Source organism: Ranitomeya imitator, chromosome 4 (genome assembly GCF_032444005.1).
Source record: "Ranitomeya imitator isolate aRanImi1 chromosome 4, aRanImi1.pri, whole genome shotgun sequence".
NCBI lineage: Eukaryota > Metazoa > Chordata > Amphibia > Anura > Dendrobatidae > Ranitomeya > Ranitomeya imitator.
In genome coordinates, this window is record NC_091285.1 from 671,317,286 (window position 1) to 671,460,906 (window position 143,621).

Below are 143,621 nucleotides of genomic sequence, written 5' to 3' on the forward strand. Positions count from 1 at the left end.
CTATCTAATCATAAAAATTCCAGTACTAAAATGCCACCGCCAGGAGGAGATGTATCTGCCATTGATATATTCCAATGGAGAAGAAAAAGAGAGGCAGCACTCACCGATCTTCCGAGGCAGGTAATTTAGTTACTCACAATAAAATCTTCACGACCGGTGGCGTTCATGCATAAGGTGCGGCAAGCCTGACGACGGCCGTTTCGCGCCTGACGGGCGCTTCTACGGGCCCGTCAGGCACGAAACGGCCGTCGTCAGGCTTGCCACACATGCATGAACACCCCCGGTCGTGAAGATTTTATTGTGAGTAAATAAATTACCTGTCTCGGAAGATCGGTTGAGTGCTGCCTCTCTTTTTCTTCTCCATTGGAATATTTCACATGTTCATTCGGCACAGCACCCGGGATCTGGAGACCAGACTCCCACGCTACAGGTGAGCAGTCTCAGCTACGTCGATGGGGCTGTGGTGCGGGTTCTTTGACTTCTTTATTTGATTGTACCTGCCATTGATATCTTCCTTAATCTGGTCACAAGAGAGATTAGGGAGATAAAAAAAAAATCACAAGGGCCACGCAATTTATCCAAAGAACAAATGGCAGCACTATGTAATTTGGAAAGGGACACCTCCATAGCAATAAAACCCTCAGATAAAGGGGGGAATATTGTTATTATGGATGTAAAACTATACAAGGATATGTGTCTCTGTTGCAGGATGTTTCAACAGATAAGATAGTAAGAGACAATCCAATACCGGTCTCTTTGAGCAACCTTGGGAAACTTTTGTCATCAGCAAAAACTGGTAAACTAATTAGCCAGGACGAATATTCTTTTCTGCTCCCTCAGCATCTGGTCATGGCCTCATTCTATAGCCTCCCAAAAGGTCCATAAGGATAAACCCCTCTTAAGGGAAGACCTATTGTATCTGGTATTGGGAGCATTTGCCACAATATAGGAACATACGGTACATTGATGACATTTTTAGACCTTTTGTCAATACATTGCCATCATATATTACAGATACAGCAGACCTTCTCCAAAAGCTGGAAGGTGTACCTATTGATGGGAAACAATGTTGGCCGGTATGGATGTCGAGGCCTTATACTCCTCCATACCGCATGATAGTGGCATGAGCGGTGTGAAACATTTCCTATATACCAGGGGATGTCAATATGAACAGCACAGTAACTTCGTCATTGACCTTCTGGACTTCTCTCTCAGAAATAACTTCTTTACATTTGATGGAAGGATCTACCACCAGCTCAGGGGCACCGCTATGGGCAATCCATCTGCACCAAGTTTTGAAAATTTGTTCCTGGGCTGGTGGGAGGATACTATCGTCTTTTCAGAGGGCCTAAGGGTATGTTTCCACGTTCAGTTCAGTTTAACATTCCGATCAGACTGTATGAAGCCCACTGCCACTTCACGGCAAACCTCGTAGTGGGTCCTATCGCCCTAACGGAACGGAGCCGTGCGGCGACCACCGCCGCAGCGGCCACGCACCAGCTTTGTGCTGGTGGTGCGGCGCGGTCTGGAGTCGGTAGGACCCACTACAAGGTTTGCCGTGACGTGGCAGTGGGCTTCATACAGTCTGATCGGAATGTTAAACTGAAAACCTCATGTTCAGTATATAAATTTTTGCCTAGCGGCTTTAGATCAACGTATGATTTTGGGATGTGCGGTTCATCCTCTTTTTTTCTTTTTTTTTCTTTTTGTACAAAGCATGTTCTAGTCTCTTTCTTGGACCAGCACTCCTCCCATTTGGCACAGGTGATTTTAATTAGCAGGAGACTGCAAAGTAAGGGGTCTAACCCATTTTGGCTCTCACTGAAGAGCTGGAGGAAGGTGAGTTTCAATGCTCCTTTCATTTTGGTGCTGGTGCTGTGTGGCGGCCATTGTTGCTGTGGCTTTGTGCTGGTGGGGCGGCGCGGTCTGGAGTAATGGGGGCTCAGTCTTGCAGCATGGGTGCTGTGGGACAACAGGCCGTCTGCCCTGCTGGTGCATTGCCGCTGTGGCGGTGGTCGCCGCACGGCTCCGCTCCATTAGGGCGGTAGGACCCACTACGAGGTTTGCCGTAAAGTGGCAGTGGGCTTCATACAGTCTGATCAGAATGTTAAACTGAAAACCTCATGTTCAGTATATAAATTTTTGCCTAGCGGCTTTAGATCAATGTATGATTTTGGGATGTGCGGATCATGCTCTTTTTTTTTTCTTTTTTTCTTTTTGTACAATATATAAAGCTTCCTGCATATGCGGCAAATCATATGTGGGAAAAACAATCAGAGTTTAGGAGAAGGGTGGGGGAGCATTTGGGTGACATACGTAACGGCAGAGACACGCCATTGGCAAAACATGTAACTAGTCTTCATGGGGGTAGATGTGAAGTTATCAAATTCATGGGCATCGACAAAGTAGAACTACCAGTAAGAGGTGGAAACTACGACAAATTGATATTGCAAAGAATGCCGGTGGATTTTTTGGCTAGATACACAACAGCCTTTAGGACTAAATGAGCAACTGAACTTTAGTTGCTGCTTATGAGAATCTCCATAATTCATAGAAGTAATGGGCCTACGGGCCATAAAGGTTATCGTACCCAGAAATGTTTCCACCCCCTATAAATATACAATGGTTGTATTTGATCCATGACGAAATATCGAACAGAATCTGGGAGATTGAGTCTATAAAGCAGGTTTTGATTGGGCTTAACCTTTTTACCAATCTTAAAAGATTTAACCTGAGCTCTATGAACAGTAACCTTCAGTAGCATTAGTTCACCATTATAATAAGGAACAGCGATCTGTGGGGACATTGAAGTAGTGACGCTGTAGGATAATAGAGTGGACTGGTTGTGTTCATTGATTTAGGTGGTGGCTTTAGTCAATAGAATAATTAGATTCATAGATTATTAAACATATTGTTTATTGTACATGGCGTCGGCATCTATTGGGCTGGATATGATATCCATCTATAGGACCTGCGGTCAGGTGACCGTGGTACGTTCACTTAAATGTGGGTATACAATGATGAGTGTTGTGAGTTCTGTTTTTGGGCTCCCTCTGGTGGTTACTGATGGTACTGGGTGATTTGTGTTCTGCTGTCTCTGGTGTCCACCTGTTCTATTAGGATTTGGGAGTTTCCTATTTAACCGGGCTTTCTTGTCATTTCCCCGCCGGCTATCAAGGTTATCAGAGTGTTTTGGCTTCAGTAATCTTCAGGACAAGCTAAGTTTTTGATTTTCTTGTTCCACGTTTTGCTTTATTTTTGTCTTGTCCAGCTTGCATATAATTGTTTCTTTGCTGCTGGTTGCTCTAGCGGGCTGTAATTGCTCCTCATGTTCCATGAGTTGGAACATGAGTTCAAGTAATTACAGGATGGTTTTTTGAAGGGTTTTTTTGCTGACCGCGCAGTTTACTTTTGTATCCTCTGCTATCTAGTTTTAGCGGGCCTCATTTTGCTGAATCTGTTTTCATACTGTGTATGTGCCTTCCTCTCATTTCACCGTCATTATATGTGGGGGGCTGCTATTTCTGTGGGGTATTTCTCTGGAGGCAAGAGAGGTCTGTGTTTCTTCTAATAGGGGAAGTTAGATCTTCGGCTGGTGCGAGACGTCTAGGATCAATGTAGGCACGTTGCCCGGCTATTGTTATTTGTGTGTTCAGGTTTAGGGTCGCGGTCAGCTCAGGTTCCATCACCCTAGAGCTCGTTGGTGCTTGTCCTTTTGTGATTCCCTGCCATTGGAATCATGACAGATGAGAAACATAAATTTACATGTAAGAAAGAGCCCATTGAGGCTAATATACTATTTTTTTTAGATCAGTCGCCACACTAATAAACGTGTGTCCAAGTCTGATGTGACAATAGGACCTGCGGCCATGTGACCGGGAGATCCGGCACTGAGTGCACCTGCGCCGCAACCTTCCATTGGTCGCGGTGCCGGCCCGAGATATAGTTATAGCTCGCGTAGCTGAGTGGACTAACAGGACCTGCGGTCATGTGACCGGGAGGTCAGGTGCTTAGTGCGCCGTAGCTTTTTATTGCGGCGTCGGCCCGACAGATAGCAGTAATCCACGGTACTGTGTCTATTAACTAATGGTGAGACAGTAAGATATTGAGGGGGTGGTAATACTGAAATCCGCCAAGATACAATAACAGGGCACCATCTAGCAGGAGAAGTTAGTCATTCTAACAGTCAAGTTTGATAAGCGAATGGGCGCCCTCATTGAAGGGACCAATCAGCCCAGGTAAGGAAATAATGTCAGACGCCATGGTAACATAGAACCTAGAACCACCCACCTCCCTACTTATAGACAGCATGCATGAAAAGGGTAGACACCATTTATTCCCATATAGAAGCACTGACACCAGTTGGTGTAGCCAGGTTGAACTTGCCACTGCAAGTAACCTAATGAGCTTACTCAAATTCCCCTAATGAATCCCCTGAATAGGGGAGGAAACGCGTTGGGAGGACATTTTTCGGGGAGGCTATACTGTTTATGGGCACCTTATAAGCAGGTTCATACTTGAGTACTGCCCTTGTCAGGGTGAGAGCTTCACCGGGGCACGACAAGGAGAAATAAACCCCTTAATCCCCCCCCCCTTTTTTCTTCCCTCCCGCTCAGGTTGTTTAGTTCCATTAAATAGGTCTGGAGAACAAGAAAGAGAGCCTATACTGGTGAGATTGGACCATATCTTTTTATTTGAGCACTGGTACTCATGAGCACTTATATTGTGAAATGTTTGTCTTAGACTTTTTAACATATTATTAAAAGTTAAGTTTTAGTATAGATATTTTCGGCTAGCTATGTGTGAATTATACCCTATCTAATCTCACAACCTCTCCCTTCCCCCTATCTGACCAAAATCTACTCACCTTCTCATCCTTGTCCTCCTCACCCGCCCTCAATGTCCAGCCACTACCACAAACCTCACACACCTAGACATTCACAGACTCTCAGACTCTCTTCTACCCCTGTCCTCCATATCTTCACTCCAGGACACGGACAGCAGCGCCACCGCTTTCTATAACTCCACCCTCACATCAGCCATAGACTCAGTCGCCCCTCTCATGCATGGCAAAGGCGGAAAATCAATAGGCAACTCTGGCATAACAACCTCACCAAAAAACTCCGACAAGCATCCAGGGTCGCGGAGCGGCGTTGGAAAAAAACACGCCTGCCAGACGACTTCACTGCTTTCAAACAAGCTACACTTGCATTCAAACTAGCCCTCACATCTGCTAAACAGACCTATTTCACTAACCTTGTATCCTCACTATCGTACAACCCAAAACAACTGTTCAGCACATTTAACTCTCTCCTCTGCCCGCCACTGCCACCTCCAACTCCCCTCATCTCTTCTGAAGAGTTTGCCCCCTACTTCAAAAACAAGATCGATCAAACAAGGCAAACCCTTTACTGTTCCATCACCCCAACCACTCCATATACCAGACCTCTGCCCTTCCTTAATAACCTCCCTCTCCAACATCACTGAAGGAGAGCTTACTCACCTCCTTTCCAAATCACACCTCACCACCTATGCACTTGACCTCATCCCTTCCCACTTGCTCCCCAACCTCACTAACATGCTCATTCCAGCCCTAACCCATCTCTTCAACCTAGCACTATCTTCTGGTACCTTCCCCTTTACCTTCAAACATGCCACCATCACACCCATCCTCAAAAAAGCTAACCTTGACCCAACCGCTATGCCCAGCTATCGCCCCATATCACTGCTCCCGTTTGCTTCCAAACTCCTTGAGCAGCATGTCCATGCTCAGCTTTCCTCCCACCTCTCATCTAACTCCTTGAAAACCTCCAATCTGGCTTTCTCCCCCATCACTCCACCGAAACTGCCCTGACCAAAATTACTAATGACTTACAGCCAAAGCCAACAGACAGTTCCCCATCCTCCTCCTTCTCGACCTGTCCTCTGCCTTCGACACAGTCGACCACTGCCTATTGCTACAGATTGTTTCTTACCTTGGCATCAAAGGCCTTGCCCTGTCCTGGATTGCTTTATTCCTTTCCAACCACACATTTAGCGTTTCCCACTCCCACACTACCTCCTCACCCCGCCCCCTCTCTGCTGGAGTCCCTCAAGGCTCTGTCCTAGGGCCCCTACTTTTTTCCATCTATACTCTTGGCCTAGGAGAACTCAAAGTCCCACGGCTTCCAGTACCACCTGTATGCGGACGACACTCGGATCTACCTCTCTGGCCCAGATGCCACCTCTCTGCTGTCCAGAATCCCGGAGTGTCTGTCAGCTGTATCCTCCTTCACCTCTCGCTCCCTAAAACTTAATGTATACAAAACCGAACTCATCATCTTTCCCCCATCTCACATATCTCCCCTACCTGACCTATCTATTACAGTAAACGGCATCACGCTCTCTCCCGCACCTGAAATCTGCTGCCTCGGGGTAACTCTTGACTCCTCCCTGTCCTTCAAGCCAATCTTCCAAACTTTTACCACCTCCTGTTGCCTCCACCTCAAATATATTGCCAGAATCCATCCCTTCCTCAGCCCACAATCTACTAAAACTCTTGTGCATGCCCTCATCATCTCCCGCCTCGACTACTGCAACACCCTCCTCTGTGGCCTCCCCACTAACTCCCTTGCACCACTCCAGTCTGTCCTCAACTCTGCTGCCCAGCTAATCCACCTCTCTCCTCCCCTGCTTCTCCCCTCTGCAAATCCATCCACTGGCTCCCAATTCCCCAACAAATCCAGTTCAAACTACTAATCCACAGTCTTTTCCCTCCCTATATCTCTGAACTAATCTCCCAATATCTACCCTCACGTAATCTTCGATCCTCCCAAGACCTCCTACTCTCCTCCACACTTATTCGTTCCTCACACAACCGCCTCCAAGATTTCTCCCGAATATCCCCCATCCTCTGGAACTCCATGCCTCAACACGTCCAATTAACCACCACCCTCGGATCCTTCAGACGGAGCCTGAAAACCCATCTCTTCAGGAAAGCCTACAGCCTGCAATAACCATTCTGCCGCCTCACCACCACCCGAGCTGCCGCCGTACCACGACCCGAGCTGCCGCCTCACCAACCACCCGAGCTGCTGCCTCACCAACCACCCGAGTTGCGGCTTCACCACCACCCGAGCTGCCGCGTCACCAGCCGCCAGAGCTGCCGCTCCTCTGACCTTCTGTCTCCTCCCCATTATCCATAGAATGTAAGTCCACAAGGACAGGGTCCTCTCCCCTCTGTACCAGTCTGTCATTGTAAATTTGTTTACTGTAAACATTATCTATAACCCTGTACGTAACCCCTTTCTCATGTACAGCACCATGGAATTAATGGCGCTATATAAATAAATAATAATAATATCCAGAAAAGAATAAAGACATTTTGGTCAACGCAAGACATCAGTCCTCTGAATGGAGAGAGACTAAGGGCTGCAGGGCTAGGAAAGCCTGTATGTGTCGTGTCTGTCGCACAGTGAGACATAGAGCCGATTAATATGGGGCCTCTATGGCTGACACACTGTTATGGGGGCTTCCCTGTACACATTATTATGGGGCCTCTATGGCTGGCACTGTTATGGGGGCTCCCTTGGACACACATTATTATGGGGCCTCTATGACTGGCACACTTATGGGGGCTCCATTGGACACATTATTATGGGGCCTCTATAACTGGCACACTTATGGGGGCTCTCTTGGACACATTTTGGGGCCTCTATGGCTGGCACACTGTTATGGGGGCTCCCTTTGACACACATTATTATGGGGAATCACTGACTGGCACTTATTTGCCCCTATATAAAGGTCCATGAATACTTTCTCGCAAGATGAACGGTCCATGGATGGCTAGTGTCCGGGCACAGGTGGGATCCTATGGCGGGGGCCACAAGGCTATATTATGCAGTTGAATGACGATCCGCAGTGGACGACGAAAACGACAAGCAAGTCAAGTACTGTCTACCTGGACGAATTCCTACAAATGATCAGCAGCAAGTGACCGCCACAAGGCCCTGACATCCATCTCTGTCCTTGCAACAGCGTCCAGCTGGTTACCATAGAGACCGTTCCTTTCCCGCGCACTGATTGGTCAGGAGTCCCCACAGGACGGGTCGCTAAACCAATCACGTATCATTCATTACATGTTCAGCTCTGTCCAATGACTGCGCAGTAAATTCTGAGTCATTACCATTTGTTCATATGATATTGACCATAATTAATGTGTGGCTGATTACCGTGGTTGGGTTATTGTCATTTCTAGGGCTGCGGTTACACTGCACCTCCTGTGGTTTTAAATCCCCGTCTATCAGTGTTAATAAAAGCGTATTTTCTATTGAAGCATTAGGTGCACTCTTCCATGTATTGGGCTTTCTCTTCCTTCTGACATTATTTTCTCCATCCATGATGGAGCACCTTATACCTAAACGGATATTGTAATGCGCCCTTTCACATCCATGCCCTAAAAATTATGCATGTGACATATGGGATGAGGAGAAACAATGTACGAGTCCAAAATAAGGGGCAAATGTAACAATTAGGGGGCAACAGTGGATGACGAAATGAACTGAAGCAACCTGTGCCATGAGGCTGCTGGAAAAGGGAAAGGACGGAGCCGGGACGCGTCCCCCAATACAGACAAGGCAGAGCAGGAGCCAGGACACATCCCCCCATATAGACAGAGCTGGAGCCGGAACGCGTCCCCCATATAGACAAGGCAGAGCAGGAGCCAGGACACATCCCCCCATATAGACAAGGCAGAGCAGGAGCCGAGACGCGTCCACCCATATAGACAAGGCAGAGCAGGAGCCAGGACGCGTCCCCCCATATAGACAAGGCAGAGCAGGAGCCAGGACGCGTCCCCCCCATATAGACAAGGCAGAGCAGGAGCCAGGACACGTCCCCCCATATAGACAGAGCTGGAGCCAGGACACGTCCCCCCATATAGACAGAGCTGGAGCCAGGACACGTCCCCCCATATAGACAGAGCTGGAGCCAGGACGCATCCCCCCATATAGACAGAGCTGGAGCCGGGATGCATCGACCCATATAGACAAGGCAGAGCAGGAGCCAGGACACATCCCCCCATATAGACAAGGCAGAGCAGGAGCCGAGACGCGTCCCCCCATATAGACAAGGCAGAGCAGGAACCAGGACGCGTCCCCCCATATAGACAAGGCAGAGCAGGAGCCAGGACACGTCCCCCCATATAGAAAAGGCAGAGCAGGAGTCGGGACGTGTCCCCCTATATAGACAGAGCTGGAGCCAGGACGCGTCCCCTCATATAGACAGAGCTGGAGCCGAGTCGCGTCCCCATATAGACATAGAGCTGGAGCCAGGACACGTCCCCCCATATATAAAAGGCAGAGCTGGAGCCAGGACACGTCCCCCCATATAGACAAGGCAGAGCAGGAGCCGAGACGCGTCCCCCCATATAGACAAGGCAGAGCAGGAACCAGGACACGTCCCCCCATATAGACAGAGCTGGAGCCAGGACACGTCCCCCCATATAGACAGAGCTGGAGCCAGGACACGTCCCCCCATATAGACAGAGCTGGAGCCAGGACGCATCCCCCCATATAGACAGAGCTGGAGCCGGGATGCATCGACCCATATAGACAAGGCAGAGCAGGAGCCAGGACACATCCCCCCATATAGACAAGGCAGAGCAGGAGCCGAGACGCGTCCCCCCATATAGACAAGGCAGAGCAGGAACCAGGACGCGTCCCCCCATATAGACAAGGCAGAGCAGGAGCCAGGACACGTCCCCCCATATAGAAAAGGCAGAGCAGGAGTCGGGACGTGTCCCCCTATATAGACAGAGCTGGAGCCAGGACGCGTCCCCTCATATAGACAGAGCTGGAGCCGAGTCGCGTCCCCATATAGACATAGAGCTGGAGCCAGGACACGTCCCCCCATATATAAAAGGCAGAGCTGGAGCCAGGACACGTCCCCCCATATAGACAAGGCAGAGCAGGAGCCGAGACGCGTCCCCCCATATAGACAAGGCAGAGCAGGAACCAGGACGCGTCCCCCCATATAGACAAGGCAGAGCAGGAGCCAGGACACGTCCCCCCATATAGACAAGGCAGACCAGGAGCCAGGACAAGTCCCCCCATATAGACAAGGCAGAGCAGGAGCCAGGACGCGTCCCCCATATAGACAAGGCAGAGCAGGAGCCAGGACGCGTCCCCCCATATAGACAAGGCAGAGCAGGAGCCAGGACACGTCCCCCCATATAGACAGAGCTGGAGCCAGGACACGTCCCCCCATATAGACAGAGCTGGAGCCAGGACGCATCCCCCCATATAGACAGAGCTGGAGCCGGGATGCATCGACCCATATAGACAAGGCAGAGCAGGAGCCAGGACAAGTCCCCCCATATAGACAAGGCAGAGCAGGAGCCAGGACGCGTCCCCCCATATAGACAAGGCAGAGCAGGAGCCAGGACGCGTCCCCCCATATAGACAAGGCAGAGCAGGAGCCAGGACACGTCCCCCCATATAGACAGAGCTGGAGCCAGGACACGTCCCCCCATATAGACAGAGCTGGAGCCAGGACACGTCCCCCCATATAGACAGAGCTGGAGCCAGGACGCATCCCCCCATATAGACAGAGCTGGAGCCGGGATGCATCGACCCATATAGACAAGGCAGAGCAGGAGCCAGGACACATCCCCCCATATAGACAAGGCAGAGCAGGAGCCGAGACGCGTCCCCCCATATAGACAAGGCAGAGCAGGAACCAGGACGCGTCCCCCCATATAGACAAGGCAGAGCAGGAGCCAGGACACGTCCCCCCATATAGAAAAGGCAGAGCAGGAGTCGGGACGTGTCCCCCTATATAGACAGAGCTGGAGCCAGGACGCGTCCCCTCATATAGACAGAGCTGGAGCCGAGTCGCGTCCCCATATAGACATAGAGCTGGAGCCAGGACACGTCCCCCCATATAGAAAAGGCAGAGCTGGAGCCAGGACACGTCCCCCCATATAGACAGAGCAGGAGCCGGGACGTGTCCCCTCATATAGACAGAGCTGGAGCCGAGACGCATCCCCCATATAGACAGAGCTGGAGCGAGGAAGCGTCCCCCCATATAGACAGAGCAGGAGCTGGGACTTGTCCCCTCATATAGACATAGAGCTGGAGCCAGGATGCATCCCACCATATAGAAAAGGCAGAGCAGGAGCTAGGACGTCTCCCCTCATATAGAGCTGGAGCCAGGACGCGTCCCCCATATAGACAAGGCAGAGCTGGAGCCAGGACGCGTCCCCCCATATAGAGCTGGAGCCAGGACGCGTCCCCCCATATGGACAAGGCAGAGCTGGAGCCAGGACGCGTCCCCCCATATAGAGCTGGAGCCAGGACACATCCCCCCATATAGAGCTGGAGCCAGGACACATCCCCTCATATAGAGCTGGAGCCGGGACACATCCACCCCATATAGACAAGGCAGAGCTGGAGCCAGGATGTGTCCCCCCCATATAGACATAGAGCTGGAGCCGGGACGCGTCCCCCCATATAGACATAGAGCTGGAGCCAGGATGCATCCCACCATATAGAAAAGGCAGAGCAGGAGCTAGGACGTCTCCCCTCATATAGAGCTGGAGCCGGGACACATCCACCCCATATAGACAAGGCAGAGCTGGAGCCAGGATGTGTCCCCCCCATATAGACATAGAGCTGGAGCCGGGACGCGTCCCCCCATATAGACATAGAGCTGGAGCCAGGATGCATCCCACCATATAGAAAAGGCAGAGCAGGAGCTAGGACGTCTCCCCTCATATAGAGCTGGAGCCAGGACGCGTCCCCCATATAGACAAGGCAGAGCTGGAGCCAGGACGCGTCCCCCCATATAGAGCTGGAGCCAGGACGCGTCCCCCCATATGGACAAGGCAGAGCTGGAGCCAGGACGCGTCCCCCCATATAGAGCTGGAGCCAGGACACATCCCCCCATATAGAGCTGGAGCCAGGACACATCCCCTCATATAGAGCTGGAGCCGGGACACATCCACCCCATATAGACAAGGCAGAGCTGGAGCCAGGATGTGTCCCCCCCATATAGACATAGAGCTGGAGCCGGGACGCGTCCCCCCATATAGACAGAGCTGGAGCCAGGATGTGTCCCCCCCATATAGACATAGAGCTGGAGCCGGGACGCGTCCCCCCATATAGACAAGGCAGAGCTGGAGCCAGGACGCGTCCCCCCATATAGACAGAGCTGGAGCCAGGATGTGTCCCCCCCATATAGACCTAGAGCTGGAGCCGGGACGCGTCCCCCCATATAGACAAGGCAGAGCTGGAGCTGGGACGCGTCCCCCCATATAGACATAGAGCTGGAGCCGGGACGCGTCCCCTCATATAGACAGAGCAGAAGCCAGGACGTGTCCCCCCATATAGACAGAGCTGCAGCTGGGACGCGTCCCCCCATATAGACAAGGCAGAGCTGGAGCCGAGACGCGTCCCCCCATATAGACAGAGCTGGAGCCAGGACGCGTCCCCTCATATAGACAGAGCAGAAGCCAGGACGTGTCCCCCCATATAGACAGAGCTGCAGCTGGGACGCGTCCCCCCATATAGACAGAGCTGCAGCTGGGACGCGTCCCACCATATAGACAGAGCTGCAGCTGGGACGTGTCCCCCCATATAGACAGAGCTGTAGCTGGGATGTCCCCCCCATATAGACATAGCAGAGCTGGGACGTTCCCCCACCAGAAGTTTGTAGTGATCTGATCCTGATGGGGGCAGTAATTATTCTGTATGCGTTGCCTATAAGGGGGATATGTATCCAGACGCTGCAATATACAGGTCTTTGTAGGGCCGTTTTGTTATTCATGCAATACCTTGATGGTGGTCTACGAGCAGGACCCCCACCCGCCCTCCTGGAGGCTGATGTGACCACACGCAGTGATATATATAATTTATTTAAGGAGTCGATCGTGGCATATACAATAACTGCACAATGCATAGTGTTCATGGCAACAGCCGGGGCGTTCACTGGTACAGTACATGGGACGGTGCCGAGTAACGATACGGCGGAGACCGGAGAAAGACGATTATTAACCAGTGATGATATTGTGATGGTGCCAGAACCAGAGAGGCCATGTTATCTAGTGCCAGATATAGGGGGGCTACCCTGTAAGTCATGGGATATATAGAGGTATACCAGGCCCAGCCGGTGAGAAATGCAAGTTCAGTGGTGTTTGGGGAGAGCTCAGACCACCAGGACCCTCGGATGAAGCGACCAGCACTCTGTTGGGTTCACTGTATACTGTGGAGGACTGCAGTATATAGAACAAGCGATAAAATGAGCACAGGGTCAAGATGCCTAAAAACATAAACCCTATAGACAGGACAGAGTCCCCTATAGGTGGCACTAGGGAAGATTACTTGCTCCATATGGGGGGTTATGGTGCCGCTGACTACAGCCACCTGGTAAAAACAGTGTAAAAACCGCCGCCTCGTGGAGCACATGACAGTATACATACCGCCGCCTCGTGGAGCACATGACAGTATACATACCGCCGCCTCGTGGAGCACATGACAGTATACATACCGCCGCCTCGTGGAGCACATGACAGTATACATACCGCCGCCTCGTGGAGCACATGACAGTATACATACCGCCGCCTCGTGGAGCACATGACAGTATACATACCGCCGCCTCGTGGAGCACATGACAGTATACATACCGCCGCCTCGTGGAGCACATGACAGTATACATACCGCCGCCTCGTGGAGCACATGACAGTATACATACCGCCGCCTCGTGGAGCACATGACAGTATACATACCGCCGCCTCGTGGAGCACATGACAGTGTAAAAACCGCCGCCTCGTGGAGGACATGACCGTATACATATGGCCGCCTTTTGGATTACATGACCGTGTAAAAACCGCCACCTCGTGGAGGACATGACCGTGTAAAAACCGCCACCTCGTGGAGGACATGACAGTGTAAAAACCGCCACCTCGTGGAGGACATGACAGTGTAAAAACCGCCACCTCGTGGAGGACATGACAGTGTAAAAACCGCCACCTCGTGGAGGACATGACAGTGTAAAAACCGCCACCTCGTGGAGGACATGACAGTGTAAAAACCGCCACCTCGTGGAGGACATGACAGTGTAAAAACCGCCACCTCGTGGAGGACATGACAGTGTAAAAACCGCCACCTCGTGGAGGACATGACAGTGTAAAAACCGCCACCTCGTGGAGGACATGACAGTGTAAAAACCGCCACCTCGTGGAGGACATGACAGTGTAAAAACCGCCACCTCGTGGAGGACATGACAGTGTAAAAACCGCCACCTCGTGGAGGACATGACAGTGTAAAAACCGCCACCTCGTGGAGGACATGACAGTGTAAAAACCGCCACCTCGTGGAGGACATGACAGTGTAAAAACCGCCACCTCGTGGAGGACATGACAGTGTAAAAACCGCCACCTCGTGGAGGACATGACAGTGTAAAAACCGCCACCTCGTGGAGGACATGACAGTGTAAAAACCGCCACCTCGTGGAGGACATGACAGTGTAAAAACCGCCACCTCGTGGAGGACATGACAGTGTAAAAACCGCCACCTCGTGGAGGACATGACAGTGTAAAAACCGCCACCTCGTGGAGGACATGACAGTGTAAAAACCGCCACCTCGTGGAGGACATGACAGTGTAAAAACCGCCACCTCGTGGAGGACATGACAGTGTAAAAACCGCCACCTCGTGGAGGACATGACAGTGTAAAAACCGCCACCTCGTGGAGGACATGACAGTGTAAAAACCGCCACCTCGTGGAGGACATGACAGTGTAAAAACCGCCACCTCGTGGAGGACATGACAGTGTAAAAACCGCCACCTCGTGGAGGACATGACAGTGTAAAAACCGCCACCTCGTGGAGGACATGACAGTGTAAAAACCGCCACCTCGTGGAGGACATGACAGTGTAAAAACCGCCACCTCGTGGAGGACATGACAGTGTAAAAACCGCCACCTCGTGGAGGACATGACAGTGTAAAAACCGCCACCTCGTGGAGGACATGACAGTGTAAAAACCGCCACCTCGTGGAGGACATGACAGTGTAAAAACCGCCACCTCGTGGAGGACATGACAGTGTAAAAACCGCCACCTCGTGGAGGACATGACAGTGTAAAAACCGCCACCTCGTGGAGGACATGACAGTGTAAAAACCGCCACCTCGTGGAGGACATGACAGTGTAAAAACCGCCACCTCGTGGAGGACATGACAGTGTAAAAACCGCCACCTCGTGGAGGACATGACAGTGTAAAAACCGCCACCTCGTGGAGGACATGACAGTGTAAAAACCGCCACCTCGTGGAGGACATGACAGTGTAAAAACCGCCACCTCGTGGAGGACATGACAGTGTAAAAACCGCCACCTCGTGGAGGACATGACAGTGTAAAAACCGCCACCACGTGGAGGACATGACAGTGTAAAAACCGCCACCTCGTGGAGGACATGACCGTATACATACGGCTACCTTGTGGAGGACATGACCGTGTAAAAACCGCCGCCTCGTGGAAGACATGACCGTGTACAAACGGCCGCCTCGTGGAGGACATGACGATATACATACGGCCACCTTGTGGCGGACATGACCGTGTAAAAACCGCCACCTACGTGGAGGACATGACTGTGTACATATGGCCGCCTCGTGGGGGACATGACAGCGTACACACGGCCACCTCGCGAGGGGACATGACTGTGTACATTGTATGTTCACTATACGCTATGTGTGATGGGACCGTTCCTGCACTCCGCTGATGTAGCCTATGAACGTGCCATTCATCCTGCACTTAACACGGGGAGATTATAGGGGCCGTAGAGACAGCAAACTGAAACTGGACAGTCATAAGACATAACAGTCATCTAAAGTAAAAGAATTGTGCACCGAGACCCTCGTGTTATCTACTATAACCTGTGATCAAACCCCCAAAAGGTTTTATTATTCCAGAATTGAAAAAAAAAAAAACTTTTTATTTTCCCCCAGGAATAGCGCCACCATCCTTCCTAGGATAAGTCAGATATTGTAGCTCAACCCAAAGAAAGCAAATAGAGCTCAGCTACAATATCAGACTGAGGACAGGGGCAGAGGGGGCACAAACATGGCATTGGTACAATGATGCCCACAAATTCAGAGCGGTAATGATGAGGATGATGATGTATGACGGCTGCCATATTGGTTTTATGTCTTTATTACTATTCTTAGCAGCAGCTATGTGATCATGTATCGTATCTTAATTTACACATAAAAAGCTGACGGACTGATGGGGGTGAGCGCTCGCACCGTTCTCATGTAGTGTAGACGGGTCTGGAACAGGCAGACACAGCAGTGCGGTATTAGGGGGATGACGATGACGAACGCTCACACAACCCTGCACGCTCATTAGTGCAGCCGAGCGGTAAGAAAGTGCTGGAGAGGTCTGATTGTCATCGGAGATGATGGCGGGCCAACGTAGTGTGTAAGGCACTGGTCCCCAACTTCTATCGGAGTGTATGTGGGGAGGGGGTTATGTAAACATCTGGAGGAACCTCCTAAGGGCGAGAGTCTAAGAGCAAGAGATCCTCTAAAGTGAGACCTCCTTAAGGGCAAGATAAGCTCCAGGCGAGAGAGCCCCCGAAGGGCGAGAGTCATCCACATCTGCATCAGTCTTCATCTGGACATTTTCTGCAGCTGAGGACAAAAAAGGAAAAATCACTATTAAGGCAGGATTCTAGTCCACGTCTGTAGTCCGTGGCTGACAGACCAGAGCCCTGTGACGAGCCGGCATCCCAGGCACCTGTTCTTATTTGTAGGACATGGGTGTGAGGCGCACATGACGTGGCACCAGGCTACTAACCAGGAGAGGAGTCGGGGATGCCGGCGGGTAAAAGGAGGGTCCACAGGGATCTCGTCGGTGGCCATAGAGTATTAACGTGGCTACTGCACCAGGGTCCTATGAATAATTTTGCTCGATTCTGGCAAACATTGCTCGGCGCCCACCATGTACTCACCTCATTGCCTACAAGGTTCCTCTTGTATAAAGCCTCTTTCGCCGCTTCCTATGAAAGTGAACAGAAACGGGTGACATGATGGGTTGCCGATATGTAGCGCAGCACGTGGCTGTATAATCTCTACCCACACACACGGTGCCATATTCACCCCCTTCTTAGGGAGAATGCTTCTATCATTCCGCATGTGCTGGAACGTATCATTATTTCTCTTCAGTTCGAGTCCATGAGGGATAAATTCTATAAACTCCTAGCTGCCTCCATAGGAGCCTCGTGTGTGAGCTAAACCCCACATCCGTGCACAGGTCAATAACTCACTTACCCTGTTCCCCTCTTGACCCAGACGCCGAGCAGAATCGGAGTAAAACTGCAAGTAGCGTTCTAGCTGCCGTACATATTCTGAAAGGAGCAAGAAATGTAAAGTGATGCAAAAAGCCTCCGACAAGTGCAACCCCATACAGTCTCATGACACGTGAGACCTACGCAGGGAGCCATGTGATATGGTGTCACTTATTAGGGTCTTCTTAGAGCAGTAGTGAAGCTATGGGGGGTGCAGGACCTGAGGATCCCTATAGAGTAATGCTACAGTAACCGAGGCAAAGCTTCAGATTTCGGCAGGTGTATGGGGGATTTGTAGGTGACGGAATATTGTAGGTGTACACGCCTGAATACACAACCTTCAGGGAGCAGAGAGAGCCTGATTCGCCCCCCACCGCCGTGGTTCTCACCGGTGCGGATGGCAGGTCCACCCTGGCGGAGCTGCAGCACCTGTTGCTGGCTGCGCTGAGTGACATCATTAAGCAGCGTTATGAGGTCATCAGGAGGGGTGCGGTGCTGCTGTCTGTAAGCGAGAATCTGGGGAGAAGACAAGATTGGGATTAGAGGATAGGGACGAGAACAAGGTCTGTAGGGAGAGGTACAGATATACTCGCCTTCTTCTCCAGCTTCTCCTTCTCAAACGCCAAGACACTCAGAGAGTGGAGGGTCTGGGGGCTGAAATATAAAGGACGGAGGTGTTAAAAGTAGGGTGCAGAGAGATAAACATCACTAGTGATGCCAAGCACGTGCCCACTGCACCCACCTACTGGAAGAAGATTTCATTGGGGTTGGCTGTTTGGGTTTTGAAACTGGAGCCTGTAAAACACAAGAGGTGTTAGTGTCACCCCCTAATAATCCACCTCTAGGAAAGCTGGGTGCCAATGGGTGTGTGACCAGGAGTCAGGCACCAGCGTAAGTACCGGAGGAAGGGTGATGGGCTCTATGACCAGCCACTTCTCTGTGCTGCTGCTCAGTTGTTGAGACGTGAAGGGTTCGCGTATTCGGACGCACACCTCTAGTTTACCCCCAGTGGGTCTGCGGCCCTCCATCACCTGGAGGAAAGAAGAAATGGGATACGATGGAGGAAAGCAAGTAAAAATGCATGGGGCTAAATGGCGGAAAAAGCAAAATGGGAGGTGGCAATACCTCCAGGGCGGAACCGAGGAGGACGACGAGGCGGCAATACCTCCAGGGCGGAACCGAGGAGGACGAGTTGGCAATACCTCCAGGGCGGAACTGAGGAGGACGACGAGGAGGCAATACCTCCAGCGCGGTACCGAGGACAACGAGGCAGCAATACCTCCAGGGCGGTACCGACAGCGCAGTGCGGAGGAGGAAGATAATGTAAGTAAATTACCTCCAGGATGTCCCGGATCTCACAGTTGCTCTCTAAAGTCTCCAACTTCAGATGTGCCGTTCCCAAAGTACGGTCGTTCTTAAATAGCCCCCTGTATATACACCATGGCATTAATACGGAGTGTAAGCCCCCCTATCAGGTTATCGCCCCTCATTTACCCCTTCTGGATGACTTCGAATTTGATCCCCTTCGCTTGTATCGCCCTCTTCAGGCCGCGGTGGTTGCGATTTATCTGCAAGTTGAACTTCTCTTTATAGACTGGAGACAGAGAAGATCCAGTGAGTTGGGGGGACGCAGACATGTGACAATAGCGCGATATGCCCCCCTCACCCCAACGCACCTGGAGAGTTGGTCCCTTTGACGACGCTGGTTTTATCTCTCTGCGCTTCCTCCTGCAATGATGAGAGTAGAGATATTTGTATCTGATGATGGTTATTACTTTATGGGGCGGTGAATCGCTGTGTGATCAGCTCCTCTTACCAGACTGGGATAAGCAAACTCAAAGCGCACGTAAGTGTCCATGTCACTGGGCGACGACCCTGTAAGAAAACACGTATAAGCTGAAAGCGTAGACGGATGAAGAGCGGACAGACGGGAGGACGACAGGACCCACCTGTGGGTAAATTCACCGCCTTATTCACATATAACACCAGGTCAGAATTGGTCAGTTCTGGAAATATCCTGCGGGGGGCAGACATGAGTCAGGAGTGGATACATACGGGTCGCTGCTCGGCATAGACTTACTCACTTGACAACACTGATGGTCCGCTCCTCGTAGTGACAGTGCGGCACCGGGAGCCCCCGAGCGTGCGCCTGCTTCACCGTCTCCATGTACTTCATACACTCCTCTGCCAGCTTCTCGTATCTGAAGATAAAGAGTTTATAATGGGGGAGAATAAAGTGTGAAGGAAGCGGGGACAGAAGACAGTAAGTGTTCCCGGAGTGCGGGCCATAAGACGTTCACGTCAGAGATAACCGGAGAACATGAGGGCTAAGAAGTCGGGGTGTACTCACTTTGCTGTCTCTGTGATGTTTCCCAGATGAGTGAACTGCTGAGAATACGACATCGACATCTGAGAGGAAAGGAGGAAATCATCAATAACCAAAGAATCTGCACTGTTCGACCGAGCCCCGACTACCTGACAACGGCGCCTGTGTGGGAGGGGACATCAGGCAGTGAGTGATCGGCCCGTGCTACAGGGGCCGAATGGTGATGTGTGGACGCCTGGGTCAGAACAACTCTTAAATAGCCGGGACAGGAAGGTTGGCCGCTCCCAGCATACAGTGGTCCTACCTCGTGCTGTTTCTTCAGCTGCTCCATCAGCTTGGCATACTTCTCGCTGCTCTGCCCCTTACCCTGCCGGTCCAGGGTGAAATCGTCCTGGTTTACCGGAGCTGGAGGGACCTGAAGAAAACCGCGACAACTCAGCTCCTGTGTGTGCTGCGGCAGTTGTCAGACCTCTGACCTCACCAGTTCTTTACCTTGGTGATATCAACCGGCAGGCCTCCCCGCGCAGCCTCGATCATGGGGTCCAGGCCCTTGGATTGCCGCAGGTACATCTTAGCCCCCTCCATGTCTTTGTGCTGCTTGGAGCGGAGGGCGGCCGTCAGGAGCTGCTTCTTTCTTCCTTCTAAAAACTGAAGCTGCTGCTGAGCTGGAAAAGAGGAGAGAGACCCAAAACGGAGAGAAGAAAGAAAAAAGTACAAATTCCTTTAATCCAGCATCGATGGATCAGATCAGTGCCGGATTATCGGGCAGGGTCCCAGACTATAAACGCACCTTTTCCGGACAGTTTGGGACTCTTGGGGGGAGACAGTTTGGGGGCAGACGGCTGCAGGCTAGTCCCAGGTCCTGGGCGGGCGACAGGCTGTAAGGAAAACCGGAGTCATGATGGGGTCTATGGAATCTATTGTTTCATAAAGGGGTCCCCAATGCTACCACTAGAAGGATCCCTTTAAGCACATCATGTTCACCTTTGGCGCTATGGCGGGCCCTTTCTTTTGTTCCTCATCATCATCGTCGTCGTCACCAGCTCCATCCTGCTGATTGGCCAGCTTCATGGCCGTCTCCAGCACACCAACCAGACTTTGCTCCTGGGGGACGGCGTCAGATCCTTGGATTGGTGGGAAACCTAAAGAGCAGGGAGCAAAATGGGAAGGTAAAGTATGGAGGACAAGCTGCGCAGTCACAGATATGCTGCTGGTCACATGTGAACAGAGGATAAACTGTGAGACGCACACGGATAGAGGAGTAAGATAAATATGGGGGATTCGCCCTCGGTGACCCCTACACACCTGGGGGCACGGGTAACTCGGCCAGATTGACTTGCTTCCCAGCCTTGTGGCTCCGGACGGCATCTTGGTATTGCTGCGGGAAGGCGAGAGACAACACGAAGCTTCTTAGGGTCAGAAATCAGAGGGAAAGTTTGTCCTACCCTTCGTGGTTCAATGTCTCAACCATTTAAGATCTCTGCTTGCTGTCAGTGAAGACAAAGCGCCTGGAAAACCTGTCCAGCCCCAATAACCATCACAGCCCAGGGTGAAATACTGGATCCAGGCTGCATTCACTGCCAGCAAGCAGAGGTCTTTATAAATCACAGCTTTCTCTGCAGTTCTATGTAGACCACCATGACCTCCGGACGCACCTTCACAATGCGCTCGTGCATCCGCGCCTTGCGGTCGTCTCCCTTGGCTTTGGCCTGCTCGGCAGCACTGCGGTACCGGTCCATCCTCTGCTGCAGGGCCTCTAAGGTGTCTCGAGGAGCAGGAGGCAAACCTGGAACAGAACAAGCACTCCTCAGTCCATAAGGACCTTCACATATAAACTGGTAGCTATAAATTGCCCCTGGTGGGACGGTGGAGCTGCAGCATCCGTCAGTCAGTGCAACCATTCCTATATATCCAGCAGGGGGCGTACAACTCACCAGAGGCCGGGGAAGGGTCTGCGCTCACTGGAGATTGAGGTATTGTCGCTTTATTTGGGGCCAACTGAACTGTGGAGGGGAAAAAAAAATACAAATTAAAATATAATCCCATAATAGACTAATATGATGGGCTAGCTCTCAGTGAATAGACACTCGTCCATCATACTTAAAGGGGTTGTCCATGATAAGGCTGCCATCTTACAGAACCAGCGCCACATCTGTCTATTGCAGCTTAGTCCCATTCACATAAATGGAGAAAGGGTGCAATACCAGTCACAACCTGCAGACCAGTGCGGCGCTGTGTTGGGGAAGAAAGCATGTTTTTTTGTTTTTAATAAGGGGGACTCACCGGGTGGAGGGGGGAGACTGTCCAGATCCACCGTCTGTCCAGAATCTAATGCAGACAACATGGGATCCAGAGACTGTAGGAAGGAGGGCAGACGTGAACGTTGGGCAACGAGCAATATGGCTGCCATTAGGGACAGACTTCTGGAGAGCTGGGTGACACCCGGTACAGTGGGCGCACCCAGCTTCTTTCCCAGAGGCGGGTGTACTTACTTTGGCCACGCGGTAATACTTGGTGGCCTGCTCGGTGTCACCCTGCTGTTTGCTTTGAATGGCTGCCAGTTTATATTCTCTCTGCAGATCCATCACTCGCGTCTTGTTCTCATCCGATGCTGCGAGGACAGAGTGACCCCGTTACGCGCGGCCCCTCGTGAGGTTACCCTGTACTATGGGGAGCGTATCCTGCACCGGTTACCTGGGGCAGACGAGGTGATGGGGGCAGCGATGGTCACTGGCTGCAGAAAGCTCTGAGGTTTCATGGCCACCGGCGGAGGGGTCTTTGCTGGTATTCCGTTCACAGCGGGGGGGTCCGGCGTGACGACGACACTTGGTGGGATTGCGGGAGAACTGGGGCTTTTGCCGATTGCCACTGGAGGTGGGATGTCGTCAGTGGCCACCGAGCCGCCCTTCTTAACTGTACGCAGCATGTCCTCCAGAGTCTGGTGGATAGAGAGAGGGTGAGGGAAAGTTGGGCGAAGGGCACGGAGCGGGCATTACCGGCAGGGTCGCCCACCTTCACGCCTCGCTCGTATCTCCGGACTTTGTTTCCTTCTCCGGCCTGCTTGGCATTACTCAGGGCTTCCTTGTACATGGCCAGGCGCTCCTGCACGGTGCCCTCCATGCTGCCCGCTGAAGCAGGCGCAGCCTAAGGGGGCAAAAAAAAACAAAACACCACAAGATGGCACTGGGTCCAGCAGGATTTGTGGGTTTGGCACAGGCACTGAACATTTATACCTGTGAGGGGGGAGTTGCCACTTTTGGCTCTTCTTCCTCCTCTGCCAGGACCTCATTTAGTTCTGCCTGTCGATGACACGGAAAGAGGACAGTCAAGATCTGCGGGGTAACAACCCCCGTACATGAATCCCATTGTAAGCCCTCCATGAAAGCTGCTGGCTGAGTGCTCGCTCCCCTCTCCACAGAGCTCAGCTGACAGTCAGATCTGCAGTGTAACAACCCCTGTACATGAATCCCATTGTACGCCCTCCATGAGGGCTGCCAGCTGAGTGCTCGCTCCCCTCTCTGCAGAGCTCAGCTGACAACTCTCTGGCGTGTACACCCAGGACACTGGACTCACCATCAAGTCTTCATCGTCATCCACGTCCTCATCAATGTCTTCGTCCTCATCCCGCATACAGAGGGCGGCCATGCGCTCAATGTGCTCCATGGGGAGGGGGTCTGGAGGGAGATCGGGGGGGAGGGGGGGGGAAACGTTTAAAAACTAGGGCCAGCACATCCTAAGACAAGTTACACAACCGTCCATGATCACTGTGAACGTCCCGCCGCTACACATGACTCCGCGACAAGTTGGGGGTTAACGTCCAACGCTCCCAGTTCTTCTGGACCCAATGTGTTGCCGCTGGATGAGCAGAACTATCATAGGACATGTGCAGAAACGCGCCCATTACTCACTTTTTCCTTTGGGCTTCTCCTTCTGTGCAGCTTTGTTCGCCCCAGTGATGGCCATGAGCTCGGCCTCCAGACTCCCATCATCATCATCTGAGTCTCCAGCATCAGGAAAACCAAGGAGGAACGGGGCCTGACGGAGCGGACGCAGCGAAGTGCAAGGACAGTGATATCACATGATACAGGACGTGATGGAAAACACAGCAATGACGGACACGTGCCTAGCCTGTGTATATACGGTAATGACAGGTAGGTGCCTGTGTGTGTATATACGGTAATGACAGGTAGGTGCCTGTGTGTGTATATACGGTAATGTCAGGTAGGTGCCTGTGTGTGTGTATATACGGTAATGACAGGTAGGTGCCTGTGTATATACGGTAATGACAGGTAGGTGCCTGTGTGTATATACGGTAATGACAGGTAGGTGCCTGTGTGTGTATATACGGTAATAACAGGTAGGTGCCTGTGTGTGTATATACGGTAATGTCAGGTAGGTGCCTGTGTGTGTGTATATACGGTAATGACAGGTAGGTGCCTGTGTGTGTATATACGGTAATGACAGGTAGGTGCCTGTGTGTGTGTATATACGGTAATGACAGGTAGGTGCCTGTGTATATACGGTAATGTCAGGTAGGTGCCTGTGTGTGTGTATATACGGTAATGACAGGTAGGTGCCTGTGTATATACGGTAATGACAGGTAGGTGCCTGTGTGTGTATATACGGTAATGACAGGTAGGTTCCTGTGTGTGTGCATATACGGTAATGACAGGTAGGTGCCTGTGTGTGTGTATATACGGTAATGACAGGTAGGTGCCTGTGTGTGTGTATATACGGTAATGACAGGTAGGTGCCTGTGTGTGTATATACGGTAATGACAGGTAGGTGCCTGTGTGTGTATATACGGTAATGACAGGTAGGTGCCTGTGTGTGTATATACGGTAATGACAGGTAGGTGCCTGTGTGTATACACGGTAATGACAGGTAGGTGCCTGTGTGTATATACGGTAATGACAGGTAGGTGCCTGTGTGTGTATATACGGTAATGACAGGTAGGTGCCTGTGTGTGTATACACGGTAATGACAGGTAGGTGCCTGTGTGTGTATATACGGTAATGACAGGTAGGTGTCTGTGTGTGTATATACGGTAATGACAGGTAGGTGCCTGTGTGTATATACGGTAATGACAGGTAGGTGCCTGTGTGTGTATATACGGTAATGACAGGTAGGTGCCTGTGTGTATATACGGTAATGACAGGTAGGTGCCTGTGTGTATATACGGTAATGACAGGTAGGTGCCTGTGTGTATATACGGTAATGACAGGTAGGTGCCTGTGTGTATATACGGTAATGACAGGTAGGTGCCTGTGTGTATATACGGTAATGACAGGTAGGTGCCTGTGTGTATATACGGTAATGACAGGTAGGTGCCTGTGTGTATATACGGTAATGACAGGTAGGTGCCTGTGTGTATATACGGTAATGACAGGTAGGTGCCTGTGTGTATATACGGTAATGACAGGTAGGTGCCTGTGTGTATATACGGTAATGACAGGTAGGTGCCTGTGTGTATATACGGTAATGACAGGTAGGTGCCTGTGTGTATATACGGTAATGACAGGTAGGTGCCTGTGTGTATATACGGTAATGACAGGTAGGTGCCTGTGTGTATATACGGTAATGACAGGTAGGTGCCTGTGTGTATATACGGTAATGACAGGTAGGTGCCTGTGTGTATATACGGTAATGACAGGTAGGTGCCTGTGTGTATATACGGTAATGACAGGTAGGTGCCTGTGTGTATATACGGTAATGACAGGTAGGTGCCTGTGTGTATATACGGTAATGACAGGTAGGTGTGTGTATATACGGTAATGACAGGTAGGTGTGTGTATATACGGTAATGACAGGTAGGTGTGTGTATATACGGTAATGACAGGTAGGTGTGTGTATATACGGTAATGACAGGTAGGTGTGTGTATATACGGTAATGACAGGTAGGTGCCTGTGTGTATATACGGTAATGACAGGTAGGTGCCTGTGTATATACGGTAATGACAGGTCGGTGCCTGTCTGTATATACGGTAATGACAGGTAGGTGCCTGTGTGTATATACGGTAATGACAGGTAGGTGCCTGTCTGTATATACGGTAATGACAGGTAGGTGTGTGTATATACGGTAATGACAGGTAGGTGCCTGTGTGTATATACGGTAATGACAGGTAGGTGCCTGTGTGTATATACGGTAATGACAGGTAGGTGCCTGTCTGTATATACGGTAATGACAGGTAGGTGCCTGTCTGTATATACGGGAATGACAGGTAGGTGCCTGTGTGTATATACGGTAATGACAGGTAGGTGCCTGTGTATATACGGTAATGACAGGTAGGTGTGTATATACGGTAATGACAGGTAGGTGCCTGTGTGTATATACGGTAATGACAGGTAGGTGCCTGTGTGTATATACGGTAATGACAGGTAGGTGCCTGTCTGTATATACGGTAATGACAGGTAGGTGTGTGTATATACGGGAATGACAGGTAGGTGCCTGTGTGTATATACGGTAATGACAGGTAGGTGCCTGTGTATATACGGTAATGACAGGTAGGTGCCTGTCTGTATATACGGTAATGACAGGTAGGTGTGTGTATATACGGTAATGACAGGTAGGTGCCTGTGTGTATATACGGTAATGACAGGTAGGTGCCTGTGTGTATATACGGTAATGACAGGTAGGTGCCTGTGTGTATATACGGTAATGACAGGTAGGTGCCTGTCTGTATATACGGTAATGACAGGTAGGTGTGTGTATATACGCAGCATGCCTTCCAGAGTGTTCACCTCACCCCTCTGTGTGGCGGCGGCGCTGTCTTCCCTTTTCCTTCTCCCCGTGCCTCTCTCCGGCCGCTCATCCTCTTTAGCACGGTTACCGAACACTACTTCCGTGTCCGGCGTCACGTGACTGAAGCACAACTACAACTCCCGACGTGCCCCTCGGCTTCCTAAGCTTTACGCGTCACGTGATCAGTTTTCGGCCAAGGCGGGAAGAGCTGCGCGCAGAGCGGTGGGCGGAGCCTGTGATCCTTGTAGTAGCCTATGTGCAGCAGCAGTGAGGCGCGGCTCTGCGGGGGCGCTGCCAGGTGTGACTGTGCTCCCCTGTATGTCCAACCACTGACACATACACAGCCATATACAGGGTGTTATAGGGGGGTCCCGTGTGTATTGGCCTCCAGTCATCACGTTCTCGGTGGCCCCTTACTGCTGACCTGGGGGCCACGGTTACTGCAGGGCTGTAATACTTATTATGTGCTCCCGAGTCACATGTCTGGGGCTGCACTAGTGCGTGGCCGCCATTGGTGTCTCAGTAGTGCAGCCTCAGGCTTCGGGCCTGCGACTGATGATATCTCTGCAGAGGATGCAGCTATTGATCTGCGGTTTTCATGTATTTATGCAGCGAGCTGTGGGGAATCTGGCGGGGGGTCGCTGCTCACTGCGTCCAGTCATAGTGTTTGGGCGGAGGAGGGCGGATCGCAGACAGATGATTTACTGCTGAGGTTTTCTTCTTTTTGTAGGTTTATGAAGGAAAAGGAAAGAGAAAAGTGAGGCCAGAAGCTGTGTGCTGTCCGTTATTACCCCCTCCCCCGCCACGCTGTGTGCTGTCCGTTATTACCCCCTCCCCCGCCACGCTGTGTGCTGTCCGTTATTACCCCCTCCCCCGCCACGCTGTGTGCTGTCCGTTATTACCCCCTCCCCCGCCACGCTGTGTGGTGTCCGTTATTACCCCCTCCCCCGCCACGCTGTGTGGTGTCCGTTATTACCCCCTCCCCCGCCACGCTGTGTGCTGTCCGTTATTACCCCCTCCCCTGCCACGCTGTGTGGTGTCCGTTATTACCCCCTCCCCCGCCACGCTGTGTGCTGTCCGTTATTACCCCCTCCCCCGCCACGCTGTGTGGTGTCCGTTATTACCCCCTCCCCCGCCACGCTGTGTGCTGTCCGTTATTACCCCCTCCCCCGCCACGCTGTGTGCTGTCCGTTATTACCCCCTCCCCTGCCACGCTGTGTGGTGTCCGTTATTACCCCCTCCCCCGCCACGCTGTGTGCTGTCCGTTATTACCCCCTCCCCCGCCACGCTGTGTGGTGTCCGTTATTACCCCCTCCCCCGCCACGCTGTGTGCTGTCCGTTATTACCCCCTCCCCCGCCACGCTGTGTGCTGTCCGTTATTACCCCCTCCCCCGCCACGCTGTGTGCTGTCCGTTATTACCCCCTCCTCCACGCTGTGTGGTGTCCGTTATTACCCCCTCCTCCACGCTGTGTGCTGTCCGTTATTACCCCCTCCCCCGCCACGCTGTGTGCTGTCCGTTATTACCCCCTCCCCCGCCACGCTGTGTGCTGTCCGTTATTACCCCCTCCCCCGCCACGCTGTGTGCTGTCCGTTATTACCCCCTCCCCCGCCACGCTGTGTGCTGTCCGTTATTACCCCCTCCCCCGCCACGCTGTGTGCTGTCCGTTATTACCCCCTCCCCCGCCACGCTGTGTGCTGTCCGTTATTACCCCCGCCACGCTGTGTGCTGTCCATTATTACCCCCTCCCCCGCCACACTGTGCTGTCCGTTATTACCCCCTGCCCTGCCACGCTGTGTGCTGTCCGTTATTACCCCCTCCCCCGCCACGCTGTGTGCTGTCCGTTATTACCCCCTCCCCCGCCACACTGTGCTGTCCGTTATTACCCCCTCCCCCGCCACGCTGTGTGCTGTCCGTTATTACCCCATCCCCTGCCACGCTGTGTGCTGTCTGTTATTACCCCCTCCCCCGCCACACTGTGCTGTCCGTTATTACCCCCTCCCCTGCCACGCTGTGTGCTGTCCGTTATTACCCCCTCCCCTGCCACGCTGTGTGCTGTCCGTTATTACCCCCTCCCCCGCCACGCTGTGTGCTGTCCGTTATTACCCCCTCCCCTGCCACGCTGTGTGCTGTCCGTTATTACCCCCTCCCCTGCCACGCTGTGTGGTGCCTGTTATTACCCCCTCCCCCGCCACGCTGTGTGCTGTCCGTTATTACCCCCTCCCCCGCCACGCTGTGTGCTGTCCGTTATTACCCCCTCCCCTGCCACGCTGTGTGCTGTCCGTTATTACCCCCTCCCCCGCCACGCTGTGTGCTGTCCGTTATTTCCCCCGCCACGCTGTGTGCTGTCCGTTATTACCCCCTCCCCCGCCACGCTGTGTGCTGTCCGTTATTACCCCCTCCCCCGCCACGCTGTGTGCTGTCCGTTATTTCCCCCGCCACGCTGTGTGCTGTCCGTTATTACCCCCTCCCCCGCCACGCTGTGTGCTGTCCGTTATTACCCCCTCCCCCGCCACGCTGTGTGCTGTCCGTTATTTCCCCCGCCACGCTGTGTGCTGTCCGTTATTACCCCCTCCCCCGCCACGCTGTGTGCTGTCCGTTATTACCCCCTCCCCCGCCACGCTGTGTGCTGTCCGTTATTACCCCGCCACGCTGTGTGCTGTCCGTTATTAACCCCTCCCCCGCCACACTGTGCTGTCCGTTATTACCCCCTGCCCTGCCACGCTGTGTGCTGTCCGTTATTACCCCCTCCCCCGCCACGCTGTGTGCTGTCCGTTATTACCCCCTCCCCCGCCACACTGTGCTGTCCGTTATTACCCCCTCCCCCGCCACGCTGTGTGCTGTCCGTTATTACCCCCTCCCCGCCACGCTCTGTGCTGTCCGTTATTACCCCCTCCCCCGCCACGCTGTGTGCTGTCCGTTATTACCCCCTCCCCCGCCACGCTGTGTGCTGTCCGTTATTACCCCCTCCCCTGCCACGCTGTGTGCTGTCCGTTATTACCCCCTCCCCCGCCACGCTGTGTGCTGTCCGTTATTACCCCCTCCCCCGCCACGCTGTGTGCTGTCCGTTATTACCCCCGCCACGCTGTGTGCTGTCCGTTATTACCCCCGCCACGCTGTGTGCTGTCCATTATTACCCCCTCCCCCGCCACACTGTGCTGTCCGTTATTACCCCCTGCCCTGCCACGCTGTGTGCTGTCCGTTATTACCCCCTCCCCCGCCACGCTGTGTGCTGTCCGTTATTACCCCCTCCCCCGCCACACTGTGCTGTCCGTTATTACCCCCTCCCCCGCCACGCTGTGTGCTGTCCGTTATTACCCCATCCCCTGCCACGCTGTGTGCTGTCCGTTATTACCCCCTCCCCCGCCACACTGTGCTGTCCGTTATTACCCCCTGCCCTGCCACGCTGTGTGCTGTCCGTTATTACCCCCTCCCCCGCCACGCTGTGTGCTGTCCGTTATTACCCCCTCCCCCGCCACGCTGTGTGCTGTCCGTTATTACCCCCTCCCCTGCCACGCTGTGTGCTGTCCGTTATTACCCCCTCCCCTGCCACGCTGTGTGGTGCCTGTTATTACCCCCTCCCCCGCCACGCTGTGTGCTGTCCGTTATTACCCCCTCCCCCGCCACGCTGTGTGCTGTCCGTTATTACCCCCTCCCCTGCCACGCTGTGTGCTGTCCGTTATTACCCCCTCCCCTGCCACGCTGTGTGGTGCCTGTTATTACCCCCTCCCCCGCCACGCTGTGTGCTGTCCATTATTACCCCCGCCACGCTGTGTGCTGTCCGTTATTACCCCCTCCCCCGCCACGCTGTGTGCTGTCCGTTATTACCCCCTCCCCCACCACGCTGTGTGCTGTCCGTTATTACCCCGCCACGCTGTGCTGTCCGTTATTACCCCCTCCCCTGCCACACTGTGTGCTGTCCGTTATTACCCCCTCCCCTGCCACACTGTGTGCTGTCCGTTATTACCCCCTCCCCCGCCACGCTGTGTGCTGTCCGTTATTACCCCCGCCACACTGTGCTGTCCGTTATTACCCCCTCCCCCGCCACGCTGTGTGCTGTCGGTTATTACCCCCTCCCCTGCCATGCGGTGTGCTGTCCGTTATTACCCCCTCCCGCGCCAAGCTGTGTGCTGTCCGTTATTACCCCCTCCCCCGCCACGCTGTGTGCTGTCCGTTATTACCCCCGCCACGCTGTGTGCTGTCCGTTATTACCCCCGCCATGCTGTGTGCTGTCCGTTATTACCCCCGCCACGCTGTGTGCTGTCCGTTATTACCCCCTCCCTCGCCACGCTGTGTGCTGTCCGTTATTACCCCCTCCCCCGCCACGCTGTGTGCTGTCCGTTATTACCCCCTCCCCCGCCACGCTGTGTGCTGTCCGTTATTACCCCCTCCCCCGCCACGCTGCGTGCTGTCCGTTATTACCCCCTCCCCTGCCACGCTGTGTGCTGTCCGTTATTACCCCCTCCCCTGCCACGCTGTGTGGTGCCTGTTATTACCCCCTCCCCCGCCACGCTGTGTGCTGTCCATTATTACCCCCGCCACGCTGTGTGCTGTCCGTTATTACCCCCTCCCCGCCACGCTGTGTGCTGTCCGTTATTACCCCCTCCCCCGCCACGCTGTGTGCTGTCCATTATTACCCCCGCCACGCTGTGTGCTGTCCGTTATTACCCCCTCCCCCGCCACGCTGTGTGCTGTCCGTTATTACCCCCGCCACGCTGTGTGCTGTCCGTTATTACCCCCGCCACGCTGTGCTGTCCGTTATTACCCCCTCCCCTGCCACACTGTGTGCTGTCCGTTATTACCCCCTCCCCCGCCACGCTGTGTGCTGTCCGTTATTACCCCCGCCACACTGTGCTGTCCGTTATTACCCCCTCCCCCGCCACGCTGTGTGCTGTCGGTTATTACCCCCTCCCCTGCCATGCTGTGTGCTGTCCGTTATTACCCCCTCCCGCGCCAAGCTGTGTGCTGTCCGTTATTACCCCCTCCCCCGCCACGCTGTGTGCTGTCCGTTATTACCCCCGCCACGCTGTGTGCTGTCCGTTATTACCCCCGCCATGCTGTGTGCTGTCCGTTATTACCCCCGCCACGCTGTGTGCTGTCCGTTATTACCCCCTCCCTCGCCACGCTGTGTGCTGTCCGTTATTACCCCCTCCCCCGCCACGCTGTGTGCTGTCCGTTATTACCCCCTCCCCCGCCACGCTGTGTGCTGTCCGTTATTACCCCCTCCCCCGCCACGCTGTGTGCTGTCCGTTATTACCCCCTCCCCTGCCACGCTGTGTGCTGTCCGTTATTACCCCCTCCCCTGCCACGCTGTGTGGTGCCTGTTATTACCCCCTCCCCCGCCACGCTGTGTGCTGTCCATTATTACCCCCGCCACGCTGTGTGCTGTCCGTTATTACCCCCTCCCCCGCCACGCTGTGTGCTGTCCGTTATTACCCCCTCCCCCGCCACGCTGTGTGCTGTCCGTTATTACCCCCGCCACGCTGTGCTGTCCGTTATTACCCCCTCCCCTGCCACACTGTGTGCTGTCCGTTATTACCCCCTCCCCCGCCACGCTGTGTGCTGTCCGTTATTACCCCCGCCACACTGTGCTGTCCGTTATTACCCCCTCCCCCGCCACGCTGTGTGCTGTCGGTTATTACCCCCTCCCCTGCCATGCTGTGTGCTGTCCGTTATTACCCCCTCCCGCGCCAAGCTGTGTGCTGTCCGTTATTACCCCCTCCCCCGCCACGCTGTGTGCTGTCCGTTATTACCCCCGCCACGCTGTGTGCTGTCCGTTATTACCCCCGCCATGCTGTGTGCTGTCCGTTATTACCCCCGCCACGCTGTGTGCTGTCCGTTATTACCCCCTCCTCCGCCACGCTATGTGCTGCCATTAACCCCTCCTCCGCCATGCTATGTGCTGCCATTAACCCCTCCTCCGCCACGCTATGTGCTGCCATTAACCCCTCCTCCGCCACGCTGTGTGCTGTCCGTTATTACCCCCTCCTCCGCCAAGCTATGTGCTGCCATTACCCCCTCCTCCGCCACGCTATGTGCTGCCATTACCCCCTCCCGCGCCACGCTATGTGCTTCCATTATCCCCTCCCGCGCCATGCTGTGTGCTGTCCGTTATTACCCCCTCCCCTGCCATGCTGTGTGCTGCCATTACCCCCTCCCGCGCCACGCTGTGTGCTGTCTGTTATTACCCCCTCCCCTGCCACGCTGTGTTTGGCAGCTGCTGAGGTGTCATGGGGGCGAAAGAACCGGGCTTGTCCCACTGTAACGGAAACTCTGCTTCAATGTCCCCAGACAGAGCCACATGACGTTTTCAGAAAGTCTCCACTTGTCTCCCGTCATCCATAACATCGGATGAAATAATAAACCATCCCTGTCCCTCCGCGGCCGACTTTCACTTTTGAGCTTATTCTGTTTACAAGAGACAGAACTTGTTTTTTTTTGTCTGACTTTTTAAGAGAAAGTTGAAGGCGGTAAATTAGGAAATATAAAGGCAGAGTTCCCCTTTAGTCCCGTCCCATTAGTCCATATATAAGTGCTGACTCTGGGGGCTGAGTCCTTTTAATCCTCTCTCTGGTCATTTCTGTATTTCTGCTCTTCAGATACTGGCTCGGCTTCAAGGAACGCATCGAAAAGCTGCGCCATGCCTCCAAGTCCGACCTCTTCTCAGCCTGCGGAGATCTGCGGGAAGGAAGATGATGACAGAGGAGACCACGACAGAAAGCTGGAAGCCCCTTATCAGAACGGGGAAGAGACTGGAATATGCCCAGAAAGTATCCCTATATCTTATATGTGTGTACTAAGGCCGGGGGCACAGTATATGCCCTGCCGTATATACCTCCAGCCTGCACTAGCACTACAGGTGTAGGACCCCAATGTGTCCAGCCTGAAGCTGTCGGTGACGTCATCACGCCTGGAGCAGTGATGTCACCTTCTGCACCGTCTGGTTATATTGTATGCTGTCCTATAATATTTATCATTCTTAGGTTTTTAATGAATTTATTCATCTATTTTAGGGTCTCGCAGGCGGACAACTAAGTGCAACTAACCCCGAAGTGTCGATCAGTGTAGTACTCCCAACTTGCCACCAGGGGGAGCACCATGATGGAGGAGATATAATGGGAGAGATGAGCACTACTGATTACATAGGACCAGTCTGTGCTGGGGCCACAGGTAACCTCAGCCCCACGGCCACGGAGAAGACTGAAAACAGCATCCAGCGCCCTAATGACACAGATGTGACGGCCACCAGTATTACAGAGACCATAGATGTCACTGCAGGCCATCACTCCCTCGTGTTCATGGACTGTAGGCGTATGATAAGTAATGGCTGTGAGTCAGAGGAGGCCTCCGACACCTGTATGGACCAAAACATCTCAGCCTTCAGAGAAGACCCAAATTCACAAGTTGCCCAGAATTCTCAGCCCCTTAATGCAACCCCAGATCTGCACGGTTTACCCAATACGCCCATTATTCCAGAAATCACCTCCCAGTTACAGTCTGGTATCTCCCAGTCAGAGCTACTGGTTTTCCATGGAATAGAAGGGAGGGGAGGAGACGAGGGACAATGCCGAGATTCAGAAGTCATAATGTCACCAGAAGTGACCTGTGCTCAGCAAATTCACCGCTGCGAAGTAGAAGCGATTCCGTCACAGCAAAGCGATGCCCCAGAGGAGGATCCGAGAGGAGCGACCATTGGCCTGGACGTGCTAGATAGCCAGCTGCTGGGAGCCCTGCAAGAGAGCCTGTATGAGCCCGGAAAGGTACGGTCTATGTGTCACAGAAAAACACCAAAATGGCACCTTGTAACGCTGCAGGGCGCGGAGTGTGACACCTGGACAAATGCACTACCCGTAACAGTGCTTCCCTACTAGATATAGAAAAACTGACTGAACAGCAATCTAATCTGAACTGGTGCATAACCAAAAAAGTCATATAGCAAATAGATTAATGGCTGCACTCAAAATTAATCTGTGCTAGAGCAAGGAAATGTGCGATACATGAAATGGGAATAGCATAATGGCTTGTGAAATATATGAAAAAACACATGAGATTCTTAGCACAAGATTTGGCCAAAAGTTGTGAGCCCATCCACCAATCGTCAAGGTAATCTCAGAACGGATGGGTACCTGAGCTGACTGCCTAGTGTGAACACTTACCTATGGCTAATAACGTGGTAAAGCCTGCTTTTATAGGAAGCTCAGAACCAACTGTGTTAGGTCGGCCTCACACTAGCGAGTTTTACCGACGTAAGCGCAGAAACTACGTCCGTAAAACTCGCATAACATACGGCACAACCATTCTCTATGCCCCTGCTCCTATCTGCCGTATTTTCCTGATCAGTATTATACGGCTTTCTACGGCCGTAGAAAATCGCAGCATGCTGCGTTTGTCACCGTATTGTGCAAATAAAACGTCAATGAAAGTCTATGGAAGCCCCAAAAATACGGATTACACACGGACCAGCAGTGTGACTTGCGAGGAATACGCAGCGGTGTTAGAGAGAAAAGCCGGCAATTCAGTGCGGTGTACAGTAAAATCACACTGACAGCTGACATTAGAATAGGTAGAATAAATGTGTACACGTAGAATAGGTGTGTGTATATATATATATATATATCAGTGAGACACATATATGTATATATATTAATATTTCATACAGCGCTAGATAGCTTTAAAGCCGGTAATTCAATTACCGGCTTTTGCTTTCTCCTTCCTAAACCCGACATGATATGAGACCTGGTTTACATACAGTAAACCATCTCATATCACCTTTTTTTTTTGCATATTCCACACTACTAATGTTAGTAGTGTGTATATGCAAAATTTGGCCGTTCTAGCTATTAAAGGGTTAAATGGCGGACAAAATTGGCGTGGGCTCCCGCACAATTTTCTCCGCCAGAGTAGTAAAGCCAGTGACTGAGGGCAGATATTAATAGCCTGGAGAGGGTCCACGGTTATTGGCCCCCCCTGGCTAAAAACACCTGCCCCCAGCCACCCCAGAAAAGGCACATCTGGAAGATGCGCCTATTCTGGCACTTGGCCACTCTCTTCCCATTCCCGTGTAGCGGTGGGATATGGGGTAATGAAGGGTTAATGTCACCTTGCTATTGTAAGGTGACATTAAGCCAAATTAATAATGGAGAGGCGTCAATTATGACACCTATCCATTATTAATCCAATATTAGTAAAGGGTTAAAAAAAACACATTATTAAAAATTATTTTAATGAAATAAATGCAAAGGTTGTTGTAATAATTTATTCTACGCTCAATCCAATCACTGAAGACCCTCGATCTGTACCAAAAAAATAAAATAAACCAACAATATACATACCTTCCGTAGATCTGTAACGTCCAACGATGTAAATCCATCTGAAGGGGTTAAAATATTTTGCAGCAAGGAGTTCTGCTAATGCAGTGCTGCTCCTTGCTGCAAAACCCCGGAGAATGAAGGTAAAGTAGGTCAATGACCTATATTTACCTTCATTTGCGGTGAGGCGCCCTCTGCTGGCTGTTCCTAGATCGTGGGAACTTTCCTAGAAAACTCCCAGGCTCGAGTTCATATGAGGACAACCAGCAGAGGGCGCCTCTTATGATCTCGAGCCTGGGAGCTTTCTAGGAAAGTTCCCACGATCTAGGAACAGCCAGCAGAGGGCGCCTCACCGCAAATGAAGGTAAATATAGGTCATTGACCTACTTTACCTACATTCTCCGGGGTTTTGCAGCAAGGAGCTGCGCTGCATTAGCAAAGCTCGTGTCTGCAAAATATTTTAACCCCTTCAGATGGATTTACATCGTTGGACTTTACAGATCTTCGGAAGGTATGGATATTGTTTTTTTTTTTTTTGGTACAGATCGAGGGTCTTCAGTGATTAGATTGAGCGTAGAATAAATTAATACAACAACCTTTGTTTTTATTTCATTAAAATAATTTTTAATAATGTGTGTGGTTTTTTTTTAACCCTTTACTAGTATTGGATTAATAATGGATAGGTCTCATAATTGACGCCTCTCCATTATTAATTTGGCTTAATGTCACCTTACAATAGCAAGATGGCATTAACCCTTCAATACCCCATATCCCACCGCTACACGGGAATGGGAAGAGAGTGGCCAAGTGCCAGAATAGGCACATCTTCCAGATGTGCCTTTTCTGGGGTGGCTGGGGGCAGATGTTTTTAGCCAGGGGGGCCAATAACCATGGACCCTCTCCAGGCTATTAATATCTTCCCTCAGTCACTGGTTTTACTACTCTGGCGGAGAAAATTGTGCGGGAGCCCACACCAATTTTTTCCGCCATTTAACCCTTTAATTTAATAGCTAGAACGGCCAAATTTTGCATATACACACTACTAACAGTAGTGTGTAATATGCAAAAAAAATGGGGATATGAGATGGTTTACTGTATGTAAATCAGGTCTCATATCATGTCGGGTTTAGGAAGGAGAAAGCAAAAGCCGGTAATTGAATTACCGGCTTTAAAGCTATCTAGCGCTGTATGAACTAAGAATATATATACATATATGTGTCTACTGACATATATATATATATATATAGACAGTATATATGTTTTTTTTTTTGTTTTTTTTTACACATAGATCCCTTGTATAGCCGTATGTCGGTTTTGCAAGCCTGCGAGAAAAAAATGCAGTACGGATGCCATACGGATTACATACGGAGGATGCCATGCGCAAAAAACGCTGACACACCCTGCCTACGGAGGAGCTACGGACCACTATTTTGGGGACTTTTCAGCGTATTACGGCCGTAAAAAACGGACCGTATTTTCATACGCTGAGTGTGAAGCCGGCCTTAGGATGTAATTAAAATCACAGCATGGTGAAGGGCGGGGCGTTCAAGTCAGAAAAAAGTACATAGTAGATATAGAAAAACTGACTGAACAGCAATCTAATCTGAACTGGTGCATAACCAAAAAAGTCATATAGCAAATAGATTAATGGCTGCACTCAAAATAATCTTGCTCTAGCACAGATTAATTTTGAGTGCTTCCCTACTGCCCGGAGCAGCCCTTTAAATATTTCCATTTTCAGCATGGAGATCCCAAGTCTCGATGTGGCCTAGATTTGCACTATAATTGACACCAACTTCTGGGGTAATTTATAGCAAATTTTCTGAACCGGAGTTGCCCTGTTTCACAAATTTTTCTTATTTCTTTTAGAAAAGTTTTGAGCAGCGGAAAAATAAAGAAAAATAAGTTGCAAATATGGCGCAGGGGAAATACTGGTGACACATTCCCACCCAATGTCTTCTCCCTCCACCCCAGTGATAATGTAGTACGTGGATGTATGGAGATAGAGGCACCACTTTTCTGGGGAGGATGATATTTTAAGTCTACACCAATATATGATGTATGGGGGACCCCCGACTCTCTACAGACAGATAAAGTTGGGGGAGAGAGGAGTACGGCCTGCTACATATCAGCGACCAATCCTTTTGTTCTCTAAGGGAACTGCTGCGAAGACAATGAGTGGGTGGGAAATATAGATAGAAGAGGGGTCTCTGATCTAAGGACCCTGATGACCATTCACATGTTTTTGATGGCAGAGAGAGGAGAAAGTCACTGTCAGACACTACTGTCCCCTTCATCTATCGGAGACAGTCTGAAGACCCCCATACACATTAGATGGTTGGCTGATCTCTCTGAAGTTGCCGGGGATCAACCACCTCCATCCTGCAGGGCTACAAAAATCTGTGGCCCCCTGTAGATTTCTCACTTTTTTTGCTTATTGTGTGGAGATGAGATTACGCTCTATTCTAAGCTTTTGTCCTCTCTCCCCTACATACAGACCCCCAGAGGAGAGGACAGAGAGCTGCCAACATCACAGTCCCGGACCAGACCTCCATCAGTCAACAATAACACTGTCGCCCTCTTTGGGGTATGTGCACACCTGGTCTATTTGCTGCAGAATTTTCTGCTGCAAAAACAAAAAGCAACACAGAGATTTGTCAGGAAAAACGCACAAAATCCCTGCGTTTTTGCACCTTTTTTTTTTTATACGTTTTTACTTGCATTTTTTCCCCTCATTCATTTTGAATGGGGGAAAACGCTGAAAGACCTGACAATGCTGCGGATTTATAAAAAAAAAATGCTCTGCCAGGAAAAAAAATAAGCAGCGTGTGCAGGAGATCTCAGAAATCTCATTCATTCTGCTGGTTCTGTAAAACGCTGCAAGGAATAAAAGCAATGTGTGAACAAGCCCTTGTCTGTGATCGGCCTCACTTCACTTGTATTATTGTGGATTATAAGTATGTGACCCCCGCAGATGTCTGATGTGTCAGGAAGCCAGCTTTTCAGCCTCTGTCTTTTTTCTCCTTCCTCTCTCTCACATGGTGCACAGATGCATTTTTTCTGTAACATTTATATCTCTGTTTTCTGAACTTTTTTTTATTTTCTTTCCACCCCCTTAACCTTTCTGTATATGTTTACACAAGGGGATTTGCAGCCCCCATAAGTAATACATTTTATGCTGACAGATAAAAAGTATTCTAGGAGTGAAATCTTTATTGACTAACCAGAAGAATGATGTTTGCTCCTTCTTCTGGCTGATTTGCAAATGAATTACTGAGACAAGAGCACATCGGGACATTTGTGTATGGTGGATGGGGCGATGCCTCCTAAGATAAGCCAAGAAAATCAAGTTAAAGTGGTGGGAGTAATGGAGTCTGTCTGTGTCTGCTGGAGGTGTGAACTGGGTCCATGTAGAGTCATAAATCCAGGTGTTAGGCTACGTTCACATTGGCGTTCCGCCAATGTGCGTCGCTGTTGCGCCGGCGACGCAGCGGCGACGCGCCCCTATGTTTAACATAGGGGACGCGTGCGTTTTTAGGGTGGCGTTTTTCGACACTTGCGTCGTTTCCGACGCTAGCGTCGGACGCAAGAAAATGCAACAAGTTGCATTTTCTGTGCGTCCGATTTTGGTCAAAAAACGACGCACGCGTCGCCAAACGCGCGCGTTTTTGCGCGCGTTTTTTCGTGCGTCGCGTGTTGCGTCGCCGACGCAGGGCGGCGCAACGCTAGTGTGAACGTAGCCTTAGATTGAGTCCTATTGTCAAAGAGTTCAACATTCTTATCAGTCTGAATTCCCAGATTTTTTTTCTGTTGAATCCCCGCTATGTACCGCACAAGTGATCACAGCTTCAAGTCTCTTAAGTCAGCAAAAAAAGTAAAAAAAAAATGTTTTTAAAAATATGAAAAAATAAAAAAAAACACAAAAGGTCAAATCACCGCTCTTTTGCCCCATATAAAAACAGACGTGTTATCGCTACATTCAGAAATATCCGATCTATTAAAATAATCAGTAAAAAGTATTTAAAAAAATAAAGAAGCGCCAGAATTAAATTTTTTGGGGGCTGCCATAAAATGCAATAAGAGGCGATCAAAATATTATATCTACCCCAAACTGATATCAATAAAAACCATCAGCTCAGTGTGTAAAAAAAAAAAAATAAATAAAATAAGCCGTCTCCCAGCCCCAGATCCCAAAAAATGAAAACACTGCCGGTCTCTGAAATTGGCGACATTTTTTTTCACCACTTAAACAAAAAAACCTGTACATGTTTGGTATATGTGAACATGTACTGACCTGGGGAATCATTGCCAGGTCAGTTTTAGAAGTTAGTGAATATGGTAAGTAAAAAAAAAAAATTGTTTGATTGCACTCTCTTTCAATTTTACCGCACTTGGAATTTTTTTTTCCTGTTTTCCAGTACATTATATGGTAAAATAAAAATCAATGGTGTCGTTCAAAAGAACAACTCTTCCCGCAAAAAAAAAACGAACCCTCACATCACCGTTTTGATGGGAAAAAAAAATTATGACTCTTGGGAGAAGAGGGTCATAAAACGGAAAATGGTCGTGGCGTGAAGGGGTTAATGTCCCAATACCAGAGCCGATTGGCCTCCCAGAATTACCTTCTTTATGTTTTTTAGGTAACATGTTTGGGGATGGTCTGGTATTAGGGCCAGTTGTGAGGACCCATCCCTCTGATAACCTCTCTGTGTCTGTATCTGCTCACTGCCCTTTACAGCTGTCACTTTCTGCATCAGTGAGGACCGATGGTGCATACAAAAGGTCTGGAAATGCTATATAATGACCCCTCGTAAAATCTAGGGTCAGCCGTGTGTATCCTGGGCTTTTTAGTTCCATCTTCCCAATGCCCTTCTGCAAGAATGATCATATTTGATCACAGCCTATCAATCTTTGTTGGTCGGCAGCACATCTCCTCATGTAATCTGGAAGTGCTGCCGAGAATAAAGCATCTTAATAATAGCAATGACAAACAGCAGAATTATGAATGCAGCTCCAGACTCTACCGGATGAGTCGTGCAATGAAAGGTGATATAAAGTGACTACATAATGGAGGCCTGTAGACGAGTACGGTATGTATACCCTTATCTGTGGTGTCCTGACCATCTCTGGTAAATATGGGACATTGTACTTGCAGATGGAAGAGAACCACATTGACGAGCACCAACAGGAACCACCGCAGGCCGTTGCATCACTTCCAGTTCTACCAGAAGATGCTGCTCCGGCGCAGTGTGTAAGGGGGTGAGTAATCCCAGATTTGTCACTCGCTTCTCCTCACCTCATGGAGCAAAGAACTCCCCTGTATGATGTCTGCGTGCGGTGTGGACAGGCTTCTTCTTTCTGAGAAAACCCTTTTACAATTGCAATCCCATCCAATCCCTATACCCAGATCATTGCTAGCCAGATTTTCCTAGAATAGTTTGGAGACTCCATATACAGAGCCGCTAAATGCCTAAAGAGCAGAATCCCCCCCCCCCCACCCCTCCTAAAGTGATCCCTTATTGGAAATTTCACCCTTCTGGGAATTCATTTACAAATGTAGTGATGATTTGACTCCATGGGTGTTTTCCAGAAACAAGGAGCAGTGGATGTTGCAGAGCGAAAATTGCAACTATGCCGCTGTAGTGCCCAGTACGTTGTAGTTCCCCGTACGTTGTAGTGCCCAGTATGTTGTAGTACCCAAGACATTGTATTGCCCAGTATGTTGTAGTTCCCCCGTACATTGTAGTTCCCCGTACGTTGTAGTGCCCAGTATGTTATAGTGCCCAGTATGTTGTAGTTCCACCTTATGTTGTAGTTCCCGGTACGTTGTAGTTCCCGGTACGTTATAGTTCTCCGTACGTTGTAGTTCCCGGTACGTTATAGTTCTCCGTACGTTGTAGTTCCCAGTACGTTGTAGTGCCCAGTACGTTGTAGTTCCCCGTACGTTGTAGTGCCCAGTACGTTGTAGTTCCCCGTACGTTGTAGTTCCCCGTACGTTGTAGTGCCCAATATGTTGTAGTACCCGGGACATTGTATTGCCCAGTGCGTTATAGTACCCAGTATGTTGTAGTTCCCCGTACGCTGTAGTGCCCAGTACATTGTAGTTCCACATACATTGTAGTTCCCCGTACATTGTAGTTCCACATACATTGTAGTTCCCCGTACATTGTAGTTCCACATACATTGTAGTTCCCCGTACATTGTAGTGCGCAGTCCGTTGTAGTGCGCAGTCCGTTGTAGTGCCCAGTACGTTGTAGAGCCCGTATATTATGCACAGCTAGTACTGAAGACACACAACCTTTAAATTATACGGTCACTCTCTGCGCTACAGCAATGGCAAAGATTTGGACACTAAATGTGGTTTAGGCACACTGTGGTGCTCAGAAGGGAGGGGCGCATTCGGATTTGGGAATTTGGTTTCTTTTGGGAGACAAGGAGCCATAGCGCTTTTCCAAAGCATTTGTGCTACCAGTAAAGAGGAAGCCCACTATATTTCTGTTAACAGATGACGAACCTGAGTCTGGGCTTCCTTTTTTATGGATTGAATAGAAGCGTTTTATTTGGAACATTTTACATAATGTTTGGGATCACATTTATCCAGCGCTCTACGCTGAGCACTTACATCAGGGTTTCCATCTAAATCTCTGAGTGACGTGATTCAGATGGAACCCCGGAGGGATCCAATCACTATAATGAGGCAGCAGAGTTACTCTAGACTCTGTTTGGCCTCTGTTCAGCCGTGCCAGTCTTTCATAGGTGCAGAAAACTATGGTCGACGGTGCTTTTAGCAATCCTAAAAAGGACACCTCCAGATCATGGACTGTACATGATCCAAAGTGACTGTAAATACCTCATTATAGTGAATCGATCCGTCAAGGATTTTGTCTGTATTATATTTTTTCGATGACTTAGGCAGAAACCCCGCTGTAAGCGCTCAGCGTAGAGCACAGGATAAATGTGAGCCGAGCTTTACTGCGACCTAGCAGCAGAATAAACAAATCTAACAGCAAGTGAAGAATTGGTTTTATTTCTTTTTTACGCCGTTCGTCGTGCTGTAAAAATGTTTAGATGACTTTATTCTTCCGGACAGTACTATTACAGCGATACCAGTTTTATGTAAAAAAAAATGTTTTATTTTCTGCTGCTTTTTCACAAACCAAGTTGCTTATACACTGCCTATGTTTTGTGCAGTGGAAAGTTGAAAAAAAAAAGCTTTTTTGTCATGATTTTTTTTTAAGGTGTTCACTCTATATGTTTAGTAGTGAGACTGTTTTAGGCCACATTCACACGTTCCTTTTTATTTGATAAATCTGCAGGGCAAACCCGCTGCGGTTATCCCTGTAGATTTATCGCGGTTTGTCCTGCGGGATTTTACCCCTACTATTAATGCTGCATATGCAGCAATATGCAGCATCAATAGTAGTGTTAAAAATAATAAAATCATGATGATATACTCACCCTCTGACGTCCCGATCTCCTGGGCGCTGCAGCCGCGGTCCGGTTCCAAAGATGCTGTGCGACCAGGACCTTCGGTGACGTCACGGTCATGTGACCGCGACGTCACCGAAGGTCCTGGTCGCATAGCAAACCTGAGACTGGACGGCCGCGTGCAGCGCTGAGACTTCCGAGGGTGAGTTTAACATGATTTTTTATTTTAATTCTTTTTTTTTAATACAAATATGGTTCCCGGGGCCTGGAGGAGAGTCTCCTCTCCTCCACCCCGGGTATAGCCCGCACGTTATCCGCATTACTTCCCGCATGGTGTCCACAGCCCCATGCGGGAAGTAAGCGGATCAATGCACTCTATGGGTGCAGAATCGCTGCGATTCTGCACAAAGAAGTGACATGGTCCTTCTTTTTTTCCGCAGCAATTCTGCGCGTTTTTTTTCGGGTTTTTCCGCATCATGTGCACTGCGGTTTCTGTTTTCCATAGGGTAACATTGTACTGTACCCTGCATGGAAAACAGCTGCGGACCCGCAGCGGCAAAATCGCCGCGGTTCCGCAGTAAAAACCGCATAGTGTGAACATGGCCTTATAGATCTGGTTGTTCAGAATTCAGCTATACCAAATATATACATTTTTTTGTTTATTTTTTAATCACATAAAAAAACGCATAGTTATTGACAAAACTATTTTTATTTATTATATTTTTTTTTTCAACATTTACTTAACTTTATTTTACTTAGTCCTTCTATGGGGCTTGAACATCTGATGGCTGGTCTAATATGCATTGCAGGATGTTAGACCTCTCGGTGTTACACTGAACTGCTTATGGCAGGACCTAACCAGGCAGTGTACCTGGTAGACCCGGAGGTACAACATTCAGCTCCCTACGATTCAGTTGCGGGGATCCTGATGGGGCAGGAGAGTGAGCCCCTTCCATTTTACATGCTATCACTATTGGTTTAGGCTATTAGTGCAGTAGCTCGGCTATTATCACCAAGATGTAACTGTGCATCATAATGTGACCCTCTGTGACCATGAACATTAATGTCAACATGAATATTCAGGGGCCCACCGGGGGATTCCCCGATCCATCAGTTGGCCAGTCTGAGCATGCCTACAGGACCGGTCTGTGGTCTTCGATCAGCACTTTAGCATTGTCCCTGTGATGGGTCGTGCTTATTTGTGACAGGAAACTCGAGACCTTCATGCTTGTGATCAGCAATGGGACCCCCAGCAATCATACATCTATTACCCCCCATATGGGTAGGAGAACAATGTTGTCAATATCTCCCTGATCACAGTATCAACCTCCAAAATTTTGACAAGACAAAAATTTGTTTTCACCCCATAACATGGCAGTAAGGTTTAGTTTAACTCTCGTTAAGTTGATGCAAAAATGAGTACTCCCGACATCAAAAAGCCGACATTTAGTATTGTGTACGACCTTCATGATTATTAAGGACAGCACCGAGTCTTCTAGGCCTGCAAGGAAAAAGTTGGCGACATACCACAACATCCATTCTTCAAGGACGAGCTCTCTGAGGGTATGTGCACACGTAGAATGATCCTCTGCGGATTTTTCCGCAGCGGATTTGATAAATCCGCAGAGCAAAAACTGCACGTTTTTCCTGCAGATTTATTAAGGATTTATTGCGGATTTACCGCGTTTTTGTGCGGATTCCACTGCGGTTTTACACCTGCGGTTTTCTATTATGGAGCAGGTGTAAAACCGCTGTGGATTCCGCACAAAGAAGTGGCATGCTGCGGAATGTAAACCGTTGCGTTTCCGAGCGTTTTTTTCCGCAGCATGGGCACTGCGGATTGCGTTTCCCATAGGTTTACATTGTACTGTAAACACATGGGAAACCGCTGCGGATCCACAGCAAAATCCACAGCTTGTGCACATAGCCTTAGGGCCCAGATGCTGGATGGACAGTGATGACAACTTGTGTCTTTAGGATTCCCCAAGTGATCGGTTGGGGTCAGATTAGGAGACATTTATTTTACTTGCTTATATCGCACCAGGAAAGATATGTATCTTGGTACCGTGTTAGCCAGTGGATATCCATTATATCGCACCATTAATTCCACAGCGCTTTACAGACATTATCATCCCTGTCCCCATTGGGGGTCACTATCTACATTCCCTATCAGTAACATAGTTAGTAAGGCCGAAAAAAGACATTTGTCCATCCAGTTCAGCCTATATTCCATCATAATAAATCCCCAGATCTACGTCCTTCTACAGAACCTAATAATTGTATGATACAATATTGTTCTGCTCCAGGAAGACATCCAGGCCTCTCTTGAACCCCTCGACTGAGTTCGCCATCACCACCTCCTCAGGCAAGCAATTCCAGATTCTCACTGCCCTAACAGTAAAGAATCCTCTTCTATGTTGGTGGAAAAACCTTCTCTCCTCCAGACGCAAAGAATGCCCCCTTGTGCCCGTCACCTTCCTTGGTATAAACAGATCCTCAGCGAGATATTTGTATTGTCCCCTTATATACTTATACATGGTTATTAGATCGCCCCTCAGTCGTCTTTTTTCTAGACTAAATAATCCTAATTTCGCTAATCTATCTGGGTATTGTAGTTCTCCCATCCCCTTTATTAATTTTGTTGCCCTCCTTTGTACTCTCTCTAGTTCCATTATATCCTTCCTGAGCACCGGTGCCCAAAACTGGACACAGTACTCCATGTGCGGTCTAACTAGGGATTTGTACAGAGGCAGTATAATGCTCTCATCATGTGTATCCAGACCTCTTTTAATGCACCCCATGATCCTGTTTGCCTTGGCAGCTGCTGCCTGGCACTGGCTGCTCCAGGTAAGTTTATCATTAACTAGGATCCCCAAGTCCTTCTCCCTGTCAGATTTACCCAGTGGTTTCCCGTTCAGTGTGTAATGGTGATATTGATTCCTTCTTCCCATGTGTATAACCTTACATTTATCATTGTTAAACCTCATCTGCCACCTTTCAGCCCAAGTTTCCAACTTATACAGATCCATCTGTAGCATAATACTATCTTCTCTTGTATTAACTGCTTTACATAGCTTTGTATCATCTGCAAATATCGATATTTTACTGTGTAAACCTTCTACCAGATCATTAATGAATATGTTGAAGAGAACAGGTCCCAATACTGACCCCTGCGGTACCCCACTGGTCACAGCGACCCAGTTAGAGACTATACCATTTATAACCACCCTCTGGTTATGGCTTTGGAGTGTGAAAGGAAACCCACGCAGATATGGGGAGAACATACAAACTCCTTGCAGATGTTGTCCTTGGTGGAATTTGATCTTTGCCACTGAGTCACTTTCACCTTCAGAAATGCAACAGGTGTGTGTGTGAGCATCATTGAGATGTTAAAAAGTGAACGTCTACCAAAGGCACGGAGTGATGGCTGATTCTTCTGTCACTATGGAGCAGCACATCTGTGATATCATAATACTATCAATGACATGTAGCCCCCCGACACCAGCAGCCCATGTGTCCCCCGACACCAGCAGCTCATGTGCCCCCGACACCAGCAGCTCATGTGCCCCCGACACCAGCAGCTCATGTGCCCCCTACACCAGCAGCTCATGTGCCCCCCCGACACCATCAGCTCATGTGCCGCCCAACACCAGCAGCTCATGTGCCCCCTACACCAGCAGCTCATGTGCCCCCGACACCATCAGCTCATGTGCCCCCGACACCATCAGCTCATGTGCCCCCGACACCATCAGCTCATGTGCCCCCGACACCAGCAGCTCATGAGCCCCCCGACACCAGCAGCTCATGTGCCCCCCGACACCAGCAGCTCATGTGCCCCCCGACACCAGCAGCTCATGTGCCCCCGACACCAGCAGCTCATGTGCCCCCAACACCAGCAGCTCATGTGCCCCCGACACCAGCAGCTCATGTGCCCCCGACACCAGCAGCTCATGTGCCCCCTACACCAGCAGCTCATGTGCCCCCCCGACACCATCAGCTCATGTGCCGCCCAACACCAGCAGCTCATGTGCCCCCTACACCAGCAGCTCATGTGCCCCCGACACCATCAGCTCATGTGCCCCCGACACCATCAGCTCATGTGCCCCCGACACCATCAGCTCATGTGCCCCCGACACCAGCAGCTCATGAGCCCCCCGACACCAGCAGCTCATGTGCCCCCCGACACCAGCAGCTCATGTGCCCCCCGACACCAGCAGCTCATGTGCCGCCCAACACCATCAGCTCATGTGCCCCCAACACCAGCAGCTCATGTGCCCCCCGACACCAGCAGCTCATGTGCCCCCGACACCAGCAGCTCATGTGCCCCCAACACCAGCAGCTCATGTGCCCCCCGACACCAGCAGCTCATGTGCCCCCGACACCAGCAGCTCATGTGCCCCCCGACACCAGCAGCTCATGTGCCCCCGACACCAGCAGCTCATGTGCCCCCGACACCAGCAGCTCATGTGCCCCCGACACCAGCAGCTCATGTGCCCCCCGACACCAGCAGCTCATGTGCCCCCGACACCAGCAGCTCATGTGCCCCCCGACACCAGCAGCTCATGTGCCCCCGACACCAGCAGCTCATGTGCCCCCGACACCAGCAGCTCATGTGCCCCCGACACCAGCAGCTCATGTGCCCCCGACACCAGCAGCTCATGTGCCCCCAACACCAGCAGCTCATGTGCCCCCCGACACCAGCAGCTCATGTGCCCCCGACACCAGCAGCTCATGTGCCCCCGACACCAGCAGCTCATGTGCCCCAAAGGGCCAGAAGTACAAGGTTTTCATCCCTGATGCACAATAGCATTCATGTCATTAGTTGCACAAAAAGATTTAAACAAATGGATTTTTTAAAATGAATTTCAACAAATTGTGTAAGAAAGGAAGAGATGGAGAGAGCGGGTGCAGGCTCCAGGCGGGTCTGCTCCCATTCACTAACAAGTAAACCTTTTGGCTCGCTATCACATTCATCATAGTATTTCAAGGATCTAACAGTCCAAAAAGTCTCTCAGCCAGAGTGGTTCATTAATGCTCCAAGGTCTTAGTGCTTGTGACCTGCACTTCTGTGGCACCGTCTGATTTATTGCAACAGCTTGAACCTGGATCCAGATTGGGGGGGTCCGCCTGTCATGGTCATCGGCTCCAGGTCACCGGATCTGTGTGCGAGGTCGATAACTCAGTGAGGGTCAGATGTAGACACTGCAGATAGTGTATACAGCACCGGACACTGATCCTCAGCCTACGTATACAGGATATCATGTATTATATATGGAACCATATATTCTAAATGTGAGGTCCTGTAGCAGTGCAGGATCAGTATAGTACACGCATGTGTACACATTGTTATACACCATCTGATGTCTGTAGCCACAGTATATTATATGCTGATCTGTATACTGGCTGTGCTGTAGATTGCGAGCAGGGCCCTCACTCCTCTTGGTATCTGTTTTGATCTATGTGATTATTGTTCTGCTGTAATGTCTATTGTCTGTACAAGTCCCCTCTATAATGTAAAGTGCTGCAGAATATGTTGGCGCTATATAAATAAAATTACCATATTATTATTAATTATTGTTACTCTGGGCACATACGTCAGATGGTCAGTTGTGTAACCACAGTCCTATGGGCTACGGTACTAAATTTGGACCGGGGACCCCACCAACACGTTGGTAAGATCTATGGGCCACTGTAATATTGTCCTCTGCCTGGCCCTATCCTGTAATAATGTCCCCGACCTGGGCCCTACATGTAATAATATCCCCATCCTGGGCTCTGCATGTAATAATGTCCCTGTCCTGGGCCCTATATGTAATAATGTCTCTGTCCTGGGCCCTATATGTAATAATGTCTCTGTCCTGGGCCCTATATGTAATAATGTCTCTGTCCTGGGCCCTATATGTAATAATGTCTCTGTCCTGGGCCCTATATGTAATAATGTCTCTGTCCTGGGCCCTATATGTAATAATGTCTCTGTCCTGGGCCCTATATGTAATAATGTCTCTGTCCTGGGCCCTATATGTAATAATGTCTCTGTCCTGGGCCCTATATGTAATAATGTCTCTGTCCTGGGCCCTATATGTAATAATGTCTCTGTCCTGGGCCCTATATGTAATAATGTCTCTGTCCTGGGCCCTATATGTAATAATGTCTCTGTCCTGGGCCCTATATGTAATAATGTCTCTGTCCTGGGCCCTGTATGTAATAATGTCCCGATCCTGGGCCCTGCATGTAATAATGTCCCTGTCCTGGGCCCTGTATGTAATAATGTCTCTGTCCTGGGCCCTTTATGTAATAATGTCTCTGTCCTGGGCCCTGCATGTAATAATGTCTCTGTCCTGGGCCCTATATGTAATAATGTCTTTGTCCTGGGCCCTATATGTAATAATGTCTCTGTCCTGGGCCCTATATGTAATAATGTCTCTGTCCTGGGCCCTGTATGTAATAATGTCCCGATCCTGGGCCCTGCATGTAATAATGTCCCTGTCCTGGGCCCTGTATGTAATAATGTCTCTGTCCTGGGCCCTATATGTAATAATGTCTCTGTCCTGGGCCCTATATGTAATAATGTCTCTGTCCTGGGCCCTATATGTAATAATGTCTCTGTCCTGGGCCCTGTATGTAATAATGTCCCGATCCTGGGCCCTGCATGTAATAATGTCCCTGTCCTGGGCCCTGTATGTAATAATGTCTCTGTCCTGGGCCCTATATGTAATAATGTCTCTGTCCTGGGCCCTATATGTAATAATGTCTCTGTCCTGGGCCCTGTATGTAATAATGTCTCTGTCCTGGGCCCTGTATGTAATAATGTCTCTGTCCTGGGCCCTGTATGTAATAATGTCTCTGTCCTGGGCCCTATATGTAATAATGTCTCTGTCCTGGGCCCTATATGTAATAATGTCTCTGTCCTGGGCCCTGCATGTAATAATGTCCCTGTCCTGGGCCCTGCATATAATAATGTTCCTGTCCTGAGCCCTGTATGTAATAATGTCCCTGTCCTGGGCCCTGTATGTAATAATGTCCCTGTCCTGGGCCCTGCATGTAATAATGTCCCTGTCCTGGGCCCTGCATGTAATAATGTTCCTGTCCTGGGCCCAGCATGTAATAATGTCTCTGTCCTGGGCCCTGTATGTAATAATGTCCCTGTCCTGGGCCCTGTATGTAATAATGTCCCTGTCCTGGGCCCTGCATGTAATAATGTCCCTGTCCTGGGCCCTGTATGTAATAATGTAGAAGACTTCTGGTACAGGAATCCTTTTTCAGTAAAAAAATTCATTCTTTATTTAAACATCTTCAGTGATAAAAAACAACATCATGGGGATCCCCCCATAGGTCACAGACCCCAGGAAAGAAGAACAGAAGATGCTTCATCTACTGTACAAGGTCTCATCATGGAGCTGTCAAATATCAAGTAAATATCAAGAAATATGATTAGAATATGAATATGTTCAAAGCTATGACTTCTATAATACTACTCCCATGTACAGGAATATAACTACTATAATACTGCTCCTATGTACAAGAATATAACTACTATAATACTGCCCCCTATGTACAAGAATATAACTACTATAATACTGCCCCTATGTACAAGAATATAACTACTATAATACTGCCCCTATGTACAAGAATATAACTACTATAATACTGCCCCTATGTACAAGAATATAACTACTATAATACTGCCCCTATGTACAAGAATATAACTACTATAATACTGGCCCTATGTACAAGAATATAACTACTATAATACTGGCCCTATGTACAAGAATATAGGTACTATAATACTGCCCCTATGTACAGGAATATAACTACTATAATACTGCTCCTATGTACAAGAATATAACTACTATAATACTGCTCCTATGTACTAGAATATAACTACTATAATACTGCTCCTATGTACAAGAATATAACTACTATAATACTGGCCCTATGTACAAGAATATAACTACTATAATACTGGCCCTATGTACAAGAATATAACTACTATAATACTGCCCCCTATGTACAAGAATATAACTACTATAATACTGCCTCCTATGTACAAGAATATAACTATAATACTGCTCCTATGTAGAAGAATATAACTACTATAATACTGCCCCTATGTACAAGAATATAACTACTATAATACTGCTCCTATATACAAGAATATAACTACTATAATACTGCTCCTATGTACAAGAATATAACTACTATAATACTGCCCCTATGTACAAGAATATAACTACTATAATACTGCTCCTATGTGCAAGAATATAACTACTATAATACCGCCCCCTATGTACAAGAATATAGCTACTATAATACTTCTCCTATGTACAAGAATGTAACTACTATAATACTTCTCCTATGTACAGGAATGTAACTACTATAATACTGCCCCTATGTACAAGAATATAACTACTATAATACTGCTCCCTATTTACAGGAATGTAACTACTATAATACTGCACCTATGTACAAGAATATAACTACTATAATACTGCTCCTATGTACAGGAATATAACTACTATAATACTGCCTCTATGTACAGGAATATAACTACTATAATACTGCTCCTATGTACAAGAATATAACTACTATAATACCGCCCCCTATGTACAAGAATATAACCACTATAATACTGCCCCTATGTACAAAAATATAACGACTATAATACTGCCCCCCATGTACAAGAATATAACTACTATAATTCTACCCTTATATACAGGAATATAACTACTATAATACTTCTCCTATGTACAAGAATATAACTACTATAATACTGCCCCTATGTACAAGAATATAACTACTATAATACTGCTCCTATGTACAAGAATATAACTACTATAATACTGCCCCCTATTTACAAGAATATAACTACTATAATACTGCCCCTATGTACAATAATATAACTACTATAATACTGCCCCCTATGTACAAGAATATAACTACTATAATACTGCCCCCTATGTACAAGAATATAACTACTATAATACTGCCCCCTATTTACAAGAATATAACTACTATAATACTGCCCCTATGTACAAGAATATAACTACTATAATACTGCCCCCTATGTACAAGAATATAACTACTATAATACTGCTCCTATGTACAGGAATATAACTACTATAATACTGCCCCTATGTACAAGAATATAACTACTATTATACTGCCCCCTATGTACAAGAATATAACTACTATAATACTGCTCCTATGTACAAGAATACAGCTACCATAATACTGCCCCTATGTACAAGAATATAACTACTATAATACTGCCCCCTATGTACAAGAATATAACTACTATAATACTGCCCCTATGTACAAGAATATAACTACTATAATACTGCCCCTATGTACAAGAATATAACTACTATAATACTGCTCCTATGTACAAGAATATAACTACTATAATACTGCCCCTATGTACAGGAATATAACTACTATAATACTGCCCCTATGTACAGGAATATAACTACTATAATACTGCCCCTGTGTACAGGAATATAACTACTATAATACTGCTCCTATGTACAGGAATATCACTGCTATAATGCTGCTCTTCCTACCGATTGTATGTGACGTGGTAACTCTCGGCTCCTCTCTGTTGTAGTCGTCTCATTATGAGCACTTATCGAGATCTCAGGCAGAAGAGAGTGCGACATCCCCCAGGAAGAGGGGCCATGAGTGGAAAGAGGCGCCGTGAGAAGTGACACCGTGGACAGCGCCATTTTTATATTTCCATGTTGTATGCTGTTGTTTTCAGTGGTTGGTGACATCAGTGTCACCCCCCGGTATGGGGTGCAGGACATCTATATAATGACTTTATATTTGTTTTTATTTGTTACTTTTTTAACCATATAATGATGTTAGACATAAGTTGGCGGTGATTGATTTTTTTTCCCCATCATTTGCCCCCAGGCGCGATACAAACAGGTCTTACAGGACAAGACAAAAGAAACTTAAGTAATCACATTGTGTTGTAGCACATGGAACGGTTCCTGCAATAGTAACCACTGAGCCAGCCGAACTAATAGGACAAATTTGAGCTATTAAAGGGCGTTTCCCCTACAACAATACTATAATCTCTAGTAATGGCCACTTCCCCAGGTCCCCGCCGCCGTACACTGTGTACATCCAGCCAGAGATTTTCACAACTGATATGTGGCGGTGCCAGGTGTCAGCCCAGTGCTGCGTGTAAAGGAGGCCGGCTGACTACTTATTTCAGTGGCTAACCCAGCCTCCTTCTCTTCCTATTCATCTGTTATGAGAAGGAGGCTGGCTTAGCTATTGAAATGAGCAGTCCGCCAGCCCCCTCACACACAACACTGGTCAGGTACCAACAAAGGTTCATGACACAGAGATTCTCTGAAAATTATAGTGTTGACCCCCTCAAAAACTATAGGCTGGTAAGTATGACTTCAGTTGTGCTGTCCTGGAGATTATGAGGGATCGGTCTTTTCAGGCCAATCTGATCGGCATCTATGAGGAGGAGCGTTCCAGAATGGACCAGGAGAAGGTGTGGGTCATGGATTTTGCCTATCAGTTACCTAGCGTTGTACCACAGGGATCAGTATTGGTGGGGTATCACAGAGGTCGTATCGGAGGGGTCCCAGTTACTAGTGGGGTATCACAGAGGTCATTATTGGAGGGGTCCCAGTTACTAGTGGGGCATCACAGAGGTCATTATTGGAGGGGTCCCAGTTACTAGTGGGGTATCACAGAGGTCGTATCGGAGGGGTCCCAGTTACTAGTGGGGTATCACAGAGGTCAGTATTGGAGGGGTCCCAGTTACTAGTGGGGTACCACAGAGGTCAGTATTGGAGGGGTCCCAGTTACTAGTGAGGCATCACAGAGGTCAGTATTGGAGGGGTCCCAGTTACTAGTGGGGCATCACAGAGGTCATTATTGGAGGGGTCCCAGTTACTAGTGGGGTATCACAGAGGTCGTATCGGAGGGGTCCCAGTTACTAGTGGGGCATCACAGAGGTCAGTATTGGAGGGGTCCCAGTTACTAGTGGGGTACCACAGAGGTCAGTATTGGAGGGGTCCCAGTTACTAGTGGGGTACCACAGAGGTCAGTATTGGAGGGGTCCCAGTTACTAGTGGGGCATCACAGAGGTCAGTATTGGAGGGGTCCCAGTTACTAGTGGGGTACCACAGAGGTCAGTATTGGAGGGGTTCCAGTTACTAGTGGGGCATCACAGAGGTCAGTAGTGGAGGGGTCCCAGTTACTAGTGGGGCATCACAGAGGTCATTATTGGAGGGGTCCCAGTTACTAGTGGGGCATCACAGAGGTCAGTATTGGAGGGGTCCCAGTTACTAGTGGGGTACCACAGAGGTCAGTATTGGAGGGGTCCCAGTTACTAGTGGGGCATCACAGAGGTCAGTATTGGAGGAGTCCCAGTTACTAGTGGGGTACCACAGAGTTTAGTATTGGAGGGGTCCCAGATACTAGTGGGGCATCACAGAGGTCAGTATTGGAGGGGTCCCAGTTACTAGTTGGGCATCACAGAGGTCATTATTGGAGGGGTCCCAGTTACTAGTGGGGTATCACAGAGGTCAGTATTGGAGGGGTCCCAGTTACTAGTGAGGCATCACAGAGGTCAGTATTGGAGGGGTCCCAGTTATTAGTGAGGCATTAATGGGGATAAATGTAAGGTCATGCACTTGGGTAGAAGAAATAAGATGTATAATTATGTGCTTAATTCTAAAACTCTGGGCAAAACCGTCAATGAAAAAGACCTGGGTGTATGGGTGGATGACAAACTCATATTTAGTGGCCAGTGTCAGGCAGCTGCTACAAAGGCAAATAAAATAATGGGATGCAGTAAAAGAGGCATAGATGCTCATGAGGAGAACATAACTTTACCTCTATACAAGTCACTAGCTCGACCACACTTAGAATACTGTGCACAGTTCTGGTCTCCAGTGTATAAGAAAGACATAGCTGAACTGGAGCGAGTGCAGAGAAGAGCGACCAAGGTTATTAGAGGACTGGGGGGTCTGCAATACCAAGATAGGTTATTACACTTGGGGCTATTTAGTTTGGAAAAACGAAGGCTAAGGGGTGATCTTATGTTAATGTGTAAATATATGAGGGGACAGTACAAAGACCTTTCTGATGATCTTTTTGATCATAGACCTGAAACAGGGACACGGGGGCATCCTCTGCGTTTGGAGGAAAAAAGGTTTAGGCATAATAACAGACGCGGATTCTTTACTGTAAGAGCAGTGAGACTATGGAACTCTGTCGTATGATGTTGTAATGAGTGATTCATTACTTAAATTTAAGAGGGGACTGGATACATTTCTGGAAAAGTATAATGTTACAGGGTATATACACTAGATTCCTTGATAGGGCGTTGATCCAGGGAACTAGTCTGATTGCCGTATGTGGAGTCGAGAAGGATTTTTTGTCCCCAGTGTGGAGCTTACTCTTTGCCACATGCGGTTTTTTTGCCTTCCTCTGGATCAACATGTTAGGGCATGTTAGGTTAGGCTATGGGGTGAACTAGGGGTCCCAGTTACTAGTGAGGAATCACAGTAGTCAGTATTGGAGGGGTCCCAGTTACTAGTGAGGTATCACAGAGGTCAGTATTGGAGGGGTCCCAGTTACTAGTGGGGCATCACAGAGGTCAGTATTGGAGGGGTCCCAGTTACTAGTGGGGCATCACAGAGGTCAGTATTGGAGGGGTCCCAGTTACTAGTGGGGTATCACAGAGATCAGTATTGGAGGGGTCCCAGTTACTAGTGGGGTATCACAGAGATCAGTATTGGAGGGGTCCCAGTTACTAGTGAGGTGTCACAGAGGTCAGTATTGGAGGGGTCCCAGTTACTAGTGGGGCGTCACAGAGTTCAGTATTGGAGGGGTCCCAGTTACTAGTGGGGTATCACAGAGTTCAGTATTGGAGGGGTCCCAGTTACTAGTGGGGTATCACAGAGGTCAGTATTGGAGGGGTCCCAGTTACTAGTGGGGTATCAGAGGTCAGTATTGGAGGGGTCCCTGTTACTAGTGAGGTATCACAGAGGTAAGTATTGGAGGGGTCCCAGTTACTAGTGGGGTACCACAGAGTTCAGTAGTGGAGGGGTCCCAGATACTAGTGGGGTACCACAGAGGTCAGAATTGGAGGGGTCCCAGTTACTAGTGGGGTACCACAGAGTTCAGTAGTGGAGGGGTCCCAGTTACTAGTGGGGTATCACAGAGGTCAGTATTGGAGGGGTCACAGTTACTAGTGGGGTATCACTGATGTCAGTATTCGAGGGGTCCCAGTTACTAGTGGGGTACCACAGAGTTCAGTAGTGGAGGGGTCCCAGTTACTAGTGGGGTATCACAGAGGTCAGTATTGGAGGGGTCACAGTTACTAGTGGGGTATCACTGATGTCAGTATTCGAGGGGTCCCAGTTACTAGTGGGGTACCACAGAGTTCAGTAGTGGAGGGGTCCCTGTTACTAGTGGGGTATCACAGAGGTCAGTATTGGAGGGGTCACAGTTACTAGTGGGGTATCACTGATGTCAGTATTCGAGGGGTCACAGTTACTAGTGGGGTATCACAGAGATCAGTATTGGAGGGGTCCCAGTTACTAGTGGGGTATCACAGAGTTCAGTATTGGAGGGGTCCCTGTTACTAGTGAGGTATCACAGAGGTCAGTATTGGAGGGGTCCCAGTTACTAGTGGGGTATCACAGAGGTCAGTATTGGAGGGGTCCCAGTTACTAGTGGGGTATCACAGAGTTCAGTATTGGAGTGATCCCAGTTATTAGTGGGGTATCACAGAGGTCAGTATTGGAGGGGTCCCAGTTACTAGTGGGGCATCACAGAGGTCAGTATTGGAGGGGTCCCAGTTACTAGTGGGGCATCACAGAGGTCAGTATTGGAGAGGTCCCTATTACTAGTGGGGTACCACAGAGGTCAGTATTGGAGGGGTCCCAGTTACTAGTGGGGCATCACAGAGGTCAGTATTGGAGGAGTACCGGTTACTAGTGGGGTACCACAGAGGTCAGAATTGGAGGGGTCCCAGTTACTAGTGGGGTACCACAGAGTTCAGTAGTGGAGCGGTCCCAGTTACTAGTGGGGAATCACAAAGGTCAGTATTGGAGTTGTCCCAGTTACTAGTGGGGTATCAGAGGTCATTATTGGAGGGGTCTCAGTTGCTAGTGGGGTATCAAAGAGATCAGTATTGGAGTGGTCCCAGTTACTAGTGGGGCGTCACAGAGATCAGTATTGGAGGGGTCCCTGTTACTAGTGAGGCATCACAGAGGTCAGTATTGGAGGGGTCACAGTTACTAGTGGGGTATCACAGAGGTCAGTATTGGAGGGGTCCCAGTTACTAGTGGGGCGTCACAGAGATCAGTATTGGAGGGGTCACAGTTACTAGTGGGGTATCAGAGGTCAGTATTGGAGGGGTCACAGTTACTAGTGGGGTATCACAGAGGTCAGTATTGGAGGGGTCCCAGTTACTAGTGAGGTATCACAGAGATCAGTATTGGAGGGGTCCCAGTTACTAGTGAGGTGTCAGAGTTCAGTATTGGAGGGGTCCCAGTTACTAGTGAGGTGTCAGAGTTCAGTATTGGAGGGGTCCCAGTTATTAGTGAGGTATCACAGAGGTCAGTATTGGAGGGGTCCCAGTTACTAGTGGGGCGTCACAGAGATCAGTATTGGAGGGGTCCCAGTTACTAGTGAGGTGTCACAGAGTTCAGTATTGGAGGGGTCCCTGTTACTAGTGAGGCATCACAGAGGTCAGTATTGGAGGGCTCCCAGTTACTAGTGAGGTGTCACAGAGATCAGTATTGGAGGGGTCCCAGTTACTAGTGAGGTATCACAGAGGTCAGTATTGGAGGGGTCCCAGTTACTAGTGAGGTATCACAGAGGTCAGTATTGGAGGGGTCCCAGTTACTAGTGGGGTGTCACAGAGGTCAGTATTGGAGGGGTCCCAGTTACTAGTGAGGTATCACAGAGGTCAGTATTGGAGGGGTCCCAGTTACTAGTGAGGTATCACAGAGGTCAGTATTGGAGGGGTCCCAGTTACTAGTGAGGTGTCACAGAGGTCAGTATTGGAGGGGTCTCAGTTACTAGTGAGGTATCACAGAGGTCAGTATTGGAGGGGTCCCAGTTACTAGTGAGGTATCACAGAGGTCAGTATTGGAGGGGTCCCAGTTACTAGTGAGGTGTCACAGAGGTCAGTATTGGAGGGGTCTCAGTTACTAGTGAGGTATCACAGAGGTCAGTATTGGAGGGGTCCCTGTTACTAGTGGGGTATCACAGAGGTCAGTATTGGAGGGGTCCCTGTTACTAGTGGGGTATCACAGAGGTCAGTATTGGAGGGGTCCCTGTTACTAGTGAGGTATCACAGAGGTCAGTATTGGAGGGGTCCCAGTTACTAGTGAGGTGTCACAGAGGTCAGTATTGGAGGGGTCTCAGTTACTAGTGAGGTATCACAGAGGTCAGTATTGGAGGGGTCCCAGTTACTAGTGGGGTGTCACAGAGGTCAGTATTGGAGGGGTCCCAGTTACTAGTGAGGTATCACAGAGGTCAGTATTGGAGGGGTCCCAGTTACTAGTGAGGTGTCACAGAGGTCAGTATTGGAGGGGTCTCAGTTACTAGTGAGGTATCACAGAGGTCAGTATTGGAGGGGTCCCAGTTACTAGTGAGGTATCACAGAGGTCAGTATTGGAGGGGTCCCAGTTACTAGTGAGGTGTCACAGAGGTCAGTATTGGAGGGGTCTCAGTTACTAGTGAGGTATCACAGAGGTCAGTATTGGAGGGGTCCCTGTTACTAGTGGGGTATCACAGAGATCAGTATTGGAGGGGTCCCTGTTACTAGTGGGGTATCACAGAGGTCAGTACTGGAGGGGTCCCTGTTACTAGTGGGGTATCACAGAGTTCAGTATTGGAGGGGTCCCAGTTACTAGTGAGGTATCACAGAGGTCAGTATTGGAGGGGTCCCAGTTACTAGTGGGGTATCACAGATGTCAGTATTGGAGGGGTCCCTGTTACTAGTGGGGTATCACAGAGGTCAGTATTGGAGGGGTCCCAGTTACTAGTGGGGTATCACAGAGGTCAGTATTGGAGGGGTCCCTGTTACTAGTGGGGCATCACAGAGGTCAGTATTGGAGGGTTCCCAGTTACTAGTGGGGCGTCACAGAGATCAGTATTGGAGGGGTCCCAGTTACTAGTGAGGCGTCACAGAGTTCAGTATTGGAGGGGTCCCTGTTACTAGTGAGGCATCACAGAGGTCAGTATTGGAGGGGTCCCAGTTACTAGTGAGGTGTCACAGAGATCAGTATTGGAGGGGTCCCAGTTACTAGTGAGGTATCACAGAGGTCAGTATTGGAGGGGTCCCAGTTACTAGTGAGGTATCACAGAGGTCAGTATTGGAGGGGTCCCAGTTACTAGTGGGGTGTCACAGAGGTCAGTATTGGAGGGGTCCCAGTTACTAGTGAGGTATCACAGAGGTCAGTATTGGAGGGGTCCCAGTTACTAGTGAGGTATCACAGAGGTCAGTATTGGAGGGGTCCCAGTTACTAGTGAGGTGTCACAGAGGTCAGTATTGGAGGGGTCCCTGTTACTAGTGGGGTATCACAGAGATCAGTATTGGAGGGGTCCCTGTTACTAGTGGGGTATCACAGAGGTCAGTACTGGAGGGGTCCCTGTTACTAGTGGGGTATCACAGAGTTCAGTATTGGAGGGGTCCCAGTTACTAGTGAGGTATCACAGAGGTCAGTATTGGAGGGGTCCCAGTTACTAGTGGGGTATCACAGATGTCAGTATTGGAGGGGTCCCTGTTACTAGTGGGGTATCACAGAGGTCAGTATTGGAGGGGTCCCAGTTACTAGTGGGGTATCACAGAGGTCAGTATTGGAGGGGTCCCTGTTACTAGTGGGGCATCACAGAGGTCAGTATTGGAGGGTTCCCAGTTACTAGTGGGGCGTCACAGAGATCAGTATTGGAGGGGTCCCAGTTACTAGTGAGGCGTCACAGAGTTCAGTATTGGAGGGGTCCCTGTTACTAGTGAGGCATCACAGAGGTCAGTATTGGAGGGGTCCCAGTTACTAGTGAGGTGTCACAGAGATCAGTATTGGAGGGGTCCCAGTTACTAGTGAGGTATCACAGAGGTCAGTATTGGAGGGGTCCCAGTTACTAGTGAGGTATCACAGAGGTCAGTATTGGAGGGGTCCCAGTTACTAGTGGGGTGTCACAGAGGTCAGTATTGGAGGGGTCCCAGTTACTAGTGAGGTATCACAGAGGTCAGTATTGGAGGGGTCCCAGTTACTAGTGAGGTATCACAGAGGTCAGTATTGGAGGGGTCCCAGTTACTAGTGAGGTGTCACAGAGGTCAGTATTGGAGGGGTCTCAGTTACTAGTGAGGTATCACAGAGGTCAGTATTGGAGGGGTCCCAGTTACTAGTGAGGTATCACAGAGGTCAGTATTGGAGGGGTCCCAGTTACTAGTGAGGTGTCACAGAGGTCAGTATTGGAGGGGTCTCAGTTACTAGTGAGGTATCACAGAGGTCAGTATTGGAGGGGTCCCTGTTACTAGTGGGGTATCACAGAGGTCAGTATTGGAGGGGTCCCTGTTACTAGTGGGGTATCACAGAGGTCAGTATTGGAGGGGTCCCTGTTACTAGTGAGGTATCACAGAGGTCAGTATTGGAGGGGTCCCAGTTACTAGTGAGGTGTCACAGAGGTCAGTATTGGAGGGGTCTCAGTTACTAGTGAGGTATCACAGAGGTCAGTATTGGAGGGGTCCCAGTTACTAGTGGGGTGTCACAGAGGTCAGTATTGGAGGGGTCCCAGTTACTAGTGAGGTATCACAGAGGTCAGTATTGGAGGGGTCCCAGTTACTAGTGGGGTATCACAGAGGTCAGTATTGGAGGGGTCCCAGTTACTAGTGGGGTATCACAGAGGTCAGTATTGGAGGGGTCCCAGTTACTAGTGGGGTATCACAGAGGTCAGTATTGGAGGGGTCCCTGTTACTAGTGGGGTATCACAGAGGTCAGTATTGGAGGGTTCCCAGTTACTAGTGGGGCGTCACAGAGATCAGTATTGGAGGGGTCCCAGTTACTAGTGAGGTGTCACAGAGTTCAGTATTGGAGGGGTCCCTGTTACTAGTGAGGCATCACAGAGGTCAGTATTGGAGGGGTCCCAGTTACTAGTGAGGTGTCACAGAGATCAGTATTGGAGGGGTCCCAGTTACTAGTGAGGTATCACAGAGGTCAGTATTGGAGGGGTCCCAGTTACTAGTGAGGTATCACAGAGGTCAGTATTGGAGGGGTCCCAGTTACTAGTGGGGTGTCACAGAGGTCAGTATTGGAGGGGTCCCAGTTACTAGTGAGGTATCACAGAGGTCAGTATTGGAGGGGTCCCAGTTACTAGTGAGGTATCACAGAGGTCAGTATTGGAGGGGTCCCAGTTACTAGTGAGGTGTCACAGAGGTCAGTATTGGAGGGGTCTCAGTTACTAGTGAGGTATCACAGAGGTCAGTATTGGAGGGGTCCCAGTTACTAGTGAGGTATCACAGAGGTCAGTATTGGAGGGGTCCCAGTTACTAGTGAGGTGTCACAGAGGTCAGTATTGGAGGGGTCTCAGTTACTAGTGAGGTATCACAGAGGTCAGTATTGGAGGGGTCCCTGTTACTAGTGGGGTATCACAGAGGTCAGTATTGGAGGGGTCCCTGTTACTAGTGGGGTATCACAGAGGTCAGTATTGGAGGGGTCCCTGTTACTAGTGAGGTATCACAGAGGTCAGTATTGGAGGGGTCCCAGTTACTAGTGAGGTGTCACAGAGGTCAGTATTGGAGGGGTCTCAGTTACTAGTGAGGTATCACAGAGGTCAGTATTGGAGGGGTCCCAGTTACTAGTGGGGTGTCACAGAGGTCAGTATTGGAGGGGTCCCAGTTACTAGTGAGGTATCACAGAGGTCAGTATTGGAGGGGTCCCAGTTACTAGTGAGGTGTCACAGAGGTCAGTATTGGAGGGGTCCCAGTTACTAGTGAGGTATCACAGAGGTCAGTATTGGAGGGGTCCCAGTTACTAGTGAGGTGTCACAGAGGTCAGTATTGGAGGGGTCTCAGTTACTAGTGAGGTATCACAGAGGTCAGTATTGGAGGGGTCCCTGTTACTAGTGGGGTATCACAGAGATCAGTATTGGAGGGGTCCCTGTTACTAGTGGGGTATCACAGAGGTCAGTACTGGAGGGGTCCCTGTTACTAGTGGGGTATCACAGAGTTCAGTATTGGAGGGGTCCCAGTTACTAGTGAGGTATCACAGAGGTCAGTATTGGAGGGGTCCCAGTTACTAGTGGGGTATCACAGATGTCAGTATTGGAGGGGTCCCTGTTACTAGTGGGGTATCACAGAGGTCAGTATTGGAGGGGTCCCAGTTACTAGTGGGGTATCACAGAGGTCAGTATTGGAGGGGTCCCTGTTACTAGTGGGGTATCACAGAGGTCAGTATTGGAGGGTTCCCAGTTACTAGTGGGGTATCACAGAGGTCAGTATTGGAGGGGTCCCAGTTACTAGTGGGGTATCACAAAGGTCAGTAGTGGGGTATCACAGAGGTCAGTATTCGAGGGGTCCCAGTTACTAGTGGGGTATCACTGATGTCAGTATTGGAGGGGTCCCTGTTACTAGTGAGGTATCACAGAGGTCAGTATTGGAGGGGTCCCAGTTACTAGTGAGGTATCACAGAGGTCAGTATTGGAGGGGTCCCAGTTACTAGTGAGGTATCACAGAGGTCAGTATTGGAGGGGTCCCAGTTACTAGTGAGGTGTCACAGAGGTCAGTATTGGAGGGGTCCCAGTTACTAGTGGGGTATCACAGAGCTCAGTATTGGAGGGGTCCCAGTTACTAGTGAGGTATCACAGAGGTCAGTATTGGAGGGGTCCCAGTTACTAGTGAGGTATCACAGAGGTCAGTATTGGAGGGGTCCCAGTTACTAGTGGGGTGTCACAGAGGTCAGTATTGGAGGGGTCCCAGTTACTAGTGAGGTGTCACAGAGGTCAGTATTGGAGGGGTCCCAGTTACTAGTGAGGTATCACAGAGGTCAGTATTGGAGGGGTCCCAGTTACTAGTGGGGTGTCACAGAGGTCAGTATTGGAGGGGTCCCAGTTACTAGTGAGGTATCACAGAGGTCAGTATTGGAGGGGTCCCAGTTACTAGTGAGGTATCACAGAGGTCAGTATTGGAGGGGTCCCAGTTACTAGTGAGGTGTCACAGAGGTCAGTATTGGAGGGGTCCCAGTTACTAGTGAGGTATCACAGAGGTCAGTATTGGAGGGGTCCCAGTTACTAGTGAGGTATCACAGAGGTCAGTATTGGAGGGGTCCCAGTTACTAGTGAGGTGTCACAGAGGTCAGTATTGGAGGGGTCCCAGTTACTAGTGAGGTATCACAGAGGTCAGTATTGGAGGGGTCCCAGTTACTAGTGGGGTATCACAGAGCTCAGTATTGGAGGGGTCCCAGTTACTAGTGAGGTGTCACAGAGGTCAGTATTGTAGGGGTCCCAGTTACTAGTGAGGTATCACAGAGGTCAGTATTGGAGGGGTCCCAGTTACTAGTGAGGTGTCAGAGTTCAGTATTGGAGGGGTCCCAGTTACTAGTGAGGTATCACAGAGGTCAGTATTGGAGGGGTCCCAGTTACTAGTGAGGTGTCAGAGTTCAGTATTGGAGGGGTCCCAGTTACTAGTGAGGTATCACAGAGGTCAGTATTGGAGGGGTCCCAGTTACTAGTGGGGCGTCACAGAGATCAGTATTGGAGGGGTCCCTGTTACTAGTGAGGCATCACAGAGGTCAGTATTGGAGGGGTCCCAGTTACTAGTGGGGCGTCACAGAGGTTAGTATTGGAGGGGTCACAGTTACTAGTGGGGTATCACAGAGGTCAGTATTCGAGGGGTCCCAGTTACTAGTGGGGTATCACTGATGTCAGTATTGGAGGGGTCCCTGTTACTAGTGAGGTATCACAGAGGTCAGTATTGGAGGGGTCCCAGTTACTAGTGAGGTATCACAGAGGTCAGTATTGGAGGGGTCCCAGTTACTAGTGAGGTATCACAGAGGTCAGTATTGGAGGGGTCCCAGTTACTAGTGAGGTGTCACAGAGGTCAGTATTGGAGGGGTCCCAGTTACTAGTGAGGTATCACAGAGGTCAGTATTGGAGGGGTCCCAGTTACTAGTGGGGTATCACAGAGCTCAGTATTGGAGGGGTCCCAGTTACTAGTGAGGTATCAGAGGTCAGTATTGGAGGGGTCCCAGTTACTAGTGAGGTGTCACAGAGGTCAGTATTGGAGGGGTCCCAGTTGCTAGTGGGGCATCACAGAGGTCAGTATTGGAGGGGTCCCAGTTACTAGCGGGGCATCACAGAGGTCAATATTGGAGGGGTCCCAGTTACTAGTGGGGCATCACAGAGGTCAGTATTGGAGGGGTCCCAGTTACTAGTGGGGCATCACAGAGGTCAGTATTGGAGGGGTCCCAGTTACTAGTGGGGTACCAGTTACTAGTGGGGTATCACAGAGATCAGTATTGGAGGGGTCCCAGTTACTAGTGGGGTATCACAGAGATCAGTATTGGAGGGGTCCCAGTTACTAGTGGGGTATCACAGAGATCAGTATTGGAGGGGTCCCAGTTACTAGTGGGGTATCACAGAGGTCAGTATTGGAGGGGTCCCAGTTACTAGTGAGGTGTCACACAGGTCAGTATTGGAGGGGTCCCAGTTACTAGTGGGGCGTCACAGAGTTCAGTATTGGAGGGGTCCCAGTTACTAGTGGGGTATCACAGAGTTCAGTATTGGAGGGGTCCCAGTTACTAGTGGGGTATCACAGAGGTCAGTATTGGAGGGGTCCCAGTTACTAGTGGGGTATCAGAGGTCAGTATTGGAGGGGTCCCTGTTACTAGTGAGGTATCACAGAGGTCAGTATTGGAGGGGTCCCAGTTACTAGTGGGGTACCACAGAGTTCAGTAGTGGAGGGGTCCCAGATACTAGTGGGGTACCACAGAGGTCAGAATTGGAGGGGTCCCAGTTACTAGTGGGGTACCACAGAGTTCAGTAGTGGAGGGGTCCCAGTTACTAGTGGGGTATCACAGAGGTCAGTATTGGAGGGGTCACAGTTACTAGTGGGGTATCACTGATGTCAGTATTCGAGGGGTCCCAGTTACTAGTGGGGTACCACAGAGTTCAGTAGTGGAGGGGTCCCAGTTACTAGTGGGGTATCACAGAGGTCAGTATTGGAGGGGTCACAGTTACTAGTGGGGTATCACTGATGTCAGTATTCGAGGGGTCCCAGTTACTAGTGGGGTACCACAGAGTTCAGTAGTGGAGGGGTCCCTGTTACTAGTGGGGTATCACAGAGGTCAGTATTGGAGGGGTCACAGTTACTAGTGGGGTATCACTGATGTCAGTATTCGAGGGGTCACAGTTACTAGTGGGGTATCACAGAGATCAGTATTGGAGGGGTCACAGTTACTAGTGGGGTATCACAGAGTTCAGTATTGGAGGGGTCCCTGTTACTAGTGAGGTATCACAGAGGTCAGTATTGGAGGGGTCCCAGTTACTAGTGGGGTATCACAGAGGTCAGTATTGGAGGGGTCCCAGTTACTAGTGGGGTATCACAGAGTTCAGTATTGGAGTGATCCCAGTTATTAGTGGGGTATCACAGAGGTCAGTATTGGAGGGGTCCCAGTTACTAGTGGGGCATCACAGAGGTCAGTATTGGAGGGGTCCCAGTTACTAGTGGGGCATCACAGAGGTCAGTATTGGAGAGGTCCCTATTACTAGTGGGGTACCACAGAGGTCAGTATTGGAGGGGTCCCAGTTACTAGTGAGGTGTCACAGAGGTCAGTATTGGAGGGGTCTCAGTTACTAGTGAGGTGTCACAGAGGTCAGTATTGGAGGGGTCTCAGTTACTAGTGAGGTATCACAGAGGTCAGTATTGGAGGGGTCCCAGTTACTAGTGAGGCATCACAGAGGTCAGTATTGGAGGAGTACCAGTTACTAGTGGGGTACCACAGAGGTCAGAATTGGAGGGGTCCCAGTTACTAGTGGGGTACCACAGAGTTCAGTAGTGGAGCGGTCCCAGTTACTAGTGGGGTATCAGAGGTCATTATTGGAGGGGTCCCAGTTGCTAGTGGGGTATCAAAGAGATCAGTATTGGAGTGGTCCCAGTTACTAGTGGGGCGTCACAGAGATCAGTATTGGAGGGGTCCCTGTTACTAGTGAGGCATCACAGAGGTCAGTATTGGAGGGGTCCCAGTTACTAGTGGGGCGTCACAGAGATCAGTATTGGAGGGGTCCCAGTTACTAGTGGGGTATCAGAGGTCAGTATTGGAGGGGTCACAGTTACTAGTGGGGTATCACAGAGGTCAGTATTGGAGGGGTCCCAGTTACTAGTGAGGTATCACAGAGATCAGTATTGGAGGGGTCCCAGTTACTAGTGAGGTGTCAGAGTTCAGTATTGGAGGGGTCCCAGTTACTAGTGAGGTGTCAGAGTTCAGTATTGGAGGGGTCCCAGTTACTAGTGAGGTATCACAGAGGTCAGTATTGGAGGGGTCCCGGTTACTAGTGGGGCGTCACAGAGATCAGTATTGGAGGGGTCCCTGTTACTAGTGAGGCATCACAGAGATCAGTATTGGAGGGGTCCCAGTTACTAGTGAGGCATCACAGAGGTCAGTATTGGAGGGGTCCCAGTTACTAGTGAGGTGTCACAGAGATCAGTATTGGAGGGGTCCCAGTTACTAGTGAGGTATCACAGAGGTCAGTATTGGAGGGGTCCCAGTTACTAGTGAGGTATCACAGAGGTCAGTATTGGAGGGGTCCCAGTTACTAGTGGGGTGTCACAGAGGTCAGTATTGGAGGGGTCCCAGTTACTAGTGAGGTATCACAGAGGTCAGTATTGGAGGGGTCCCAGTTACTAGTGAGGTATCACAGAGGTCAGTTTTGGAGGGGTCCCAGTTACTAGTGAGGTGTCACAGAGGTCAGTATTGGAGGGGTCTCAGTTACTAGTGAGGTATCACAGAGGTCAGTATTGGAGGGGTCCCTGTTACTAGTGGGGTATCACAGAGGTCAGTATTGGAGGGGTCCCTGTTACTAGTGGGGTATCACAGAGGTCAGTATTGGAGGGGTCACAGTTACTAGTGGGGTATCACAGAGGTCAGTATTGGAGGGGTCCCTGTTACTAGTGGGGTATCACAGAGTTCAGTATTGGAGGGGTCCCAGTTACTAGTGAGGTATCACAGAGGTCAGTATTGGAGGGGTCCCAGTTACTAGTGGGGTATCACAAAGGTCAGTAGTGGGGTATCACAGAGGTCAGTATTCGAGGGGTCCCAGTTACTAGTGGGGTATCACTGATGTCAGTATTGGAGGGGTCCCTGTTACTAGTGAGGTATCACAGAGGTCAGTATTGGAGGGGTCCCAGTTACTAGTGAGGTATCACAGAGGTCAGTATTGGAGGGGTCCCAGTTACTAGTGAGGTGTCACAGAGGTCAGTATTGGAGGGGTCCCAGTTACTAGTGAGGTATCACAGAGGTCAGTATTGGAGGGGTCCCAGTTACTAGTGAGGTATCACAGAGGTCAGTATTGGAGGGGTCCCAGTTACTAGTGAGGTGTCACAGAGGTCAGTATTGGAGGGGTCCCAGTTACTAGTGAGGTATCACAGAGGTCAGTATTGGAGGTGTCCCAGTTACTAGTGGGGTATCACAGAGCTCAGTATTGGAGGGGTCCCAGTTACTAGTGAGGTGTCACAGAGGTCAGTATTGTAGGGGTCCCAGTTACTAGTGAGGTATCACAGAGGTCAGTATTGGAGGGGTCCCAGTTACTAGTGAGGTGTCAGAGTTCAGTATTGGAGGGGTCCCAGTTACTAGTGAGGTATCACAGAGGTCAGTATTGGAGGGGTCCCAGTTACTAGTGAGGTGTCAGAGTTCAGTTTTGGAGGGGTCCCAGTTACTAGTGAGGTATCACAGAGGTCAGTATTGGAGGGGTCCCAGTTACTAGTGGGGCGTCACAGAGATCAGTATTGGAGGGGTCCCTGTTACTAGTGAGGTATCACAGAGGTCAGTATTGGAGGGGTCCCAGTTACTAGTGAGGTATCACAGAGGTCAGTATTGGAGGGGTCCCAGTTACTAGTGAGGTATCACAGAGGTCAGTATTGGAGGGGTCCCAGTTACTAGTGGGGTATCACAGAGCTCAGTATTGGAGGGGTCCCAGTTACTAGTGAGGTATCAGAGGTCAGTATTGGAGGGGTCCCAGTTACTAGTGAGGTGTCACAGAGGTCAGTATTGGAGGGGTCCCAGTTGCTAGTGGGGCATCACAGAGGTCAGTATTGGAGGGGTCCCAGTTACTAGCGGGGCATCACAGAGGTCAATATTGGAGGGGTCCCAGTTACTAGTGGGGCATCACAGAGGTCAGTATTGGAGGGGTCCCAGTTACTAGTGGGGCATCACAGAGGTCAGTATTGGAGGGGTCCCAGTTACTAGTGGGGTACCAGTTACTAGTGGGGTATCACAGAGATCAGTATTGGAGGGGTCCCAGTTACTAGTGGGGTATCACAGAGATCAGTATTGGAGGGGTCCCAGTTACTAGTGGGGTATCACAGAGATCAGTATTGGAGGGGTCCCAGTTACTAGTGGGGTATCACAGAGGTCAGTATTGGAGGGGTCCCAGTTACTAGTGAGGTGTCACACAGGTCAGTATTGGAGGGGTCCCAGTTACTAGTGGGGCGTCACAGAGTTCAGTATTGGAGGGGTCCCAGTTACTAGTGGGGTATCACAGAGTTCAGTATTGGAGGGGTCCCAGTTACTAGTGGGGTATCACAGAGGTCAGTATTGGAGGGGTCCCAGTTACTAGTGGGGTATCAGAGGTCAGTATTGGAGGGGTCCCTGTTACTAGTGAGGTATCACAGAGGTCAGTATTGGAGGGGTCCCAGTTACTAGTGGGGTACCACAGAGTTCAGTAGTGGAGGGGTCCCAGATACTAGTGGGGTACCACAGAGGTCAGAATTGGAGGGGTCCCAGTTACTAGTGGGGTACCACAGAGTTCAGTAGTGGAGGGGTCCCAGTTACTAGTGGGGTATCACAGAGGTCAGTATTGGAGGGGTCACAGTTACTAGTGGGGTATCACTGATGTCAGTATTCGAGGGGTCCCAGTTACTAGTGGGGTACCACAGAGTTCAGTAGTGGAGGGGTCCCAGTTACTAGTGGGGTATCACAGAGGTCAGTATTGGAGGGGTCACAGTTACTAGTGGGGTATCACTGATGTCAGTATTCGAGGGGTCCCAGTTACTAGTGGGGTACCACAGAGTTCAGTAGTGGAGGGGTCCCTGTTACTAGTGGGGTATCACAGAGGTCAGTATTGGAGGGGTCACAGTTACTAGTGGGGTATCACTGATGTCAGTATTCGAGGGGTCACAGTTACTAGTGGGGTATCACAGAGATCAGTATTGGAGGGGTCCCAGTTACTAGTGGGGTATCACAGAGTTCAGTATTGGAGGGGTCCCTGTTACTAGTGAGGTATCACAGAGGTCAGTATTGGAGGGGTCCCAGTTACTAGTGGGGTATCACAGAGGTCAGTATTGGAGGGGTCCCAGTTACTAGTGGGGTATCACAGAGTTCAGTATTGGAGTGATCCCAGTTATTAGTGGGGTATCACAGAGGTCAGTATTGGAGGGGTCCCAGTTACTAGTGGGGCATCACAGAGGTCAGTATTGGAGGGGTCCCAGTTACTAGTGGGGCATCACAGAGGTCAGTATTGGAGAGGTCCCTATTACTAGTGGGGTACCACAGAGGTCAGTATTGGAGGGGTCCCAGTTACTAGTGGGGCATCACAGAGGTCAGTATTGGAGGAGTACCAGTTACTAGTGGGGTACCACAGAGGTCAGAATTGGAGGGGTCCCAGTTACTAGTGGGGTACCACAGAGTTCAGTAGTGGAGCGGTCCCAGTTACTAGTGGGGAATCACAAAGGTCAGTATTGGAGTTGTCCCAGTTACTAGTGGGGTATCAGAGGTCATTATTGGAGGGGTCCCAGTTGCTAGTGGGGTATCAAAGAGATCAGTATTGGAGTGGTCCCAGTTACTAGTGGGGCGTCACAGAGATCAGTATTGGAGGGGTCCCTGTTACTAGTGAGGCATCACAGAGGTCAGTATTGGAGGGGTCACAGTTACTAGTGGGGTATCACAGAGGTCAGTATTGGAGGGGTCCCAGTTACTAGTGGGGCGTCACAGAGATCAGTATTGGAGGGGTCCCAGTTACTAGTGGGGTATCAGAGGTCAGTATTGGAGGGGTCACAGTTACTAGTGGGGTATCACAGAGGTCAGTATTGGAGGGGTCCCAGTTACTAGTGAGGTATCACAGAGATCAGTATTGGAGGGGTCCCAGTTACTAGTGAGGTGTCAGAGTTCAGTATTGGAGGGGTCCCAGTTACTAGTGAGGTGTCAGAGTTCAGTATTGGAGGGGTCCCAGTTACTAGTGAGGTATCACAGAGGTCAGTATTGGAGGGGTCCCGGTTACTAGTGGGGCGTCACAGAGATCAGTATTGGAGGGGTCCCTGTTACTAGTGAGGCATCACAGAGATCAGTATTGGAGGGGTCCCAGTTACTAGTGAGGCATCACAGAGGTCAGTATTGGAGGGGTCCCAGTTACTAGTGAGGTGTCACAGAGATCAGTATTGGAGGGGTCCCAGTTACTAGTGAGGTATCACAGAGGTCAGTATTGGAGGGGTCCCAGTTACTAGTGAGGTATCACAGAGGTCAGTATTGGAGGGGTCCCAGTTACTAGTGGGGTGTCACAGAGGTCAGTATTGGAGGGGTCCCAGTTACTAGTGAGGTATCACAGAGGTCAGTATTGGAGGGGTCCCAGTTACTAGTGAGGTGTCACAGAGGTCAGTATTGGAGGGGTCTCAGTTACTAGTGAGGTATCACAGAGGTCAGTATTGGAGGGGTCCCAGTTACTAGTGGGGTGTCACAGAGGTCAGTATTGGAGGGGTCCCAGTTACTAGTGAGGTATCACAGAGGTCAGTTTTGGAGGGGTCCCAGTTACTAGTGAGGTGTCACAGAGGTCAGTATTGGAGGGGTCTCAGTTACTAGTGAGGTATCACAGAGGTCAGTATTGGAGGGGTCCCTGTTACTAGTGGGGTATCACAGAGGTCAGTATTGGAGGGGTCCCTGTTACTAGTGGGGTATCACAGAGGTCAGTATTGGAGGGGTCACAGTTACTAGTGGGGTATCACAGAGGTCAGTATTGGAGGGGTCCCTGTTACTAGTGGGGTATCACAGAGTTCAGTATTGGAGGGGTCCCAGTTACTAGTGAGGTATCACAGAGGTCAGTATTGGAGGGGTCCCAGTTACTAGTGGGGTATCACAAAGGTCAGTAGTGGGGTATCACAGAGGTCAGTATTCGAGGGGTCCCAGTTACTAGTGGGGTATCACTGATGTCAGTATTGGAGGGGTCCCTGTTACTAGTGAGGTATCACAGAGGTCAGTATTGGAGGGGTCCCAGTTACTAGTGAGGTATCACAGAGGTCAGTATTGGAGGGGTCCCAGTTACTAGTGAGGTATCACAGAGGTCAGTATTGGAGGGGTCCCAGTTACTAGTGAGGTGTCACAGAGGTCAGTATTGGAGGGGTCCCAGTTACTAGTGAGGTATCACAGAGGTCAGTATTGGAGGGGTCCCAGTTACTAGTGGGGTATCACAGAGCTCAGTATTGGAGGGGTCCCAGTTACTAGTGAGGTATCACAGAGGTCAGTATTGGAGGGGTCCCAGTTACTAGTGAGGTATCACAGAGGTCAGTATTGGAGGGGTCCCAGTTACTAGTGAGGTGTCACAGAGGTCAGTATTGGAGGGGTCCCAGTTACTAGTGAGGTATCACAGAGGTCAGTATTGGAGGGGTCCCAGTTACTAGTGGGGTGTCACAGAGGTCAGTATTGGAGGGGTCCCAGTTACTAGTGAGGTATCACAGAGGTCAGTATTGGAGGGGTCCCAGTTACTAGTGAGGTGTCACAGAGGTCAGTATTGGAGGGGTCCCAGTTACTAGTGAGGTATCACAGAGGTCAGTATTGGAGGGGTCCCAGTTACTAGTGGGGTATCACAGAGCTCAGTATTGGAGGGGTCCCAGTTACTAGTGAGGTATCACAGAGGTCAGTATTGGAGGGGTCCCAGTTACTAGTGAGGTATCACAGAGGTCAGTATTGGAGGGGTCCCAGTTACTAGTGAGGTGTCACAGAGGTCAGTATTGGAGGGGTCCCAGTTACTAGTGAGGTATCACAGAGGTCAGTATTGGAGGGGTCCCAGTTACTAGTGGGGTGTCACAGAGGTCAGTATTGGAGGGGTCCCAGTTACTAGTGAGGTATCACAGAGGTCAGTATTGGAGGGGTCCCAGTTACTAGTGAGGTATCACAGAGGTCAGTATTGGAGGGGTCCCAGTTACTAGTGAGGTGTCACAGAGGTCAGTATTGGAGGGGTCCCAGTTACTAGTGAGGTATCACAGAGGTCAGTATTGGAGGGGTCACAGTTACTAGTGAGGTATCACAGAGGTCAGTATTGGAGGGGTCCCAGTTACTAGTGAGGTGTCACAGAGGTCAGTATTGGAGGGGTCCCAGTTACTAGTGAGGTATCACAGAGGTCAGTATTGGAGGGGTCCCAGTTACTAGTGGGGTATCACAGAGGTCAGTATTGTAGGGGTCCCAGTTACTAGTGAGGTATCACAGAGGTCAGTATTGGAGGGGTCCCAGTTACTAGTGAGGTGTCAGAGTTCAGTATTGGAGGGGTCCCAGTTACTAGTGAGGTATCACAGAGGTCAGTATTGGAGGGGTCCCAGTTACTAGTGGGGCGTCACAGAGATCAGTATTGGAGGGGTCCCTGTTACTAGTGAGGCATCACAGAGGTCAGTATTGGAGGGGTCCCAGTTACTAGTGGGGCGTCACAGAGGTTAGTATTGGAGGGGTCACAGTTACTAGTGGGGTATCACAGAGGTCAGTATTGGAGGGGTCCCAGTTACTAGTGGGGTATCACAGAGGTCAGTATTGGAGGGGTCCCTGTTACTAGTGGGGTATCACAGAGGTCAGTATTGGAGGGTTCCCAGTTACTAGTGGGGTATCACAGAGGTCAGTATTGGAGGGGTCCCAGTTACTAGTGGGGTATCACAAAGGTCAGTAGTGGGGTATCACAGAGGTCAGTATTCGAGGGATCCCAGTTACTAGTGGGGTATCACTGATGTCAGTATTGGAGGGGTCCCTGTTACTAGTGAGGTATCACAGAGGTCAGTATTGGAGCGGTCCCAGTTACTAGTGGGGTATCAGAGGTCAGTATTGGAGGGTTCCCAGTTACTAGTGGGGTATCACAGAGGTCAGTATTGGAGGGGTCCCTGTTACTAGTGGGGTATCACTGATGTCAGTATTCGAGGGGTCCCAGTTACTAGTGGGGTATCACTGATGTCAGTATTGGAGGGGTCCCTGTTACTAGTGAGGTATCACAGAGGTCAGTATTGGAGCGGTCCCAGTTACTAGTGGGGTATCAGAGGTAAGTATTGGAGGGTTCCCAGTTACTAGTGGGGTATCACAGAGGTCAGTATTGGAGGGGTCCCTGTTACTAGTGGGGTATCACTGATGTCAGTATTGGAGGGGTCCCAGATACTAGTGGGGTACTATAGGGGTAAGCATTGGAGGAGGTCATGTTGACCATTGAAATTCCAGAAAGGTCTCTTTTATTCATGGGATACTATGGAGGTCAGTACTGCATAGGTCAGTCACCAGTGGAGTACCACAAGGAGGGAAGTGGGCAGTATTGAAGAAGTCACTAGTGGGGAACCACAGGGGTCAGTATTGGGGCCTCTTCTATAGGTTTTCTTAAACAAAGTATATACTAAGTTGCCTTTTTATTACCCAGGATTATGGGACCTGATAGAATGTTCTGATGCTCAGTTCTTCTGGACTGGGGTTTGTAGAGTTGTCGATGCTTATTGGACAGAAAGAAAGTGAAAAGGAACAGAGCCTGCGTTTTTTTATTAGAGCAGTTTTATCACAATGATGATAAGTGTGCGTGCACACAGTGCTAATACTTAGTAATCTGCCTGGAGATGGCGGCTGGCGGTGCGCTGCTCTTCTGTCCATAGAAGATTAATCGTTCACATCTGGAGATGAGCCACCGATTATAAGGAGGTTATGAGCAGCGTCACCGGCGCCTCGGAGGCAATGACCGGACTGTTACTATAATCATACATGGATCAATATGATAAAAGGTGGAGTTCCCCTTTAAATTCTAACATCATCACATATGAACCACTTTTCCTCCCTCTCCAAAAAGTTTAATTCTAAACTATTCATAATATAACGTCACCACACATCACACCTGAGGATCTCAGTGTACGTGGACAGCTGGGACTTGTAGTGCTTCTCAATATTACCCAGACCATGGATAATATATTTTGCAGACCGAATGAGTAACAGATGAAGTCTCCCATAAAACACTCAGCACGAAGAAGGTCAATAATATAAGTGGCTTTACTTTAGGAACATCGGCTTCAAATAACAGCGGGCAGTGCCCACAGGTAAAGTGCCCAAAATATATATAACTAAAACTGCTACCAACGGTGTGAACACAAACGAAATATACAAATATAAATAGCACAACAATAAGAAAAAAGTGCAGAACATAAAAAAAAGAAGAAACAAGACTAAGTGCCCGCTACATGGCATCTGGTTCCTGGAGGTGGAGGGATGTGCCAGTCTGGACAGGTGGCCAGTGCCACCTCAATACCATCCTGGTTCCCGGAGGTGGAGGGATGTGCCAGTCTGGACAGGTGGCCAGTGCCACCTCAATACCATCCTAGTTCCTGGAGGTGGAGGGATGTGCCAGTCTGGACAGGTGGCCAGTGCCACCTCAATACCATCCTGGTTCGTGGAGGGATGTGCCAGTCTGGACAGGTGGCCAGTGCCACCTCAATACCATCCTAGTTCCTGGAGGTGGAGGGATGTGCCAGACTGGACTGGTGGCCAGTGCCACCTCAATACCATCCTAGTTCCCGGAGGTGGAGGGATGTGCCAGTGTGAAGTCTGGGGATGATCTGTCTCTCTCCTCAGTATCCATGGTGCCCGGTGCCATCTACTTGCCCTGCTGGCCATTCTGGCTCCTGGCTGTGGAGTGGTACACGGAGGTATATGTCTCCGACGTATAAGGGCAGAATCTTCTGGTGTGGGCCTTGTTGCCCGTGGCCCCGCACTGAGGGCAGATGTAGCTCCTCAGGACCGGGCACAGCACTTTCCCATGGTGGTCCTTCAGGGAGTGGGCAGAGTAGAAGCTGGCGCTCTCCCCATTGTGCTTGCAGAAGGAGCACGGGGTGACTCCCGGCTCCGTGGTGGTGGTGCCCGGCTCTGGGGGCGCAGGGTCCATAGGTGGGCACCGGCGCTGCTTCTTCCCTCTTCTTCCTGGCTCACATGTTGATCCTGTGTTGGAGGCTTCCTGGCTCTGCGATCTTCTGGTCACATCTTCTGCCATGCTGACCCATGGCACCTCTGCTGCGGCCACAATGGGGGGTGCAGTGCCATCATCTGCTGCGTCCTGGCTGCTGGTGGGCTCTGCCCTGAGGGTGGCACGGAGGCCCAGGTAGTCTCTCCACATGTCGAATGCCATGTCCTGTCCTCTCTGCTGTCTGCTGCTGTCTCTACAGGGGGACATCACATTAAGTACTCCATGCCCTCACACCTCCCCCCACCCCCATCCCAGCGCCCCCTACAAGGAGTCATCCGATAACTATTAACCCCACAACTGCCAGGTGCAGTCTGCAATGTACTATTGTTTGCTGACATAGGACCCAAGTGTTACTTTTACTCCTGATCATTGTATGTTAATTCTGTAGAGACGCCAATGCAATTTCTGGGGTTCACAAACTATTGGGTTCAACTTTTTTTTCTAGCGCCAAATACGTCTTTACCTGACGATGGATCGGAGCTGCAGTACCGCAATACGGACACAAGATGGCGCTTGAGCACCCGGTCAGAGCTCTGCAGACAGGAGACTGGTGACATCCGGTCCTGGATACAAAGTGTCTTCTCCCGTCCGCTCTTATCTTCTGTCCGGCACCGCCAGAGACTGAGGCGGCAGGTGGGTTCACGCCGAGGGCAGGGGGCAGAGAGTGGGGCTTACTGGAAAAATAAAAACCTGCTGGTTCTTGTAGTTTTTGTTTAGTATTTGCTATTCTTCCATGTGGTTTGTACTTTGCACTTGTAATTTTATCCTTTTTTATTTTTATAAGTTCATAAAGCTGAAAACCCCTCTCCACTCCCCAACATTAGCTGTGGCTAAAAATGATGGGGGTGCAAGTCTCAGCCGTGTCTAGTATGGAGGCTTCTAGGCTGACCACATAGGAGGAGTAAGTGCAATAGGTGCAGGGGCTGCAACCGCCCCCGGGCCCTGGAACCTGCGGGGCCCAAAAAGTCCCTTCGCCCTATGGGAAGACCAGTACTAGTAGAGACTTGCAATATTTGGGGGCCTCATTGCAGCTTTTGCATTGGGGCCCATGAACTGCAAGTGACGTCACTGCTTATATGTTACTCATTCCCACAGGTCAGACTGGCTACTTACTGGCACAGCGGAGTGAGAAGGGGCAGCATTGTTGGCCACTAGTGTGCAGGGTACTGGTGATATTGGCAGTGTGCCCCCTGATTCAGGAGAGCCCGGGGTCCAAAAACAAGGCAAGAATTGGTGCTTTTATTTATTGGACTGGATTAGGAGGGGTACCGTATCTCTGCCAGAGGGGCACCGTGTCTCTGCCAGAGGGGCACCGTGTCTCTGCCAGAGGGGCACCGTGTCTCTGCCGGAGGGGCACCATTTCTCTGCCGAAGGGGCACCTTCTCTCTGCCGGAGTGGTACATTCTGCCGAAATGGCACCTTCTGTCTGCCGGAGGGGCACCCTCTCTCTGCCGGAGGGGCACCGTGTCTCTGCCAGAGGGGCATCGTCTCTCTGCCGGAGGGGCACCTTCTCTCTGCCAAAGGGGCACCGTCTCTCTGCCGGAGGGGCACGTGTCTCTGCCAGAGGGGCACCGTCTCTCTGCCGGAGGGGCACCGTCTCTCTGCTGGAGGGGCACCGTCTGCTGGACGGGCACCATCTCTTTGCCAGAGAGGCACCTTCTGTCTGCTGGAGGGGCACCATCTCTCTGTAGGAGGGGCACCATCTGTCAGAGGGGCACATTCTCTCTGCCAGAGGGGCACCATCTCTCTGCCAGAGGGGCACCATCTCTCTCCAGGAAGGGCACCATCTGTCTGCTGGAGGGGCATCGTCTCTCTGTTGGAGGGGCACCATCTCACTGTCAGAGGGGCACATTCTGTCTGCTGGAGGGGCACATTCTCTCTGCCGGAGAGGCACCATCTCTCTGCCAGAGGGGCACCTTCTGTCTGCTGGAGGGGCACCATTTCTCTGTCAGAGGGGCACATTCTGTCTGCTGGAGGGGCACATCTCTCTGCCGGAGGGGCACCATCTCCCTGACAGAGGGACTTCACCTCTCTCCTGGAAGGGCACCATCTCTCTGCCAGAGGGGCACCTTCTGTCTGCTGGAGGGGCACCATCTCTCTGTAGGAGGGGCACCATCTCACTGTCAGGGGCACAATCTGTCTGCTGGAGGGGCACATTCTCTCTGCCGGAGGGGCACCATCTCTCTCCAGGAGGAGCACCATCTCTCTGCCAGAGGGGCACCTTCTGTCTGCTGGAGGGGCACCATCTCTCTGTCAGAGGGGCACAATCTGTCTGCTGGTAGGGCACATCTCTCTACCAGACGGGCACCATCTCTCTACCAGAGGGGCACTCTCTCTACCAGAGGGGCACTCTCCAAGAGGGGCACCATCTCTCTCCAAGAGGGGCACCATCTCTCTACCAGAGGGGCACCATCTCTCCAAGAGGGGCACCATCTCTCTCCAGGAAGGGCACCTTCTGTCTGCTGGAGGGGCACCATCTCTCTGTCAGAGGGGCACAATCTGTCTGCTGGTAGGGCACATCTCTCTACCAGACGGGCACCATCTCTCTACCAGAGGGGCACTCTCTCTACCAGAGGGGCACTCTCCAAGAGGGGCACCATCTCTCTCCAAGAGGGGCACCATCTCTCTACCAGAGGGGCACCATCTCTCCAAGAGGGGCACCATCTCTCTCCAAGAGGGGCACCATCTCTGCCGGAGGGACACCTTCTGTCTGCTGAAGGGGCACCTTCTGTCTGCTGAAGGGGCAAAGTGTTTCTCCAGGAGGGGCACCATCTCTCTGCTGGAGGGGCACATTCTCTCTGTCGGAGGGGCACCTTCTGTCTGCTGGAGGAGCACATCTCTCTGCCGGAGGGGCACGTTCTCTCTGTCGGAGGGGCACCTTCTGTCTGCTGGAGGAGCACATCTCTCTGCCGGAGGGGCACGTTCTCTCTGTCGGAGGGGCACCTTCTGTCTGCTGGAGGAGCACATCTCTCTGCCGGAGGGGCACGTTCTCTCTGTCGGAGGGGCACTTCTGTCTGCTGGAGGGGCACCGTGTTTCTGCTGGAGGGGCACATTCTCTCTGTCGGAGGGGCACCTTCTGTCTGCCGAAGCGCCATATTAACTGTCCCGTAGGAGATGTGGAATAGTTATAAGACATTACATGATGGTCACTAGTTCATCTCTCCGCCCGTTTTCCAGGTCAAGTTCTAGATTAGGCTACGTTCACATTTGCGTTGTGCGATGTTGCGTCAGCAACGCAACGCACAACGCAAACAAAAACGCACGCTAAAACGCATAGTTTTGCGACGCATACGTCCTTTTTTGCCGAATTTTGGCTACGTTCACATTTGTGTTGTGCGGTGCTGCGTCGGCGAGGCTACGTTCACATTTGCGTTCTGCCGGGCTGCGTCGGGCGCAGCCGTGGTGACGCATGCGCCATGCGCCCCTATATTTAACATGGGGGCGCATGGACATGCGTTTTGCGATGCATGCGTTTTTTTTTTTGCCGCAAGCGTTAGGGCGCAGAGGACGCAGCAAGATGCTTTTTTTTTGCGTCCAAAGGGTCCCAAACATGCGGCCCCCAGAGGCTCCATTGTGCAGCCCCTGTGTCTCCTGAGGCGATCAGTCCAGGGAGTTGGGCAGGTGCCAGCGCTTGTTCTCAGCTGAATGTGGCTTTTGCTGCCATATCTTCTGAGAAGGTCTTTGGAAGGAAGACCCCACTCATCAGCTTATCATCAGAGCCCCCCATGGAGTGGAGTTTTCTGGATCACAGGTTCCTGGTTGCTCTCTGTAGACACTTTACACTTTAGTTAAAAGATCATTGTTCAGGAAGAAAGATGACGACCTTCTATCCACATAGACTTTACTAATGGGATCAGTCAAAATGGGTTTCAGAACATGGTAATCACTGTGCAATGAAGGTGGGGGCTGCAGGAAAGATGTTGGCCAAACAATTGCAAGAAAATATTGGATCTCCATGGAATAGACACATAGACTGTATGCCGGGCAGGGTCATCTCTACTTCTGTACCAGTCGGTGACTCGTTTTGTTCAAGATTATTGTACTCGCTTTTATTATCAATACCCCTTTTCACATGTAAAGCGCCATGGAATAAATGGTGCTATAATATAGATAACAAAGATAATAAAAAGCTTAAAGGGAAGGTGCCGTCAATTAAAAAAATGTAAAGTATTAACCCCTTCACCCCAAAGCCTGTTTTCACCTAAGTGACAGGGCCAATTTTTACAATTCTGACCACTGTCACTTTATGAGGTCATAACTCTGAAACGCTTCAACGGATCCTGGTGATTCTGACATTGTTTTCTCGTGACATATTGTACTTCATGATAATGGTAAAACGTCTTCGATATGACTTGCATTTATTTGTGAAAAAAACAAAAATTTGTCAGAAATTATGAAAATTTAGCAATTTTCAAACTCTTAGTTTTTATGCCCTTAAATTAGAGAGTTATATCACATAATATAGTTAATAAACAACATTTCCCACATGTCTGCTTTACATCAGCACAATTTTGGAAACATAATTTTTTTTTGTTAGGACGTTATAAGGGTTAAAAGTTGACCAGCGATTTCTCATTTTTGCAACAAAATTTGCAAAACCATTTTTTTTACGGACCACCTCACACTTGAAGTGACTTTGAGGGGTCTATATGACAGAAAATGCCCAAAAGTGACACCATTCTAAAAACTGCACCCCTCAAGGTACTCAAACCCACATTCAAAAAGTTTATTAACCCTTCAGGTGCTTCACAGGAATTTTTTGAATGTTTAAAAAAATTGAACATTTAACTTTTTTTTCACAAAATTTTTACTTCAGGTCCAATTTGTTTCATTTTACCAAGGGTAACAGGAGAAATTGGACCACAAAAGTCGTTGTACAATTTGTCCTGAGTACGCCGATACCCCATATGTGGGGGTAAACCACTGTTTGGGCACATGGCAGAGCTCGGAAGGGAAGGAGCGGCGTTTGACTTTTCAATGCAAGATTTGCTGGAATTGAGATCGGAGCCCATGTCACAATTGGAGAGCCCCTGATGTGCCTAAACAGTGGAAACCCCCACAAGTGACACCATTTTGGAAAGTAGACCCCCTAAGGAACTAATCTAGATGTGTGGTGAGCACTTTGAACCTCCAAGTGCTTCACAGAAGTTTATAATGTAGAGCCATAAAAAAAAATTATATTAATTTTCACAAAAAATGATCTTTTTGCCCCAAATTTTTTATTTTCCCAAGGGTAACAGGATAAATTGGACCCCAAAAGTTGTTGTGCAATTTGTCCTGAGTACGTCAATACTTCATATATGGGGATAAACCACTGTTTGAGCACATGGCAGAGCTCGGAAGGGAAGGAGTGCCATTTGACTTTTCAATGCAAAATTGTCTGGAATTGAGATTGGACGCCATGTCGCATTTGGAGAGCCCCTGACGTGCCTTAACAGTGGAAACCCCCCACAAGTAACCCCATTTTGGAAAGAAGACCCCCTAAGGAACTTATCTAGATGTGTGGTGAGCACTTTTAACCCCCAATTGTTTCACTAAAGTTTAGAATGTAGCATTGTGAAAATTAAAAAATCATTTTTTCTTTCCACAAAATGATGTTTTAGCCCGCAATTTTTTTTTCCCAAGGGTAACAGGAGAAATTGGACCACAAATGTTATTGTCCAATTTGTCCTCAGTACGCTGATACCCCACATGTGGGGGGGAACCACCGTTTGAGTGCATGGCAGAGCTCGGAAGGGAAGGAGCACCGTTTGAAATGCAAACTTAGATGGAATGGACTGCAGGTGTCATGTTGCATTTGCAGAGCCCCTGATGTACCTAAACAGTAGAAACCCACCACAAGTGACCCCATATTGGAAACTAGACCCCCCAAGGAACTTATCTAGATGTGTTGTGAGAATTTTGAACCAACAAGTGTTTCACTACAGTTTATAACACAGAGCCGTGAAAATAAAAAATATTTTTTTTCCACGAAAATGATATTTTAGCCCACACGTTTTTATTTTCCCAAGGGTAACAGGACAAATTGGACCCCAAAAGTTGTTGTCCAACTTGTCCTGAGAACGCTGATACCCCATATGTTGGGGGGAACCACTGTTTGGGCACACAGGAGAACTCGGAAGGGAAGGAGAACTGTTTTACTTTTTCAAAGCAGAATTGGCTGGAATTGAGATCGGACGCCATGTCGCGTTTGGAGAGCCCCTGATGTGCCTGAACAGTGGAAACCCCCAATTATAACTGAAACCCTAACCCTAGCCCTAACCCTAGCCCTAATGGGAAAATGGAAATAAATACATTTTTTTACATTTTATTATTTTTCCCTAACTAAGGGGGTGATGAAGGGGGGTTTGATTTACTTTTATAGCGTTTTTTTGGCGGATTTTTATGATTGGCAGCTGTCACACACTAAAAAATAGTTTTTGCATCTCCACATTTTGAGAGCTATAATTTATCCATATTTTGGCCCACAGAGTCATATGAGGTCTTGTTTTTTTGCGGGACGAGTTGACGTTTTTATTGGTAACATTTTCGGCCAGATGACATTTTTTGATCGCTTTTTATTCCGATTTTTGGGAGGCGGAATGAACAAAAACCAGCAATTCCTGAATTTCTTTTAGGGGGGGGGGGCGTTTATACCGTTCCACGTGTGGTAAAATGGATAAAGCAGTTTTATTCTTCGGGTCAGTACGATTACAGCGATACTTCATTTATGTAATTTTTTTAATGTTTTGGCGCCTTTACACAATAAAAACTATTTTATATAAAAAAATAATTGTTTTTGCATCGCATTATTCTGAGAGCTATAACTTTTTTATTTTTCTGCTGATGATGCTGTATGGCGGCTTTTTTTTTGCGGGACAAGATGACGTTTTCAGCGGTACCATGGTTATTTATATCCATCGTTTTGATCGCGTGTTATTCCACTTTTTGTTCGCCTGTATGATAATAAAGCAATGTTTTTTGCCTTGTTTTTTTTTTTTTTTTCTTCGGTGTTCACTGAAGGGGTTAACTAGTGGGATAGTTTTATAGAGCGGGTCGTTACAGACGCGGCGATACCAAATATGTGTACATTTATTGTTTTGTTTTTTTTTTACTTAAATAAATGGATTTATTGGGAAATGTTTTTGTTTTTTTTATTTGGGGATTTTTTTATTTTTTTTTACACATTCTATTTTTTTTTTTTTTAACTTTCTACCATTGTCCCAGGGTGGGACATCACTGTATTAGATCAGATCGTTGATCTGACACTGTGCATAGCACACTGTCAGATCAACGATCTGACAGGGAGTTTAGCTGGCTCTCCAGCGCCTGCTCTCAGCAACTCTCTGCAGGCGCCGGCTAGCCAGGTCATTTCATGACCTGGAAGGAGTCCGGTGGCCATCTTGGATCCGGGGACTCCTTCCGGGTCACCGGAGCAACGCGATCTCATTGCGTTGCTCCGGTTCGAGAGCGCAGGGAGCCCCCGTCCCTGCGCGATCCCCCTCTATGCCGCTGTCACTACTGACAGCGGCATCAGAGGGGTTAAATGCCCGCGATCGGCGATAGCGCCGATCGTGGGCATTGCTGCGGGGTGTCAGCTGTCGTATACAGCTGACACCCGCACCCGATCACCGCGGCGCTCAGCGCGAGACCGCGGTGATCGGTGTGCCGTACTAGTACTGCTGCTGGCACAAATGCAGTGCCGGCAGTGCAGTACTAGTACGGCGCATGGCGCGAAGGGGTTAATGTTTGATTTTTTTATATATTTGTTTTTAATGAAGTAAGATAATAATATATAATAATAATTTTTATTTATATAGCGCCAACATATTCCGCAGCGCTTTACAAATTATAGAGGGGACTTGTACAGACAATAGACATTACAGCATAACAGAAATACAGTTCAAAACAGATACCAGGAGGAATGAGGGCCCTGCTGCTCGCAAGCTTACAAACTATGGGGAAAAGGGGAGACACGAGAGGTGGATGGTAAGATGAAAAATAAATTTCAAAAGGTTTGGTATTTCCATTTTTAAACACTAGGGGGAGCAGCTGCTGAAATTTGCCATGAAATCCTAGTGCACAGATAGCTCACATTATGGCTGCAAATTGCCTCTTCTGAGAAAAAAGAGGACTCTATAGCGCCACCTGTTGGAAGTAGCGATCCTACAAGTCACAATTATGGCTGCAGTCAATGAGGGCTGAATCTGCTCAGTGTGTGATGTCTCCTCTCCTCGCCTTGTAAAAAAAAAAAAAAAAAAAAGATAAGAAAGGATGAAGTTTAGGATTAAAAAAATGAGAAGCCAGCTCACCTGCCATAGTCGGATTGTAGAGCTCGGGTGTCGTCCTGACCAGACGTAGAAACTGCAGAAACAATTGGTTTTTACCTGGAGCTGGACCTTCCTCTTGGTGTCTGAAGTTTAGGATCACAGTGATGAGCCATTTTGTTGGTGACAGCCAGTTATACTGACAAGTACAGTGTCACCGAGGACGGTGGCTCCAATTCTGTTAGTGCTGGTCGTTGTATCCTGAGCTGGAGTTAGATACGTGGAGTATATCACGTGCGCTATTAGATACATTTACAGTAACACTTGGTGGTATTAGATACAGGGCTAAGTGCATTATACTATATGGAGGCCTATGTTGTGTGCATTATACTATATGGAGGACTATGGAGAATGCATTATACTATATAAAGGACTATGGACAGTGCATTGTACTATATAGAGGACTATGGAGTGCATTATACTATATGGAGGATTATCGGGAGTGCATTATACTATATGGAGGATTATGGGGAGTGCATTATACTGTATGAAGGCCTATGGGGAGATTATCATAGTGTATGGAGGCCTATGGGGAGTGCATTATATTATATGGAGCACTCGTATCTACCACTATATGGCAGTAATATCAATGTTGGTGTTTGCATCGAGTTTATTTTTTTAGTACAGTGCGCACCTTCTGAAGTTCTCCTACATCCACTATTAGAGTGCACCACCATAGTTGTAATATGGAATCAGTGGTGTAATGTGTGACCCCGCTTCATTCACTATATCACTACTCCCATAGAAGTAGATGAAGTGGGGTCACACATTTTTAAGACAGCAATATAATGTGCCCCACATAGTTCTTCACAGTATAATGGGCCCCACATAGTGCTCAATATAGAATAAACACTGGAATCACAGTGCAGTGCCATTTTAATGGTGACTGCATTGGGATCTACACGTGCTATGATGAGCAGCAAGCAGAATAGACAGAGCAGTGTGGATAGGAGGAGGAGCAGCGAGGACAGGCGTGGCGGTGACTTCATCCATTGGTGAGTATCATGGCAGACGAGAATACGTCTCTCCACCCATCACATTCCATGTCTCTCACCCCTCTCATACAGTAATGCTCAAAATAATAGCAGTATGTTCAAAAACCTGAGTTAATGTAATAATAGAACAACACGGCCCTCGTAGTAGTATATAGAGTAGGTGCTCAAATTGGGTATCCAGCCCAACAAATCCGAAAAAATTTGGCACTCTAGATGAATAATTATCATATGCAACAGGTTTATTGATGTGCATCCATAAAGGCAAGTCGAACGTTTTCAGTCCACATCCGGACCTTCATCAGAACAAATATAAGACATACTAGATGGTGGCCCGATTCTAACGCATCGGTTATTCTAGAATATGCATGACCACATAGTATATTGCCCAGTCACGTAGTATATTGCCCAGTGACGTAGTATATTACACAGCCCACGTAGTATATTGCACAGTCACGTAGTATATTGGCCAGCGACGTAGTATATTGCCCAGCCACGTAGTATATTGTCCAGCCACATAGTATATTGCCCAGCTACGTAGTATATTGTCCAGCCACATAGTATATTGCCCAGCCACGTAGTATATTGTCCAGCCACGCAGTATATTGCCCAACCACGTAGTATATTGCCCAGCCATGTAGTATATTGCCCAGTCACGTAGTATATTGCCCAGCCACATAGTATATTGCCCAGCGACGTAGTATATTGCCCAGCCACGTAGTATATTGCCCAGCTACGTAGTATATTGCCCAGCTACGTAGTATATTGCCCAGTCACGTAGTATACAGCACAGAGCCACGTAGTATATAGCACAGACACGTAGCATATTGCCCAGTCACGTAGTATATTGCCCAGTCACGTAGTATATTGACCAGCCACGTAGTATATTGCACAGCCCGCGTAGTATATTGTACAGCCCGCGCAGTACCACGCACGCAGTATATAACACAGGCCACGCAGTATATAACACAGGCCACGTAGTGTATAGTACAGCCCACGCAGTATATTGCACAGCCCACGTACTATATTGCACAGCCTGCGCAGTACATTGCACAGCGTATATTGCACAGCCCACACAGTATATTGCACAGCCACGTAGTATATTGCACAGCCCACGTAATATATAGCAATGTGGGCACCATATCCCTGTTAAAAAAAAAGAAAATAAAAAATAGTTACATACTCACCCTCCGTTGGCCTCCGGATCGAAGCGGTGACCGATGCTCCTCACGTGCTCTGGTCTGAAGAGTGCATTGCGGTCTCGCGAGACCGCACATCATCATCTCGCGAGACCGCAATGCATGGAGCGGTCACCGGGGCATCGCGAGGAGCGTCGGTAACCGCTTCGATCCGGGGGCCAACGGAGGGTGATTATATAACTATTTTTTTTAAATTATTTTTAACATTAGATCTTTTTACTATTCATGCTGCATAGGCAGCGTCAATAGTAAAAAGTTGGTCACACAGGGTTAATAGCAGCGTTAACCGAGTGCGTTACACCGCTGTCAACGCTGCCATTAAACCTGTGTGAGTGCTGACTGAAGGGGAGTACGGAGCAGGCACTGACTGCGGGGAGGAAGGAGCGGCCATTTTTTCGCCGGACTGTGCCCGTCGCTGATTGGTCGTGGCTGTTTTGCCACGACCAATCAGCGACTTGGATTTCCATGACAGACAGAGGCCGCGACCAATGAATATCTGTGACAGAAAGACAGACAGACAGACGGAAGTGACCCTTAGACAATTATATAGTAGATGGTGCAGGGAGAAACGTTAATGCTGTCTCTATAAATTCCAATATTGGTAGGGTAGTGTTGTGAATTCTGTGGCTGAATTCACTCCTGTGGTCACAAGTGGTACTGCAGCTTCTGAGCTTCCTCCCTCAGGTGTTCTGGTGAGCTCGTTAACTGCTTCATTACTTAACTCCGCCTGATGCTGCTATCCTTGCTCCTTGTCTATGTTTCAGTGTTGGATCTGAGCTTCTCCTGATTGTTCCTGTGACCTGCTGCTCTGTATAGCTAAGTGCTTTTTGCTTTTTTGTTGCTTTTTTTCTGTCCAGCTTGTCTTTTGTTTTGCTGCAACCTATCCACCACAGAATCCACACCAGGACAGTCCGAAGACTCAACCTGTCCTGAAGAGAAACGAGGATGGAACCCAGAATTGCAAAAAAATGGAGAAACCAAGGTAGCCGAGCTGGCCCGATTATTAAGGGCGAACTCAGCCAACGGCAAAAAGGACACCCAATCATCCTGGTCTGCAGAAACAAAACATCTCAGATATGTTTCCAAGGTCTGATTGGTTCGTTCGGTCTGGCCATTAGTCTGAGGATGGAAAGCCGAGGAAAAGGATAGGTCAATGCCCATCCTACCACAAAAGGCTCGCCAAAACCTTGAAACAAACTGGGAACCTCTGTCAGAAACAATATTCTCAGGAATGCCATGCAACCGAACCACATGCTGAAAGAACAAAGGTACCAAATCAGAGGAGGAAGGCAATTTAGCCAAGGGCACCAGATGGACCATTTTAGAAAAGCGATCACAGACCACCCAAATGACTGACATCTTTTGAGAAACGGGAAGGTCAGAAATGAAATCCATCGAAATATGTGTCCAAGGCCTCTTTGGGACCGGCAAGGGCAAAAGCAACCCACTGGCACGAGAACAGCAGGGCTTAGCCCTAGCACAAATCCCACAGGACTGCACAAAAGTACGTACATCCCGTGACAGAGACGGCCACCAAAAGGATCTAGCCACTAACTCTCTGGTACCAAAGATTCCAGGATGACCAGCCAACACCGAACAATGAAGTTCAGAGATAAGTTTATTAGTCCACCTATCAGGGACGAACAGTTTCTCTGCTGGACAACGATCAGGTTTATTCGCCTGAAATTTTTGGTACCAGAGAGTTAGTGGCTAGATCCTTCTGGTGGCCATCTCTGTCACGGGATGTACGTACTTTTGTGCAGTCCTGTGGGATTTGTGCTAGGGCTAAGCCCTGCTGTTCTCGTGCCAGTGGGTTGCTTTTGCCCTTGCCGGTCCCAAAGAGGCCTTGGACACATATTTCGATGGATTTCATTTCTGACCTTCCCGTTTCTCAAAAGATGTCAGTCATTTGGGTGGTCTGTGATCGCTTTTCTAAAATGGTCCATCTGGTGCCCTTGGCTAAATTGCCTTCCTCCTCTGATTTGGTACCTTTGTTCTTTCAGCATGTGGTTCGGTTGCATGGCATTCCTGAGAATATTGTTTCTGACAGAGGTTCCCAGTTTGTTTCAAGGTTTTGGCGAGCCTTTTGTGGTAGGATGGGCATTGACCTATCCTTTTCCTCGGCTTTCCATCCTCAGACTAATGGCCAGACCGAACGAACCAATCAGACCTTGGAAACATATCTGAGATGTTTTGTTTCTGCAGACCAGGATGATTGGGTGTCCTTTTTGCCGTTGGCTGAGTTCGCCCTTAATAATCGGGCCAGCTCGGCTACCTTGGTTTCTCCATTTTTTTGCAATTCTGGGTTCCATCCTCGTTTCTCTTCAGGACAGGTTGAGTCTTCGGACTGTCCTGGTGTGGATTCTGTGGTGGATAGGTTGCAGCAAAACAAAAGACAAGCTGGACAGAAAAAAAGCAACAAAAAAGCAAAAAGCACTTAGCTATACAGAGCAGCAGGTCACAGGAACAATCAGGAGAAGCTCAGATCCAACACTTAAACATAGACAAGGAGCAAGGATAGCAGCATCAGGCGGAGTTAAGTAATGAAGCAGTTAACGAGCTCACCAGAACACCTGAGGGAGGAAGCTCAGAAGCTGCAGTACCACTTGTGACCACAGGAGTGAATTCAGCCACAGAATTCACAACAGGGTAGCCTGGATGCAGCAAGAAGTCCTGTCCACTCAGGCGCACGTGTAATGCGACCGGAGTCGCTGGGTAAATGGCGCCATATCTCCGGCGCCACTAAGGCCGGGATCACACATGCGAGAAACACGTCCGTGTCTCGCATGTGAAATCCAAGCTCTGGCGCCGGCACTCCAGAGCTGAGCGTGCGGCCGCATAGGAACACATGGAGCCGCACACTCCGCTCCCAAGTGCCGGCGCCAGAGCTTGGATTTCACATGCGAGACACGGACGTGTTTCTCGCATGTGTGATCCCGGCCTTAGTCACAAAATCTTCCTCCTAGTTGTCATTTCCAGCATTGGGAACATTGCACGCTGTTTTCATATTCAAAACATGAAGAGAAATTATAATTTTAATATAATATAATCTTTAACTACTTTACAGAAAATAACAAAAAATGAACATTGGGCCGTTCTAATAGACAGCAGTGTCTGCATTTGTCTTTACAAACTCACAATATTACTATTTTTTGTGAATCACTGACCTGATTTGTCTCCCACAGTTTTTTAGAACGGGTTCACATCTATGTCGCATGGAGTCACCATCTTCTGGCCGGTATCACCTGTTATTCCAGCCCAGGATACTCGGACTACATCCCACAATTTTTTGTCATTTGTCGGCTTTGCCTCATAAAGGGCATTTTTTATGTCGCCCCACAAGTGTTCTATCGGATTAATCCGGGGATTGGGCTGGCCGCTCCATAACCTCAATTTTGTTGGCCTGGAACCAAGATTTTGCTCATTTACTGTTGTGTTTAGGGTCGCTGTCTTGGTGAAACCCCCATTTCCAGGGCATATCCTCTCCAGTGTAAGGCAACATGACCTCTTCAAGTATTTTAATATCTGCAGACTGGTCCATGATCGCTGGTATGAAGTAATAGGTCCGGCACCATAGTAAGAGAAACCTGCCCATATCATGATGCTTCCACCGTGCTTCACTGTGTGCAGAGTGCACTGTGGCTGAATGCAGGGTTTGGGTGTCGTCTGATGAACTGTGTGCGGACCTTGGAACAATTTTACTTTCATCAGTCCACACAATGTTTCTCCATTTCTCTTTAGGCCGGTTGATGTGATCTTTGGCAAATTATATCCACTTCAGAACATGTCTTTATTAACAGTGGGACTTTGCTGAGATTTCTTGCTCAGAGATTAGCGTCACACAGGCGTCTTCTTACTGTCCCAGTCCTTGCAGGTAACGTGAGACTGTCTGTGATCATCCTGGAGCCGATCTGTTATGAAAGGTAATTCAGTACCACAATGGACATAGCGGTCAGAGCACATACAGTGACCTGGCAATAACCCAAAAAACAAGAACGAGCTCTGAGACGTGGGAACTCTGTTGACCGCAATCCCTAATCCTCTCCAACCACACTAAAGGCAGCCGTGGATTGCGCCTAACGCTCCCTATGCAACTTGGCACGGCCTGAGAAACTAGCTAGCCTGAAGATAGAAAATAAGCCTACCTTGCCTCAGAGAAATACCCCAAAGGAAGAGGCAGCCCCCACATATAATGACTGTGAGTTAAGATGAAAAGACAAACGTAGAGATGAAATAGATTTAGCAAAGTGAGGCCCAACTTTCTGAACAGAGCGAGGATAGGAAAGGTAACTTTGCGGTTAACACAAAACCCTACAAAAACCACGCAAAGGGGGCAAAAAGACCCTCCGTACCGAACTAACGGCACGGAGGTACACCCTCTGCGTCCCAGAGCTTCCAGCAAGCAGTAAAAAACAAATTGACAAGCTGGACAGAAAAAAACAGCAAACAAATAGCAAAGAAGAACTTAGCTATGCAGAGCAGCAGGCCACAGGAACGATCCAGGAGGAAACAGGTCCAATACTAGAACATTGACTGGAGGCCAGGATCAAAGCACTAGGTGGAGTTAAATAGAGCAGCACCTAACGACTTCACCACATCACCTGAGGAAGGAAACTCAGAAGCCGCAGTACCACTTTCCTCCACCAACGGAAGCTCACAGAGAGAACCAGCCGAAGTACCACTTGTGACCACAGGAGGGAGCTCTGCCACAGAATTCACAACAGTACCCCCCCCTTGAGGAGGGGTCACCGAACCCTCACCAGAGCTCCCAGGACGACCAGGATGAGCCATATGAAAGGCACGAACAAGATCGGGAGCATGGACATCAGAGGCAAAGACCCAGGAATTATCTTCCTGAGCATAACCCTTCCACTTAACCAGATACTGGAGTTTCCGCCTTGAAACACGAGAATCCAAAATCTTCTCCACAATATACTCCAACTCCCCCTCCACCAAAACCGGGGCAGGAGGATCAACAGATGGAACCATAGGTGCCACGTATCTCCGCAACAATGACCTATGGAATACGTTATGTATGGAAAAAGAATCTGGAAGGGTCAGACGAAAAGACACAGGATTAAGAACCTCAGAAATCCTATACGGACCAATAAAACGAGGTTTAAACTTAGGAGAGGAAACCTTCATAGGAATATGACGAGAAGATAGCCAAACCAAGTCCCCAACCCGAAGTTGGGGACCCACACAGCTTCTGCGATTAGCGAAACGTTGAGCCTTCTCCTGGGACAAAGTTAAATTGTCCACTACATGAGTCCAAATCTGCTGCAACCTGTCCACCACAGTATCCACACCAGGACAGTCTGAAGACTCAACCTGCCCTGAAGAGAAACGAGGATGGAAAACCAGAATTGCAGAAAAATGGCGAAACCAAAGTAGCCGAGCTGGCCCGATTATTAAGGGCGAACTCAGCCAAAGGCAAAAAGGACACCCAGTCATCCTGATCAGCAGAAACAAAGCATCTCAGATATGTTTCCAAGGTCTGATTGGTTCGTTCGGTCTGGCCATTAGTCTGAGGATGGAAAGCCGAGGAAAAAGACAAGTCAATGCCCATCCTACCACAAAAGGCTCGCCAAAACCTCGAAACAAACTGGGAACCTCTGTCAGAAACGATATTCTCAGGAATGCCATGTAAACGAACCACATGCTGGAAAAACAATGGCACCAAATCAGAGGAGGAAGGCAATTTAGACAAGGGTACCAAATGGACCATCTTAGAGAAGCGATCACAGACCACCCAAATGACTGACATCTTTTGAGAGACGGGAAGATCTGAAACAAAATCCATAGAGATATGTGTCCAAGGCCTCTTCGGGACCGGCAAGGGCAAAAGCAACCCACTGGCACGAGAACAGCAGGGCTTAGCCCGAGCACAAATCCCACAGGACTGCACAAAAGTACGCACATCCCGCGACAGAGATGGCCACCAAAAGGATCTAGCCACTAACTCTCTGGTACCAAAGATTCCAGGATGACCAGCCAACACCGAACAATGAACCTCAGAGATAACTCTATTCGTCCACCTATCAGGGACAAACAGTTTCTCCGCTGGGCAACGATCAGGTTTAGTAGCCTGAAATTTTTGCAGCACCCGCCGCAAATCAGGGGAGATGGCAGACACAATTACTCCCTCTTTGAGGATACCCGCCGGCTCAGATACACCCGGAGAGTCGGGCACAAAACTCCTAGACAGAGCATCCGCCTTCACATTTTTAGAGCCCGGAAGGTATGAAATCACAAAGTCAAAACGGGAAAAAAACAACGACCAACGAGCTTGTCTAGGATTCAACCACTTGGCGGACTCGAGATAAGGCAAGTTCTTATGATCAGTCAAGACCACCACGCGATGCTTAGCTCCTTCAAGCCAATGACGCCACTCCTCGAATGCCCACTTCATGGCCAGCAACTCTCGATTGCCCACATCATAATTTCGCTCAGCAGGCGAAAACTTCCTGGAAAAGAAGGCGCATGGTTTCATCACCGAGCAATCAAAACTTCTCTGCGACAAAACAGCCCCTGCTCCAATCTCAGAAGCATCAACCTCGACCTGGAACGGAAGCGAAACATCTGGTTGACACAACACAGGGGCAGAAGAAAAACGACGCTTCAACTCTTGAAAAGCTTCCACCGCAGCAGAAGACCAATTGACCAAATCAGCACCTTTCTTGGTCAAATCGGTCAATGGTTTAGCAATACTAGAAAAATTGCAGATGAAGCGACGATAAAAATTAGCAAAGCCCAGGAACTTTTGCAGACTTTTCAGAGATGTCGGCTGAGTCCAATTATGGATGGCTTGGACCTTAACAGGGTCCATCTCGATAGTAGAAGGGGAAAAGATGAACCCCAAAAATGAAACCTTCTGAACACCAAAGAGACACTTTGATCCCTTCACAAACAAAGAATTAGCACGCAGGACCTGAAACACCGTTCTGACCTGCTTCACATGAGACTCCCAATCATCCGAGAAGATCAAAATGTCATCTAAGTACACAATCAGGAATTTATCCAGGTACTCTCGGAAGATGTCATGCATAAAGGACTGAAACACTGATGGAGCATTGGCAAGTCCGAATGGCATTACTAGATACTCAAAATGGCCCTCGGGCGTATTAAATGCAGTTTTCCACTCATCGCCTCGCTTAATACGCACAAGATTATACGCACCATGAAGATCTATCTTGGTGAACCAACTAGCCCCCTTAATCCGAGCAAACAAATCAGATAACAATGGCAAGGGGTACTGAAATTTAACCGTGATCTTATTTAGAAGGCGATAATCTATACAAGGTCTCAGTGAACCATCCTTCTTGGCTACAAAAAAGAACCCTGCTCCTAATGGCGACGATGACGGGCGAATATGCCCCTTCTCCAAAGACTCCTTCACATAACTCCGCATAGCGGCGTGCTCAGGCACAGATAAATTAAACAGTCGACCTTTTGGGAATTTACTACCAGGAATCAAATCGATAGCACAATCACAATCCCTATGCGGAGGTAGGGTATCGGACTTGGGCTCATCAAATAAATCCCGGTAATCAGACAAGAACTCAGGAACCTCAGAAGGGGTGGATGACGAAATAGTCAGAAATGGGACATCACCATGTACCCCCTGACAACCCCAGCTGGACACAGACATGGATTTCCAATCTAATACTGGACTATGGACTTGTAGCCATGGCAACCCCAACACGACCACATCATGCAGATTATGCAACACCAGAAAGCGAATAACCTCCTGATGTGCAGGAGCCATGCACATGGTCAGCTTGGTCCAGTACTGAGGCTTATTCTTGGCCAAAGGCGTAGCATCAATTCCTCTCAATGGAATAGGACACTGCAAGGGCTCCAAGAAAAACCCACAACGCCTAGCATACTCCAAGTCCATCAAATTCAGAGCAGCGCCTGAGTCCACAAATGCCATGACAGAATACGATGACAAAGAGCAGATCAAGTTAACAGACAGAAGAAATTTTGACTGTACCGTACCAATGGTGGCAGACCTAGCGAACCGCTTAGTGCGCTTAGGACAATCAGAGATAGCTGATGAATGGAATCACCGCAGTAGAAACACAGCCCATTCAGACGTCTGTGTTCTTGCCGTTCAACTCTGGTCAAAGTCCTATCGCACTGCATAGGCTCAGGTTTAAGCTCAGGTAATACCGCCAAATGGTGCACAGATTTACGCTCGCGCAAGCGTCGACCGATCTGAATGGCCAAAGACATAGACTCATTCAGACCAGCAGGCATAGGAAATCCCACCATGACATCCTTAAGGGCTTCAGAGAGACCTTTTCTGAAAATAGCTGCGAGCGCACCTTCATTCCACTGAGTGAGTATGGACCACTTTCTAAATTTCTGACAATATACCTCTATTTCATCCTGACCCTGACACAGAGCCAGCAAATTCTTCTCTGCCTGATCCACAGAATTAGGCTCATCGTACAGCAATCCGAGCGCCAGGAAAAATGCATCGATATTACTTAATGCAGGATCTCCTGACGCAAGAGAAAATGCCCAGTCCTGAGGGTCGCTACGCAAAAAAGAAATAACGATCCTAACTTGTTGAACTGGGTCACCAGAGGAGCGAGGTTTCAAAGCCAGAAATAGTTTACAATTATTTTTGAAACTCAGAAATTTAGTTCTATCTCCAAAAAACAAATCAGGAATAGGAATTCTCGGTTCTAACATAGAATTCTGAACCACAAAGTCTTGAATACTTTGTACTCTTGCCGTGAGCTGATCCACACATGAAGACAGACCTTTAATGTCCATTGCTACACCTGTGTTCTGAACCACCCAAATGTCTAGGGGAAAAAAAAGGCAAAACACAGTGCAAAGAAAAAAAAATGGTCTCAGAACTTCTTTTTTCCCTCTACTGGGAATCATTAGTACTTCGGGCCTCCAGTACTGTTATGAAAGGTAATTCAGTACCACAATGGACATAGAGGTCAGCGCACATACAGTGACCTGGCAATAACCCAAAAAACAAGAACGAGCTCTGAGACGTGGGAACTCTGTTGACCGCAATCCCTAATCCTCTCCAACCACACTAAAGGCAGCCGTGGATTGCGCCTAATGCTCCCTATGCAACTTGGCACGGCCTGAGAAACTAGCTAGCCTGAAGATAGAAAATAAGCCTACCTTGCCTCAGAGAAATACCCCAAAGGAAGAGGCAGCCCCCACATATAATGACTGTGAGTTAAGATGAAAAGACAAACGTAGAGATGAAATAGATTTAGCAAAGTGAGGCCCAACTTTCTGAACAGAGCGAGGATAGGAAAGGTAACTTTGCGGTTAACACAAAACCCTACAAAAACCACGCAAAGGGGGCAAAAAGACCCTCCGTACCGAACTAACGGCACGGAGGTACACCCTCTGCGTCCCAGAGCTTCCAGCAAGCAGTAAAAAACAAATTGACAAGCTGGACAGAAAAAAACAGCAAACAAATAGCAAAGAAGAACTTAGCTATGCAGAGCAGCAGGCCACAGGAACGATCCAGGAGGAAACAGGTCCAATACTAGAACATTGACTGGAGGCCAGGATCAAAGCACTAGGTGGAGTTAAATAGAGCAGCACCTAACGACTTCACCACATCACCTGAGGAAGGAAACTCAGAAGCCGCAGTACCACTTTCCTCCACCAACGGAAGCTCACAGAGAGAACCAGCCGAAGTACCACTTGTGACCACAGGAGGGAGCTCTGCCACAGAATTCACAACACCGATCATTGCCTGAGCCTTTGCCATTCTGGCTCTTCTTCCATCCATTCCAATGGTCGTCTTCCGTTTTCTTCCACGTCTCTCTGGTTTGGCTTTCCACCTATCACTGCCTGCTCTTCTTTGTAACTTTAGCCATCTCCAATAAACTCTTTAGTCACAGTACGCTGTTCAGAAGAACAATGTCTCGAACGGCCCACATTTCTCAGGCTTTCAAGGAGAAATAAATGTACAACATGTGCTGGTTTCATCCTTAAAGGGACACTGTCACCTGAATTTGGAGGGAACAATCTTCAGCCATGGAGGCGGGGTTTTTGGGTGTTTGATTCACCCTTTCCTTACCCGCTGGCTGCATGCTGGCTGCAATATTGGATTGAAGTTCATTCTCTGTCCTCCATAGTACATGCCTGCGCAAGGCAAGATTACCTTACTACGAAGGACAGAGAATGAACTTCAATCCAATATTGCAGCCAGCATGCAGCCAGCGGGTAAGGAAAGGGTGAATCAAAAACCCCAAAACCCCGCCTCCATGGCTGAAGATTGTTCCCTCCAAATTCAGGTGACAGAGTCCCTTTAAATAAGGGCCAGCGGATTCACCCCGGTCTCTTCACACAATGATTGACCTCACTGATTAATATTATTGTGAACACTTTCCCCTTTCAATTAATTATTCTAATGCACAGACTCAGAAACCTGCAGATCGTGAATGTGGAGTCTGGAGATTTTCTTAGAATCTCTGCACTAACTGGTAAATTGTGTGACGTGTGGTGATATCATTTACACCATAAACAGTGATTACTCTGGTTAGTCATAGTGGGCTGCTGGCTTTATAAACGCTCCTGTATGCCAATTCTCTCCTATTCCATCTGTCATCTCGTCATATTTCTGACTCTGCAGAAAAGCACCATTCCTGGCCCTTCACCGCCGCGGCCCTGACATTCCTGGCCCTTCACCGCCGCAGCCCTGATGCTCACCTATGGAAGCAGTCACCTCCACACTCCTGTTGTCGCTGCTGAATCAATAGATCATGAATTGGAAACAACAGGATCACCTGGAATGAATGGTAATTCACTGGATCACCACCAAATTAATAGATCTAAATAAATAAGGTAAGTGCTAGATTACCAAAAATGAGTGGTAAATAGTGATGAACTCCAGTGCTCGTTACCCCAGTTTGCCCAGGGTGCCCGCGTGTGCACTGAGTATCGCGGGTGCTTGAGTGACATAATCGAGTCCCCATGGCCGCAGGTTTCGTGGGTGTTAGACAACCACAAAACATGCAGGGATTACCCATGTATGTCAGGCAATGCCTGCATGTTTTATGGAGACACGGGGACTTGGAGCATCTCTATACTCAGTGCATACCCGGGCACCCTCGGCAAACTGGAGTAACGAGCACTAGTCGTAAACTAATGGATCACCAGGAATGAATGGTAAACCCCTGGATCACCCAGATTGATTGGAAAACCAATGGATTACCACTGTATAAATGTTATACCAATGGATCACGGATTGCTATACCCATAGATCACCAATAATGATTTCCAAACCTATGGATCACCAAAAAATGACTAACAAGTGTCCCTCCAGGAAAACATACTGGTGGGTCACCGCAGGAGGTTAGGGCTGTGTGGGGCCGAGTCATCACTTTTTCCTTGTTCTTCTTTAGGCCGGCGTCACACTCAGCGTATGCAAATACGGTCCGTATATTACGGCCGTAATACGCTGAAAAGTCCCGAAAATAGTGGTCCGTAGCTCCTCCGTAGGCAGGCTGTGTCACCGTTTTTTGCGCATGGCATCCTCCGTATGTAATCCGTATGGCAGCCGTACTGCATGTTTTTATCGCAGGCTTGCCAAACCGACATACGCCTATACAAGGGATCCATGTGTTAAAAAAAAAATAAAAACATATATACTGTCTATATATATATATATATATATATATATATATGTCAGTAGACACATATATATATATATATTATTCCTTCATACAGCGCGAGATAGCAAAAAGCCGGTAATTCAATTACCGGCTTTTGCTTTCTCCTTCCTAAAACCCGACATGATATGAGACCTGGTTTACATACAGTAAACCATCTCATATCACCATTTATTTTGCATAATCCACACTACTAATGTTAGTAGTGTGTATCTGCAAAATTTGGCCGTTCTAGCTCTTAAAATAAAGGGTTAACCCTGCTGTTCTGTTGGTCAAAAATGACCGACTTTGAACTTCAATATTCTTTAAAATATTCAAGATGCGGCTCTGAATCCCGTGGCCGACCGACCCATCCTCATTTAAGTCAATCAACCACAAGTTTCAGAACCGCATCTTGAACACCCCAAAAAATACCAAAGTTCAAAATAGGTCTCCCCAGACCGAACAGAACAGCAGGGTTAAATGGCGGAAAAAATTGGCGTTGGCTCCCGCGCAATTTTCTCCGCCAGAGTAGTAAAGCCAGTGACTGAGGGCAGATATTAATAGCCTGGAGAGGGTCCATGGTTATTGGCCCCCCCCTGGCTAAAAACATCTGCCCCCAGCCACCCCAGAAAAGGCACATCTGGAAGATGCGCCTATTCTGGCACTTGGCCACTCTCTTCCCATTCCCGTGTAGCGGTGGGATATGGGGTAATGAAGGGTTAATGCCACCTTGCTATTGTAAGGTGACATTAAGCCTAATTAATAATGGAGAGGCGTCAATTATGACACCTATCCATTATTAATCCAATTGAATGAAAGGGTTAAAAAAAACACACACATTATTAAAAATTATTTTAATGAAATAAAAACAAAGGTTGTTGTAATATTTTATTTAACGCCCAATCCAATCACTGAAGACCCTCGTTCTGTGAAAGAAAAAACATAATAAACCAACAATATACTTACCTTCCGCAGATCTGTAAAGTCCAACGATGTAAATCCTTCTGAAGGGGTTAAAACATTTTGCAGCAAGGAGTTCCGCTAATGCAGGCTGCTCCTTGCTGCAAAACCCCGGGGAATGAAGCTAAATATAGGTCAATGATCTATATTTAGCTTCATTTGCGGTGAGGCGCCCTCTGCTGGCTGTTCATAGATCATGGGAACTTACCTAGAAAGCCTGGGAGCTTTCTAGGTAAGTTCCCACGATCTATGAACAGCCAGCAGAGGGCGCCTCACCGCAAATGAAGCTAAATATAGATCATTGACCTATATTTAGCTTCATTCCCCGGGGTTTTGCAGCAAGGAGCAGCCTGCATTAGTGGAACTCCTTGCTGCAAAATGTTTTAACCCCTTCAGAAGGATTTACATCGTTGGACTTTACAGATCTGCGGAAGGTAAGTATATTGTTGGTTTATTATGTTTTTTCTTTCACAGAACGAGGGTCTTCAGTGATTGGATTGGGCGTTAAATAAAATATTACAACAACCTTTGTTTTTATTTCATTAAAATAATTTTTAATAATGTGTGTGTTTTTTTTAACCCTTTCATTCAATTGGATTAATAATGGATAGGTGTCATAATTGACGCCTCTCCATTATTAATTAGGCTTAATGTCACCTTACAATAGCAAGGTGGCATTAACCCTTCATTACCCCATATCCCACCGCTACACAGGAATGGGAAGAGAGTGGCCAAGTGCCAGAATAGGCGCATCTTCCAGATGTGCCTTTTCTGGGGTGGCTGGGGGCAGATGTTTTTAGCCAGGGGGGGGCCAATAACCATGGACCCTCTCCAGGCTATTAATATCTGCCCTCAGTCACTGGCTTTACTACTCTGGCGGAGAAAATTGCGCGGGAGCCAACGCCAATTTTTTCCGCCATTTAACCCTTTATTTTAAGAGCTAGAACGGCCAAATTTTGCAGATACACACTACTAACATTAGTAGTGTGGATTATGCAAAAAAAATGGTGATATGAGATGGTTTACTGTATGTAAACCAGGTCTCATATCATGTCGGGTTTTAGGAAGGAGAAAGCAAAAGCCGGTAATTGAATTACCGGCTTTTTGCTATATCGCGGCTGTATGAAGTAAGAATATATATACATATATGTGTCTCACTGACATATATATATATATATATATATATATATATATATACCTATTCTATGTGTACATATTTATTCTACCTATTCTACTGTAAGCTGTCAGTGTGATTTTACTGTACACCGCACTGAATTACCGGCTTTTCTCTCTAACAGCGCTGCGTATTTCTCGCAAGTCACACTGCTGGTCCATGTGTAATCCGTATTTTTGGGGCTTCCATAGACTTTCATTGGCGTTTTATTTGCGCAATACGGTGACAAATGCAGCATGCTGCGATTTTCTACGGCCGTAGAAAGCCGTATAATACTGATCAGTAAAATACGGCAGATAGGAGCAGGGGCATAGAGAATAATTGTGCCGTATTTTTTGCGAGTTTTACGGACGTAGTTTCTGCGCTCTTACGTCCGTAAAACTCGCAAGTGTGACGCCGGCCTTACACTGAAGAAATCCAGGCAGATACTTCTCCATCGTGTAATACCATCAGGGAGGCATCTAATTGGCTCCAAATTATTTCTGCAGCCGGAAAACGACCCCAAACATGCAGCCAGTGTCATTAGGAACGAGGAGTCCTGGAGGTGATGATCCTGTCGCGCACAGCCCTGATCTCACATCATCCGGCCTGTCTGGGATCAGGATCCGTACAAGCCTCATACACAGAAGATCTGGGGTCGGTCCTCCAAGATGTTTGGAACAACCTCCTGCCGAGTTCCTTCAACTGTGTGCAAGAGAATTTAGAAGAAGAAGTGCTGAAGGTGAAGGCCGGTCACCAAATATTGATAACGTAGTCAATAACATAGTTAGTAAGGCCGAAAAAAGACATTTGTCCATCCAGTTCAGCCTATATTCCATCATAATAAATCCCCAGATCTACGTCCTTCTACAGAACCTAATAATTGTATGATACAATATTGTTCTGCTCCAGGAAGACATCCAGGCCTCTCTTGAACCCCTCGACTGAGTTCGCCATCACCACCTCCTCAGGCAAGCAATTCCAGATTCTCACTGCCCTAACAGTAAAGAATCCTCTTCTATGTTGGTGGAAAAACCTTCTCTCCTCCAGACGCAAAGAATGCCCCCTTGTGCCCGTCACCTTCCTTGGTATAAACAGATCCTCAGCGAGATATTTGTATTGTCCCCTTATATACTTATACATGGTTATTAGATCGCCCCTCAGTCGTCTTTTTTCTAGACTAAATAATCCTAATTTCGCTAATCTATCTGGGTATTGTAGTTCTCCCATCCCCTTTATTAATTTTGTTGCCCTCCTTTGTACTCTCTCTAGTTCCATTATATCCTTCATGAGCACCGGTGCCCAAAACTGGACACAGTACTCCATGTGCGGTCTAACTAGGGATTTGTACAGAGGCAGTATAATGCTCTCATCATGTGTATCCAGAGCTCTTTTAATGCACCCCATGATCCTGTTTGCCTTGGCAGCTGCTGCCTGGCACTGGCTGCTCCAGGTAAGTTTATCATTAACTAGGATCCCCAAGTCCTTCTCCCTGTCAGATTTACCCAGTGGTTTCCCATTCAGTGTGTAATGGTGATATTGATTCCTTCTTCCCATGTGTATAACCTTACATTTATCATTGTTAAACCTCATCTGCCACCTTTCAGCCCAAGTTTCCAACTTATCCAGATCCATCTGTAGCAGAATACTATCTTCTCTTGTATTAACTGCTTTACATAGTTTTGTATCATCTGCAAATATCGATATTTTACTGTGAAAACCTTCTACCAGATCATTAATGAATATGTTGAAGAGAACAGGTCCCAATACTGACCCCTGCGGTACCCCACTGGTCACAGCGACCCAGTTAGAGACTATACCATTTATAACCACCCTCTGCTTTCTATCACTAAGCCAGTTACTAACCCATTTACACACATTTTCCCCCAGACCAAGCATTCTCATTTTGTGTACCAACCTCTTGTGCGGCACGGTATCAAACGCTTTGGAAAAATCGAGATATACCACGTCCAATGACTCACCGTAGTCCAGCCTATAGCTTACCTCTTCATAAAAACTGATTAGATTGGTTTGACAGGAGCGATTTCTCATAAACCCATGCTGATATGGAGTTAAACAGTTATTCTCATTGAGATAATCCAGAATAACATCCCTCAGAAACACTTCAAATATTTTACCAACAATAGAGGTTAGACTTACTGGCCTATAATTTCCAGGTTCACTTTTAGAGCCCTTTTTGAATATTGGCACCACATTTGCTATGCGCCAGTCCTGCGGAACAGATCCTGTCGCTATAGAGTCCCTAAAAATAAGAAATAATGGTTTATCTATTACATTACTTAGTTCCCTTAGTACTCGTGGGTGTATGCCATCCGGACCCGGAGATTTATCTATTTTAATCTTATTTAGCCGATTTCGCACCTCTTCTTGGGTTAGATTGGTGACCCTTAATATAGGGTTTTCATTGTTTCTTGGGATTTCACCTAGCATTTCATTTTCCACCGTGAATACCGTGGAGAAGAAGGTGCTTAATATGTTAGCTTTTTCCTCGTCATCTACAACCATTCTTTCCTCACTATTTTTTAAGGGGCCTACATTTTCAGTTTTTATTCTTTTACTATTGATATAGTTGAAGAACAGTTTGGGATTAGTTTTACTCTCCTTAGCAATGTGCTTCTCTGTTTCCTTTTTGGCAGCTTTAATTAGTTTTTTAGATAAAGTATTTTTCTCCCTATAGTTTTTTAGAGCTTCAATGGTGCCATCCTGCTTTAGTAGTGCAAATGCTTTCTTTTTACTGTTAATTGCCTGTCTTACTTCTTTGTTTAGCCACATTGGGTTTTTCCTATTTCTAGTCCTTTTATTCCCACAAGGTATAAACCGCTTACACTGCCTATTTAGGATGTTCTTAAACATTTCCCATTTATTATCTGTATTCTTATTTCTGAGGATATTGTCCCAGTCTACCAGATTAAGGGCATCTCTAAGCTGGTCAAACTTTGCCTTCCTAAAGTTCAGTGTTTTTGTGACTCCCTGACAAGTCCCCCTAGTGAAAGACAGGTGAAACTGTACAATATTGTGGTCGCTATTTCCTAGATGCCCGACCACCTGCAGATTTGTTATTCTGTCAGGTCTATTAGATAGTATTAGGTCTAAAAGTGCTGCTCCTCTGGTTGGATTCTGCACCAATTGTGAAAGATATTTTTTCTTGGTTATTAGCAGAAACCTGTTGCCTTTATGGGTTTCACAGGTTTCTGTTTCCCAGTTAATATCCGGGTAGTTAAAGTCCCCCATAACCAGGACCTCATTATGGGTTGCAGCTTCATCTATCTGCTTTAGAAGTAGACTTTCCATGGTTTCTGTTATATTTGGGGGTTTGTAACAGACCCCAATGAGAATTTTGTTACCATTTTTCCCTCCATGAATTTCGACCCATATGGACTCGACATCCTCATTTCCTTCGCTAATATCCTCCCTTAAAGTGGACTTTAGACAAGACTTTACATAGAGACAAACCCCTCCTCCTCTCCGATTTTTACGATCCTTTCTAAACAGACTGTAACCCTGTAAGTTAACTGCCCAGTCATAGCTTTCATCTAACCATGTCTCGGTTATTCCCACTATGTCAAAGTTACCTGTAGATATTTCTGCTTCTAGTTCTTCCATCTTGTTTGTCAGGCTTCTGGCGTTTGCGAGCATGCAGTTTAGAGGATTTTGTTTTGTTCCAATCTCCTCGCTGTGGATTGCTTTAGAAATGTTCTTACCTCCCATCTGAGTATGTTTTCCTGGGTCTTCTTTGTTCAAGTCTAATGTTTTCCTTCCCGTCCCCTCTTGATGGGATTTATAGTTCTCTTTCGTTCATTCACTTTGCATTTTATTGATGAATGAGTAATTTAATGAATAAATTAAACTCCTATTCTTCATTTGCAGCAGTTTTTCCTGTCCTGCCTGAACCCTTCTTCCAGAACCGTAGACATACAGGTCCTTCTCAAAAAATTAGCATATAGTGTTAAATTTCATTATTTACCATAATGTAATGATTACAATTAAACTTTCATATATTATAGATTCATTATCCACCAACTTTAATTTGTCAGGTCTTTTATTGTTTTAATACTGATGATTTTGGCATACAACTCCTGATAACCCAAAAAACCTGTCTCAATAAATTAGCATATCAAGAAAAGGTTCTCTAAACGACCTATTACCCTAATCTTCTGAATAAACTAATTAACTCTAAACACATGCAAAAGATACCTGAGGCTTTTATAAACTCCCTGCCTGGTTCATTACTCAAAACCCCCATCATGGGTAAGACTAGCGACCTGACAGATGTCAAGAAGGCCATCATTGACACCCTCAAGCAAGAGGGTAAGACCCAGAAAGAAATTTCTCAACAAATAGGCTGTTCCCAGAGTGCTGTATCGAGGCACCTCAATGGTAAGTCTGTTGGAAGGAAACAATGTGGCAGAAAACGCTGTACAACGAGAAGAGGAGACCGGACCCTGAGGAAGATTGTTGAGAAGGACCGATTCCAGACCTTGGGGAACCTGAGGAAGCAGTGGACTGAGTCTGGTGTGGAAACATCCAGAGCCACCGTGCACAGGCGTGTGCAGGAAATGGGCTACAGGTGCCGCATTCCCCAGGTAAAGCCACTTTTGAACCATAAACAGCGGCAGAGGCGCCTGACCTGGGCTACAGAGAAGCAGCACTGGACTGTTGCTAAGTGGTCCCAAGTACTTTTTTCTGATGAAAGCAAATTTTGCATGTCATTCGGAAATCAAGGTGCCAGAGTCTGGAGGAAGACTGGGGAGAAGGAAATGCCAAAATGCCTGAAGTCCAGTGTCAAGTACCCACAGTCAGTGATGGTGTGGGGTGCCATGTCAGCTGCTGGTGTTGGTCCACTGTGTTTCATCAAGGGCAGGGTCAATGCAGCTAGCTATCAGGAGATTTTGGAGCACTTCATGCTTCCATCGGCTGAAATGCTTTATGGAGATGAAGATTTCATTTTTCAGCACGACCTGGCACCTGCTCACAGTGCCAAAACCACTGGTAAATGGTTTACTGACCATGGTATTACTGTGCTCAATTGGCCTGCCAACTCTCCTGACCTGAACCCCATAGAGAATCTGTGGGATATTGTGAAGAGAAAGTTGAGAGACGCAAGACCCAACACTCTGGATGAGCTTAAGGCCGCTATTGAAGCATCCTGGGCCTCCATAACATCTCAGCAGTGTCACAGGCTGATTGCCTCCATGCCACGCCGCATTGAAGCAGTCATTTCTGCCAAAGGATTCCCGACCAAGTATTGAGTGCATAACTGAACATTATTATTTGATGGTTTTTTTGTTTGTTATTAAAAAACACTTTTGATTGGATGGGTGAAATATGCTAATTTATTGAGACAGGTTTTTTGGGTTATCAGGAGTTGTATGCCAAAATCATCAGTATTAAAACAATAAAAGAGCTGACAAATTTCAGTTGGTGGATAATGAATCTATAATATATGAAAGTTTAATTGTAATCATTACATTATGGTAAATAATGAAATGTAACACTATATGCTAATTTTTTGAGAAGGACCTGTAAGTCTGAGAACAGGAGAGTCACGGTGACACAGCAGGTTTCCGGCCCATTAGAAGCAACTGGTAAAGATGTCTTCACCTCATTAATCCTGTTCATCTTCATGCAGATGATGCGCTGGTGCCCGATGGGTGACGTCAGCCGTGGTAAGTGGCGGCGTGTCTCGGCACGGCCAGGCAGACTTCTTCTTGTAGTTCTCTTGCAGACGGCAGCAGGTTTTCACCATTATTTTCTGCCTTTATTTCACCACTTAATCTCTCGCCTTAGCACCACTAGACACAGATTCATGTAGGTCATATTTCATGCATGGATGATTGTTTCTCCTTAAAGGGGTTGTAATTGGGGCATGTGATTGGGGCTTACAGTCATTTTTGGGTTTCATTAACATTGTTGCACCGTTTGCCTTTTATTTCCTCCGTGCTGCACTGTCTATTGCAGGCTGTGGACTGAGCTAACTGAGAATCCATCAGTGAGTTGGCTACGAAGATCTGATGGGGAGTTAGCATCTTTTTTATCTGTCTTTTTCTCAGCTCCTCTCAGCTGATTTTATGACTCCATCAAAGTTGAATCTACAGCAAAACAAAGAGACTGTAAAAGCAAAATTTTAAATGAGATCAAATTGGAAAAATAAATTTCAGCCCCATTTTGAGAAAAAAAAAAATTGTCCGCAGAAGTGGACAATCCCATAAAGGAAGGGTGTATCTTCAATAAAGGTCCAGGTCCAGAAAATGAGGCTCTTGGGTCTCTTCCTGGTGTGGATACGGCATGGCGGCAGGGGGTCAGGTGTGGATCCACAATGATGTGGAGCAGTACACGGCGGGTGGGGACTTGGCACGCTGGGAAGTAAGGAAACCTCCGATTTTCCCATGTGTTTACCTTGGCTGGAAGCATAAATCAGAAATAGGAAACACAGACGTCAGGAGGAGATTAGTGCAGGGAGTGTCAGTGCCGGGTGTCAAAGCTCAGTCTCAGCGTGGAGTGTCAGTGCCGAGTGTCAGCGCAGAGTGTCAGCGCAGAGTATCAGCGCAGAGTATCAGCGCAGAGTGTCAGCGCAGAGTGTCAGCGCAGAGTGTCAGCGCTGAGTGTCAGCGCAGAGTGTCAGCGCCGAGTGACAGCGCAGAGTGTCAGCGCAGAGTATCAGCGCAGAGTATCAGCGCAGAGTGTCAGCGCAGAGTGTCAGCGCAGAGTGTCAGCGCAGAGTGTCAGCGCCGGGTGACAGCGCAGAGTGTCAACGCAGAGTATCAGCACAGAGTGTCAGCACCGAGTGACAGCGCACTGTCAGCGCAGAGTGTCAGCGCAGAGTGTCAGCACCGAGCGACAGCGCAGAGCGTCAGCGCAGAGTATCAGCACAGAGTGACAGCGCAAAGTGTCAGCGCAGAGTGTCAGCACCGAGTGACAGCGCAGAGTGTCAGCGCAGAGTGTCAGCGCAGTGTCAGCACCGAGTGACGGCGCCGAGTGTCAGCGCCGAGTGACAGCGCAGAGTGTCAGCACAGAGTGTCAGCGCTGAGTGTCAGCGCAGAGTGTCAGCGCAGAGTGTCAGCGCCGGGTGACAGCGCAGAGTGTCAACGCAGAGTATCAGCACAGAGTGTCAGCACCGAGTGACAGCGCACTGTCAGCGCAGAGTGTCAGCGCAGAGTGTCAGCACCGAGCGTCAGCGCAGAGCGTCAGCGTAGAGTATCAGCACAGAGTGACAGCGCAAAGTGTCAGCGCAGAGTGTCAGCACCGAGTGACAGCGCAGAGTGTCAGCGCAGAGTGTCAGCGCAGTGTCAGCACCGAGTGACAGCGCCGAGTGTCAGCGCCGAGTGACAGCGCAGAGTGTCAGCGCAGAGTATCAGCACAGAGTGTCAGCGCAGAGTATCGCGCTCGAACTGGGGCAGGGAGCTCTGCAGTCATCATTGTCAGCACACGCAAGCTGTCACCCAATACACCTTTCCATGCCGCCCACGGGCACACGCGGAGCACTGCTACTCCACACCATGTTTGGGCATTTGCAGTTCAGGTCTGGAGATTGGGCGGCCATGACAGGGATTTGATGTGGTGCTCCTTCATCCACACCTTGATTGACGTGTGTGGCATGGCGCATTGTCCTGCTGGAAAAACCAGTCCACAGAGTTGGGGAACATTGCCTGAGCAGAAGGAATCAACTGTTTTTCCAGGATAACCTTGTACGCGGCTTGTTTCATACGTCCTTCGCAAAGAACAACCTGCCCAATTCCAGCCTTGCTGAAGCATCTTCAGATCAACACCGATCCTCCACCAAATTTCACAGTGGGTGAAGACACTGTGGCTTGTACGCCTCTCCAGGTCTCCGGCTAACCATTAGACGACCAGGTGTTGATCTGGGGATGCTTCAGCAAGGCTGGAATTGGACAGGTTTTTCTTTGCGAAGGACGTATGAAACAAGCCACATACAAGGTTTTCCTGGAAAAACAGTTGATTCCTTCTGCTCAGGCAATGTTCCCCAACTCTGAGGACTGGTGTTTCCAGCAGGACAATGCGCCATGCCACACAGCTAGGTCAATCAAGGTGTGGATGAAGGAGCACCACATCAAATCCCTGTAATGGCCGCCCAATCTCCAGACCTGAACCCCATTGAAAACCTCTGGAATGTAATCAAGAGGAAGATGGATAGTCACAAGCCATCAAACAAAGAAGAACTGCTTAAATTTATGTACCAGGAGTGGCATAAGGTCACCCAGAAGCAGTGTGAAAGACTGGTGGAAAGCATGCCAAGACGCATGAAAGCTGTGATTAAAAATCATGGTTATTCCACCAAATATTGATTTCTGAACTCTCCCTAAGTAAATATTAGTATTGTTGTTTCTAAATTATTATGAACTTGTTTTTTTGCATTATTTGAGGTCTGCAAGCAATGTAATTTTTTTGCTATTTTGACAATTTCTCGTTTTCAGAAAATAAATACAAAATATATAGCTTGGAACTTCAGAGACATGTTGTCAGTAGTTTATAGAATCAAAGAACAATTTACATTTTACTCCAAAATATACCTATAAAGAGAAAAATCAGACAACCTGAACATTTTGAAGTGGTCTCTTAATTTTTGTAAAGCTGTATATATATATATATATATATATATATATATATATATATATATACAGTATATATGTACAGTTAGGGCCAGAAATATTTGGACAGTGACACAATTTTCGCGAGTTGGGCTCTGCATGCCACCACATTTGATTTGAAATGAAACCTCTACAACAGAATTCAAGTGCAGATTGTAACGTTTAATTTGAAGGGTTGAACAAAAATATCTGATAGAAAATGTAGGAATTGTACACATTTCTTTACAAACACTCCACATTTTAGGAGGTCAAAAGTAATTGGACAAATAAACATAACCCAAACAAAATATTTTTATTTTCAATATTTTGTTGCAAATCCTTTGGAGGCAATCACTGCCTTAAGTCTGGAACCCATGGACATCACCAAACGCTGGGTTTCCTCCTTCTTAATGCTTTGCCAGGCCTTTACAGCCGCAGCCTTCAGGTCTTGCTTGTTTGTGGGTCTTTCCGTCTTAAGTCTGGATTTAAGCAAGTGAAATGCATGCTCAATTGGGTTTAGATCTGGAGATTGACTTGGCCATTGCAGAATGTTCCACTTTTTGGCACTCATGAACTCCTGGGTAGCTTTGGCTGTATGCTTGGGGTCATTGTCCATCTGTACTATGAAGCGCCGTCCAATCAACTTTGCAGCATTTGGCTGAATCTGGGCTGAAAGTATATCCCGGTACACTTCAGAATTCATCCGGCTACCCTTGTCTGCTCTTATGTCATCAATAGACACAAGTGACCCAGTGCCATTGAAAGCCATGCATGCCCATGCCATCACGTTGCCTCCACCATGTTTTACAGAGGATGTGGTGTGCCTTGGATCATGTGCCGTTCCCTTTCTTCTCCAAACTTTTTTCTTCCCATCATTCTGGTACAGGTTGATCTTTGTCTCGTCTGTCCATAGAATACTTTTCCAGAACTGAGCTGGCTTCTTGAGGTGTTTTTCTGCACATTTAACTCTGACCTGTCTATTTTTGGTATTGATGAATGGTTTGCATCTAGATGTGAACCCTTTGTATTTACTATCATGGAGTCTTCTCTTTACTGTTGACTTAGAGACAGATACACCTACTTCACTGAGAGTGTTCTGGACTTCAGTTGATGTTGTGAACGGGTTCTTCTTCACCAAATTAAGTATGCGGCGATCATCCACCACTGTTGTCATCCGTGGACGCCCAGGCCTTTTTGAGTTCCCAAGCTCACCAGTCAATTCCTTTTTTCTCAGAATGTACCCAACTGTTGATTTTGCTACTCCAAGCATGTCTGCTATCTCTCTGATGGATTTTTTCTTTTTTTTTCAGCCTCAGGATGTTCTGCTTCACCTCAATTGAGAGTTCTTTTGACCGCATGTTGTCTGCTCACAGCAACAGCTTCCAAATGCAAAACCACACACCTGGAATCCACCCCTGACCTTTTAACTACTTCATTGATTACAGGTTAACGAGGGAGACGCCTTCAGAGTTAATTGCAGCCCTTAGAGTCCATTGTCCAATTACTTTTGGTCCCTTGAAAAAGAGGACGCTATGCATTACAGAGCTATGATTCCTAAACCCTTTCTCCGATTTGGATGTGGAAACTATCATATTGCAGCTGGGAGTGTGCACTTTCAGCCCATATTATATATATAATTGTATTTCTGAACATGTTTTTGTAAACAGCTAAAATAACAAAACTTGTGTCACTGTCCAAATATTTCTGTCCCTAACTGTATGTATGTATATGTGTGTGACAGTGTCCCCACCCGGGGCATGAGTCACGGCATGCCAGATTCTTCAGCAGTGAGTCAGCAGCACCAGTGCCAGTAGCCGCTCGCTGCCTAGAACATTGTGCAGCCAATGGGCAACCCCAGTATAGGGCGCATCAGACAGTGTCAGTGGTGATGGCACTGTATACCAGGTGTGCGAGCAGCTCTATCATCTGTAAACAATTATATCCGTACAGCTGGTATAACCTGGGCATCTTCTGTATGTAATGCTATATTGCGGTAGATTGGCTCCCTTAGCTGCACATGGAGGTAGCCACGGGGACACTGCGGCATGCACTTGGTTTATTACATACGGCATAAACCAAGTTTTGCCCCTTCACCCCGAATCCTGTTTTCACCTTCCTGAACAGGCCAATTTTTACAATTCTGACCACTGTCCCTTTATGAGGTAATAACTCTGGAACGCTTCAACGGATCCCGGTGATTCAGAGATTGTTTTCTCGTGACATATTGTACTTTATTATAATGCTAAAATTTCTTTGATATGACTTGCATTTATTTGTTAAAAAAAAAATGGAAGTTTGGCAAAAATTATGAAAATTTTGCAATTTTCAAACTTTTAATTTTTATGCCCTTAAATCAGAGAGTCATATCGCATAAAATAGTTAATAAGTAACATTGCCCACATGTCAACATTACATCAGCAGAGTTTTGGAAACATAATTTTTTTTTGTTAGGAAGTTAGAAGAGTTAAAAGTTGATCAGCGATTTCTCATTTTTACAACAAATTTTGCAAAACCATTTTATTTAGGGACCACCTCACATTTGAAGTGACTTTGAGGGGTCTATATAACAGAAACTACCCCAAAATGACACCATTCTAAAAACTGCACCCCCAAGGCCGGCATCACACTAGGCGTAAGTAAATACGGTCTGTTTTTTTACGGCCGTAATACGCAGTAATTGTCCCAAAACACTGTTCCGTATTCAATGCGAGGATGCGATTTTTATGCACAAATTTATCCGTATGGCTTCCGTACACCGATTTTTTTCTCGCAGGCTTGCAAAATGGACATATCATGGATCCATCAGCTCAAATATTCTTAAAAACATATATACAGTCTATATATATATATATATATATATATATATATATATATATGTCAGTGAGACACATATTTATATTTATATTTAATTCAGCGCTAGATGGCAGAAAAAACGGTAATTCAATTGCCGTCTTTTCCTATGAAGGACAAACCCGACAGGATATGAGACATGGATTACATACAGTAAACCATCTCATATCCCTTCTTTTATTACATGTTCCTCTTTAGTAATGTAAGAAGTGTCTTTGTGTCAAATTTGGGGGCTCTAGCTATTAAATGAAAGGGTTAAATCCCGGAAAAAATTGGCGTCGGCTCCTGCGCAATTTTCTCCGCCAGAGTGGGAAAGCCAGTGACTGAGGGCAGATATTAATAGCCTGGAGAGGGACCATGGATATAGGACCCCCCCCAGGCTACAAAACATCTGCCCCCAGCCACCCCAGAAAAGGCACATCTGGAAGATGCGCCTTTTCTGGGACTTGGCCACTCTCTTCCCACTCCCCAGTAGCGGTGGGATACAGGGTAATGAAGGGTTAATGTCACCTTGCTATTGTAAGGTGACATTAAGCCAGGTTAATAATGGGAAGGGGTCAATTATTTATGACACCTATCCATTATTAATCCAATAGTACGAAATGGTTAATAAAACACACACACACATTATTAAACAGTATTTTAATGAAATAAAGACACATGGTGTTTTAATATTTTATTATACTCTTAATCCACCTGAAGACCCTTGTCACCTGAAGCAAAGTTTAAAAAAACAAACAGCAATATTCCATACCTTCCGTCGTTACAGTCATGTCCCACGCTGTAAATCCATCTGAAGGAGTTAAATCATTTTACACCCAGGAGCTCTGCTAATGCAGCGCTGCTCCTGACTGTAAAACTTGGTGAATTAACGGAATGCAGGGGAATGTACTGTAGTTACCTCGAGTCGCAGTGATGCGCCCTCTGCTGGATGAACTCATATGAACTCGAGCGTGGGAAAATATTCTGAAAAGTTCCCAGGCTCGAGTTCAAATGAGTTCATCCAGCAGAGGGCGCATCACCGAGACTCGAGGTAACTACAGGTCATTCCCCTGCATTCCGTTAATTCACCAAGTTTTACAGGCAGGGGCGGCTGCATTAGCAGAGCTCCTGGGTGTAAAATGATTTAACCCCTTCAGATGGATTTACAGCGTGGGACATGACTAACGACGGAAGGTATGGAAAATTGTTGTTTGTTTGTTTTTTACTTTGTTTCAGGTGACAAGGGTCTTCAGGTGGATTAAGAGTATAATAAAATATTAAAACACCATGTGTCTTTATTTCATTAAAATACTTTTTAATAATGTGTGTGTGTTTTATTATCCATTATTAACCTGGCTTAATGTCACCTTACAATAGCAAGGTGACATTAACCCTTCATTACCCCATATCCCACCACTACAGGGGAGTGAGAAGAGGGAGGCTAAGTGCCAGAATAGGCGCATCTTCCAGATCTGCCTTTTCTGGGGTGGCTGGGGGCAGATGTTTTTAGCCAGGGGGGTCCTATATCCGTGGTCCTTCTCCAGGCTATTAATATCTGCCCTCAGTCACTGGCTTTCCCACTCTGGCGGAGAAAATTGCGCGGGAGCCCACGCCAATTTTGTCCTGGATTTAACCCTTTAATTTAATAGCTAGAGACCCCAAATTTGACACAAACACACTTCTTACATTACTACAGAGGAATATGTAATAAAAGAAGGGATATGACATGGTTTACTGTATGTAAACCATGTCTCATATCCTGTCGGGTTTTTGAAGGAGATAGGAAAAGCCGGCAATTGAATTACCGGCTTTTCTGCCATCTAGCGCTGAATTAAATATAAATATATATATATATGTGTGTGTCTCACTGACATATACAGTATATATCTACTATATAATTGTCTAAGGGTCACTTCCGTCTTTCTTTCTGTCTGTCTGTACTTCTGTCTGTCACGGATATTCATTGGTCGCGGCCTCTGTCTGTCATGGAAATCCAAGTCGCTGATTGGTCGCGGCAAAACAGCCACGACCAATCAGCGACGGGCACATTCCAGAAGAAAATGGCCGCTCCTTCCTCCCGCAGTCAGTGCCCGCTCCGTACTCCCCTCCGGTCAGCGCTCACACAGGGTTAATGGCAGCGTTGACAGCGGTGTAACGCACTCGGTTAACGCTGCTATTAACCCTGTGTGACCAACTTTTTACTATTCATGCGACCTATGCAGCATGAATAGTAAAAAGATCTAATGTTAAAAATAAAATCCGTCCTCCCCTCGGATCCACAACAGGCCTTTCCCGCTTGCGATGCTCCAGTAACTGGTCCATGCTGCGATCTCGCGAGACCGCAATGCACTCTTCAGACCGGAGCGCGCAAGGACCATCGGTAACCGGCCGCTTCGATCGGGAGGCTTCGGAAGGTGAGTATGTAACTATTTTTTATTTTAATTATTTTTTTTTAACAGGGATATGGTGCATACTACGTGACTGGCCAATATACTACATGACTGGGCAATATACTATGTGGCTGGGCAATATATTACATAGTAACATAACATAGTAACATAGTTAGTAAGGCCGAAAGAAGACATTTGTCCATCCAGTTCAGCCTATATTCCATCATAATAAATCCCCAGATCTACGTCCTTCTAGAGAACCTAATAATTGTATGATACAATATTGTTCTGCTCCAGGAAGACATCCAAGCCTCTCTTGAACCCCTCGACTGAGTTTGCCATCACCACCTCCTCAGACAAGCAATTCCAGATTCTCACTGCCCTAACAGTAAGGAATCCTCTTCTATGTTGGTGGAAAAACCTTCTCTCCTCCAGACGCAAAGAATGCCCCCTTGTACCCGTCACCTTCCTTAGTATAAACAGATCCTCAGCGAGATATTTGTATTGTCCCCTTATATACTTATACATGGTTATTAGATCACCCCTCAGTCGTCTTTTTTCTAGACTAAATAATCCTAATTTCGCTAATCTATCTGGGTATTGTAGTTCTTCCATCCCCTTTATTAATTTTGTTGCCCTCCTTTGTACTCTCTCTAGTTCCATTATATCCTTCCTGAGCACCGGTGCCCAAAACTGGACACAGTACTCCATGTGCGGTCTAACTAGGGATTTGAACAGAGGCAGTATAATGCTCTCATCATGTGTATCCAGACCTCTTTTAATGCACCCCATGATCCTGTTTGCCTTGGCAGCTGCTGCCTGGCACTGGCTGCTCCAGGTAAGTTTATCATTAACTAGGATCCCCAAGTCCTTCTCCCTGTCAGATTTACCCAGTGGTTTCCCGTTTAGTGTGTAATGGTGATATTGATTCCTTCTTCCTATGTGTATAACCTTTCATTTATCATTGTTAAACCTCATCTGCCACGTTTCAGCCCAAGTTTCCAACTTATCCAGATCCATCTGTAGCAGAATACTATCTTCTCTTGTATTAACTGCTTTACATAGTTTTGTATCATCTGCAAATATCGATATTTTACTGTGTAAACCTTCTACCAGATCATTAATGAATATGTTGAAGAGAACAGGTCCCAATACTGACCCCTGCGGTATCCCACTGGTCACAGCGACCCAGTTAGAGACTATACCATTTATAACCACCCTCTGCTTTCTATCACTAAGCCAGTTACTAACCCATTTACACACATTTTCCCCCAGACCAAGCATTCTCATTTTGTGTACCAACCTCTTGTGCGGCACGGTATCAAACGCTTTGGAAAAATCGAGATATACCACGTCCAATCGAAACTGGGAAATATACGTGACTGGGCAATATACTACGTGACTGGGCAATATACTATGTGGCTGGGCAATATTCTATGTGACTGGGCAATATACTATGTGGCTGGGCAATATACTACGTGGCTGGGCAATATACTACGTGGCTGGGCAAAATACTACGTGATTGGGCAAAATACTACGTGATTGGGCAGTAAACTACGTATCTGTGCTGTATACTACGTGGCTCTGTGCTGTATACTACATGACTGGGCAATATACTACGTGACTGGGCAATATACTACGTGACTGGGCAATATATTATGTGGCAGGGCAATATACTATGTGGCTGGGCAATGTGCTACGTGACTGGCCAATATACTACGTGGCTCTGTGCCGTATACTACGTGACTGGGCAATATACTACGTGACTGGGCAATATACTACATGACTGGGCAATATACTACGTGACTGGGCAATATACTATGTGGCAGGGCAATATACTATGTGGCTGGGCAATATGCTACGTGACTGGCCAATATACTACGTGGCTCTGTGCCGTATACTACGTGACTGGGCAATATACTACATGACTGGGCAATATACTACGTCACTGGCCAATATACTATGTGGCTGGGCAACATACTACGTGGCTGGGCAATATACTACGTGGCTGGGCAATATACTATGTGGCTGGGCAACTTACTACGTGGCTGGGCAATATACTACGTGGCTGGGCAATATACTACATGATTGGGCAATATACTACGTGTCTGTGCTGTATACTACGTGGCTCTGTGCTGTATACTACGTGACTGGACAATATACTACGTGACTGGGCAATATGCTATGTGGCTGGGCAATATACTATGTGGCTGGGCAATATACTACGTGACTGGCCAATATACTACGTGACTGGGAAGTATACTACGTGACTGGGCAATATACTATGTGGCTTTGTGCTGTATACTACGTGACTGGACAATATACTACGTGGCTGGGCAATATACTACGTGACTGGGTAATATACTACGTGACTGGGCAATATACTACGTGGCTGGGCAATATACTATGTGGCTGGGCAATATACTACGTGGCTGGGCAATATACTACGTGACTGGGCAATATACTACGTGGCTGGGCACTATACTACGTGACTGGGCAATATACTACGTGGCTCTGTGCTGTATACTACGTGACTGGACAATATACTACGTGACTGGGCAATATGCTATGTGGCTGGGCAATATACTATGTGGCTGGGCAATATACTACGTGACTGGCCAATATACTACGTGACTGGGAAGTATACTACGTGACTGGGCAATATACTATGTGGCTCTGTGCTGTATACTACGTGACTGGACAATATACTACGTGGCTGGGCAATATACTACGTGACTGGGCAATATACTACGTGACTGGGCAATATACTACGTGGCTGGGCAATATACTATGTGGCTGGGCAATATACTACGTGGCTGGGCAATATACTACGTGACTGGGCAATATACTACGTGGCTGGGCACTATACTACGTGACTGGGCAATATACTACGTGGCTCTGTGCTGTATACTACGTGACTGGACAATATACTACGTGACTGGGCAATATGCTATGTGGCTGGGCAATATACTATGTGGCTGGGCAATATACTACGTGACTGGGCAATATACTATGTGGCTGGGCAATATACTACGTGACTGGGCAATATACTATGTGGCTGGGCAATATACTACGTGGCTGGGCAATATACTACGTGGCTGGGCAAAATACTACGTGATTGGGCAAAATACTACGTGATTGGGCAGTAAACTACGTATCTGTGCTGTATACTACGTGGCTCTGTGCTGTATACTATGTGACTGGGCAATATACTACGTGACTGGGCAATATACTACGTGACTGGGCAATATACTATGTGGCTGGGCAATATACTATGTGGCTGGGCAATATACTACGTGGCTCTGTGCCGTATACTACATACATAGTAACATAGTAACATAGTTAGTAAGGCCGAAAAAAGACATTTGTCCATCCAGTTCAGCCTATATTCCATCATAATAAATCCCCAGATCTACGTCCTTCTACAGAACCTAATAATTGTATGATACAATATTGTTCTGCTCCAGGAAGACATCCAGGCCTCTCTTGAACCCCTCGACTGAGTTCGCCATCACCACCTCCTCAGGCAAGCAATTCCAGATTCTCACTGCCCTAAAGGTACCTTCACACATAACGATATTGTTAACGATATCGTTGCTATTTGTGACGTAGCAACGATATCGTTAATGAAATCGTTATGTGTGACAGCGACCAACGATCAGGCCCCTGCTGGGAGATCGTTGGTCGCTGAATAAAGTCCAGAACTTTATTTCGTCGCTGGACTCCCTGGAGACATCGCTGGATCGGCGTGTGTGACACCGATCCAGCGATGTCTTCACTGGTAACCAGGGTAAACATCGGGTAACTAAGCGCAGGGCCGCGCTTAGTAACCCGATGTTTACCCTGGTTACCATGCTAAAAGTAAAAAAAACAAACACTAGATACTTACCTACAGCCGTCTGTCCTCCAGCGCTGTGCTCTGCACTCCTCCTGTACTGGCTGTGAGCCGGAAAGCAGAGCGGTGACGTCACCGCTCTGCTTTCCGGCTCACAGCCAGTACAGGAGGAGAGCAGAGAAGCAGAGCGCAGCGCTGGAGGACAGACGGCTGTAGGTAAGTATCTAGTGTTTGTTTTTTTTACTTTTAGCATGGTAACCAGGGTAAACATCGGGTTACTAAGCGCGGCCCTGCGCTTAGTTACCCGATGTTTACCCTGGTTACCGGCATCGTTGGTCGCTGGAGAGCGGTCTGTGTGACAGCTCTCCAGCGACCAAACAGCGACGCTGCAGCGATCCGGATCGTTGTCGGTATCGCTGCAGCGTCGCTAAATGTGAAGGGGCCTTAACAGTAAAGAATCCTCTTCTATGTTGGTGGAAAAACCTTCTCTCCTCCAGACGCAAAGAATGCCCTCTTGTGCCCGACACCTTCCTTGGTATAAACAGATCCTCAGCGAGATATTTGTATTGTCCCCTTATATACTTATACATGGTTATTAGATCGCCCCTCAGTCGTCTTTTTTCTAGACTAAATAATCCTAATTTCGCTAATCTATCTGGGTATTGTAGTTCTCCCATCCCCTTTATTAATTTTGTTGCCCTCCTTTGTACTCTCTCTAGTTCCATTATATCCTTCCTGAGCATCGGTGCCCAAAACTGGACACAGTACTCCATGTGCGGTCTAACTAGGGATTTGTACAGAGGCAGTATAATGCTCTCATCATGTGTATCCAGACCTCTTTTAATGCACCCCATGATCCTGTTTGCCTTGGCAGCTGCTGCCTGGCACTGGCTGCTCCAGGTAATTTTATCATTAACTAGGATCCCCAAGTCCTTCTCCCTGTCAGATTTACCCAGTGGTTTCCCATTCAGTGTGTAATGGTGACATTGACTCCTTCTTCCCATGTGTATAACCTTACATTTATCATTGTTAAACCTCATCTGCCACCTTTCAGCCCAAGTTTCCAACTTATCCAGATCCATCTGTAGCAGAATACTATCTTCTCTTGTTTTAACTGCTTTACATAGTTTTGTATCATCTGCAAATATCGATATTTTACTGTGTAAACCTTCTACCAGATCATTAATGAATATGTTGAAGAGAACAGGTCCCAATACTGACCCCTGCGGTATCCCACTGGTCACAGCGACCCAGTTAGATACTATACCATTTATAACCACCCTCTGCTTTCTATCACTAAGCCAGTTACTTACCCATTTACACACATTTTCCCCCAGACCAAGCATTCTCATTTTGTGTACCAACCTCTTGTGCGGCACGGTATCAAACGCTTTGGAAAAATCGAGATATACCACGTCCAATGACTCACCGTGTTCCAGCTGGGACTGGGCAATATACTATGTGGCTGGGCAACATACTACGTGGCTGGGCAATATACTACGTGGCTGGGCAATATACTATGTGGCTGGGAAACATACTACGTGGCTGGGCAATATACTACGCGGCTGGGCAATATACTACATGATTGGGCAATATACTACGTGTCTGTGCTGTATACTACGTGGCTCTGTGCTGTATACTACGTGACTGGACAATATATTACGTGACTGGGCAATATACTACGTGACTGGGCAATATGCTATGTGGCTGGGCAATATACTATGTGACTGGACAATATACTACGTGACTGGGCAATACACTACGTGACTGGGCAATATGCTATGTGGCTGGGCAATATACTATGTGACTGGGCAATATACTACGTGACTGGGCAATATACTACGTGGCTCTGTGCTGTATACTACGTGACTGGACAATATACTACGTGACTGGGCAATATGCTATGTGGCTGGGCAATATACTATGTGGCTGGGCAATATACTACGTGGCTGGGCAATATACTACGTCACTGGGCAATATACTACGTGACTGGGCAATATACTACGTGGCTGGGCAATATACTACGTGGCTGGGCAATATACTACGTGACTGGGCAATATACTACGTGACTGGGCAATATACTACGTGACTGGGCAATATACTACGTGGTTAGGCAATATACTACGTGGACATGCATATTCTAGAATACCCGATGCGTTAGAATCAGGCCACCATCTAGTATAAATATATACCTATACTATTTGTACACATTTATTCTACCTATTCTACTGGAAGCTGTCAGTGTGATTTTACTGTACACCGCACTGAATTGCCGGCTTTTCTCTCTAACAGCGCTGCGTATTTCTCGCAAGTCACACGCATGGTCCGTGTGTAATCTGTAATTTTCTCGCCCCCATAGACTTTCATTGGCGTATTTTTTGCGCAATACGCTGACAAACTCAGCATGCTGCGATTTTCTACGTCCGTAACATACCGTATATTACGGATGCGTAATATACGGCAGATAGGAGCTGCCCCATAGAGAATCATTGGGCCGTGTGCAATGCGTATTTTCTGGACGTATTTTCTGCGCTCGTACGTCCGTAAAACTCGCTAGTGTGACGCCGGCCTAAGGCTGTGTGCACAAATTCTGGATTTTTCTCCTTTTTTTGCTATAAAAACGCTATAAAACCGCAAAAAAAACGCATCCATTAAGCATCCTATTAATAGAATGTAATCCGCAATTCTTGTGCACAGGTTGCGTTTTTTTTCCACATAAAAATGCATTGCAGTAAAAAATGCAGCATATTCATTAATTTTGCGGATTTCCCGCTATTTAATGCATTGGGAAGCTCCGGAAAAAAATGTGAAAAATCCGCACAAAAAATGCGAAAAACGCATGCGGATATCCTGCAGAAAATGTCTGGTTTTAGGCTATGTGCACACGTCTGGAATTGCCGCAGAAATTTCCACGGCAATTCCGGAACTCCCTGCTGCGGGAAAAATGCATGCGGAGTTGGCATGCGTTTTCCCGCTAAACACTAGCATTTTACAAGCGTAATTAGCTTGCAGAATAATAATAATCTTTATTTTTATATAGCGCTAACATATTCCGCAGCGCTTTATAGTTTGCACACATTATCATCGCTGTCCTGCTAGCGTATTCCAAGCGATCTGTAGCATCGCTTGGAAAACTGATTGACAGGTTTGTCACACTTGTCAAACATAGTGTTTGACAAGTGTGACCAACTTTTTACTATTGATGCTGCCTATGTGTACTTTTATTATTTGTTTGTTTTTATTTACATAAATGAATTTATTTATTGGAAAAATATTTTTTTTATTTTATTTATTTAGGAATTTAAAAAAAACATATTTTTACACGTATATATATATATATATATATATATATATATATATATATACACATATATATATATACACATACATAGTTACATAGTTATTAAGGTTGAAGGAAGACTGAGTCCATCTAGTTCAACCCGTAGCCTAACCTAACATGCCCTAACATGTTGATCCAGAGGGAGGCAAAAAAAACCCAAGTGGCAAATAGTAAGCTCCATACTGGGGAAAAACGTTTCTTCCCGACTCCACATACGGCAATCAGACTAGTTCCCTGGATCAACGCCCTATCAAGGAATCTAGTATATATACCCTGTAACATTATACTTTTCCAGAAATGTATCCAGTCCCCTCTTAAAGGGACACTGTCACCTGAATTTGGAGGGAACAATCTTCAGCCATGGAGGCGGGGTTTTTGGGTGTTTGATTCACCCTTTCCTTACCCGCTGGCTGGCTGCAATATTGGATTGAAGTTCATTCTCTGTCCTCCATAGTACATGCCTGCACAAGACAATATTGCTGTACTATGGAGGACAGAGAATGAACTTCAATCCAATATTGTAGCCAGCATGCAGCCAGCGGGTAAGGAAAGGGTGAATCAAACACCCAAAAACCCCGCCTCCATGGCTGAAGATTGTTCCCTCCAAATTCAGGTGACAGTGTCCCTTTAAATTTAAGTAATGAATCACTCATTACAACATCATATGGCAGAGAGTTCCATAGTCTCACTGCTCTAACAGTAAAGAATCCGCGTCTGTTATTATGCTTAAACCTTTTTTCCTCCAAACGCAGAGGATGCCCCCTTGTCCCTGTTTCAGGTCTATGATTAAAAAGATCATCAGAAAGGTCTTTGTACTGTTCCCTCATATATTTATACATTAACATAAGATCACCCCTTAGTCTTCGTTTTTCCAAACTAAATAGCCCCAAGTGTAATAACCTATCTTGGTATTGCAGACCCCCCAGTCCTCTAATAACCTTGGTCGCTCTTCTCTGCACTCGCTCCAGTTCAGCTATGTCTTTCTTATACACCGGAGACCAGAACTGTGCACAGTATTCTAAGTGTGGTCGAGCTAGTGACTTGTATAGAGGTAAAATTATGTTCTCCTCATGAGCATCTATGCCTCTTTTAATGCATCCCATTATTTTATTTGCCTTTGTAGCAGCTCCCTGACACTGGCCACTAAATGTGAGTTTGTCATCCACCCATACACCCAGGTCTTTTTCATTGACGGTTTTGCCCAGAGTTTTAGGCCGGCGTCACACTAGCGAGTTTTACGGACGTATGAGCGCATAAAATAAGTCCGTAAAACACGCATTACACACGGCCCAATTATTCTCTATGCCCCTTGCTCCTATCTGCCGTATTTTACTGATCCGTATTATATGGCTTTCTACGGCCGTAGAAAATCGCAGCATGCTGCGTTTGTCACCGTATTGCGCAAAAAAATCGCCAATGAAAGTCTACGGATTACACACGGACCAGCAGTGTGACTTGCGAGAAATACGCAGCGGTGTTAGAGAGAAAAGCCGGTAATTCAGTGCGGTGTACAGTAAAATCACACTGACAGCTTACAATAGAATAGGTAGAATAAATGTGTACACATAGAATAGGTATATATATATATATATATATATATATATATATACAGTTAGGTCCATATATATTTGGACAGAGACAACATTTTTCTAATTTTGGTTATAGATATTACCACAATGAATTTTAGACAAAACAATTCAGATACAGTTGAAGTTCAGTCTTTCAGCTTTCATTTGAGGGTATCCACATTAAAATTGGATGAAGGGTTTAGGAGTTTCAGCTCCTTAACATGTGCCACCCTGTTTTTAAAGGGACCAAAAGTAATTGGACAGATTCAATAATTTTAACTAAAATGTTCATTTTTAGTACTTGGTTGAAAACCCTTTGTTGGCAATGACTGCCTGAAGTCTTGAACTCATGGACATCACCAGACGCTGTGTTTCCTCCTTTTTGATGCTCTTCCAGGCCTTCACTACTGTGGTTTTCAGTTGCTGTTTGTTTGTGGGCCTTTCTGTCTGAAGTTTAGTCTTTAACAAGTGAAATGCATGCTGAATTGGGTTGAGATCAGGTGACTGACTGGGCCATTCAAGAATATTCCACTTCTTTGCTTTAACAAACTCCTGGGTTGCTTTGGCTTTATGTTTTGGGTCATTGTCCATCTGTAGTATGAAATGACGACCAATCCGTTTTGCTGCATTTGGCTGGATCTGAGCACCCAGTATGGCGGCTCTGAAGACCTCAGAATTCATTCGGCTGCTTCTGTCCTGTGTCACATCATCAATAAACACTAGTGACCCAGTGCCACTGGCAGCCATGAATGCCCAAGCCATCACACTGCCTCCGCCATGTCTTACAGATAATGTGGTATGCTTTGGATCGTGAGCTGTACCACGGCTTCGCCATAATTTTCTCTTTCCATCATTCTGGTAGAGGTTGATCTTGGTTTCATCTGTCCAAAGAATGTTCATCCAGAACTGTGCTGGCATTTTTAGATGTTTTTTAGCAAAGTCCAGTCTAGCCTTTCTATTCTTGATGCTTATGAGTGGCTGCACCGTGCAGTGAACCCTCTGTATTTACTTTCATGCAGTCTTCTCTTTATGGTAGATTTGGATATTGATACGCCGACCTCCTGGAGAGTGTTGATCACTTGGTTGGCTGTTGTGAAGGGTTTTCTCTTCACCATGGAGATTATTCTGCGATCATCCACCACTGTTGTCTTCCGTGGGCGCCCAGGTCTTTTTGCATTGATGAGTTCACCAGTGCTTTGTTTCTTTCTCAGGATATACCAAACTGTAGATTTTGCCACTCCTAATATTGTAGCAATTTCTCAGATGTTTTTTTTTTCTGTTTTTGCAGCTTAAGGATGGCTTGTTTCACCTGTATGGAGAGCTCCTTTGACCGCATGTTTACTTCACAGCAAAACCTTCCAAATGCAAGAACCACACCTCAAATCAACTCCAGGCCTTTTATCTGCTTAATTGAGAATGATATAATGAAGGGATTGCCCACACCTGTCCATGAAATAGCCTTGGAGTCAATTGTCCAATTACTTATGGTCCCTTTAAAAACAGGGTGGCACATGTTAAGGAGCTGAAAATCCTAAACCCTTCATCGAATTTTAATGTGGATACCCTCAAATGAAAGCCGAGAGTCTGAACTTCAACTGCATCTGAATTGTTTTGTTTAAAATTCATTGTGGTAATGTCTGTAACCGAAATTAGAAAAATGTTGTCTTTGTCTAAATATATATGGACCTAACTGTATATATATATCATTGAGACACATATATATATATATTAATATTTCATCCAGCGCTAGATAGCTTAAAAGCCGGTAATTCAATTGCCGACTTTTGCTATCTCCTTCCTAAACCCGACATGATATGAGACATGATTACATACAGTAAACCATCTCATATCCCCCTTTTTTTGCATATTCCACACTACTAATGTTAGTAGTGTGTATGTGCAAAATTTGGCCGTTCTAGCTATTAAATTAAAGGGTTAAATGGCGGAAAACATTGGCGTGGGCTCCCGCGCAATTTTCTCCGCTAGAGTAGTAAAGCCAGTGACTGAGGCAGATATTAATAGTCTGAAGAGGGTCCATGGTTATTGGTTGTCCTCATATGAACTCGAGCCTGGGAGCTTTCTAGGAAAGTTCCCACGCTCGAGGAACAACCAGCAGAGGGCGCATCACCGCGAATGAAGGTAAATATAAGTCATTGACCTACTTTACCTTCATTCCCCGGGGTTTTGCAGCCACGAGCACCGCTGCATTAGCAGAGCTCCTGGCTGTAAAATATTTTAACCCCTTCAGATGGATTTACATCGTGGGACGTTACAGATCTTCGGAAGGTATGTATATTGTTGGTTTATTATTTTTTCTTTGTTACAGAGCGAGGGTCTTCAGGTGGATTGAGAGTATAATAAAATATTACAACAACCTTTGTGTTTATTTCATTAAAATACTTTTTAATAATGTGTTTTTTTTTTTTTTAACCCTTTACTACTATTGGATTAATAATGGATAGGTGTCATAATTGACGCCTCTCCATTATTAATCTGGCTTAATGTCACCTTACAATAGCAAGGTGGCATTAACCCTTCATTACCCCATATCCCACCGCTACACGGGAATGGGAAGAGAGTGGCCAAGTGCCAGAATAGGCGCATCTTCCAGATGTGCCTTTTCTGGGGTGGCTGTTGGCAGGTGTTTTTAGCCGGGGGGGGGGGGCAATAACCATGGACCCTCTCCAGGCTGTTAATATCTGCCCTCAGTCACTGGCTTTACTACTCTGGCGGAGAATATTGCACGGGAGCCCACGCCAATTTTTTCCGCCATTTAACCCTTTAATTTAATAGCTAGAACGGCCAAATTTTGCACATACACACTACTAACATTAGTAGTGTGGAATATGCAAACAAAAGGTGATATGAGATGGTTTACTGTATGTAAACCATATCTCATAGCATGTCGGGTTTAGGAAGGAGATAGCAAAAGCCGGCAATTGAATTACCGGCTTTAAAGCTATCTCGCGCTGGATGAAATATTAATATATATACATATATGTGTCTACTGACATATACTGTATATATATATATATATATATATATATATAGACAGTATATATGTTTTTTTTTTTAACACATGGATCCATTGTAAATCCGTATGTTGGTTTTGCAAGCCTGCGAGAAAAACACGCAGTACGGATGCCATACGGATTACATACGGAGGATGCCATGCGCAAAATACGCTGACACACCCTGCCTACAGAGGAGATACGGACCACTATTTTGGGGACTTTTATGCGTATTACGGCCGGAATATACGGACCGTATTGTCTTACGCCGAGTGTGACGCCGGCCTTAGAATTAAGCACATAATTATACATCTTATTACTTCTACCCAAGTGCATGACCTTACATTTATCCCCATTAAAGCTCATTTGCCATTTATCAGCCCAAGCTTCTAGTTTACATAAATCATACTGTAATATAAAATTGTCCTCCTCTGTTTTGATTACCCTGCAGAGTTTAGTGCCATCTGCAAATATTTAAATTCTACTCTGAATGCCCCCTACAAGGTCATTAATAAATATGTTAAAAAGAAGAGGGCCCAATACTGACCCCTGTGGTACCCCACTGCTAACCGCTACCCAGTCCGAGTGTGCTCCATTAATAACCACCCTTTGTTTCCTATCCCTGAGCCAGCTCTCAACCCACTTGCACATATTTTCCCCTATCCCCATTATTCTCATTTTATGTATCAACCTTTTGTGTGGCACCGTATCAAAAGCTTTTGAAAAGTCCATATACACTACGTCCACTGGGTTCCTTTGGTCCAGTCCGGAACTTACCTCTTCATAGAAACTGATCAAATTAGTCTGACATGAACGGTCCCTAGTAAACCCGTGCTGATACTGGGTCATGAGGTTATTCCTCTTCAGATACTCCAGTATAGCATCCCTTAGAATGCCCTCCAGGATTTTACCCACAGTAGAGGTTAAGCTTACTGGCCTATAATTTCCGAGTTCAGTTTTTGTCCCCTTTTTGAATATTGGCACCACATTTGCTATACGCCAGTCCTGTGGTACAGACCCTGTTATTATGGAGTCTTTAAAGATTAAAAATAATGGTCTATCAATGACTGTGCTTAATTCCTGCAGTACTCGGGGGTGTATCCCATCCGGGCCTGGAGATTTGTCAATTTTAGTGATTTTTAGACGCCGCCGCTCTTCCTGCTGGGTTAAGCAGGTGACACTTAATTGGGAATTTTTATCACTAGACATTTTGTCTGCCATGGGATTTTCTTGTGTAAATACTGATGAAAAAAAGTCATTTAGCATATTGGCTTTTTCCTCATCCACCATTTCACCCAGACTATTTTTAAGGGGGCCAACACTATCATTTTTTAGTTTCTTACTATATATGTAGTTAAAGAATATTTTAGGATTATTTTTACTCTCTCTGGCAATGAGTCTCTCTGTCTCAATCTTCGCTGCCTTGATTTGCTTTTTACAGAATTTATTTAATTTTCTGTATTTATTTAATGCCTCCTCACTACCCACTTCCTTTAATTCTCTAAATGCTTTCTTTTTGTCACTTATTGCGCCCCTTACAGCTCTATTTAGCCATATTGGTTTCCTCCTATTTCTAGTATGTTTATTCCCATATGGTATATACTGTGCACAGGTCCTATCCAGGATGCTAATAAATGTCTCCCATTTTCTTTGTGTATTTTTGTGTCTCAGGATATCGTCCCAGTTAATTGCACCAAGATCTTCTCTCATCCGTTGGAAATTTGCCCTCCTGAAGTTTAGTGTCCTTGTAACCCCTCTATTACACATCTTTTAAAAGGATACATGAAAACTTATTATTTTGTGATCGCTATTTCCCAAGTGACCCTCAACCCTTATATTTGCTATGCGGTCTGGCCTGTTAGTTAATATTAGGTCTAGAAGTGCCCCCCTTCTTGTTGGGTCCTGAACCAGTTGTGAAAGGTAATTGTCTCTCATAATTGTCAAAAATCGATTACCTTTGCTGGAACTGCATTTTTCTGATCCCCAATCTATTTCAGGGTAGTTGAAGTCCCCCATAATAAAGACTTCTCCTTAAGTCGCAGCTTCATCTATTTGCTTTACGAGGATATTCTCCATTGCTTCCATTATTTTTGGAGATTTATAACAAACCCCTATCAGTAATTTATTATTTTTTTCCCCCTCCCTTTATCTCCACCCACAGGGATTCTACATTTTCATTAAATTCACCTATATTATCACACAGGATGGGTTTTAAGGACGATTTTACATATAGACACACCCCACCCCCTCGCTTATCTATTCGGTCATTTCTGAACAGACTATAACCCTGCAAGTTAACAGCTCAGTCATGGCTCTCATCCAATATATATATATATATATATAATTTTTTTTTTTTTTACTTTTTTACATTGTCCCAGTATGGGACATCACTATATAATGAGGTAGGGAGGGAGGCATGCCAGCACCTGCTCTCGCAAGCCACCTTCCCTGCAGGATCCGGAAGGACTCCGTGGCCATCTTGGTGCCGGGGGTCTCCTTGGAGACCATCAGGCCAACGCGATCTCATCGTGATGCCCTGATGGAAGAACGCATGCTTCTCTATGCCACGGTTACTACTGACAGTGGCATCAGAGTGGTTAAATGCCCACTATCGGTGATAGCACCGATCGGGAACATTGCTGCGGGGTGCCAGCTGTCACATAGAGTGGACACCCGCAGCCGATCACCGCGGCGCTCAGCGTGAGGCAGCACGCCGTACTAGTACTGCTGTTTACAGGAACGCACCTTTCGCAGAGCAGTTCTAGTAAGGCTACTTTCACACTTGCGTCGTGCACCGCATGTCGCTATGCGAAGTTGCGGCGCACCGACGCAAGCAGCGAAAGCGCCGCACAACGGGGGCAGCGGATGCATTTTTCCAGCGTATCCGCTGCCCCATTGTGAGGTGCGGGGAGGTGGGGGCGGAGTTCTGGCCGCGCATGGACGGTCGGAAAAAGCAGACCGTCGGCAGCAAAAAATGTTACATGTAACGTTTTTTGCTCCCGGCGGACCGCCACAACACGGTGCAACCGTCGCACGACGGTTGCGACGTGTGTCAATGCGTCGCTAATGTTAGTCTATGAGGCAAAAACGCATCATGCAGACAACTTTGCGGGATGCGTTTTTTCCCCTAAACGACGCATTGCGACGTATTGAAAAAAACGCTAGTGTGAAAGTAGCCTAAGGCGCATGTCAGGAAGGGGTTAAGCACCAAAATAAATACTGCCCTCTGGGCAAAACAAAACAGTAGCATTATGTACAGTCCTTGCAATAGTGGGGATCAGCCTCCTCAGGGTTAGCAAGACCCAAGGTTCAGGCATAAACAAAAGCACAAACACTTCTCTGGAGTGTTCCTCTCCAGACACTGAAACCTGATGCCTTTAGAGCCCAGCTTCTTAAGCCCCACACCACACCCTAGGGTGGAGATAAGGTGAACATCCTCCCACCCACTCTATGGATGTCCACATAAAAGCCAGCCATTATGTAAATGACTTAACCCCTCACAACACTAAGGCTAGGTTCACATTACGTTATGTGAACCCGTTTAACGGACTACGTTACACCGCGGCATAACGGGGTGTAACGTAGTCCGTTAACGCTGCCATTGCTTGTAATGGTGAACGCATCACTAGCGCACGCCCACATTGGGCGTGCGCTAGCGATGTGCCGTCATTTGAGTGACGGACCGCGAACGCTGCAAGCGGGGATCTGCGCTAGCGGGATCGGCAAACTCAATCCCTTTTGGGACATTGCGCTTGCGCAGTCCGTAGCGCAATGCGCTAAACGGACTGCCCTAAGGCAATGTGAACCTAGCCTTAGTGTGCTGGAGGAAAAACTCAGGGTTTTATATCACTGACGGCATTAAGCGTCAGTGAAACATATTTTCCCTCCAGTGACTTTGTCACGATATCTACAGCTGGTATAACCTGGGCCTCTTCTGTATATAATTATATATGTACAGCTGGTATAACCTGAGCATCTCCTGTATATAATTATATATGTACAGCTGGTATAACCTGGGTATCCCCTGTATATAATTATATATGTACAGCTGGTATAACCTGGACATCTTCTGTATATAATTATATATGTACAGCTGGTATAACCTGGGTATCCCCTGTATATAATTATATATGTGCAGCTGGTAAAACCTGGATATCTTCTGTATATAATTATATATTTACAGCTGGTATAACCTGGGCATCTCCTGTATATAATTATATATGTACAGCTGGTATAACCTGGGCATCTCCTGTATGTAACTATATACAGTGGGTACGAAAAGTATTCAGACCCCTTTAAATTTGTCACTCTTTGTTTCATTGCAGCCATTTGGTAAATTCAAAAAAAGTTCATTTTTTTCTCATTAATGTACACTCTGCACCCCATCTTGAATTTAAAAAAACAGAAATGTTGAAATTTTTGCAAATTTAATAAAAAAGAAAAAATGAAATCTCTCATGGTCGTAAGTCTTCAGACCCTTTGCTCAGTATTGAGTAGAAGCCCCTTTTGAGCTCGTACAGCCAAGAGTCTTCTTGGGAATGATACAACAAGTTTTTCACCCCTGGATTTGGGGATCCTCGGCCATTCTTCCTTGCAGATCCTCTCCAGTTCCGTCAGGCTGGATGGTGAACGTTGGTGGACGGCCATTTTCAGGTCTCTCCAGGGATGCTCAATGTCAACCAGTCATCCTGTCCCTGCAACTGAAAAACACCCCATAGCATGATGCTGCCACCACCATGTTTCACTGTTGGGATTGTATTGAGCAGGTGATGAGCAGTGCCTGGTTTTCTCCACACATACCGCTTAGAATTATCACCATTAGGTCTATCTTCGTCTCATCAGACCAGAGAATCTTATTTCTCATAGTCTGGGAGTCCTTCATGTGTTTTTTAGCAAACTCTATGCGGCTTTCATATGTCTTGCACTGCCATAAAGGCCTGACTGGTGGAGGGCTGCAGTGACAGTTGACTTTGTGGAACTTTCTCCAATCTCCCCACTGCATCTCTGGAGCTCAGCCACAGTGATCTTGGGGTTCTTCTTTACCTCTCACCAAGGCTCTTCTCCCACGATTGCTCAGTTTGGCTGGACGGCCGTGGGGAGCGGGTGACGTGCTGTGGGTTTTCTGCTTTTGATGACTTCCTGCCCCGTGACCACAGTCTCTGCCGGTTTCCTAGTAACCAGACACACACCGGCCTTAGCAACGTCTGTATTATGGGGGTGACGGCGTTTTCTCCGAATCTGTTACATATCTATGGAGACAGCACAGATTCCTCCATGAGTGAGCAGTGTGTGTGACTGTCGGCCCCGGCCTTCTGTACGGCCTTGTGGCCACTGCATCTACCCGAGAACCCGTGTTATTGTTCATGGTTGCTATGGCGACCTCTGCCTCCTCTTATACAGGAATTATGCATTCAGTGTAGTTCATGGCGACATTTGCCATCTTCAACCAGCGTCCTTCACTGACAAACCAAATGTCACCATAACAATATATCAGCCACAGATGCCACCATAACAATGTACAAGCCACAGGTGCCACCATAACAATGTACCAGCCACAGATGTCACCATAACAATCTACCAGCCACAGATGGCACCATAACAATGTACCAGTCACAGATGGCACCATAACAATGTACCAGCCACAGAAACCACCATAACAATATACCAGCCACAGATGCCACCATAACAATATAGCAGCCACAGATGCCACCAAAACAATATACCAGCCACAGATGCCACCATAATAATGTACCAGCGACAGATGCCACCATAACAATGTACGAGCCACAGATGTCACCATAACAATGTACGAGCCACAGATGTCACCATAACAATGTACCAGCAACAGATGTCACCATAACAATGTACCAGCCACAGATGGCACCATAACAATGTACCAGCCACAGATGGCACCATAACAATGTACCAGTCACAGATGTCACCATAACAGTGTACCAGCCAAAGATGTCACCATAACAATGTACCAGCCACAGATGCCACCATAACAGTGTACCAGCCAAAGATGTCACCATAACAGTGTACCAGCCACACATGCCACCATAACAGTGCACTAGCCACAGATGTCACCGTAACAATATACCAGCCACAGAGGCCACCATAACAATGTACCAGCCACAGATCCCACCATAACAATGTACCAGCCACAGATGTCACCATAACAATGTACCAGCCACAGATGTCACCATAACAATGTACCAGCCACAGATGTCACCATAACAATGTACCAGCAACAGATGGCACCATAACAATGTACCAGCAACAGATGGCACCATAACAATGTACCAGCCACAGATGTCACCATAACAATGTACCAGCCACAGATGTCACCATAACAATGTACCAGCAACAGATGGCACCATAACAATGTACCAGCAACAGATGGCACCATAACAATGTAACAGCCACAGATGCCACTGTAACAGTACACTGTTCCTATGATAACACTGACCTGTCATACACACTCTCGTATCCCTACGATAACACTGAGCTGTCACACACACTCCTGTGTCCCTATGATAACACTGAGCTGTCACACACACTCTTGTGTCCCTATGATAACACTGAGCTGTCACACACACTCCCGTATCCCTATGATAACACTGAGCTGTCACACACTCTCCCCTGTCCCTATGATAACACTGAGCTGTCGCACACACTCCCGTGTCCCTATGATAACACTGAGCTGTCACACACTCTCCCGTGTCCCTATGATAACACTGAGCTGTCACACAAACTCCCGTGTCCCTATGATAACAATGAGCTGTCACACACACTCCCCTGTCCCTATGATAACACTGAGCTGTCACACACACTCCGCTGTCCCTATGACAACACTGAGCTGTCACACACTCTCCCCTGTCCCTATGATAACACTGAGCTGTCACACACACTCCCGTGTCCCTATGATAACACTGAGCTGTCAAACACTCTCCCCTGTCCCTATGATAACACTGAGCTGTCACACACACTCCCGTGTCCCTATGATAACACTGAGCTGTCACACACACTCTCCTGTCCATATGATAACACTGAGCTGTCACACACACTCCCCTGTCCCTATGATAACACTGAGCTGTCAAACACTCTCCCCTGTCCCTATGATAACACTGAGCTGTCACACACTCTCCCCTGTCCCTATGATAACACTGAGCTGTCACACACTCTCCCCTGTCCCTATGATAACACTGAGCTGTCACACACACTCCCCTGTCCCTATGATAACACTGAGCTGTCACACACTCTCCCCTGTCCCTATGATAACACTGAGCTGTCAAACACTCTCCCCTGTCCCTATGATAACACTGAGCTGTCACACACACTTCAGTGTCCCTATGATAACACTGAGCTGTCAAACACACTCCCCTGTCCCTATGATAACACTGAGCTGTCACACACACTCTCCTGTCCATATGATAACACTGAGCTGTCACACACACTCCCCTGTCCCTATGATAACACTGAGCTGTCAAACACTCTCCCCTGTCCCTATGATAACACTGAACTGTCACACACTCTCCCCTGTCCCTATGATAACACTGAGCTGTCACACACACTCTCCTGTCCATATGATAACACTGAGCTGTCACACACACTCCCCTGTCCCTATGATAACACTGAGCTGTCAAACACTCTCCCCTGTCCCTATGATAACACTGAGCTGTCACACACTCTCCCCTGTCCCTATGATAACACTGAGCTGTCAAACACTCTCCCCTGTCCCTATGATAACACTGAGCTGTCAAACACACTCCCGTGTCCCTATGATAACACTGAGCTGTCACACACTCTCCCCTGTCCCTATGATAACACTGAGCTGTCACACACTCTCCCCTGTCCCTATGATAACACTGAGCTGTCACACACTCTCCCCTGTCCCTATGATAACACTGAGCTGTCACACACACTCCCGTGTCCCTATGATAACACTGAGCTGTCACACACTCCCCTGTCCCTATGATAACACTGAGCTGTCACATACTCTCCCCTGTCCCTATGATAACACTGATCTGTCACACACTCTCCCCTGTCCCTATGATAACACTGAGCTGTCACACACACTCCCGTGTCCCTATGATAACACTGAGCTGTCACACACTCCCGTGTCCCTATGATAACACTGAGCTGTCACACACACTCCCCTGTCCCTATGATAACACTGAGCTGTCACACACACTCCCGTGTCCCTATGATAACACTGAGCTGTCACACACTCCCGTGTCCCTATGATAACACTGAGCTGTCACACACCTTCCCGTGTCCCTATGATAACACTGAGCTGTCACACACACTCCCGTGTCCCTATGATAACACTGAGCTGTCACACACACTCCCCTGTCCCTATAATAACACTGAGCTGTCACACACTCTCCCCTGTCCCTAAAATAACACTGAGCTGTCACACACACTCCCCTGTCCCTATGATAACACTGAGCTGTCACACACTCTCCCCTGTCCCTATGATAACACTGAGCTGTCACACACACTCCCGTGTCCCTATGATAACACTGAGCTGTCACACACACTCCCGTGTCCCTATGATAACACTGAGCTGTCACACACACTCCCCTGTCCCTATGATAACACTGAGCTGTCACACACTCTCCCCTGTCCCTATGATAACACTGAGCTGTCACACACACTCCCCTGTCCCTATGATAACACTGAGCTGTCAGATACTCTCCCCTGTCCCTATGATAACACTGAGCTGTCACACACTCTCCCCTGTCCCTATGATAACACTGAGCTGTCACACACTCTCCCCTGTCCCTATGATAACACTGAGCTGTCACACACACTCCCCTGTCCCTATGATAACACTGAGCTGTCACATACTCTCCCCTGTCCCTATGATAACACTGAGCTGTCACACACTCTCCCCTGTCCCTATGATAACACTGAGCTGTCACACACACTCCCGTGTCCCTATGATAACAATGAGCTGTCACACACTCCAGTGTCCCTATGATAAAACTGAGCTGTCACACACTCCCGTGTCCCTATGATAACACTGAGCTGTCACACACACTCCCGTGTCCCTATGATAACACTGAGCTGTCACACACACTCCCCTGTCCCTATGATAACACTGAGCTGTCACACACACTCCCCTGTCCCTATGATAACACTGAGCTGTCACACACTCTCCCGTGTCCCTATGATAACACTGAGCTGTCACACACTCCTGTGTCCCTATGATAACACTGAGCTGTCACACACACTCCCCTGTCCCTATGATAACACTGAGCTGTCACGCACATTCCCCTGTCCCTATGATAACACTGAGCTGTCACGCACACTCCCCTGTCTCTATGATAACACTGAGCTGTCACACACTCTCCCGTGTCCCTATGATAACACTGAGCTGTCACACACACTCCCGTGTCCCTATGATAACACTGAGCTGTCACACACACTCCCCTGTCCCTATGATAACACTGAGCTGTCACACACACTCCCCTGTCCCTATGATAACACTGAGCTGTCACACACTCTCCCGTGTCCCTATGATAACACTGAGCTGTCACACACTCCTGTGTCCCTATGATAACACTGAGCTGTCACACACACTCCCCTGTCCCTATGATAACACTGAGCTGTCACGCACATTCCCCTGTCCCTATGATAACACTGAGCTGTCACGCACACTCCCCTGTCCCTATGATAACACTGAGCTGTCACGCACACTCCCCTGTCCCTATGATAACACTGAGCTGTCACACACTCCTGTGTCCCTATGATAACACTGAGCTGTCACACACACTCCCCTGTCCCTATGATAACACTGAGCTGTCACGCACATTCCCCTGTCCCTATGATAACACTGAGCTGTCACGCACACTCCCCTGTCCCTATGATAACACTGAGCTGTCACACACTCTCCCCTGTCCCAATGATAACACTGAGCTGTCACACACACTCCCGTGTCCCTATGATAACACTGAGCTGTCACACACTCCCGTGTCCCTATGATAACACTGAGCTGTCACACACACTCCCGTGTCCCAATGATAACACTGAGCTGTCACACACACTCCCGTGTCCCTATGGTAACACTGAGCTGTCACACACACTCCCCTGTCCCAATGATAACACTGAGCTGTCACACACTCCCCTGTCCCTATGATAACACTGAGCTGTCACACACTCTCCCCTGTCCCAATGATAACACTGAGCTGTCACACACACTCCCGTGTCCCTATGATAACACTGAGCTGTCACACACACTCCCGTGTCCCTATGATAACACTGAGCTGTCACACACACTCCCGTGTCCCAATGATAACACTGAGCTGTCACACACACTCCCGTGTCCCTATGATAACACTGAGCTGTCACACACACTCCCCTGTCCCAATGATAACACTGAGCTGTCACACACTCCCCTGTCCCAATGATAACACTGAGCTGTCACACACACTCCCGTGTCCCTATGATAACACTGAGCTGTCACACACACTCCCCTGTCCCTATGATAACACTGAGCTGTCACACACACTCCCGTGTCCCTATGATAACAATGAGCTGTCACACACACTCCCCTGTCCCAATGATAACACTGAGCTGTCACACACACTCCCCTGTCCCTATGATAACACTGAGCTGTCACACACACTCCCGTGTCCCTATGATAACACTGATCTGTCACATACACTCCCCTGTCCCTATGATAACACTGAGCTGTCACACACACTCCCCTGTCCCTATGATAACACTGAGCTGTCACACACACTCCCCTGTCCCTATGATAACACTGAGCTGTCACACACACTCCCCTGTCCCTATGATAACACTGAGCTGTCACACACACTCCCGTGTCCCTATGATAACACTGAGCTGTCACACACTCTCCCCTGTCCCAATGATAACACTGAGCTGTCACACACACTCCCCTGTCCCTATGATAACACTGAGCTGTCACACACACTCCCGTGTCCCTATGATAACAATGAGCTGTCACACACACTCCCCTGTCCCTATGATAACACTGAGCTGTCACACACACTCCCGTGTCCCTATGATAACACTGATCTGTCACATACACTCCCCTGTCCCTATGATAACACTGAGCTGTCACACACACTCCCCTGTCCCTATGATAACACTGAGCTGTCACACACACTCCCCTGTCCCTATGATAACACTGAGCTGTCACACACACTCCCCTGTCCCTATGATAACACTGAGCTGTCACACACACTCCCGTGTCCCTATGATAACACTGAGCTGTCACACACACTCCCGTGTCCCTATGATAACACTGAGCTGTCACACACACTCCCCTGTCCCTATGATAACACTGAGCTGTCACACACACTCCCCTGTCCCTATGATAACACTGAGCTGTCACACTCTCGGCCACACCTGTTGCTTGGTCTATCAGGTGTACTATTCATGTGGACACCGCCGTCAGTGATTAGCCCTGGATCTTGTATTCACTGTCCCCGGATGTCATATATGTGACTGAGGCTTCTTGGCGCCATTCAGACCTGCCATTACCCCAATCTGCGTCATCCTGACTCCTCGGGTTCTTAGGAACCATCACTTGTGTTTATGGCCTCGGCCTCAGACTGCAATGTCTGACACCTGCCGCTCAGGGGCCATAAAATCTCCGTATTCATTAATGAACCGGCCGCTGCCCCTATATTACACGGAAAAGGCCACGAGTGTCCCGACAGCTGCTGAGCCACGTCCTCTGCGTATCACAACTATCACCCCAAAGCCTCAGACCACAGAATGTCCTCACTGCGCAGCCCACCCAAATATAGAGGATGCACAGCCATTACTGTGTATGACACAAAGCATGCTCACAGCACTCTCCCATAGAATTCTATGTATGGTTCTAGGACACAGAACATTCTCCCAACACTCTCCCACAGAAGTCAGTGCATGGTTCTTGGACCCAGAGCATGCTCACAAGAATTTCCAACAGATATCAGTGTATAGTTCTTAGACACAGAGCTTAATCACAACACTCTCCCAAAGAAGTTAATGTATGGATCTAGGAATCAGAGCATGCTCACATCACTCTCCCATAGAAGTTAATATATGGCTCTCAGATCTAGAGCCTATTCACAGCACTTTCCCATAGAGGACACTGTATTGCTCTCAAACTCCGAGCCTACTCACATATCTCCCATAGATGTCAGTGCATGATTCTAAAACATATAGCATGCTCACAACACTCTCCCATAGTCAGTCAGTGCACGGTTCTTGGACCCAGAGTATGCCCACAGTACTCTCTCATAGTAGTCAGTCTACGGTTTTAGGCGACAGAGCCTGCTCACAATGTTCCTCCATAGAAGTCAGTGTATGGTTACAGAGCATAAAGCATTTTCCCAAAACTTTCCTATAGGAGTCAGCGAATTGCTCTTAAACCCATAGCCTGCTCACAACAGTTTACCAAAGAAGTCAGTATATGGTTCTAGTATCTGTTATGAACTGGTGATTCAGAACCACAATGGACCTAGTGGTTAAGAGCACACAAAGTGACCTGATAGTTACTAATAACATAGGACGAGCTCTGAGACGTGGGAACTCTGCTGACCGCAATCCCTAATCCTATCACACCACACTAGAGGTAGCCGTGGAGCGCTCCTGACCAGACCTAGGCACCTCGGGCACAGCCTGAGAAACTAGCTAGCCCTGAAGATAGAAAAATAAGCCTACCTTGCCTCAGAGAAATTCCCCAAAGGAAAAGGGAGCCCCCCACATATAATGACTGTGAGTAAAGATGAAAATACAAACACAGAGATGAAATAGATTTTAGCAAAGTGAGGCCCGACTTACTGAATAGACCGAGGATAGGAAAGATAGCTTTGCAGTCAGCACAAAAACCTACAAACAACCACGCAGAGGGCGCAAAAAGACCCTCCGCACCGACTAACGGTACGGAGGTGCTCCCTCTGCGTCTCAGAGCTTCCAGCAAGCAAGAAAAACCAATATAGCAAGCTGGACAGAAAAAATAGCAAACAAAAGTAACACAAGCAAAACTTAGCTTATGCAGGGCAGACAGGCCACAAGAACGATCCAGGAGAGAGCAAGACCAATACTGGAACATTGACTGGAGGCCAGGAACAAAGAACTAGGTGGAGTTAAATAGAGCAGCACCTAACGACTTAACTTCGTCACCTGAGGAAGGAAACTCAGAAGCCGCAGCCCCACTCACATCCACCAGAGGAAGCTCATAGACAGAACCAGCCGAAGTACCACTCATGACCACAGGAGGAAGCTTGACCACAGAATTCACAACAGTACCCCCCCCCTTGAGGAGGGGTCACCGAACCCTCACCAGAGCCCCCAGGCCGACCAGGATGAGCCAAATGAAAGGCACGAACCAGATCGGCAGCATGAACATCAGAGGCAAAGACCCAGGAATTATCTTCCTGACCATAACCCTTCCACTTAACCAGGTACTGGAGTTTCCGTCTCGAAATACGAGAATCCAAAATCTTCTCCACTATATACTCCAACTCCCCCTCAACCAAAACCGGGGCAGGAGGATCAACGGATGGAACCACAGGTGCCACGTATCTCCGCAACAATGACCTATGGAATACATTATGGATGGAAAAAGAAGCTGGAAGGGTCAAACGAAAAGACACAGGATTAAGAACCTCAGAAATCCTATACGGACCAATGAAACGAGGCTTAAACTTAGGAGAGGAAACCTTCATAGGAATATAACGAGACGACAACCAAACCAAATCCCCAACGTGAAGTCGGGGACCCACACAGCGCCTGCGGTTAGCGAAACGTTGAGCCTTCTCCTGGGACAATGTCAAATTGTCCACTACATGAGTCCAAATCTGCTGCAACCTATCCACCACAGTATCCACACCAGGACAGTCTGAAGACTCAACCTGCCCTGAAGAGAAACGAGGATGGAAAACCAGAATTGCAGAAAAATGGCGAAACCAAAGTAGCCGAGCTGGCCCGATTATTAAGGGCGAACTCAGCCAAAGGCAAAAAGGACACCCAATCATCCTGATCAGCAGAAACAAAACATCTCAGATATGTTTCCAAGGTCTGATTGGTTCGTTCAGTCTGGCCATTTGTCTGAGGATGGAAAGCCGAGGAAAAAGACAAATCAATGCCCATCCTAGCACAAAAGGCTCGCCAAAACCTCGAAACAAACTGGGAACCTCTGTCAGAAACGATGTTCTCCGGAATGCCATGTAAACGAACCACATGCTGGAAAAACAATGGCACCAAATCAGAGGAGGAAGGCAATTTAGACAAGGGTACCAAATGGACCATCTTAGAGAAGCGATCACAAACCACCCAAATGACCGACATTTTTTGAGAGACGGGGAGATCCGAAATAAAATCCATAGAGATATGTGTCCAGGGCCTCTTCGGGACCGGCAAGGGCAAAAGCAACCCACTGGCACGAGAACAGCAGGGCTTAGCCCGAGCACAAATCCCACAGGACTGCACAAACGAACGCACATCCCGCGACAGAGACGGCCACCAAAAGGATCTAGCCACCAAATCTCTGGTACCAAAGATTCCAGGATGACCAGCCAACACCGAACAATGAACCTCAGAGATAACTCTACTCGTCCATTTATCAGGGACAAACAGTTTCTCCGCTGCGCAACGGTCAGGTTTATTAGTCTGAAATTTTTGCAGCACCCGCCGCAAATCAGGGGAGATGGCAGACAAAATTACCCCCTCTTTGAGAATAACCGCCGGCTCAGGCAAACCCGGAGAGTCGGGCACAAAACTCCTAGACAGGGCATCAGCCTTCACATTTTTAGAGCCCGGAAGGTACGAAACCACAAAGTCAAAACGGGAGAAAAACAGCGACCAACGAGCCTGTCTAGGATTCAACCGTTTGGCAGACTCGAGATAAGTCAAGTTCTTGTGATCAGTCAAGACCATCACGCGATGCTTAGCTCCTTCAAGCCAATGACGCCACTCCTCGAATGCCCACTTCATGGCCAGCAACTCTCGATTGCAAACATCATAATTACGCTCAGCAGGCGAAAACTTCCTGGAAAAGAAGGCGCATGGTTTCATTACCGAGCCATCAGAACTTCTTTGCGACAAAACAGCCCCTGCTCCAATCTCAGAAGCATCAACCTCGACCTGGAACGGGAGCGAAACATCTGGTTGGCACAACACAGGGGCAGAAGAAAAACGACGCTTCAACTCCTGAAAAGCTTCCACAGCAGCAGAAGACCAATTGACCACATCAGCACCCTTCTTGGTTAAATCAGTCAACGGTTTAGCAATACTAGAAAAATTATTGATGAAGCGACGATACAAATTAGCAAAGCCCAGGAACTTTTGCAGACTCTTCAGAGATGTCGGCTGAGTCCAATCATAAATGGCCTGAACTTTAACAGGGTCCATCTCGATAGTAGAAGGGGAAAAAATGAAACCCAAAAATGAAACCTTCTGAACACCAAAGAGACACTTTGACCCCTTCACAAACAAAGAATTCGCACGCAGGACCTGGAACACCATTCTAACCTGCTTCACGTGAGACTCCCAATCATCCGAGAAGACCAAAATATCATCCAAGTATACAATCAGGAATTTATCCAGGTACTCTCGGAAGATGTCATGCATAAAGGACTGAAATACTGATGGAGCATTAGAAAGCCCGAATGGCATAACCAGGCACTCAAAATGGCCCTCGGGCGTATTAAATGCAGTTTTCCATTCATCGCCCTGTTTAATGCGCACAAGATTATACGCACCACGAAGATCTATCTTGGTGAACCAACTAGCCCCCTTAATCCGAGCAAACAAATCAGACAGCAGCGGCAAGGGGTACTGAAATTTGACTGTGATTTTATTTAGAAGGCGGTAATCAATACAAGGTCTCAGCGAACCATCCTTCTTGGCCACAAAAAAGAACCCTGCTCCCAATGGCGACGACGACGGGCGAATATGACCCTTCTCCAAGGATTCCTTTACGTAACTCCGCATAGCGGCGTGCTCAGGCACAGACAAATTAAACAGTCGACCTTTAGGAAACTTACTACCAGGAATCAAATCGATAGCACAATCGCAATCCCTATGCGGAGGTAGGGCACTGGACTTGGGCTCATCAAATACATCCCGGTAATCCGACAAGAACTCTGGGACCTCAGAAGGGGTGGATGATGAAATAGACAGAAGTGGAACATCACCATGTACCCCCTGACAACCCCAGCTGGACACAGACATTGATTTCCAATCCAATATTGGGTTATGGACTTGTAGCCATGGCAACCCCAACACGACCACATCATGCAGATTATGCAACACCAAAAAGCGAATATCCTCCTGATGCGCAGGAGCCATGCACATGGTCAGTTGGGTCCAGTACTGAGGCTTATTCTTGGCCAAAGGCGTAGCATCAATTCCTCTCAATGGAATCGGACACTGCAAGGGCTCCAAGAAAAACCCACAGCGCCTAGCAAACTCCAAGTCCATCAAATTCAGGGCAGCGCCTGAATCCACAAATGCCATGACAGAATAGGATGACAAAGAGCAGATCAAAGTAACGGACAAAAGAAATTTCGACTGTACCGTACCAATGGTGGCAGACCTAGCGAACCGCTTAGTGCGCTTAGGACAATCGGAGATAGCATGAGTGGAATCACCACAGTAAAAACACAGCCCATTCTGACGTCTGTGTTCTTGCCGTTCAGCTCTGGTCAAAGTCCTATCGCATTGCATAGGCTCAGGGTTATGCTCAAATAATACCGCCAAATGGTGCACAGTTTTACGCTCACGCAAGCGTCGATCGATCTGAATGGCCAAAGACATAGACTCATTCAGACCAGCAGGCATAGGAAATCCCACCATGACATCCTTAAGGGCTTCAGAGAGACCCTTTCTGAAAATTGCTGCCAGCGCACATTCATTCCATTGAGTAGGCACAGACCACTTCCTAAACTTCTGACAATATATCTCTACCTCATCCTGACCCTGACACAGAGCCAGCAAATTTTTCTCTGCCTGATCCACTGAATTAGGTTCATCATAAAGCAATCCGAGCGCCAGAAAAAACGCATCAATATTACATAATGCAGGATCTCCTGGCGCAAGGGAAAATGCCCAGTCTTGAGGGTCGCCACGTAATAAAGAAATAATGATCTTAACTTGTTGAACTGGGTCACCAGAGGAGCGGGGTTTCAAAGCCAGAAACAGTTTACAATTATTTTTAAAACTCAGAAACTTAGCTATATCTCCAGAAAACAAATCAGGAATAGGAATTCTTGGTTCTAACATAGAATTCTGAACCACAAAGTCTTGAATATTTTGTACTCTTGCTGTGAGATGATCCACACAAGAAGACAGACCTTTAATGTCCATCACTACACCTGTGTCCTGAACCACCCAAATGTCTAGGGGAAAAGAAAGACAAAACACAGTGCAGAGAAAAAAAAATGGTCTCAGAACTTCTCTTTTCCCTCTAATGAGAAGCATTAGTACTTTGGGCCTCCAGTACTGTTATGAACTGGTGATTCAGAACCACAATGGACCTAGTGGTTAAGATCACACAAAGTGACCTGATAGTTAATAACATAGGACGAGCTCTGAGACGTGGGAACTCTGCTGACCGCAATCCCTAATCCTATCATACCACACTAGAGGTAGCCGTGGAGCGCTCCTGACCAGACCTAGGCGCCTCGGGCACAGCCTGAGAAACTAGCTAGCCCTGAAGATAGAAAAATAAGCCTACCTTGCCTCAGAGAAATTCCCCAAAGGAAAAGGCAGCCCCCCACATATAATGACTGTGAGTAAAGATGAAAATACAAACACAGAGATGAAATAGATTTTAGCAAAGTGAGGCCCGACTTACTGAATAGACCGAGGATAGGAAAGATAGCTTTGCAGTCAGCACAAAAACCTACAAACAACCACGCAGAGGACGCAAAAAGACCCTCCGCACCGACTAACTGTACGGAGGTGCTCCCTCTGCGTCTCAGAGCTTCCAGCAAGCAAGAAAAACCAATATAGCAAGCTGGACAGAAAAAAAAGCAAACAAAAGTAACACAAGCAAAACTTAGCTTATGCAGGGCAGACAGGCCACAAGAATGATCCAGGAGAGAGCAAGACCAATACTGGAACATTGACTGGAGGCCAGGAACAAAGAACTAGGTGGAGTTAAATAGAGCAGCACCTAACGACTTAACTTCGACACCTGAGGAAGGAAACTCAGAAGCCGCAGCCCCACTCACATCCACCAGAGGAAGCTCATAGACAGA

At 47.8% G+C, this 143,621-nt stretch overlaps 3 protein-coding genes across 3 annotated transcripts; 1 reads left to right on the top strand and 2 right to left on the bottom strand.

Moving 5' to 3' along the window:
- Positions 1–16,167: 16,167 nt before the first annotated feature.
- CC2D1A (coiled-coil and C2 domain containing 1A) lies at positions 16,168–26,513 on the bottom strand. Its single transcript, XM_069767285.1, has 29 exons — positions 26,391–26,513; positions 23,553–23,679; positions 23,218–23,318; positions 22,878–22,943; positions 22,657–22,788; positions 22,339–22,582; positions 22,137–22,255; positions 21,928–22,000; positions 21,579–21,647; positions 21,300–21,430; positions 20,950–21,022; positions 20,629–20,786; positions 20,435–20,522; positions 20,137–20,309; positions 19,949–20,059; positions 19,669–19,727; positions 19,403–19,519; positions 19,268–19,335; positions 19,135–19,193; positions 18,995–19,046; positions 18,813–18,912; positions 18,655–18,745; positions 18,218–18,349; positions 18,061–18,113; positions 17,912–17,972; positions 17,708–17,834; positions 17,302–17,378; positions 16,983–17,030; positions 16,168–16,662 (listed from the first exon to the last, which is right to left on the bottom strand). The coding sequence occupies exons 1-29, from the start codon at positions 26,454–26,456 to the stop codon at positions 16,642–16,644; spliced, it is 2,796 nt and encodes a 931-aa protein (XP_069623386.1). The 5' UTR covers positions 26,457–26,513; the 3' UTR covers positions 16,168–16,641.
- Positions 26,514–33,350: 6,837 nt separating this feature from the next.
- On the top strand, positions 33,351–52,931 carry BRME1 (break repair meiotic recombinase recruitment factor 1). Its single transcript, XM_069762200.1, has 5 exons — positions 33,351–34,145; positions 38,191–38,280; positions 40,849–40,952; positions 50,419–50,532; positions 52,726–52,931. Exons 1-5 carry the CDS (start codon positions 33,501–33,503, stop codon positions 52,823–52,825), a joined length of 1,053 nt encoding a protein of 350 aa, XP_069618301.1. The 5' UTR covers positions 33,351–33,500; the 3' UTR covers positions 52,826–52,931.
- Positions 52,932–75,185: 22,254 nt separating this feature from the next.
- NANOS3 (nanos C2HC-type zinc finger 3) lies at positions 75,186–75,701 on the bottom strand. The gene has a single exon (XM_069762491.1). The coding sequence runs from the start codon at positions 75,699–75,701 to the stop codon at positions 75,186–75,188; it is 516 nt and encodes a 171-aa protein (XP_069618592.1).
- Positions 75,702–143,621: the final 67,920 nt, after the last annotated feature.

What these genes read in the sequence shown, in the direction of transcription:
- CC2D1A (XM_069767285.1), bottom strand. Translation starts at nt 26,456, where the DNA reads ATGAGCGGCCGGAGAGAGGCACGGGGAGAAGGAAAAGGGAAGACAGCG. An exon ending in TGCACGAGCGCATTGTGAAG is followed by an intron (nt 21,023 to 21,299) that starts GTGCGTCCGGAG and finishes GCCTTCCCGCAG; the next exon opens with CAATACCAAGATGCCGTCCG. An exon ending in AGCCCATCACCCTTCCTCCG is followed by an intron (nt 18,114 to 18,217) that starts GTACTTACGCTG and finishes TGTGTTTTACAG; the next exon opens with GCTCCAGTTTCAAAACCCAA.
- BRME1 (XM_069762200.1), top strand. Translation starts at nt 33,501, where the DNA reads ATGGGAGAGATGAGCACTACTGATTACATAGGACCAGTCTGTGCTGGG. An exon ending in GCCTGTATGAGCCCGGAAAG is followed by an intron (nt 34,146 to 38,190) that starts GTACGGTCTATG and finishes CCCTACATACAG; the next exon opens with ACCCCCAGAGGAGAGGACAG. An exon ending in ATGGAGCTGTCAAATATCAA is followed by an intron (nt 50,533 to 52,725) that starts GTAAATATCAAG and finishes TCTCTGTTGTAG; the next exon opens with TCGTCTCATTATGAGCACTT.
- NANOS3 (XM_069762491.1), bottom strand. Translation starts at nt 75,701, where the DNA reads ATGTGGAGAGACTACCTGGGCCTCCGTGCCACCCTCAGGGCAGAGCCC.